The sequence below is a fragment of the Quercus robur genome, chromosome 4 (genome assembly GCF_932294415.1).
Source record: "Quercus robur chromosome 4, dhQueRobu3.1, whole genome shotgun sequence".
NCBI lineage: Eukaryota > Viridiplantae > Streptophyta > Magnoliopsida > Fagales > Fagaceae > Quercus > Quercus robur.
In genome coordinates this window covers 38,467,096-38,611,274 of record NC_065537.1, presented here as the reverse complement: position 1 = coordinate 38,611,274, position 144,179 = coordinate 38,467,096, and the positions used below count along the sequence as shown (strand labels likewise).

The 144,179-nt window shown below is 36.1% G+C and overlaps 8 protein-coding genes and 1 long non-coding RNA gene across 9 annotated transcripts; 3 read left to right on the top strand and 6 right to left on the bottom strand.

Annotated features, from left to right (window-relative positions):
- Nucleotides 1-5,655: 5,655 nt before the first annotated feature.
- Nucleotides 5,656-9,318, bottom strand: LOC126721509 (probable serine/threonine-protein kinase At1g01540). Its single transcript, XM_050424557.1, has 7 exons — nt 8,567-9,318; nt 7,078-7,182; nt 6,870-6,992; nt 6,619-6,789; nt 6,374-6,503; nt 6,059-6,268; nt 5,656-5,966 (listed from the first exon to the last, which is right to left on the bottom strand). The coding sequence occupies exons 1-7, from the start codon at nt 9,109-9,111 to the stop codon at nt 5,805-5,807; spliced, it is 1,446 nt and encodes a 481-aa protein (XP_050280514.1). The 5' UTR covers nt 9,112-9,318; the 3' UTR covers nt 5,656-5,804.
- Nucleotides 9,319-19,272: 9,954 nt separating this feature from the next.
- On the top strand, nt 19,273-19,746 carry LOC126721834 (uncharacterized). The gene has a single exon (XM_050424906.1). The coding sequence runs from the start codon at nt 19,273-19,275 to the stop codon at nt 19,744-19,746; it is 474 nt and encodes a 157-aa protein (XP_050280863.1).
- An 8,885-nt stretch (nt 19,747-28,631) lies between these two features.
- LOC126721508 (CAAX prenyl protease 1 homolog) lies at nt 28,632-40,564 on the bottom strand. The gene is made up of 14 exons (XM_050424556.1): nt 40,395-40,564; nt 39,050-39,197; nt 38,531-38,615; nt 38,352-38,447; nt 37,802-37,867; nt 37,523-37,621; nt 37,231-37,344; nt 37,017-37,127; nt 35,513-35,575; nt 32,884-32,976; nt 31,440-31,553; nt 30,213-30,284; nt 30,049-30,114; nt 28,632-28,942 (listed from the first exon to the last, which is right to left on the bottom strand). Exons 1-14 carry the CDS (start codon nt 40,423-40,425, stop codon nt 28,826-28,828), a joined length of 1,275 nt encoding a protein of 424 aa, XP_050280513.1. The 5' UTR covers nt 40,426-40,564; the 3' UTR covers nt 28,632-28,825.
- A 3,382-nt stretch (nt 40,565-43,946) lies between these two features.
- On the top strand, nt 43,947-46,569 carry LOC126724446 (uncharacterized). Its single transcript, XR_007654989.1, has 3 exons — nt 43,947-44,155; nt 44,729-44,802; nt 45,734-46,569. It is a non-coding gene; the product is annotated as an uncharacterized LOC126724446 (long non-coding RNA).
- A 31,760-nt stretch (nt 46,570-78,329) lies between these two features.
- On the bottom strand, nt 78,330-82,206 carry LOC126721505 (uncharacterized). The gene is made up of 5 exons (XM_050424553.1): nt 81,718-82,206; nt 79,583-79,737; nt 79,328-79,394; nt 78,941-78,992; nt 78,330-78,857 (listed from the first exon to the last, which is right to left on the bottom strand). Exons 1-5 carry the CDS (start codon nt 82,094-82,096, stop codon nt 78,764-78,766), a joined length of 747 nt encoding a protein of 248 aa, XP_050280510.1. The 5' UTR covers nt 82,097-82,206; the 3' UTR covers nt 78,330-78,763.
- A 1,113-nt stretch (nt 82,207-83,319) lies between these two features.
- LOC126721504 (sphingoid long-chain bases kinase 2, mitochondrial) lies at nt 83,320-87,954 on the bottom strand. The gene is made up of 12 exons (XM_050424552.1): nt 87,602-87,954; nt 87,428-87,504; nt 86,877-86,930; nt 86,732-86,791; nt 86,373-86,450; nt 86,163-86,209; nt 86,005-86,045; nt 85,778-85,862; nt 85,572-85,686; nt 85,293-85,415; nt 85,084-85,184; nt 83,320-83,922 (listed from the first exon to the last, which is right to left on the bottom strand). The coding sequence occupies exons 1-12, from the start codon at nt 87,795-87,797 to the stop codon at nt 83,793-83,795; spliced, it is 1,107 nt and encodes a 368-aa protein (XP_050280509.1). The 5' UTR covers nt 87,798-87,954; the 3' UTR covers nt 83,320-83,792.
- Nucleotides 87,955-93,519: 5,565 nt separating this feature from the next.
- On the bottom strand, nt 93,520-96,813 carry LOC126721503 (50S ribosomal protein L5, chloroplastic). The gene is made up of 3 exons (XM_050424551.1): nt 96,467-96,813; nt 95,731-95,931; nt 93,520-93,964 (listed from the first exon to the last, which is right to left on the bottom strand). Exons 1-3 carry the CDS (start codon nt 96,722-96,724, stop codon nt 93,629-93,631), a joined length of 795 nt encoding a protein of 264 aa, XP_050280508.1. The 5' UTR covers nt 96,725-96,813; the 3' UTR covers nt 93,520-93,628.
- A 9,198-nt stretch (nt 96,814-106,011) lies between these two features.
- On the top strand, nt 106,012-122,222 carry LOC126721502 (uncharacterized). Its single transcript, XM_050424550.1, has 10 exons — nt 106,012-107,022; nt 107,155-107,250; nt 107,434-107,639; nt 115,319-115,512; nt 115,739-115,847; nt 115,960-116,273; nt 117,523-117,918; nt 118,841-118,922; nt 119,043-120,671; nt 121,854-122,222. Exons 1-10 carry the CDS (start codon nt 106,955-106,957, stop codon nt 122,012-122,014), a joined length of 3,255 nt encoding a protein of 1,084 aa, XP_050280507.1. The 5' UTR covers nt 106,012-106,954; the 3' UTR covers nt 122,015-122,222.
- An 11,925-nt stretch (nt 122,223-134,147) lies between these two features.
- Nucleotides 134,148-140,305, bottom strand: LOC126721497 (protein REVEILLE 5). The gene is made up of 9 exons (XM_050424544.1): nt 139,945-140,305; nt 139,606-139,663; nt 138,806-138,929; nt 138,528-138,707; nt 138,284-138,415; nt 137,112-137,221; nt 136,866-136,925; nt 134,614-134,731; nt 134,148-134,524 (listed from the first exon to the last, which is right to left on the bottom strand). The coding sequence occupies exons 1-8, from the start codon at nt 140,208-140,210 to the stop codon at nt 134,624-134,626; spliced, it is 1,038 nt and encodes a 345-aa protein (XP_050280501.1). The 5' UTR covers nt 140,211-140,305; the 3' UTR covers nt 134,148-134,524; nt 134,614-134,623.
- Between the last annotated feature and the right edge of the window lie 3,874 nt (nt 140,306-144,179).

Sequence of the window (144,179 nt, the reverse complement as noted above, 5' to 3'; positions counted from 1 at the left end):
AGTCTTCTCTTCTGTAAAGCCAATGGTACTGAATGCAGCAAGTTGAAGGAAATTCTCAGAACTTATGAAGATGCATCGGGACAAAAGATAAATACTGAAAAGTCTTCAATCTTTTTCAGCCCAAACACCTCTCAGGAGCTCAAAGATGAAATCATAAACATGCTTGGGCCTATGACCGATTCCCATCACACAAAGTACCTTGGCCTCCCCTCAATCATTGGTCGATCAAAAAAGCTTATTTTTGCGGAGATAAAAGAGAAGGTTTGTAAAAAGCTGGCGGGTTGGAAGGGTAAATTGCTCTCCTTGGGGGGTAAGGAAATTCTCATTAAAGCGGTGGCTCAAGCCATCCCCTCTTATACGATGAGCTGTTTCCTTCTTCCTAAATGTCTTTGTGATGACCTCGAAAGAGAGATGAGAAGCTTTTGGTGGGGCCAAAAACATCAAGAGACCAAGATTGCTTGGGTTGGATGGCAGAAAATGTGCAAGCCCAAATCTCTTGGCGGGATGGGCTTCAGGAACTTGCAAGCTTTTAACCTTGCCTTGCTTGCGAAACAGGCTTGGAGGATTCTTACTAACCCCTCCTCCCTAGCTGCTCGGGTGCTAAAGGCCAAGTATTTCCCCTATGATGACATCCTTAATGCAAGCCTTGGCAGCAGCCCCTCTTTTACATGGCGAAGCATTTTTCATAGTCTCGAAGTTATTAAGAAAGGAACTCGTTGGAGAGTGGGAAATGGTCGGTTGATTCACATTTGGGAGGATAAATGGCTCCCCACCCCTTCCACTTACAAAGTCATCACCCCTCCTAGGGATTTTGAGGGCTTCCCCATGGTCTCCTCTCTCATTGATCAAGAGACTAAATGGTGGAAAACTAGTGTTATCCAGGCGCTCTTTTTGCCTTTTGAAGCGGACATTATTCTGAAAATTCCTCTAAGTCAGAATTTACCGGAGGACAATCTTATTTGGATTGGAAACAAAAGAGGTGTTTTCACTGTCAAGAGTGCTTATCACATTGCTGCCAATCTCCAAGACGGTATTGATGTGGGGGAATGTTCTTCTGGAGACTCAAATGCTCATCTTTGGAAAATTTATGGAAGCTGAAACTTCCTGCAAAAGTCAAAATTTTCTCTTGGAGAGCTTGCGTGGACGGGCTGCCAGTGAAGGTAAAGATGGTGGAGAGAGGTATTAAATCTGACTCTGATTGTCCTGTTTGTGGGGAAATGCCTGAAAGTCTTTTTCATGTTTTAATTTCCTGTGACTTTGCTCTATCGGTGTGGTCACTTTGGCAAGATTGCCCTTTAATATCCCTGCTGAATGCAAAAGACTTTACTGGTCTGCTGCACCAAATTTGTTCAAACTCTGATGGAGTTTCATTAGAATATTTTTGTGCAATATCCTGGTCCATATGGTATAACCGAAATCAGATAGTTCATAATGAGCGTGGTCTTTCCCCTCTGCAAGTCTGGGAAATGGCGAGGAGAGTTGTTGATGACTTCCAAGAAGCTAACTTGCTGCATTTGTCCTCGACACGACCATCAAACAGTGGCTGGGCAGCGCCTCCCCCAGGCTTTTTCAAAATTAATGTTGATGGTGCGTCGTCCTTGGATGGTCAGGGGGTGTCGGGAGTGGGAGTGATCATTCGGGATGCTAATGGTGATGTGCTTGCTGCTCTCTGTAAAGCCTTGCCTATGCACTATTCGGCTGAATGGACTGAACTCTTTGCTATGGAGCAGGGTGTCCTCTTGGCTCAGGAAATGGGTGTTCAGCAGGCAATCTTTGAATCTGATGCTTCCATTGTCGTTCAAGCCATTTCTCAAGACCTCTGTGGTGGTGAATCAGGCCACTTGATCCAAGGAATACAGAACGCGAAATTGCGCTTCTTGAGCTGCTCATTTCGACATGTGAAAAGGGACTCCAACAGGGCTGCCCATGAGCTTGCCCAATATGCAAAATGTAAAAATGTCAGCTGTGTATGGAAAGGTGTTTCTCCGCCTTTCTTAGATTCTCTGTTTCATTCGGGTATAGGCTGATTGCTGTATGTTGTTTGACTGTTGTTTGTTGTAGGCTAAGGCCCTGTTGTACCCCTTTTCTTATGTTAATGATATTACACATTTTCTCTTCAAAAAAAAAAAAAACCATGCATATACCCAATTTCCCCATCTTCCCTTGCAAAGATAAGTTGGTATAAGTTGCAATAGAAATCAGGAATTTTCAGTGAAATTTGCCTACTGGATGGCTCAATACCACATGAAATAATGAAGGTACGAATCCAGAAAAAAATAATGGCAATCCAAATTGCACAAAATATTAAAGATTTTTCTCTAGCATGTGCATGTTGCTTTGGATATATACTATCTCAAAAAACTTCACGAGTGGAGAATACTATATGCCCACTGTGTGGTCTAGAGGAAGAATATAATCTGCATCTTTTTTACCAAAATGTTACTTTGCCAATGTGATCTAGTTTTATTATGGGGAATTACATTTTTGCTCTTCATATTATTTACAATTTTGATCTGGTGAAAATTTATCACCCAGCCAACAGATTTTGTTAAATGGACCTATTCCAGATGAAAGATTCTATTTCTTTGCTGCATTGGCTACTTTTGATATATAGAGAGCTCGTAATATAGCTTGGTGTTCAACTGAAGAGGTGTCTCTTCTAGACTGTCTCACCTAGAGTATTTCTAGCAGTCTCTTCAAATTTTTGTATTATTTAAAGAGTAAGTAATTACTTTTGCCTGTCTACTTTTCGGATACAATTTCCAACAATCTCTTATCCTTTCTTTATCCCATTTAAGTATTATTTATTCATTTTTTCTTTAATCTTTCTTTATTCATTTTTAATCTTCCTTCATTCATTTCATATTACTATATTTTTCAAATTCCCACCAACTATATGCCTATATCTCACACTCAAAGCAAAGGAAGTCTTCCTTTATTGCATTTTAGATAGACAGTTAGAGCTAATTTTTGTGGGTTTGCTTTCTAAGATAGGGAGGGAAATGGCTTTAAAGAGCTTGTTGGAGAAGCTGAAGCCGGTGAATTTCTAGCTCTTTCCAAAAAAACCAACGATTTAGCTTGAAACTGTTACGTGCTTTCTCCTTTTTGTTTTCCTTGTCTTTTTCTCATTTTAAAATTGTATTTTTGTTATTAGTTTTGGTAAATAGATAAAATGAGATAAATTGTTAGATTAGTCTTCAAATAATTTTTATATAAAGATTAGGTTTATTTTAAATTTAACTATAATTGTATATATTGCCTTCTCACATGTTCATTTGAATGTAATTGCATTCTTACCTTTGCACTCAACTATTGTGAAAATAAAAATGTCAACATAAAAAATATTATAAATCCTAGTGACCATAACTAAAAGGCATAATTTAAAATAGAAGCCAACCAACGTAAAACTCCACAAATTTCTAAAATTCAACATTCCCAAACAATACTTATTTGAATAGAATTATTTGATTTTTTTTTTTTTTTTTTGAGAAAGAATTATTTGAAGTTTAAATTTATTTACAGATTAATTTTTTTATTTCAAATGTTTCTTATGTGTAAGTTGTACCTAAGGCATTAATGTTACAGTCCTAATTATTGATCTTAACTTCTCTAAAGTGGTAGAAGATGTAGAAGATTGATGGCAATTTATTTTATGAGGAAATTTATGGTAATGACGTTAGATTTAGTTATTCTTATGCTCATTGAAGTGCAAGTTAATGATCAAGGGCCCTGTTTGATAACGTTGTTTAAACAACAATTTTCATAATTATTATTTAAACAACACAATATGTATTTTCACAATACTTTTTCATCCACACATATTTTCACAACACTTAAATAACGTTATTAAAGCAACGTTACCAAATATGCCTTAACCACGACATCTTTACTTCCAATCATGCTTTCTAAGCTGAGACATGAAGGAAAGAAGTCAAAGATTCGAATGCCCAAATATATCTTTGGAGAATGTGTTTATAAAGCTTTTAAATTTTGCAGGAAGGCTGGGCCTCAACAAGACAAGTTTAAAAGCTATAGAGGCTGAATCATTATGTATATATGTTTGGATTCAGCGTCTGCGTTTTTTTTTTTTTTTTTTATGCACACGTTTTACTGTTTTAGGAAATATAAAGAACTGTTTATGGGACCTATAACTACTTTATTTAGAAAAAAAATATAAAAATAGGTTATACGGTACTATTTATACATTTAAAAATTATTTTACTACAATATTTTACGATGAGTATATTAAAAAGAATTAAAAAGTAATTAATTTATATACAAAATCCTCTCTCTCTCTCTCTCTCTCTCTCTCTCTCTCAATACATATTGTTGAAAAAGAATGAAGAACTCACCAAACTCCTAGATACGGCATAATTACTTCATGGAAACGGCACCGTATTAGTTTAGTTCATTAGCACCTGTTTTAGTGTCTAACTGGTTTCCTTCTTTTCCTCTTGGTGATTGTATATATTTTGGTTTACAGAGTTTGTATCTATTATCTCAGTTCATTGTAATCAATCAATAAAAGCTGGGTTTTATTTAGAGAGTGTTGTTAAGCATTCTATTTTTATTCTACACACAAATTTCATGAAAAATGCACTTGTACATTTCCGTGGATTGAGTATGAGTTTAGTTAGATTAAAAATCATGATGTTTTGAGAAAGTATCATATAGATGGTGAATATGATTAATTTGCCGAACCTTTTTTTTTTTTTTTGGTTGAGACGTCAAGTGAGTATGCATGCCTGCAGTGCTAAACTAAAGATTAGGATAGCACTGTTCAATTTGTAAAGGCCAGGTCAGATGATGCAATCCTGACGTTGCAGAAACTTTTTTCTGGGCAATTTTGAAGACAAAATAGTTGGAAGTTGGGACCGGTGGTTGAAAGGCTCAAATTTGTATGTACACTCTGAACAAGAATAACCCAGGGTTGAATTGGGAGCTCAGTTTATATTTTTTTGTCAATATGCTTGACTGTCTGTATAGATCATTTAACATGTGAGTTCATGCATAATAAGCAAAGGGTTGTGGGCTTTGCGTTACTGTTTTTTATGGTAGCGTCTTTTTGTGTCACTTTCCTGCTTTGTTTGTTTGTAGCTGTGAAAGCCTTGAGAACTGACAGTTGTACTGGTTCCATCTTTTGAATCAGCTAAAAACAAAAGCAAAACCTTGACCCCAGTCCCAGTCTAGACCTTTGCCTGCCCAGCTTGCTGGTCGAACCAGGACAAGAAAGGCCATGTGAATAAGAAGCTGTGAACCATAGTAGCTTCAACCGAATTAGCTGGTATTGGGTCCATTTCACAGAACCACCGATTCTGAAGTCGGCACTGATGTGATGTAATCTAGCTGGTAAGTGGGTCCACCATCCAAAACCATCTCAATTGATTTGGGCTGGCAGCACTGGGGACAAAGCCTGGAAACCCAAGCATGTCCTGGCGGAATTAGAACGCGACAATGAAACTGAAATTTGGAGATAAGCATAACTGATTTTTATAATGTTAACACTAAAAGAATACATATTTGATGTAGTGGCTAGCCATATCTTGTTTTACAGACAGAAATATCAATGAATTATATTTCCAATAAGAATGATAAATAGATGCTTTTTAATTTGTATGATACAATAGCATTTCAATTTGAGGCAGGGCAGAAAAATATGTAAACCACCCATTAAATATATGCAGATTATTGTTAACTTGGAATTGAAGGCACAGATAAAAAAATTTGGGGAACTAAAAAGAAAAGAAAGAAGCTTCAAAAACTAAAAGATAAACTTTTAATTGTTACTCAACCCTCAAATGGTGTTATCTCCACCTAGTTGGCTGATGATGCTTCCTACCACTATCACCTTCACTTTCATCAGAAGTCCCTTCAACAAGTTGTCTATGGCCTAATTTTGAAACAGCATTATTCTCTGGTTGAAAATCATGATGTGAACGGGAAGAATCTGTCCCAATCTTGCGTTCCTGCATAGTAACGATAGAAATGTAGAGTTATAAATTGGATCAATAATAGAAAATCCACAACACCCAAAAAAAAAAAAAAAAAAAAACCATACTTCTCTAAATAGTAAGTCATCTGCTTCAAGCATGTGGATCACATGTCCAATTTTTGGCCTCTTTTTTGCATCGGGATCAACACATCGAAGAGCAACTAGCAGAACACGTTTAAGTGCCTTTGAAGCAGGCATCTCTGGCAGCTTGGGATCAACTACTTCCTCAGATTTTCGGTTTCCAACCATGGTTTTCAACCATTCTACCAAATGTACCTGCCATTTTTAGTCATTTTCAACTTGTTACACTCAGAAATAGAAGGTAAGCTAAGACAGGAAGGCTGCAAAGAAATATCCTCCAAATAACAATACAAGACTAACCTCTCCTTGTGGTCGATTATAATCAACAGGGCTTCTCCCAGAAATTATCTCCATGACAAGTATTCCAAAGCTGTAAACGTCACTCTTCTCATTCAGCATTCCCGTGCAAGCATACTCGGGTGCAACATAACTACAGAAACCAACAAATAAGAGTTATTTTACAACTTAAAAACGAATCCAATGAACAATTACCAACTGACAAAAAGAAATACATGTATTGTATTGAAACAAAGAAATGAACTTACCCAAAAGTCCCCATCACGCGAGTTGTCACATAACTCCTCTCGGAACACAAGAGCTTAGCAAGCCCAAAATCAGATACCTTAGGGTTCCACTGGCGATCGATTAGTATGTTGCTAGCTTTTACATCTCGATGGACAACCTTTGGTTCAAGACCCTCGTGAAGATAGGCCAATCTGCAAAAGTAAAAATTACTGCATGAGTTTAATTGGCCGCCTCAAACGAAAACAAATTAATGTACAAGATTGCACTGTACCCTTTTGCTGTTCCTAATATAATGTTCAAACGGATCTCCCATGTTAGAGGGCTGACTTCCCCAACATCCCCATGAAGCCATTGGTCCAGATTGCCATTGTCAACATACTCGTACACAAGCATCCTAAGAAATAAAATGAGATTACACCTTTAAGCTCTCATTCAGAAAGCACAATATTGAGCTTGATTAGGCAGACAATTAGCAATACCTGTATGCACCCTCAGCACAGTATCCAAGTAATCTTACAAGATTTTTGTGTCGCACCCGCCCAATTGCTTCCACCTCCACTTTAAATTCCTTCTCAGCTTGACCCCTGATTATCAACCAGTTTAATAAGCTAATGCATTATACATACATGTAAAAGGCAAGGAACAACAACAAAGATAATTGAGTACGCTCGTAGCCAATCATAAAATGCTTTAAAGCAAGGATGAATCAGGAGAAAAGGTCCAATTTTACTTAATAAAGTTAGAGACTTTCATGCCAACATCAGTTATTCATGCTTGACCATGTGCACAGGGGATTAAAAAGGAAGACTACACTTTATTTATCCAAAGCATGCCACTTTAAAGCCGAATTCTCACTCACTCAAGAAAAGAATATTGCACCCCAAAATAAGTAAAAATAAAAGGAGAATTCTACAGTACACACTTTTTTTTTAATGTAGCATATATACAATAGTTAACTTGGTATAAAACTTAACATAGCAATTAGGATATTGCCTTATTTAATATATATATATATATATATATTATAATAATAGATGAACTGTTAAGATTAGGAGATACATACAAAATAAAAAAGTGTACTATAGAATGACCCAAAAATAAAAAGAAGAATAAAACCAGACAAGAAAACAATGGACTACCACATAACACCAACCAACAGAAAATAAATTTCTTTGGTTGTTGAGAGAACACAAGAAAAGGAAATAAAATTCAAACACAATTTTCAATTATAAAAGACCAAAGAGAAAGTAGAGAAAAAAAAATTCAAAAATAAAACTGGCAGTGTGGCACTCTCTTTCTAATGCAATTTTCAGATGGAGTTGAGTGAATTTATCTTTCCTTTTTTTACCCCTAGCAATTAGGGGCAAAGAAAATTATGATCTACAAACACCCTCCGAAGTTAGAAGTCTGAACTGCACCTAACACAACTATTTTTTTCACCTAAATAAAGTTTCTTCATTTCAAGAATCCAAAACACCATAAGGAAATGACTTTATAACAAAATTTCTACTATTACAGTTAAAAATAAAAAAAATTAAAAAAAAATCCACACTCGCTCAGCAAATAAACAGTAAATACAAACTACATCAGATCAAAACACACACACACACAAATTACAGTAACACGTATCTTCTATTATTGTAATCACATTAGTAATAATGTAATAATGAATATAAGAACATAAACACATCATAGAAAAAAAAAATCAATAAAAGTAGGACCTGTATTCCTTTAACGGCCACTCTGGTGTCATCATTCAAAATAAAATTATTATAACAACTAAATTTATTACTTTATATATGGAAATATGTATTACAACAACTAAGTTAATATAGATGAAACTCTATCAAATGTTTATTAAGACAGTTTTGACAAGTGGGTTCTAATTAGTTCAACTTTTAAAATAAGAGATTCAAAGAGAGAGATTAATACGTATTACAGAGTAGATATTAACGCCGACTCTGGTACCTGTTATTCAAGAGGTTTTTAACGGCAACTCTAGTACCGTCATTCAAAAGTCCAGAATACACAATCCCATAGCCACCTTCACCAATAACGTTCTCTTCACGCAACCCATTGGTTGCAGCCTCAAGCTCTCTGAGTGTGTACCATCTTCCCCAACCCAAGTGCGAAACCTCGGGCCCCACCATGCTCCCACTGTTCCCCAACGAAGACGCCGTCGTTTCAGTCTCGCCGCTCGACACCACGACGACCCGGTGGTCCACCTTCCCGATCTCGATTTGGATCTCGGATGGCGGAGCTGGGTGGGCCACGATTTCCTGGATTTCTTTGGAGATTGGTGGAGTTGTTGGGTCAACGGTGGAAGTGGGTTTGGTGTGTTGGCGGTGGCGGTGGCGGTGGCGGCGAGAGGTGATGCAGAGAGAGAGCATGAAGAGAGCTAAGACGATGAGTGAACCGACTAAGATTCCTATGACTACCCATAGTCTCAGGCCGAAGATTGAGGTTGGTTTTGATAGTTCTGTGTCCACAAATGCTGCATCGTATACTGACATTTTTTTTTCTCTCTCTTTCTTTGTTTTGTTTTGTTTTCTGTTTATGTATGTGCTTGTGTTTGTTTTTATGCATGTGTGAATGAATCTGAAGAGAATGAATGAGAAGGTTATGGGCTTGGAGACATTGGTGTGTGGGGGATGGTCTGAAAATAAGGAGAGAGAGAGAGAGAGAGAGAGGGAATGGAAGTGATATTGGAGTGTTGTGGTAGAGAGAGTATAATAAATTTCTGTCTGTATCTTGCTGGAGTAGCTGTAAAAGATGCTGCTGCTACTTCTGTTTGTTTATTACATTATCATTACTCAATTTTAATTTTGAAAAATACCTTCTGGCCCCACACAACTGATGTTTTTTTTTTTTTTTTTTGAGAAACCACCCCAAGAATAGGGGGACACAACTGATGTTAGTATGTTGAATTTATTTCTCCCTTAAAAATAAAGTTTCAATTAACAAAGTTTTTAGCATTAAATAAAGAACTTATATAGTATATTTCCTCTCAAAAAAAAAAAAAACTTATATAGTATAGTAATTAATATATTTGTAGTCTTTAAGATTATCGGGAATGTTAAATGATACCTTGAGATAAACCTGTTTGATAGAAAATTACAGCAAAATTTGCCAAACAGTGAAAATTCTGAAAAATTTTAGTCGGACAGCACGCGTCCAAATTTATTTAGTTAGTTAGACTGTTTTTGAAAGTCGAGTTTGGCAAACTCGACTTTGGGCTGGATTACAAACACAATAGTGGCGTTTTTTTTAGTGGCGTTTTATATAAACGCTGCTATAGCCACTAAAAAAAACGCCACTATAGTGTGCGTTTTCCAGCCCAAAGTCGAGTTTGCCAAACTCGACTTTCAAAAACAGTCTAACTTACTAAATAACTTTGAACACGTGCCACACGCCTAATTTTTTCCTAAAAATAGTCTGTTTGGCAATTTTTTCCGAAAATTACTGAGCTCATCCTGCTTTGGTAGGAAGATGGATTTCTTTTTAAAAAGATAGATATCCACATTCTTTTATTGGATTATATATATATATATGATATTTTCTTTAGTTATATTTTTAATTTGGGATTGAATTTTTTTATAAGAAAATCAATTATTTTATTGACAAGACATGATATTGTTACAACCCATGGATAAAACTCACCCTTGAAAAGGAGCTTGTAAGGAGAGGGTGTCCAAGAACTAATAAACACTTGGTTAAACTTATTCTTAATCAATGTGGAGCACTAGGATCATACCATACCACCACGCTTCGCAACTGACGTCCACAACGACTCATTCTAGCGACACTAACCCATTGGTTGCCCTTTCTCTTTTTAGTGGCTTCACTCAACTATCAGTAATTTTAATCTAGCCCCTAGGTCGCCCCTTCCAGAATCTGACTACAAAGTCGCAACTCATTTGATCCCATACTCAATGAGCTACGCTCGATTAATCGGGGTGGTGATTAGCTCTGATACCAAATGTTACAACCCACAAGTAGAACTCACCCTTGAAAACCGACTTGTAAGGGAAGGGTGCCCAAGAACTTATAAACACATGGTTGAGTTTATTTTTAATCCATGTGGGACACTAGGATCATAACAGATATCATGATATACCATGAAGAACAAGATTTTTAAATTATTAATTCTGTATTATTCAAAATGTTAGACCGTTGTTTTATTAGATTTGACTTGATTTATAGTTAATGTTATTTTTCTTAATATTTATTAGAAAATATTAACGGATGCCTTAAGATAATTGTTAATAAACTATTTTTGAAAAGTTTGTATAGGAAAAAAAAAACAATTATTGGGGAATGTTTTGCCAATATAGTTAACAGTTTGACTTGTTAACAAACCATTTTAATGTTTTGCCAGCTTTTTCTATTTCCTATAAAAGTGGTGTCAAAATTTTTCAAAAATAAATTGTTAACTATTGCCCTAAAAGGACACTCATTAACATGACCCATAATGACCAAGTCACAATGGCAACAATGTATCTCTCTGGGGATGCAAAGCTATGGTGGCGGACGCAATATGAGGACGTGCTGGAGGGCCGTTATTTATTTATACAAAGATAATGATAAAGTAATTTGATATTAGGTTTATAAATCTAATGGTATTTTCGGATAATAAATCATTTCTATAAGATTCCTAAGAATAAACCAAATATGGGAATTTCATATCATTGAAATCTTATTAAATCCCTAACCAAACTAAACATAAGAATTATGGGGAGTGGAAGAGTCTCCATCCAAGCCTTAAGTCCAAGAAGTAACTAGGTTGCGGGGAACGAATTGGGCCCAGCCTATATAATGGAAGGAAGGCCTAGGGGACAAGGGGCTGTGAAAGAAAGGAAGTTATACCATCCTAAGTACTACGGAAGAAGAGAGCGATGCAGGAAAGTCGTTCCCGTGGAGATAGTAAGGAACTAGCCTTACTCGAGGAATGGTGCACAAATGATCCACGTATGGATTCCAAGATATGCCTGGAACCACTGGAAACTTCCAGAAGACGCAAGAAGGTCGAAGATTTTTGCCTCCGCATTAATGATGGGGTTCTTACCTAACCTCTGCTGCATTGAATGCATATAAGACAACCTAAACAATACAAACAACTCCCAAAAGTCAAAGTTCCAGGATAAGCATGGGGAAGAAACCGATAAAGTAAAAGAAAATATCCCTGAGAATCTGGCTGGCAACAAGATAGTTGTATAGATAAGAGCAAGGAATGTCATTATAAAAGGGGGGAGAGAGGCAAATGAAAGGGAGATCGAGGTGAAAGGAAAAAAAAAAAAAGAGAAAGGGGAACAATCTAAAAGAAAGATAGAGAGAAAGTGTGTGTAACACCATAGGAACGAAAGAATTTCCTATTGTAACATTTGAGTAGAAATTGAAACACATGTGGCCAAAGAAATCGACTACTTGAGTTTCCCATTGTGGAGTGTTTATTCCCTATTGTTACTTATAATTAGTTGTGTGAGACATTATAGTGGTAATCCATGGAGACCTCGGGAACCATTTTTTGTCCGCTCACAAGAATGATTACATTTTCAAGCTTTTAGATTCTCAAGCATTACATTTCCAAGAATCTTGATGCCAAAGGGTAATGTGGATTCCCCAAACCAAATGCCACCTTAAGTTTAAATCTCACTTATACCAAAAAAATCAATTGGTGTCTTTGTCTAATAATAAAGAATAATTATTAGCAACCAAATATTTGAATTTTGTTGGATAATCTTTTTGCTTCCTGTTGTTGGCCTTCGATTCTATGGATTTTTGTATAGATAATATCAAGCTCTAGCTTGATCCCTCTCATATTTGGTGTTCTCCCTATCTCAGGCCTTCCCTTCCTTATAGTATGTGTTTACCTCTGTTTTATAAAATGGTTTTCTAGCATAGATCTATTTGTACTAATATTTAGGCAAAGTTTGTAACCATCTACACCAAAAACTAATTAATATATTGACATAATAATAATAATAAACAATCATCTATGATCATGTATTTTAAATTTAATTAAAATTTTTAAAATACAATACTTAAAGAATTGTATCTAAATTTTTATTGTCTATATTTTAACGGTACCCGCATAAGGACGACCTTATGGTATACTTGTTTTTTAATCGTGTAAATTTATGCATTGTATTTTATTTGTATCTATGCACGAGGACATTAATTCTATTGTTTCTAGATAATATATGGATCATGCTAACGAGTGCCCTTAGAGCATTGGTTAACAATTCAAATTAAAAAAGTTTTGACACCACTTTTATGGGAAATGAAAAAAGTTGTCAAAATATTAATTACTTTTTTTTCTTTTCCCATAAAAACTTTCTTTAAATGGATTATTAATCAATACCCTAAAGGCATTCGTTAGCATTTTCCATAATTTATTAGCTAACAAAAAATATCACTCCTACATTCAGTCAACAACACTATCACAACTTCTTATGAAATTGATGCAATACCTTGTTATGAGTATGACTTTCCATGAGCATTCTCATTAAAGGTGGGATAAATGCTAAAAGCTATTTTTAACAACAAAACCACTAAAAAAGCCCTTATATCAATGGTGCTAAATTTTAAATTTTTTAGCACCTTGCTACGGTAGGATGTTATTACTAACACTCTATCGTAGCAAGTTGCTACTCATTTTTTATTATTTTTTAGCACTTAGTGTCATGAGTTTTAATGAAGTGGTAAAAAAAAAATAGAAGTTTTTATATTAAGTGTATTGTAAAGTGATATGTTAAATGTTATAAAGTTGATTTTTTTAGATACTAAATACTATATTTTTTAAAACTCATGATGATGAGATTGCTATAAATCTATTAAGATATGTGCTATTTGAGTCACCTAAAAATATTCTATCTAACAGTCTTTCTTGTTACTGTAATGAATATGACACCATTACTTTCCATACTAAATTGAGAATTGTGAAATGTATAGGTGAGATTTTTCCAAAGTCACGAGGATTTTCCCCCTTTTTTTTTATGTTAAGCGTGAACTTTCTTCCACGGTATTAAATAGTACCCATGTTGTTATTTTAAAATACAAAAGTACTCCTGCACCATGTTACTTTATTTCTCATATCATAGATGTCTTATCACTAAAACATAATTAATTTATTCTCTAAGATCATCCACAGCAATGGGGTTAAAAATTTAGCAATTTAACTCCACCAAAAGTTACTTTATCTATTTTACCTACACAGATGCTGCAGTAGTGGATCTATTTTAGTTTTCAACACAATAAAATAATATAAAACATCACAATAAAATAATATATTCCCTACAATAAAATAATATATCTCACTATTCAAAAAAACATCCATAGCACCAACCACAACCACAATCACTTCTACCACCACCACCACCACCACCACCACTAGTCCACAGCAGGATAAAAAAAAAATAAAAAATAAAAATAAAAAAACCCGAAATCTCCAATATTTTTCCTCAACCCAGACCAAACAAAATCACCAATCACAAACAAAAGCGGAAGAGGAGGACAGTGTCGGCGTGGGTTTGATTGGCGGAAGAGAAGTGGGTCTGAGACGATCGGCGGCTTGGGACGGCTGGGTTAGGCCGACGGTGGTGAATGAGGGAGCTTAAGAGAGTGACGGTGAGAGAGTTTTGAGAGCGGCTTGGGATGGCTGGGTCGGGCTAGCGGCGGTGAATGAGGGAGCTTGAGAGAGTGACGATGAGAGAGGAGAGTGACTGAGAGAGGATGAGAGCTTGGGAGAGTTTGCTTGAGAGAGTTTTGAGAGAGGATGAGAGCTTCAGTGACTGAGGGAGAGAGAGGCATGGAGTGATTGAAAGAGAGAACACTTTTTATTATTTTAATCCGGTTGGGAGTAAAATTTTTTTTTTTTTTGTTTAGCTCTTAGCTACAGTGATAGATGTGCACTGTAGCAATGGAGCTAAAAAAAATAAGTTTGGCTCCACTGTTGCATGGTTCTTTTTGGTGTTTTGGTGGAGCTAAAATAGCTATATAGCTATTTAGCTCCATTGCTGCAAGTGCTCTAGGAAATCATAAATAATTTATTATGTGTTTGAAAGAAAAAAAAATTATAGGTATTTAAGTGACATTGTTCTGAATCTTCTGATTATGATTGTGAAATCAAACACCATCGTGTTTAGGGGGAAAAACATTAGTACACAAATTTATTTGATTCATGTAGAATTTGTAGAGTGGGGTCTTAGTTAAAGTGCACAATTCTTTAAAGAAAAATTATAAATATTTTTTAGAAAAAGAAAAGAGAACTTAAAAATAACAAGGTTGATTTACATTGTTGTGGGGACCGGCCCAAAATAACAGGCTGGCTGGGCCCTAGGCCCGTCCGAGGAGTTAGCCCGTCCGAGGAGTCAGCATGGCCCAAGCAATCCTTATTCAGGCCCATTGGGGGCAAAGAGAACATGTCTGAGGAGTAATTTCTCCTCGGATACTGCAAATTCCAGAGCAAAAGTACATTCTAGCCACTATAGTCAATCTACCCAATACGTAAAAAGGAAGGAAATCCAAAATATCTCAGTAAAGGCTGCCACCACCACAATAAATGCATTACAACTACTATCTTGGCTGCATTAAAGAGGAGAAAACCCCTGAACAGTACTACCTTGACTACCGCAACTCACAAAGAATTGAGAGGGATGTCTGATGGGATAGGTGCTTAAGTGGGGGTTTGGATGATCAACAAGTGTAAAGCCTAGATGATATGAAAGGGCCTATATAATATGTAAAAGTCCCCCAAGAGAGGGGGCGGTGGAAAAAGAAAAAGAGAATACTGTAGAGAAGCCTCACTACATTGATCGGTATCTATTAATCAAGTTTTTAACCTTATCATTTCGGGAGACCTTTTTACGGAGTGGCATTTTCGTTCTTGTTTGTGTATTCCCTTAACCCAGGCATCAAACTGTTTAAACCAATTGAAACCGAGTTCTTCAGCCCATCCTCTACAAAAATTCATTGTGTGGGACCTTTTGGACCAAGACTTTAGCGACAAGGATTGGGCCACCAAATTGTTCTCCTACAATTGGCATCGTCTGTGGGAAGAACTTAAGTGTCAGTAAGCACAACAGTTAAGCATAGCAGGACTAGGTCCACACCAGGAGAATCCCCACTAAGCTAACCCTCAACAGATAGAACCCATTGAGTCTCAGCGGCAAAATAATCCTTCCAACCCAGGCAACAGAAGGAATCATGAGGGAAGCGTACATACTACCCAGACGAGCCAAAGTCGTACCCAAATAGGTAGTCACGTATCTCAAAGGCGAAACAACCATCAGGCCATGCAGCGAGAGATAGATGACCTGAAAAGAAAGTTGCGACGTGCGCAACAAAAGCAATCTCCCTCCAGCTCAGATGCATCCTCTAACGAGGAGGACATGAGTTATCAACGGAGGTCGAGAACACCCCCAAGTGAGACCTTTTCTTACGAGAAGGAGTCTCACCCTGTGCGAAGGTATGAGAGCCCGTCCAGCAAAGGTTTGGGAAATGACGCTATGAACAAGGCATTAGATCAGATCTCCAAATCACCCTTCGCGCACAGAATCGAAGGGGCTAAATTACCTCGACGTTTTAATCAACCAACGTTTGCCATCTACAACGGTCGAGCAGACCCGGTGGAGCACGTAAGCCAGTTTAACCAAAGAATGGCCATCTACTCCCAAAATGAGGCTCTGATGTGCAAAGTTTTCCCGTCTAGCTTGGAGCCAATGGCGATGAGATGGTTCAACAGCCTAAAGACAAATTCTATAGGCTCCTACAAGCAGCTCACTCAGGTTTTTTGTTCTCGCTTTATTACAAATAGCAGGGTCCCTCGACCCCTAAGTTCGTTATTGTCCTTATCCATGTGCAAAGGAGAGACCCTAAAGGCGTACTCGAATAAGTATTGGGAGATGTATAACGAGTTGGATGAGAACCACGATGATGTCGCTATCAGCACATTCAAAAGCGGTCTCCCCACCGAATATGGCTTAAGGAAATCTCTCACTGGTAAACCCGTTGCCAACGTTCATCAGTTGATGGATAGGATTGACAAGTACAAAAGGGTGGAGGAAGATCAGCTACAAGGAAAGGGAAAGGAGAAGATCACTCCCCCCAAAGGGAATGATTTCAGGTCAAAACGATATAACCATAACCAGCCGATGAGAGATTTTTCGAGACAGGCTGGATAAAGCAACATGCAAACGGTTAATGCCGTGTTCAGAGAGCCAGTACAACAAGTTCTGGAGAAAGTCAAGGATGAATCCTTCTTCAGATGGCCGGGAAAAATGGCTGGGGACCCTTCGAAACGCAACCAGAACCTATATTGTCACTATCATCAGGACCATGGACATACCACTGAGGATTGCAGGAATCTATAGAATCACCTAGATCAGCTGGTCCGAGAAGGAAAGTTACGTCACCTTTTACACCCCTCAAGCGGTCATCCAGACCACGCAATGCAAGAGCCTCGAAAAGATGTACCATTAAGACCCCCCACAAGGACGATACATGTCATCCTCGCCGCTCCAGGAAGAATCGGGTCATTTCCTTCCAGGGTGCTGTCTGTGGCTCGGCTCTCCGCTGAGGACAAGGAAAGAGAATTTAAAAGGTCTACAAAGGGAAACTCTTTAATATTAGGATTCTCGGACGAAGATAAGAGGGGAACTATCCAACCTCACGACGATGTCTTAGTGGTTACGCTGAGAATCAGAGGTTTCGATGTGAGAAGGGTGCTGGTAGACCCGGGTAGCGCAGTAGAGGTAATGTATCCTGATCTATACAAGGGGCTGAACTTAAGGCAGGAGGATTTGACGGCTTATGACTCTCCCCTTATCAGCTTCGAAGGGAAAACTGTTATACCAAAAGGGCAGATTAGACTACCCATAGAGACTGGGTCAGAGGTGGTGGAGGTGAACTTTATCGTGGTCGATGCCTACTCGCCCTACACAGCAATAGTAGCCAGGCCATGGATCCATACCCTAGAGGCCGTATCTTCCACACTTCACCAAAAGGTAAAATACCCGTCCAGAGGCCAGGTGGAAGAGATTCGCGGAGATCAGGCCATGGCCAGGCAGTGTATGATGGCCACCATCTCACGTCGATCCAATGCCGAGTCCTCGGCTTCTGAAAACTTATAGCAACCAGCCACCTTGGCGGGGCAAGTCAGTGGGCCAGCCGAGGAGTTAAGGTGCGAAAGTTTGGAAAAGTTTATCGTTGACAGTGACCTGGAGAGATTTTTCCAAGTCGGCTCGGAGTTGCCTCCTCAAGAAAAAGAGGGACTGGTCGGGTTTCTGAGGAGAAATGTTGATGTGTTTGCATGGGACGCTTACGATGCCCCAGGGGTTGACCCTAGTCTCATTTGTCACCACTTGAATGTTAACCCATCTTCCATTCCAAAGAAGCAACCACCCCGACGTCCTTCAAAAGAACATGTCAGTGCCGTTAGAGACGAAGTGACGAAGCTAAAAAAGGCAAGGGCTATCAAAGAAGTCTTTTACCCTGAATGGCTGGCAAATACGATGGTGGTAAAAAAGAAAACGGGGAAGTGGCGAGTCTGCATGGACTTCACAGACTTGAACAAGGCATGCCCGAAAGACCCATTCCCGTTACCTCGAATTGACCAATTGGTAGATGCGACTGTAGGCCACCCTCGAATGAGCTTCCTGAACGCCTTCCAAGGCTATCATCAGATACCACTGGCACTAGAGGATCAGGAGAAAACGACGTTCATGACACCCGTCGGAAACTACCACTATAAGGTGATGCCTTTCGGACTAAAGAACGCAGGGTCAACCTACCAAAGGATGATGACCAGAATGTTCGAACCTCAGCTAGGCAAGGTTATTGAAGTCTACATAGACGATATGGTGGTAAAAAGCAAGGTGGTATCCGAGCACGTGAAAGACCTGGAGATCATCTTTGGCATTTTAAGGGAGCATAAGTTGCGGCTCAATGCTTCCAAGTGTTCATTTGGGGTCGGATCTGAGAAATTCCTTGGCTATATGGTAACTCACAAAGGAATAGAGGTAAGCCTAGATCAAATCAAGGCGATTAATAACCTACAGACTCCTCGGAATCCGAAAGAAGTGCAGAAATTCACTGGCATGATCGCAGCGTTGAACCAGTTCATATCACGAACTGCAAACCGATGCCGACCTTTCTACCTCTTAATAAATAAGTGGAAAGGGTTTGAGTGGTCGGAGGATTGTGTCCTGGCCTTCCAGCAACTCAAAGAATACTTGTCACGACCACCCATCATGTCTAGCCCTGAGGCGGACGAGGTACTGTTTGCATACATAGCGGTAGCCCCTCATGCTGTAAGCCTGGTACTGGTACAGGATGATAATGGAGTACAGCGACCAGTGTATTACATAAGTAAATCGTTACACGAGGCTGAAGTGCATTACTTACCATTGGAGAAGGCAATTCTAGCAGTGGTGCATGCCACGCGAAAACTCCCCCATTACTTTCAAGCACACACGGCCATTGTTCTAACCCAGCTTCCCCTTCGATCGGTGCTTCGAAGCGCCGACTACACAGGAAGGATCGCCATATGGAGTGCACTTTTGGGGGCCTTTGATATTAAATACATGCCTAGGTCCTCTGTCAAGGGTCAAGTCCTTGCGGACTTAGTCGCAGAATTCGCTGAACCCTCTATAGAAACAATAACCGAGAAGGAAGACATGGATGGAAAATCAGTTGGCACAATCTCATCATGGGAGATCTTGCATTGGAAAGTCTACGTGGACGGCGCGGCCAACCAAAGAGGATCTGGAATTGGGCTATTTCTAATATCGCCCGAAGGTATTGCCATTGAAAAATCGCTAAGACTCGGGTTCTCGGTTACGAACAACGAGGCCGAGTACGAAGCTTTACTTCAAGGAATGATGATGGTTCAAAAGTTGGGCGGAAAGGCAAAGGAAGCGTTCTCGGACTCCAAATTGGTCGTTGGCCAAGTGATGGGTGAGTTAGAAGCTAGAGATACTAGAATGCAAGAATATCTCGGTCGAGTCAAACACCTGCAGTCAGACTTTCAATCCTTTAACCTGACGCATGTTTCTAGAAGTGGGAACACACATGCTGATTCGCTGGCCACTCTTGCCACGTCCTCTGCACATGATCTGCCACGAATAATCCTTGTTGAGGATTTATGCTAGACAAGTTCAACCGGTAGAGACACAGATCGAATCCATCAGATTAGAAAGAATCCCAGCTGGATGGATCCCATAATGAACTTCCTCAAAGACGATACGTTACCAGAAGGAAAACTAGAAGCCGAGAAGATACGGAGGAATACTCCTCGGTTCTGGTTGTCAGAGGACCACAAGTTGTACCGGCGTTCCTATTCTGGCCCATACCTATTATGTATACATCCAGAGGAATCCGAGTCCTTGCTCGAAGAACTACATGAGGGGATTTGTGGAAGTCACACAGGAGGAAGATCGCTGGTGCATAGGGCACTCACCCAAGGGTACTGGTGGCCGAACATGCAGAGAGAGGCTCAAGAATATGCAAAGAAGTGTGATCAATGCCAAATATTTGCCCCAAATGTCCACCAACCGGGGGGAGTCCTTAACCCCCTCTCCAGCCCCTGGCCGTTTGCTCAGTAGGGTCTTGATATTGTCGGCCCTTTCCCTAAAACAGCAGGGAATAAACGATACATAATAGTCGGCACCAATTATTTCACCAACTGGGTAGAGGCTGAACCTTTGGCCAACATCAGGGACGTGGATGCCAAGAAATTCATTTGGAAAAACATAATTACGTGTTTCGGAACTCCTCACACCCTCATCTCGGACAACGGTTTTCAGTTTAATAGTAAAAACTTTAGGGAATACTGCTGCGACTTTGGGATCTCAAACCGATATTCCACTCCTGCATACCCTCAAGGAAACGGGCAAGCTGAGGCCGTGAACAAGGTCATAGTGAGCGGGCTGAAAAAGAGGTTGGATGAAGCAAATGGGAGATGGGTGAATGAGCTCCCCCACGTTTTATGGACCTATCGAACGACGCCGCGACGGTCAACGGGCAAAACTCCTTTTTCAATGACTTATGGGACCGAAGTCGTACTCCCAATCAAGAACAGCTTCCCCACATTAAAGTCTAGCACCTTTACCCCAAAAAACAATGACGAGTTACTGGGGAGAAGTCTAGACTTAGCTGAGGAAAAAAGGGAAAAAGCGATGATCCATATGGCCTGTTATCACCAGAAGCTAAAGCAGGGATATGATGTTAATGTAAAACTGCAACCTTTGAGTCCAGGCGACCTCGTGATGAGGAAGATTCTCGGCAACGCTAAGAACCCTTTATGGGGCAAGTTGGGACCCAACTGAGAAGGACCGTATCACATCACATCTATGGCCGAAATAGGTGCTTATTACTTAGAAGACTTAGATGAAAAAACTGTACCTCACCCGTGGAACGTAAATAATTTAAGAAGATATTATTATTAATGAAAACGGCTATACCTATGTTTTGTTTCATGATCATCGCATACCCCTTGGTCCATTTCCATCTACAAGTTTTAAACAGAATCTAAGTTCTACATGGCCCTTCGGACCACAGACTTAAGAGAAATTAATAACTTGTGGCATCTCTACAAGTTTTAAACAGAACCAAAGTCCTGCATGGCTCTTCGGACCACAGACTTAGGGGAAATTAATAACTTATGGCATCTATCCAAGTTTTAAACAGAACCTAAGTCCTGCATGACTCTTTAAACCACAGACTTAGGGGAAATTAATAACTTATGACATCTATCCAAGTTTTAAACAGAACCTAAATCCTGCATGGCTCTTCGGACCACAAACTTAGGGGAAATTAATAACTTGAGGCATCTCTACAAGTTTTAAACTGAACCTAAGTCTTGCATGGCTCCTTGGACCACAGACTTAGGAGAAATTAATAACTTATGGCATCTATCCAAGTTTTAAACAGAACCTAAGTTCTGCATGGCTCTTCGGACCACAGACTTAGGGGAAATTAATAACTTGAGGCATCTCTACAAGTTTTAAACAGAACCTAAGTCCTGCATGGCTCTTCGGACCACAAACTTAGGGGAAATTAATAATTTATGGCATCTATCCAAGTTTTAAACAGAACCTAAGTCCTACATGGCTCTTTGGAACACAGACTTAGGGGAAATTAAGAACTTATGGCATCTATCAAAGTTTTAAAAACAGAACCTAAGTCCTGCATGGCTCTTCGGACCACAAGTTTAGGGGAAATTAATAACTTGAGGCATCTCTACAAGTTTTAAACAGAACCTAAGTCCTGCATGACTCCTCGGACCACAGACTTAGGGGAAATTAATAACTTATGGCATCTATCCAAGTTTTAAACAAAACCTAAGTCCTGCATGGCTCTTCGGACCACAGACTTAGGGGAAATTAATAACTTGAGGCATCTTTACAAGTTTTAAACAGAACCTAAATCCTGCATGGCTCCTCGGACCACAGACTTAGGTGAAATTAATAACTTAGAACTCCTGTGTGATTTTAAGGTACGTTCGTAGTTTAGTATAATTGCATCTATCGTTCTAAGTTCGCCGCACGGCACTGCCTTTTCTCATTCGTTTATATTTGTTTATATTGTTGCAAACATTAAATAGAGGAACAGTATTAACTCTGAACAAAATAATGAAATTATATCAACATCAATCATAAGTACCAAAAGAGAATGGAAAAAAGAACATTCTATATTAATAAGCCGAGGTCAATACAAAGGGAAGTCTTTACAAAAGAACAAAAAATAAGACCACTCCCGTTCTAAAAAAAATACAGTAATTAAAAACCCTAGAAGCTAAGCCTCAGCATGAGGATTCTCTTTCTGCTCTGGCTGAGGAGGAGGAACCTCTTTAGCTTTGGAATCTGCCCCAAGACCCTTGGAGACGGACTCCTTGGCAGGATCATTGGCATTATCAAGTAAAGGGATGGCATCAGGAATAACCAGGGCCTGCTTTGAAGCTTCAGGGGCGCCGTTAGGGATCTCTCGGATCTCAAGAGGGAAGAAAACCTTCTCGGGCAACCTCAATGCCGAGTCTACAGGAACCCCTGCAGCATCAAGGGCATGAGCCCATGAGATGCTGCAGTAATCCCTGCATACCTCTGGAAGCTCCTCAGAGAGCCTGGCTTCAGTCTCCTCCGCCCCAAACTGATAAGAGGCCTTCTTTTCAGCCTTGGCTGCTTCCCGAACTAGCTGAGCCTCTTCTTTAGCCAGCTGGACCTTCTCCTCAGCTTTCTGTAACGCCGCCTTGAGATCCAACATTGTTTGTCTTTCAGTGGCAAGGTTGGTCTCAGTCACGAACAATTTTTGGCGCTGGTCCTCGGCTTGGGTTTCAGCGTTCTTCAAGCTAGCCTCGGCGTTCCGGCGGTTTTTCTCCGCCTCTTTGAACTTCTCCGAGAGTTCAAAATTCTCCTTTTTGAGGGACCCTACAGATTTCTCAACCTCGGCACGAGACTGAGCCTCAGCTTCAGCCAAGTTGCGGTTGTTGTGACAATACTCCTCGACCATAAACACTTGCTGAGTAATCTGCCCACAAAACAACAAAACGATATCTTAGAATGCAACAAGGTCTAATGATTTTATGAAAGGTTAGAAGAGTTACTTTACCATTGTAAGGTCCCTCTTGAGGGATAGAAAGAGCTCAGGCTGAGAGAATTGCCTATAGGCCTCCATGTCCCGGGGAAGGAGCACTGGCTGCTCTAGGGCCTCTGCTATGTATCCTGCTCGGCCTCTGTTGTATTCTCAGACCGAGGCAGTGTAGGGAATGGCAACCCCGTCTACCTCGAGCTTTGGGCTCCAAGTGCACTGATTAACACGCACTTCGGCCCGGTTCTCTTCTTCCCAGCTTTCTACGAAAGAAGCCCTTTTATTCTTCTGCCCCCGGGTGGTTTTTTGCTGCTTGTCCGGGCGAGGGACCACCTCGCCTTCCTCAGGGGTTTCAACCGGCCTTTTCTTCTTTAGGTCCGGGTTAACCTTGAGGCTGAGATCAGAAGGGAGCTGAGGGGTAACTGGAGGAAGGACAGGGGTCTGTGACTGAGCTGGCGCCTTTGATGATTGACCCTTTCCTTGGGTTGCCATCAACTTTCGAAGCTTTTTCCTTTGCCGGAGGCCATACTATCTACTTCCTCATCTGAGTCCTAGTTTATAATAACTGGCGCGCCGACCACAGAATTTCGATCCTGCTCTCCCTCAGGGTCTGAAAGCTCAATCAAAGGAGCTTTGGGAATCTCCTCTTAGAAATAGAACTCGTCTATCTCCTCCTCAAGAGAAAGACGAGATGATTCAGTCTCTCCTTCAGCTGGCACAGCAACTTCAAGATTGTCTGGTGGAGGCAATTGCGCAACTGGTGGAGGATTCTGAACGCCAGGTAACATGACTAGCTTGAGATCTTGTCGGGCCAAAAACTTGGGCTTGGATACGTCAATCCTAGCTAACCTTACACTACCAGCTCTTATGGCCTGGCCAATGGCTTGGAAAGCGCGGGTTAGGGGTTGGTAGCCCAAAACCAAATAAGCCGCGTGTAGCTGCCCGTCCTCGGTAACGTAGATTTCTGACCTCAAAAGATAGTTCAAGGCCTGAACGTTTACGTGGCTCAACCAAGGAGCAACTTGATCTCTATTTGCAAAATAGCCGAGAAGGATATTATGGTTAAGTTATAAAATTTTTCGATTCTTAAGCAAAAAAAAAAAAGGGAATGAATCTAAAGAGCTAAGCCCCCTCCCTAAAGGATTGGCCCTAGAGGCGCCGCACCTAGAATTCCTGCCCGAGTTGGACAGTGAAAACCATCTCTCCACTCTCCTGAGGCAATGAGGAAATCGTCCTTCATAGTCTTATTGGATATGGGGAGGCAGGAGATTAGTCTAACGACCTTGGACCGAGATTTAAGATAATACCCCCCCTTCTCGATGTAATGGCACTTGTACAGATGAACCACATCATGCCAGGTAAGGCCTAGACCCATCCGCTCGTTCAGGACATCTACGCAGCCTAATATCCTGAACATGTTTGGAGCGCACTGATGCAGTGTCAACCTATGGTGGTACAAGTAGTCCCGAGTGATCCTATGCATGGGAAGTGTCATTCCCCCTTCTATAAAAGCAATCATGGGAATGACAACTTGACCCACATCTCTATCTGTTAATATTCCTTCTAGGGGACAGTACTGCAGAACCACACCCGGCGGGATACGATATTTTGCCCTAAAGGCCTCCATGGCAGCCGGGGTATCTACTAGATCCTTGAATCTACCCATTTAAGCAAAACTGGAGGGACGAAAAGAAAACCGAGATGAAAATTGAGAGCCGAGGAGAAATTTGAAGCAGCAAAGCAAGCAGAACTTACGAGTGTCCTCACAAACAATCACCAAGACGCTTGGAAATCTTCTCGAGGAAGGATGTTTCGCAGAAACGGCTACAGAAATGTGAAGGTCGGAAACGTTCGTGAATCTCTGGGCGCTGGAGTTCTCTGGAGTTCTCTGGACTTTTTATGTGCTAGTAAAAAAGAAAAACGAGTCTCTTTAGTGCTTTATATAGCCAGGGGGAAAAAAGGAAATCACTCCCGCTCAAGAATTCTGGAAAAAATGTCAGCCGTTGGATCCGCGCCTCACCGTTGGATAAGGGAGACATAAAGCCGCCTGGAGTAAATAATCGCGCCTCGTAAATTGTAGGGCGTCAAAAGTAATGGCCCCCACACGTGTGAATCAGGAGCTAATTAATTCTATTCTTTGTAATATCAAAACCCCGTTTTTCTCCTCGGAAGGAGATCAAAAACCAGAGTTTTGAGGGGCTATTGTGGGGACCGGCTCAAAATAACAGGCTGGCTGGGCCCTAGGCCCGTCCGAGGAGTCAGCGTGGCCCAAGAAATCCTTATTCAGGCCCACTGGGGCAAAGAGAACATGTCCGAGGAGTAATTTCTCCTCGGATACTGCAAATTCCGGAGTAAAAGTATATCCTAGCCACTATAGTCAATCTACCCAATACGTAAAAAGGAAGGAAACCCAAAATATCTCAGCAAAGGCTGCCACCACCACATTAAATGCATTACAACTACTATCCTGGCCGCATTAATGAGGAGAAGACCCCTGAACAGTGCTACCTTGACTACCGCAACTCACAAAGAATTAAGAGGGGTGTCTGATGGGACAGGTGCTCAAGTGGGGATTTGGATGATCAACAAGTGTAAAGCCTAGATGATATGAAAGAGCCTATATAATATGTAAAAGTCCCCCAAGAGAGGGGACGGTAAAAAAGGAAAGAGAGAATACTGTAGAGAAGTCTCACTGCATTGATCGGTATCTATTAATCAAGTTTTTAACCTTATCATTTCGGGAGACCTTTCTATGGAGTGGCATTTTCGTTCTTGTTTGTGTATTCCCTTAACCCATGCATCAAACCGTTTAAACCAACTGAAACCGAGTTCTTCAGCCCATCCTCTACAAAAATTCATTGTGTGGGACCTTTTGGACCAAGACTTGAGCGACAAGGATTAGGCCACCAAATTGTTCTCCTACAATTGTGAATTTGAGCTCCTAAATTTTTTAAATTGAGTAATCAACTTCTAACTTCACTTCAAATTGCAAATAATCATTACATTTTTTTTTTTTTTTTTTAGCAAATTGAAGAGAATTTATCAAATAACCCCTCAACCCATTACAACTAATCTAAATTTCACTTTAACCCCTAAACATTGAAAATTGAAAACCATGAATATCTTCAATTTGATGAAAATTATTGTAATTTTAAATAAAATTAAAAGGTTGATTTCTTAGGTTTAAAATTTACGAATACATTGTAAATTCTTTAATATAGCTTTTTGTAACTGTTAGGGAATTTATTTATTTTTCCAAATTTGCAGTGAACTTATGTGCCTTGAGCACAATGTTAGAGCTTAATCATGAATATTGTAGTGGCTTGAAGCAGTTTTCTATGGACACACACTTGTCCAAATACTTTGATACAAGTCACACAATTTGCATATTTGCTAATGTATAATTAAATTATGAGTCATGTTAATGAGTATCTTTAGGAAAATTGTTAATAAATCATATTAAAAAAGTTTTAATAATATTTTCATGGGAAATATAAAAAGTTGTCAAAAAAAATTTATTACTCTATCATTTTTTCATAAAATGTTTCTAAAAATAATTTTAAAACAATGTCCTTAAGGCATCCGTTAATATTTCTATCAAATTGTATCACTTGCATACGAATCCATCACTTACCATGCGTTTTAAGTTATGTGAAAGTTTGTAGTCCTAGACATATTGAGCTCCGAGTTCGGATTGATTGAAATTGTTTGGACTTTGGACCCAGTTTTAACGTTTATGGTGGTAATATAGGACCAAAAGATGACCATTTGAAGATAAGAAACGTGTAGATTTATGTAGGACACCACAAGACATTCTTGATATCAGACGGTTATGGTAATTAATTCATACGTAGAATGAAATTTCTAGGGAGGTTCCAAAACAAAAGCATGGTGATTGATTGAATTGAATTCAAACCCCCGTGATTACTTGAAGTCGGACCCCATTTAACACTCTGGGGGTAATCACGGGAAGGACGATTTGCTAAAATTGACTTTCTAAAAATGCTTGCAACTCTGTCACTCGCTAGTGCATGTTGCAATGCAAGTTGCTAAATTGTATGGCTAACTTTTATAATAATAATAATAATGCATTTTAGATTCCAGACAAGTTAAAAGATAAAATAAAGTTTTTGGTGTAAGAAAAAAACACCAATAGTGGAAAGCCTTCTAGGAAATGGCAGAGAACATTATAGATTATGGAATTTTATAAAGATTTTGTTGTTTTATTATGTTAATGTGACAGTTGGTCTTTCGTAAAGATTGGGGCAACCAGGGTGAATTATGAGAGACGTGATAAACCTAAGTTTCTGCTCTCTTTCTTGTCAATTGTATATTGGTAATGATATTTGGACTTGAACTTTATAAATGGGATTGCGCTTTAAGCATTCCCATTCACTTTTAATTACGTCACTAGATAAGACTAGCTTGCTTGTGGATTAAGATTATTTGGCTAAAATCAGCAGAGGATTACCCCTTTTTACAACTTTATTTTTTTGAGATTCTTGCAATAATGCATCACTTTTTTAGCTTTCATTTGGTACATGGAAGAAAATGAGTCTGGTGGGAAAGGTCATGATAACAGGTACAAAGTAGGTTACGAATAATTTAGATCTTCTGCGTTTGCTTTGAGGGGAGAAAAATACAAAGACATACCTTGTTTAGTTGAAAGAAATAGAGGGAAGGTAAGGAAAATGAGTCACGGACCATTTCCTTTCCTTTCCTTTCCTCCCAAATTAGGAAAAAAAAAAAAGGAAAAAATAAGAGAGTGAGGGATTGGATCTCAAATTTTTTTTCCTTTCCTCCCTTAAACCCAAACACTCCAAATCACATCACTTCCTTTCTTGTTTCCTTTGTTCTTACAAACACTCAAGATTTTTTTGTGTCTTACAAACACTCAAGATTTTTTTGTCCTCTCCCCCCCACCCCCTTTGTGGATCAAATTCAAGACAAAACAAATATTTTTAAATATGTATCAGAGATCCAGTTGAAATTTGAAACGGGCCTCATTTGTCAAGTAATACCAGTAAGGCAAAAATATAAATTAGCTCCATTCTCAAGATGTACTTTTTTTTCTTTTTTGAGAAACTTCTCAAGATGAACCTAAGATATTACTAGCTTTTTTAGAGGTCTAAACTTTAGTTGAGCATAAATCAGACATCAAAAGATTATTCCATATTTCCATTTCACAACAACTTATTTAACGTACTTTTTTTTTTAACTTCTTTTTTGAAACCCTTATTTAAGGTAGTTTCATATGGTAAGAGTTGGATGTGATTACATCATTCGTTTCCTAATTTAACTTAAAGCTTCTTAAAGGAATAAAATACTTAAAATTACGAAATGGGAAAACAGAAATTAGCATTTAGCTTAAAAAAAACACACACACACACAATTTCTATATATGAAAACTCAGAAACTCTTTTTTTTTGTTGGTTGGGGGGGGGGGGGGGGGGGGGGGGGGGGGTTGAATCCTAAAAATAGTTGTTTCTCGAGATTTGGGGGGAAGGGGTAGCTAATTTCTTTAGGGTAGGGAGCATCCAGTAGAACATCAATCACAAAACACCGGGTCCCTGTAATATAAGTATGCAATCTGGAACAATTCTTAAAGCTCAAAGTACCGTGCTTATGATTCAAAGGTTTCCAACATCAGTCTTCTTTCTTATCTTGTTCATCAAGTGCAGCCAATCTTTCAACAAGGGGAGGATGTGAATAGTGATAAGCTGAGTACCAAGGATCAGTATTCATAGCTGACAAATTTTCTTCCTGAAACACAATATATCTCTATTCAGTGATCAGTAAAGCTTTTTTTTTTTTTTTTTTTAAGGGGAAAAATCATGCAAATGGTTTTTCCCAACAGGGTAATAGTGTAACACAAAACTAATTCGATTCATAGACAATTCTTGGCATGGACACAGGCAGTCAACTGAATATTTAATACCCCCACAGCCCCACTGTTTGAAGTCCAAATATATAATAATACTACGGAGATTTATATACATCTGATGGCAGAGATTCTATATATTGTCTAATAGGAAGTGCAATTCTTATTTTACAAATGACAAATCAATGCAGGCAGCCAAATCAATTACTGGGATAACAGTCTGTCTAAATTTTCTGAGTGGTCACTAAGCAGAAATTCAGAAACTCGTACGAAAAAATAGATGACATGACAAGAACTAAAATTGAAGAAATCAACAATAATCTTGTCTAAATTTTTGGAGTCAATGATGGTTTTGTCTTGACACGAATGATAAAAAAACGTAAGAGGAAAGAAAATACAGGGATATTTTCTATTGTAAGTGTGTTTAGTAGAAGGAATAGAGAGGTGAAGAGAATAAAAAGTATATCTTGAATTTAATTCCCCTATCATATCCTTGTATTGAATTATTTTTAAGAAATTTAAATAAGACTGTCAAACCACCTATACACACATTTTATCTACTCTTTTCCTCTTATTTTGAAAAAATTAAAAATGGTGGGCCCAAATAAAAAATAACCATCACTCTTTTTTTTTCCTTTCCTTCCACTAGTCTACTCTACCTAATAAGAGAATATATCAATATATCATTCTGATTTCTTTCCATCCTGCTCCCATCATATCACTATCCTCTCTACCAAACACACTTGCCCAAATGGGGGCACCTCCTCTAGTAAAAGTAAGGTGGAGGGTGAGAGGTGGTAGGTTAAAAAATCACCAGGTGTCTATAACTTACCAATTAAAAAATTAATAGTAAAAAAAAAAAAATCATTTAGAATTAAAGTTGCAAATTAACTGTCAAAAATGTCTCATGATCATAGGGGTAGAACCCCACTGTTTCAGAGCAACAGGAAAAATATAGGACAGATAAAAGGGAGGGAAGACATGGCACCTGCAGTTTCACAAGACCAGCTCGAAGTGAAGAAGAATAACCAAGCTTCTTAGCAAAGCCATCAGCCTAGACAGAACAAAATACAATAAATAGGATTAATTTCCAAATGAGAGAAGGAAGAGGCAAAAAATTACCAAGTAGCCTGCACAGTAAAGAAAGATCACCTGAAACTCAAAAGATCGGCTCACAAGATTTAGAGCAAAGCTTACTAGGTGCTGGAGAGGTATTACCGTGTGCTGCAATCGACAAAGCCAGGTGAACATAGATTAATACTGCTTATTTTTCTCCTTACAAAACCTATATATATATATATATATATATTTGAAATTACAATTTCATTATGAGCTTCAAGCAAGGGCAGAAGGTGGTGTATATTTAAGAAACTAGAAAATTTAAATAACATAAGCTCATTGGGTAATGCGGGAGATGAAAGAGAATTATTATTTAATATTATTTATGTTTGCAAGTCAATTGTATTTTTATGTTTTAGGTCCTAGTAGTTTATTGGGCTTTTAGTATTTTAATTTAGAAGTAAGGTTATTTTTGTAATAAGGCAATTAGGGTTTCCTAGCCAGCAAGAGTATTTTTGTAATAAGGCAATTAGGGTTTCCTAGCCAATTAGAACTAGGGTTTAGTAATCCTTTATAAGCAACCTATTGTACTCCTTGAGGAGACAGTTGATATTTTGATGAATAAAAACAATGGCCGTTTGGTCTTTCTTTGGTCTGGTGCTGACTCCAGGTCTACCCTAGGTGCCGACTCCTAGTGGTTTCCCCGCTTTGTGCTGACTCCAAGCAAGGCCTAGGTGCTGACTCCTAGGTCATATCTTTTATTTTTCAGTTATTTCAATTTTGTTCTGGTTGTCCTGCGTCATTGGGTCTGTTATCACTCCAAGCCAGCTAATTGGAATAACTAAATATGAATATTTATATGCTAAACCCCTTTGTTTTCACCATGTGAATCACAAGAACAAGCATGGTTTGTAATCGAGTCTATTTGAAAACATCCTGCAATTATTATTATTTTTTTTTTAAAGAAATGCAACTCTAAAGGTAAAAGAGTCCACTGCCAAAAGACATGCCAGAGTGTCAGAAAAGGATATTAATAAGAAAGTTCATTGGAATGTTAAAAAAAAAAGTCATAAATTTACTTGCTATCCTTTAAATGTCATGATGATGCATTGATCAAAGATAGAGGTGCAGAAATAACAAACATGTACTGCAAACATTTCATATATAAAGATCAAAGTAGTAGAACTGAAGTGCCATAACTTAACATGCTATCTGCATAGAAGAGAAGTTGCAACAACCAACAGCCCATACTCATTATTAAACTACAAAAATGGCACATGCCAGTCTTCAAATCAACCTATTGTTTTCATAAATCAATACCTGGAATATGATGAGACCAATGAGCACAGGCTGTGTATCAAACCCAAAACTTCGAAACAAATCACTTGAGTTTCTTACAAGGGTATATCCTCCAAATTGAAGAAATGTAAGAATCTGGATTAAAGTAGAACAAAATGTGAGATAAAGGACTTCCTCAAGGTAACAAAGTTTAATGTAATTAGTTATTTAGAAAGTGAAAAGTATTATTTCAGAATACATGCATGTTTTTGTGTGCGTGGAGGGGGAAAGGTATCTTCAATTTGCACCTGGTGTAACCTTTGGTTAATGTTACACTACCCAGAACCTCCTTATTGGCTAAGTATTGTCAAATCCATCATTTACATGTTTTCCCATATCCGTCATGCTGGTCAAATATATTTTTTACAGGTAAATAGTGGGCAAGAGCGTAGTTGGGGTTTGAACCACAGACGTTGGGCACCACAAAGGATGCCATTACCACTAGGCTATATATGTGAGTGTGTGTGTGCTATGTATGGGAACTAGCGCCTAAATTTGTAAATGGGTTAAAAGTGAATAAGAAGTGTGATAATGACTATAAATTTTGGACCACCCATATAAGAATTTAAAGTTATTTATGCAGAGAGGTAGAAGCTGAAGTGTTAGGGAGAAAACATGTGATCAAACAGTGGGACTCAATATATTAATCTAAAATAAAATTACACCATACCTAACCCAAAATGTATGCGGATATAGTATATGGCACAACTAACACCTAAACTTGGAAAGAGGTTAGAAGTAAACAAAAAAGAGTGACAATAACTCCAAATTCTTCAGTCCCACAACTAGATGATGCCTAACAATTGGAGCAATGCAAAGAGCCTATGTATCAACTAGGAAAAAAATAAAAATAAAAGGCACCAATTTCCCATGGAAACCTCATATTCTCAGTAATATTTTAAAATCATGGCTTCAAGGGCTCAATTTCAGATCTCAGAAATGGATTCCTAGAAATGAGCTCAAACAAAGGTCTACTATCATCTCAAGGGAAGGCTGTTAAGGAAAAAAAGACTTCAAAAGGAACTTGGCATGAGCAAAAAATAACAATAAAATATTGTGAGGAATAAAATAAACATATTATCAAGAAGAAATAAGTCTAACAATTATTCAAGCCTCATAAACACTCATGTAAAAACAACGGATTATGTTTTGTAAAAACTGTTACAATGATCCCCAAAAAAGGGTGCTAAACAGAAAGCCAGAAACAACAAGACCAGGCAAACAAAAAGAACTAAGGCCCCTGTGTGAAAGTTGAATGATTGACAATCAAAGTTCCTTTTTCTTTTAAGTAATGCTAACTTACAGACTCTTCAATACCTCAGCACTACCCTATGCCATGTTGTGTATTGGATTACAGAGTGCTAGGAACTAGCAATAAAAACAGGTTTTAAAATTTTAGTTCACAAAACTAAAAATAAGAGCATACCTGCACAGCAATAAATGAGTACATCGTATGGTTAAGTTTCCAATGCCCCAACTCATGAGCAATAACAGCTACAATTTCCTCGTCATTTTTGCACTGAAACAAAAAAAAAAAAAAAAAAAAAAAAAGGTGGATGTAACCTTTTCACATATAACCAGACAACATTAAAAATAGTTACTAGAACAGGGAAGACACTGCAAGCATAACGCACAGAGTGCAGACACGCCATGCAGATATCATAATTGATTGACTAATTGACAGCTGGTGTGTAGTTTCCTATTTTCCCCTTCTATAATATTTGTTTCAAGGAGGTTTTGCTGATGGTATAGCGCATAAGATCAATATAAGTCAATGCTAAATCTGTTGAATAATGTGTACCAGAACAATTCAGCACAAAAAAATGAAAATGAAAATGACAAAAAAGGATAGAACCCAAGACTCATAACCTAGACTTGCTTTGAATCAGCACCAAGTGAAGGAAAACCACTAGAAATCAACACTTGGGGTTGGCTGGAGTTGGCACCAAAACATGGAGACAATTTCAATGAAAATCCATATTCATCAAAATAATTACCCTATGATAGGAGTACCATATTTAATTATATAGGAGGTACTAAACCCTAATCTCAAAACTTATTAAAGAGTTATCACCCCCAATCTCAAAACTTATTAATAGCTTTTAACCTCAAAACTATGACTTTTTGAAAGAGACCATCCATATCAACTTATCGTCATCCTCTGGTAGATTTAGGAAAATATAAATAATAAAAGTAGCAAACCAAAGATTCTAACTCAGTCTTTTACTGGTCCTAAATAATGGGTTTCAACAAGATAATCATTAGAGTATACATAAATTCTACCATTACTGCATCTCTATTTGTTGGAATCAAAACACGTATCTTGAGCAAGTGTCACCAAAACAAAGATTGTGCTAGAATCAAGTTCTAGTTCCCTCTCCTACTTTGAACCTAATTAGAAAAATGTTATCCACCTCTAATATGTTCCCATAAGCTCACACCGTAAGTACTCAACATAAAAAAAACCACCCTCCCCTAAGCCTCAGACTTTTTATCTGTCACCCTCTCCTTCACAAAATGCCATAACTACTTCCCAAGCAGGCCTCGTTAAATGACAGCAACTTCCAAACCCCATACCTACGATATGTACCAGTAATCTGTCTGCCAATATATTACATGAAACTTAAATTCCAAATCAATACCACCCCATAAAAAGTCATTCTAGAGCTTTTTTCAATCTGTTGTCTTTAATAACAAGCATCCAAAACAATGATAAATAGTATGGAGGGAGACTCGATAACATACTCTTAATTAATATAAGACTTCCACCTTATGATAAATAAAGTTTCATCCAGCTTGCCACTCTCTTTTGCACCCTCTCGATTACTACATTCCACATAGCCCTTGACTTAAAAGGAGAACCTAAGGGTAAACTCAGATACTTCAAGGGAAAATATGACACTCCTGCATCAAAGAATTCCAGCTAATTCCACCACCTCACCACTATGCACTAACTTAGATTTGTCCAAATTGATCTTTAATGCTAAAACAGCTAAAAAGTAGAATGGTAGAATACATCTCAAAACCCAAATACGATTTGAGTTCACTCCACAAAAAGAAGACAAGAAATCATTAAAGGCTCAACAGTATTACCCAAAACAAAGCCCTCGATAACATTTTGTTTAAAGTCTCCGTAAATAATAACAAAAAGAAGTGGAGAAAGAGGATACCCCTATCACAACCCCCCCAGAAATTCCAAAGAAACCACTTGTATCATTTACCAAAGCCAAAAATTGAACTATTGAAAAACAAAACAAAATCCAGCTTTGTTTCTCCCCTTAATCCACACCATGAAGATATCATAATCAAATGGCAGCTGAGGCGTTAGTTTCCTAATTTTCCCTACAATAATACATTTTAAAGATAAAAGCTTTTGTTGATAGTTTAATGTGTTAGATCAACAAAAGTCATTGCTGAATATGTTGGTGTGTGTGTGCGCGCACACGTGAAATCAAGTAGATAATCACACTTATGCATCTCACTTAATCCATTTGTGAAGCACAATATAGCAACATCACAATTTAAATTAGATATTTTCATAATTAAAAAGAGCTGAAGAAAAACTATGTTGATAAATAACCACATTTTGCAAGAGAACAGACCACTGAATGCATCTAAGAGCCATGGTACATTTGTGTGTGCAAGTGATGGTGCTTCCTTTCACCAGGACAGAAGTATAAGGTCAGATATGGTTACTAAAGGATCATAAGATTAGAAAATAGCAGCCAAACCAAATTCGAATAGTAAATTTATCATAAAAGCATGGCAGCCAGTGATCAAATAAAATCACTGGAAAATATGTTTAATATATAGATAGTAGAAACAGAAGCAAGTTTCCATCCACTTGAAATGAAGAAACTTATGAAGAAATAATAACAAAGAAAGAAGAGAGAGAAGTAGATCATCTGATTGGTTCAAGAAGCAATGGATTCTTTTAGCAATTTGTATATATTAAAAGAGAAATTTGTAAATTGCCTAGTTCTAAAAGAAAAAGACTAGCAATTCAAGACAAAAAGGATAAACGAAGCACATAGGACATGGAGCAACTAAAATACCTGCTGAATCAATGTGTCATAAAGAACAATTCGCTTGTTTTTGAAGAATCCATACATATAGGCCTGCATCATGTTTGATAAGACGAATCAGCCAACAGCATATATCACCATTCAGCAGGGGAAACAAAAGGCAAAAATCATACACGGGCATTAGAAGTGTATTCAAAAAGTAAACAAGATAATCTTATTCACCATCCTTATAAAAGTTGTCACAACTTGAGAAAATAAAAATGTAACTTACCTTTGTACCATTACAACATCAATGTTTTTCTTTTATAAGTCCATTACAACATCAATATTACATGATTGCTGTAAATATCTCAGCCATATTCCCACTATACTATACTAAACCTATGTACTGTGGGGTTTCAGGAGATCTACCATGCAATATCTTAGGGTAAAAGCCCCAGGACTTCAATTTTCCCAATCAAAGTAGTGTCTCCAGCCCTGCAGGTGTAGATTGCATAATTATTCTTATACATGAAGGGCATTACCCAGTGTTAGTCCAGCCTAACTAATATAGTAGGGAAGTGATATCGTATGTATGATGTATCTATTGCATGCCATGGATGTCTCACATTATGTGGGGTCCACAGGTGTGTGGTCCCCCACCAGCTGTGACACATCAATTGCATGCAACAGATACATAAGAGAGTTTTTCAATCTTAGGAGGTGCAAACTAAGATACAGTCCAAACTTTAAAAATTTTTTAACAAAGTGGCAGCTCTAAATACTTGAACCATATATTTACCTATGGGGACTAAAGACGGTTTGGAATTACTTCTTTGCTTATTTAGGCAAAAGTACAGTTGTACATAGAAAAAAATGAAGCTTTTAAAGGTTTGTGTAAGCAAATAAGCTACATAAAAAAGCTAGTCCAAAAGCACAATAACATTTATAGCCCCCATATAACATTCCACATTATAAAAATATACTTTGGAAAAACCTTGAACAACTAAGCTAACATGAATAATTTCCTAGAAAAAATATAGAGAAACTCCATCGTATGCATATTCCTTTATGTCACCCGGTCTCCAGATCTTGACTGTGATCAACTCAACTCCAAAGATTCTCAATACACAGTTCCTTCAACCCTTACTACATTGGTCTTTTTTTTTTTTTTTTTTTTTTACAACTTTCATTCCAGTCACTAAGTTAAAAAGTTAATTCAAGTATTGAAAAAAAATAAATAAATATATATATATATATATATATGAACGGTAATAAGAAGCACACATACAAAATAATGATCCCATTCTGCCAAATGTACATATAACTTTTTTGCAGTAGTTGATTAAATCACATGAAGTATGAAAACATTGCATTTTATAAATGGTGACCAGTGAAAAAGCAACTCTAGTACATATTACTGAAAAGAGTATTTATAAGAAAAGTATCCATATATTATAAATTTACATTAATCAGTAAGTGATAAAACATAAAAGATATAGTGCAACAAAAGATATAGGGAAGACCCAAAAGATGTACAAGATTTGAATCTCACATTGCTATGACTTGACCTTGTGGATCCATCAACAACAAACAACTTCTTCAATGGAAACTTGAGGGAGGAAGCAAGCTCTTCAATTTTGTGCCTGAGATCCCCTTCTGGGAGCTATTTGTTGCAGCATAGCCAAGGAAACAAAGATCATCAAACAAAACATAACATAGGAATGATTGGATCTAATCAGATAATGACAAAAATCTGCATTACTCACAGGGGTGAATTTGTTGAATAATGGGGCTATTAGAATAGGGTAGACTGTCATCATCACAATGGACAGAACAAACATAAATCCCCAAAGATAGATTGCTAGGTAAGGACCTCCTTTCTGCATACACCAGATAAAATCACCTTAGTGAGGCCAGAATTGCATGTACAGACCAGAGGTTATTGTAAGATCTCTAGATTCTAGAACAAGTAATAGTCAAATCAAGTTAATCAACTGCTACTAAAATTTTCAAATAACTAGTGGTTTTTGAATACTATTTATTGGCACATGAACTTACCTGTACTATGAAAATGATAGCAGAAACAATAGGTGGGCCAAGTATAACAGCAAGGCAAATTCCTTTGAATAAGTCCCTAAAGAATAACCATATTGTTTGCTGTAAAATATATGATAATAATGTTAGGAAGCGGAAAAGAAGTGGCATCAAAGGCTAAATGAAACAAAGAAAAGTTTCATACCAGTACCAGAAATGAAAAATATTTCCAAAATACAGAATCACGAAACCAGGAAATAACAAGAGACAAAAACAATAAGGAGATATGAAAAGAATACAAACTTTGTTGAAACCATGGCGGGCCTCAATCACAAAAGTTGAGTACAGAGAAAATGGCAAATCAGTAATCTGCATAATCATTCCAAAACAAACTCTCAGTACCAAGTGACAGAAATATAGTAAAAGCACATAACTTCATGGTGGTGCAACTTATAGAAGCTCATGACTTTGTCATCCATCTGCCACCCCAATTAATTAACCATATCGAAATGATAAAGAAGCATGACATGTAGAGGTGATTTCTGGAAATGTTCACAGCCAGCAAAAACCTTACACACCACTTTTCTGATCTGTCTCTCTAGTAAAAGACAAATGATAATAGACCTTCCAAATCAAGGTCCATGAACAAAATGTTAAGATAATTTAGTAACATGATCACAAGAAAAGTAAATTAAAAATATAATATTTATCTGTTCAGCATCAGATTGTGCTTGATAGAGCTAAACATATCATGACATTTTCAAATGCACTACATACATACACTCAAGTGGAGGTTTTTAATCCACAATAATGTCACATACTCATCTATGTTCTAGAGTAGGGAGAAGCTCACCTGTGACCAAATCATAACACCAGCCAAAAATGCAAGGGTGTGTAGTATCTCATTCTCTGCATTGAGGCCAACTAGCACCACAAATTCCCCTGATTTCTGCAGTCATGATGAAATGTTATACAATAATTACACCACAGCAAGGCCAAGGCATAGAATAACACAAAAATCTAAAAACTCACCTTCCAAAACCAAGGTAAAACTCCATAGAACAAAATTGCAGAGTCCATCAGTATGGTCACAAACTCATGAACAAAATGGAAGTGGCTGAAAGTAAAAATATTGCAATAGCGGAATAGCTATATCAGCATAGTATCTAGTCTTTTTAAGTGAAGTAACATAAATATATTACCAAAATGAGACAATCAAGTACAAAAGAAGTGTACAAGAAAGTCACATAAATAATTACAATTTGAAATTGAGACAATAGGGAAAATCATAAGATGTCGAAGATAAAGCACTATGAACAGCCAGCTTTCAATCATCCAGCCTCTCGGAGAGGAATAATTAACTTAAAACTGTATGCTCTATAATCTAACCTCTCAAAAATCCAAATATTATGATCCTTCCACATGGTCCATACCCCATATAAGGGAGAGAGGAATGGTATCATTATTTAATGCTAAAAGCATGTCAAATGGAACTATGGAAGCCTGATGATAGAATACTACCATACAACAATCTAGAGAATTAATACAAACCTTTTATCAAGACTATAAGCTCGAGATTTCTCAAATTTCTCTTGGCTGATCAATCCTTCCAAAGGTTTTGGGAGGGTTGGCAGTTTGAGGGCAGCATGCTGTCGCTTATCCAAATAAGTTTCAAAGATATACATTAATATCATGAAACCTGAGAAAACATTAAGAGAAAAAGGGCAAAAGTTAACAGAAAAATTAACCACTTAATGCTGGGGAATGGGGTGAGGTCAATTCCAAAGAAACATGAAAAACAACAACCAAATTACAATGTAACGGGGAAAACAAAGTAATAATAGTGATAAAGAAATGATAGTAAAAACTGTAATTAATCTCATAAAATCACAATTCATCCCATATCTCAAGGCAATGACCTCTAACGAGCTTGCAGCCTGATAAACCTTAAACCATGAATAGCCTTTAATCAACTCTCTTTATCCAGGTTCATAACTCCAAAGTCCAATCAATGTGCTACCCTTCAATCTTCAAAAAGCCCAAGGTTACCACCACGCACTCTTGGCATGATGGTCACTCCATAAGTACAAAGTTTTTGTGGGGTGGAAGGGTAAGGGCTGGAGTTCAAGTATATACTTAGATTAGGCTAAAGTAGAATTTCTATATGGTATCTAAAAAATGCCCAAAGTTTTTAATTATCTATCTAATTGTCATTAATAGTCTAAGAAGCCACAAAAACATTAACATATTGGAACTTCTTCTAAACTTTCTTTTCTTAAACCATTCATTATCATTAATTGCCACAAAATCTTGGAGAATAAAAAGGCAAATTAACTTCAAATCCTAGTTATTCAATTTTTCAGCCAACAAATCATGTAAAACTCACTCTCAATACACCCAGTAGTTGTATCAGACCACGCCCATTGGGTAAAACACGCAAAAACTTATCCATTTACCAAATCTAAAATAATAACCACACCATTTTTAGCATAAAAAATTAATGATAATAATAATAATAATAATAACCACTCCATTACATTCAAATTTACCATCTTCACATACATTTTCTCAGCACCCCAAGGCTCAAGCTGAGGTTGCCCAATACAAGTAAACCCAGTATTTGAAACAATAAGGGTTTGCAAAATAAATGTCAACAACAACAAAAACCCTCTGAAATTATATCTGAAAAATTAAACATATTTGTGTTCATATAATTTTCACAGAGAACATTTAAAAGAAACCAAATACTAATAAACTACCGCAAATGAAAGACTTGAAAATCAACTAATAAGTTAAAAACCTAAAATCAAATCCCTAATTGAACGAATTATTATAAAACGTATAGAGAGAACGGAAAAAAGGATCATGAAAATGGAGAAGGAGAGAGATAGAGTACCAACGACAGCTTCCATATACGGAAACGCCATGACTGACTTCTAAGGTTCAGGGTTCAGAGTCTGAGAGAGGGCGAGGGCGAAAGCGAGAGCGAGGAAGGCTTTCCTTTTACGGAACCGTGTTTGGTGAAATATAGGGGATTGGGAACCGACTCATTTGTGGGCATTTTAGACTTTGTCTGGGGATGGAAAATGTTGAAAAAGTTGGTGGATAAAAACGTTTTTTTATAATAAAAAATAATAATTAAACGAGATTATAAAAAAAAAAAAAAAATGTAGTTCAAATAAATTTACTGTCATATACTCGTCATATTAAAAAAAATAGTAATAGTTTATAAGAAAAAAAATTCATTAAAAAAAATCTTTATAAAAAATAAAAACAAAAACCATTTATAAACACAAATTTTAGTAGATGGGGGTAGATGAATAATTTTCCTTTAAGCCCCTCAATTCCCATATTTTCTTCCCAAATTAGCAAGATTCCAAAATCACCCCAAATTGTGAGCTTGGAGGGAAAACTCTTACAACTCCTTTTATTTTAAAGTAAAATAACGAAAAATATTTTACATGTAAAACATTTTCAATAAAAATATTTTTAGGTATTTGGTATGATAAGTAAATTTTTTCAAACAAACCACTAAAATCAATAGCTCAACACCAAAGACGTTAGTGCGAGAGGTCTAACAACCGGATCGCCACCAGTCAACAAAATGATGTCTTCGGTTACCAAACCTTCGACACTGGTTGCAATGCGACATCTCTAGCCACCAAACCACTGACATCGATCGCCGGTGTAGCATCTTCAACCATCGAATTACCAACACTGGTCACTAGAGTGGAGTCACGACCACCAGTACAGGTTGTGAAGCGAAGTCACTAAACACCAAATCACCATCATCAGTCATGGAGTGGAGTCACCAACACTGGACTACTGTCACTACTCATGGAGCGTTGTTTGTAGCCACCAAACTGGTGACCTAGCAACCAGATAGGAGAGGGAAAGCCACTATATTTTTTTGGAAAATGTTTAAACAAATTTTCAAATGTAAATCATTTTATAACTTTTTATAAAGGATTTTACAATTAAGGGAAAATATTTTACAAGTTTGACTATATTTACCTGCAAACAAACACCTGAAATGGGAAAAAAATTTCAAAATATATTTTACTTCAAAACAAACGAAACTCCACCATTTTCTCTCATATTTTCCCCCTTAACCATACACCATCCCATAACATTTTCTCCCCACTCTTCTATCCCCCAATAATCACCCCAGCCAAACAGACCCTTAAAATTGATGATGTGCAATACAAACCCTAAAATTCAAATTAATAACTAAGGATGGTAAAAAATGCTCATCCTGTTTCACCCATTCTACTTTACATTGGGGTTTTTTTCACCCCATGGATAGATGTGTGTATATATATTAATTATTTAATATATATGATATACATGTCATTTATTATTTATTTTGGTCATTTTTAGGTTTTAGGGGTATTTCTGTAAATTTAGATTTTGGGGCTATTTCGGTAATTTTCTAGGTTTTAGAGGAATTTTGATAATTTTTTAGGTTTCGGAGTATTTTGATAATTTTTTAGGTTTCGGAGTATTTTGGTCATTTTTTTTGTTTTGGGGTATTTCAATCATTTTTTAGATTTTGAGGCTATTTCGTTAATTTTCTAGGTTTCAAAGGTATTTGGTAATTTTCAGGTTTCAAGGGTGTTTCGATAATTTTTTTAGGTTTCACGGTCTTTTGGTCATTTTTTAGGTTTTGGAGGTATTTTGGTAAAGCTAATGTTGTGGTTGATGCTCTTAGTAGAAAGCCTTCAAGTTTTTCAGTTGCTTTGCTAACCACTCAAAAGGAAATTATTCTTGATCTTGAAATGATGGAGATTGAGGTTGGTATGGACCATTCTGAAACCTACTTGGCTAGTTTAAGTGTTCAACCAACTTTGGTAGAAAAAATTAAATTGTCACAGGCCAATGACTCACATTTAAAGAAAACCATGGACGAGGTGCAAAGTGGAAAGAAATCTGAATTTTCTATCTCTGAGGATGGTGTTTTGAGATTTAGGAGTAGACTCTATGTGTCAAATGATCCATTGATTAAAAAGGAGATTCTAGAGAAAGCGCACTATTCCCCATATACAATACATTCGGGTAGCACAAAGATGTACCATGATCTTTGTGAAAACTTTTGGTAGAATAATATGAAAATAGAGATTACTCACTTTGTAAAGCAGTGACTTGCCAGCAAGTTAAGGTGTTGCACCAATGACCCTCAGGTTGTTGCAACTACTTCCTATTCCCCAATGGAAGTAGGAGAAATTACTATGGGTTTTGTTTTAGGATTGTCGAGATCTCCTAAGGGCCACAATGCTATTTGGGTGATTGTTAATAGAATGAAAAAATCAGCTCATTTTCTCCCTATTCGGATGAACTACTCCCTTGATCAATTAGCTCAACTCTATGTTGATGAGATTGTGAGACTTCATGGTGTACCCGCTTCTATTGTTTCTGACAGAGATCCAAGGTTTACTTCTCTTTTTTGGGTGGTGTGTAAAAGGCCTTGGGTACTAAATTGGATTTCAGTATAACTTTCCATCCTTAAACAGATGGACTGCCTGGAAGAACTATTCAAACTCTAGAAGATATGTTGAGAGCATGTGTTTTGTATTTTAAGGGGATTTGGGCTAGTCACTTACCTTTGGTGGAGTTTGCTTATAATAATAGTTACCATTCAAGTATTAGAGCAGCATCTTATGAGGCTTTGTACGGAAGAAAGTGTAGATCCCCAATTTGTTGGGATGAGGTTGGAAAATGAAAAATCTTAGAGCTAGAAATTATTCAAGTGAAAAGGTAAATCTAATTCATGATTGACTATGAGCAACCCAAAGTAGACAAGAGAGATATTATGTCATTAAAGGAAGGATTTAGAACTTGAAATTGGAGATAAAGTTTTCCTACAAGTTGCACCAATAAAAGGAGTAATGAGATTTGGCAAAAAGGGTAAGTGAAGCCCTAGGTTTGTAGGACCTTTTGAGATCTTGGAGAGGGTAAGCAAAGTTGCGTATAGAATTTCCCTACCACTGGCCCTATCACGAATTCATAATGTTTTTTGAGTCTATGTTAAGGAAATACATTCCTGAACCTTATTGAGCTATGAGCCTCTTCAGATTAGAGATAATTTGTCATATGAAGAAATTTTGGTAGAGATTTTGGATCAAAAAGAACAGCTGCTACGCAGTAGAACAAAATCTTGGGTAAAGGTGCTTGGGAAGAATCATTCAGTAAAAGAGGCATCTTGGGAGCATGAGGATAATATGTTGTCAAGATACCCAAACCTTTTTCAGGATCAAGATACGTAAAATTTCAATGACGAAATATTTATAAGAGGGGAAGAATGTAACGCCCCAAGTTTAAAAAAAAAAAAATATATATATATATAATTAAAAAAAAAAAAAAAAAAAAAAAAAGAAGAAGAAGAGGAAGTAAGGTTTGAATTTATTAGATCCCATGTGCTCCCATCTGCCCCCCTATCCCACACCACACATCTCACAAATATCCCTCACCCTCTTGGCCGGCTATCACTCCTTTGCTTCTCTTTTCTTTTTTATTTTCTCTCAACACAACACAAACACTCCTTTCACACTCTCCCACCAATACTACTCATTAACACCATATCCAACATCATTTTTCCACTAAGATCACCAGAAAACTCTCTAGGAATCTCTAAGGCACCTTTATCTCTTTTGATTTAAGGTAAGACTCCTAATCTTTTGGTGGGTTTATATGCTTTTGCTAGAGGCTTTCTTTATCTAAACTTTGATACTGATACCCATGTGATTTATGAGCTTTAGAAGTGATATTCAAGTGTTTGTATGTATAGTTTTTGTCTTGGTGGATTTATTTGATGAGTGGATTTATAGTTTTTACAATGGTGGCTATCTAAATGGTGATAATTTGGGGGTTTTGGCTTTTTTAATGTGAAATAAATAGTAAATAAAATTTTTATTGATTATTCGGAGCTAGTTAAAAATTCAAATTGTTTGTCTTGGAGAATATGATGATTTTGGTGTCATGGGTCTTATGATTTATGAGTATAATGGGAGAAAATACCTATTAAGTGTTGCGATTTTGATGTTAGAGAAAATACCTTGAATGATTTATGAGTATAATGGGAGTCTATGCCTTGTAATTAATTTGTTGAGAAACTTTGGAAGTGAAATACATTATTGGTGAAGTTAAATACTGGGCTTGCCTAATTAATTGCTTATTTGAAAATTTCTAAATTGTAGCTAGACGCAACTTCAAGCTTTATACTTATCGTGATAGGTTTGCTTGGTATTGTTTAAGTTCTAGCTAATCTCCTTTGGAGCTTGGAGAATTAGGTTTTTGCAGGTTGCGAGGTAAGTAGCTTTTTAATTAGATTTTTGGAAAATAATCATATTGCATAAATGTTGTTTTTGGGTTACACATTTTGGAAAATTATTTGTGGAACTATGTTTTCTTAAAAAGTGTTGTGTTGTGACCCTACTATATATGATTATACATGAAAAGTGTATCATATTTGGTAATGCATATGTGGAAATGCATGAATTGTTGACATGGAAAATATAATGTTTGGTAACTGTTTTTTCCCTTTATTTTCTGTTTTCAAAAACAATTTTCTATTTTTGAGACTAAAAAACTTGTTTGGCAACTCAAAATGGGTAGAAAATAAAAAATGTTTTCAAAACTCAATTTGTAAAGGAAACTGAAAACATGCAAAAGACTATTTTCAGTTTCTAATTTTCAAAAGTCAATGAAAACATGCATTTAATTTAATGAATCTATCTCATTTAATGAGTTAACATTAAATTTCAAATCTTAGTAACAACATATTTTAGTATTTTCTATTTTTTTCTTCAATAAATTATCTTTTTTAATTTCAATTAACCAAACATGTTTTTTATTTCAAAAATACAAGAAAATTGTTTTTCTTTATATTCCCAAAAATAAGTTTTTGAAAATAGAAAACGAAAACAGTTACCAAACATAACCTAAGCATCTTTGATTCAATCTTTGATAAGGAATTCATGGATTTTATGGTATATTGAAAAATTTAAAGGTGCTTATCTTGTCTTGTATTATTTGGGAAATTGATAGAAAATCTTGTTGACAATATATGAATTTGGAAACCTTACAAACTTTATGGAAGTTTTCATTATTTAAGATTTTCCTGAAACTACCTGAATATAAACTATGTATTTGAAAGTACATGTAACTTGTGAGCTTTACATTATTTTTACTCTATGTCATGTGTGATTTCCTGATAATCACCCAATTTGGTTTCCGTAGTCTTTATGACAACAGAATCAGATCTAGGTTTGTGTCTTTTCACTTTGGATGACGCATTCTTCCCTGCTGCCCATTGGGTGAAGAGGTTCATTGATTGTGCATGGGTGAGGCTGCTGCCCATGGGGCTAAGAGACTACATACTAGAGTGGACAATATCATGCCAATTGTGAATGGGTAGATCCAATGACCAGTCTATGTGGTAATATGATATATTTGTGATAAATTACTTTATGTTAGATATTATGGCTTTAGAATTATATTGTTAGTGATCACAAATTAAAATATATATAGTTTCATAGTATTTATTTTGAGAAGTTTTGTGTTTCAATACTTAATCATTCTTGTCATATTATTATTGAAAATGATCTTGCAGTACTCAATTAGAAATCTCCCAAACTAAAACATGTTTTGTAAATTGTTCATCATCATGAAACTTGTTTTTCCCACCTTCATTAATTATGCTACTTACTGGGGTTTAGCTCATCCCACCTCTAATAGTTTTTCAGATCAATTAGCTATACATTGGGTATGGAGCTTACTTTATTTGGTGGTAATTGGAGTGCTATGTTAAATTGGGAGATTTTTGCTATAAATGGTTGGTGACTCAATCTTGCTATATTCAACAAGGCTGTAATTAATATTATTGGAGGTTGGGCACTAGAGGTTTGTTAGCCTTAGGTGTGGTAGGCCCATATTTGATGTTGAGATTGTCTATTCTTGATAAAATTATGACCTTGTGTAATCCATTTGGAGTTTTGTAATATATTCATGTATCATATGGAGACACATGATTTTTAGTTATTGTTTATAAATGTGGTACAGAGTTCTGACTTATAAAGTGGAGATTTTAATTTATATATTCTTATCATGTGGAAAAGAAAAGAAATGAAAAATCTCCTACAGTTTCTCTCTTGATGGTTCTTTTCTCATGCTTTGGACTATTTTGGGTTTGGGACGTGACATCCCATCTTTTCAAGTGTCTTGCTTTGGTCTCTATCACCTTGTATATCCTTTCCATAAGTGCGGCATCAATTGGAGAGGCCATTTCTTCTTGAGGTATGATGTCAACCTTAGTCAAACATCTTCCATTGCTTTGTCAAATCCAAGTTGTAGTGGGAATGCGCTTACTTTGTCTTGGTGGTGCAATGGTGCCTAAAAAGAAGTTCATTTTTCATTGAGTCCATGTCCCAATCAAAAGCTCTTGTTATTTAGGTGTTCTTAGAAAGTCTTTAAGTCCATTTTAATGAAGGCCCAATTACAAAGTCGCTTTCTTCCCTCTCATGAGCCTTGCCCCCTTGTTTCATAGGGCTTGGCCCATTTGCAAAAAATGCTCTCATCTTACACTCATAGGCTTTCATTAGAATGTGCTTATAGATTTTTAACCCTTTGTCTCAAATATAAGCCAATAATGTATTCATCACCTTTGGGCTCTTTATTCTTCATTCATTAACAATTCTTCTTTTTATAAAGCAGCCTTCTAGCTAGAATATATTATGGCCTTCCTTTCAAGGCCCATGAGTCTTACATATATCAATACTGTATTTTGTCTGGTTCTAAATTTCGTTGATTGGAATTAAAGATTTGGAGGACTTAAAGACCATAAAATTCTTTTCAAATTGATTGTTTTTTGTTACAAAAATCATTCTTGAATTTGGCGAGTTATTGAAAAAATGTGAAACATATCTTCTTGAATCTTTCATGAAAAAAGTGTATTTGTGCCTTGTTAGATTTGGATATGTGCTAGAAAGACATTTTAATTCTTAAAAATATTTGATTTTTCATTGAATGCATGTCATTCTTTGAAAATTCATTTAGTTTACCATTTTACTAGGCATATCCAAATTAAATTAGGTCCCTTTTTGTGTTGTGCTAATCTTCAATCAATTGTTACATATGGGAGGTCAAGATTAGACCATATGAAAATCTATGATGGGGCCAAGAACTTAAAGTTCTAGTTGGTTCAAGAGATAGTTCTAAAAGATGCTGCTGAGATCCTACCAAGTGGTTGCCTATTATAAACACCTCATTTTGTACCCAGTTAATAAACTTTAGTCTCATTTTCCAATGATGAGCTTGACATGTATATAAAAGGTAATTGAAGTTATTTTAATAGTTTGAAAGTAATTACAACTCAAAAGTACTTAAATCACTTTGAAAATAATGCAGAAAAATGACTTTTCTCACTATTTTGACCATAAATTTTGATCCACAAAGACGTTGAATGATGTTTGTTTCATTGGAAAGTAAACATCCTAGGCTTCAATTTGAACATAAATTTTGCCTAATTTGGACTTATATTAAGTGAGTTATGACCGTTTGAAATCAGGCCAACTGACCAATTCGATTTCTAGATTTTAAAACTTCATTTTAAGGGCCCAAAACATCATGATTGGAGGTGGGCCGGCCCATAGACCCTTGGGTATGTTCAAAGACCATTAAAAAGACTCAAAAACCCTAATTTTAACTTATAAATATCAACCAAGTTGTGTTCCATAAATAAGGTAAGTCTCTTTTCATTGTTCTTACTTAATTTAGATATTTTATAATTTATGTTCTTATTGTTCTTAATTGATTTGTATGTTATACATGTTTAGAAATATGTTTTGATCTATTTGGTTTTGCTTTGTTATGTCTCACCATGTTTTGAATGAAGAGTTAGATTAATATATTAAAGGCGTAAATACACTTTTAGTCCCTATATTTTGACGTTTTTCCATTTTAGTCCCTACATTTTATTTTTTCCACTTTTAGTCCCTAAAACCAATTTACGCCCTTCATTTAAGTCCTTCAAGCTAACTTCTGTCACTAATCTAACGGGAACACTGACAGATGAATAAAATAATATTTAAAATTTACTGTAGCACCAACACATCAGCCTATAAATTTAAAAAATTAATTTATTAATTTTAACTGAATAAAAAAAATAAAAACAGAATTAAAAAATCATGCTCAAACGCATCTTCATCTTTCTGAAAGCCCAGACCCATTCTTCTGGATCTTTGCCTAGAATAAAAACACATGTTCTTCAACAACCCTCCACCACTACCCATAGTGAAACCCACCCTCACCACCACAACAACCCTCCGCCACTGCCATGAACTTGACCCACAACAAAATTCCCTGCCACAATAGCTAACCCATAGTGAAACCCACCCCTAACACCACGACAACCCCCCACTACCACCACCACATCAATCAAAAACCCAGCCACACCCACACCCACACTCATCAAAACCACCATCGTCGTAGCCACCCAACACCGCCACACAATAAAACCCACAACCCAATCAAATGACCCAAAAACTCAAATCGGCGTTCAAGAAAGGAAAAGGTGGAGTCCAAAAGACTTTGCACGAGTCGTTCAAGAAGAAAGAGACTTCGACTCTAGTCCAAGTTCAGAAAGGCATGGACGAGTTCGCCGAGTTGCAAGCTTGCATTGTGCCTAATGACTCGGCCCTTTCGCACTTCAGGTTCTCCCTCGACCAACGAAGAGCAGAGCAAGGGGCAGATCTTCAAGGTTTTAATAATGGATGCCATGGATTCTTGATCCAGAGAAAACGATGGGAGATATTTGAGTTTTTGGATTTGATGATTTTGTTTGGGTTTGAGAATTTTGGGGGTTTTGGTTTGTTTTTCCTGTGGGTATCTGACCCAATCTTTATCAACGATTCATTTTCTCTCTCTCACAATTCAACCAATCTAGATTTTTTGTATTTGTTTCCCAAGAAGATTTATGGGTTTGAAGGTTTTGTTGGGATCGGTTTGGTTGTTGGGTTTATGGGTTTGGTTGTTTTATTGGAGATTTGGGTTTGGTTCATTGTTGGAGATTGATTTTGCAGGAGATCTGTATTTTTGTGATTGTTGGGTTTTGTTCTCATTTGAAGATTGCTATGCATTTTGCATGTTTGGTTGCTTAGAAAATGCAAGAAGAGAGACAAAAATATTGATTTTTTAAATTTCTGGGCAAGGTTTGCTGGGAAGAAAATGAAGAACATGATTAACGTTGAAGAACACATGTTTTTATTCTAGGCAAGGCTTAAGCATGATTTTTTAATTCTGTTTTTTTTTTTTTATTCAGTTAAAATTAATAAATTAATTTTTTAAATTTATAGGCTGATGTGTTGGTGCTACAGTAAATTTTTAATATTATTTTATTCATCTGTCAGTGTTCCCGTTAGATTAGTGACGGAAGTTAGCTTGAAAGACTTAAATGAAGGGCGTAAATTGGTTTTAGGGACTAAAAGTGGAAAAAATAAAATGTAGGGACTAAAATGGAAAAACATCAAAATGTAGGGACTAAAAGTGCATTTACGCCTATATTAAAAACATGTTAGGTTTTATTTGATTGTCATTTTGTTGCTTGCTTTAAACCTGTGTTTTTGGGCATGTATGTGTGTGCATGCTCTTTACATGCATAAGCATACTTGAAGTATACGTATGCATACAGTTGGGATGCGCACACATACCATATGTATGCGCACACATACTTGTGCCTAGAAATGTAGATTTAGGGTTCTTGCTTTTTGTTTGTGTTATTTAGTTTTAATTACATGATTAGGTCTTGTTGAGTCTAGTTTTCACATGTTTAGCATTAGGGTTAGTAGAAAAACATGTTTCACATGCTTGGATTGACAAATTAATAATTAGGGCTTATGTATTGGTTGAACTACATGAATATTCATGAAAACTTGAACATGCATTGATGCATAAGTGCTGAGGTGTTAAGGTGCAGTGAGGTAAATGAAGGTAAGTCATGCATATGAATATGAACATGCATCTTTGAATATGATGATTGGTCTCTTTGATTGATGAATACCATGATGCTAGGTTTGGATGATTGAATATGCTTGGTGTTTAATGCCTTGTTGATGTTTTTTCCTTGTGATATACTTACTGTCTTTGGATATGTGTGTGTGTGTGTGTGTGTGTGTGAGAGATGAATGGTAGGGTTTTTATACTATGGATGAGTGTAGGACATATTCCATGTTCTGGATGTTAGATGTTTGTTAGTATGTGTGAGTTTAGAATAATATATTAGAGGACCCATTGATGGGATTAGGATTTGGAACAAAATGAGTGCAAGCCGACCTACAGGTCAGGTGAGAGTGAGTGCCTAACACTTTCTAATATTGTTTTGAACATACTCTCACTTGGTTCTTTGTCCCTTTCGCCATGGTTGGTGATGAGTGGGAAGGTAGAGGCTCCACTCGGGCCAAAATCTTCCGGAGTTCATCCCACCAACTTATAATCTGTGCCATTGCCTATAATGGGTTTTAAGTATGTTAACAATTTGCCACCAATCCACTACGGTCCATTTAGGCCCAAGGTTAGAATCATGACCCACGTAGTTGTGAGTAACCTATTGATCTTGTCCCTTTAGCATTAATGGCCTTACCCACACATAATGTAGCCCTAGATCCTATTCATAGGGAAGCCTAAGTGCATGTATTTGATCTTTGTTTGATTTGACCTAAAAGAAAAGGTTCAAAAAAATAAATTCAAGAAAAGAAGAAAAGCTTTCTAAAAAAAATCTTTTGTAAATAATTTTTTAAGAAGTAAAATTTTCAAAAAAAATCTTTTGCAAAGAGAAAAAGAATTCAAGGAAAAAAATGTTTTGCAAAGAAAAATTTTTAAAGGAAAAGAATTTTCAAAAAAAAAACTTTTGTAAATATATTTTTTTCAAGAGATGAATTAAAAAAAAAAACGAGGAAAAATTTTTCAAAAAAATTTTAAAAAATGAAAAAAAAAATTGAAAAGAAAAATTCAAAAAGAAGATGAAGGATTATCCACAAAGCCATGATATATCCTAAGTTTTGGGCCCATTCAAAAAAAATTTCAAATTAAGAGAGCCCAAGATCATGAGTATACCATAGACTTTAAAGAAAGACATTGGGCTATAAAGTCATAACATACCCTAACTTTTAGGTCAAAATTCAAAAAAAAAATTCAAAAGCAAGAGAGCTCAAGATCAAGATCAAGAGCTCTCTTTATTGAAAAGTTGTGAACCCATCCAGACTTTGGAAACTTTTGAAATCCTAAAATCCAAAGACATGGATAGGCTCACCAAGAGCTCAATGAGGATTAAAACTGGAAATTTTTTTTAACCAATCGACCAAACTCTTCAAATTAGGAGCAAGACCCATTTGAGAATGAAGGATAAAAGTGGATCAAACTTTTGAAACTAGGGGCAAGCCCTCACGAGCGAGGAGAACGAACATTCGGTTTTGAAATGGGACAAATAAAAGACTTTGATGTGTTGAGATAAAATTTGGTCACCTTTTTTCTTCAAAAAAAACAAAATAAGAAAATAAAATAAAATATGTGGACTTCTAAATGTTATGGCTTATTTTAAATACAAGTTCAAATAAGTTTTTCGTGAGGAAATAAATTTTCCAAAATACGTTAGGCTTGCATTATAACTGGGGCGTTGATTTTTGTGTTGAATTCCTTGATAAGACATTTTTTCATAAGGTCAAATAAAGCACAATATGTGGACTAACCTTGCAAAATTCATGAACAACCTATGCGTAAGCCCAAATGAGGATGAGGAGAAGGCGAGATGAGTGACTTGTAACAGAATTCAAAGCCCAAAGAAAAAAAAAACAAAAATAAAAAGAAAAAGAAAAAAAAAAGAAATGAAAGTTGGGCTTGGATTCAAATGAGGGAAGGAGAGAGAATGAGAGATGTGAATGATGTAATTAGGCTTTAACCATAAGGAAAACATGAAATTTGAAAGATTGATGTAGTTCATTCTATTTTTAAGTCCAAGATAATGAAATGATACAAGACATAGAATACGAATGGAGCATACATGTAGTCCACATTTTGATGCAAGCAAGAAAGGTTGATTAAGATGTTGGGTCCAAAATTTTAAAAGACATTAGGAGCACATATTTATTTGATTAAATTTTATTAGGCACAATAACACTCCCTACTCAAAAGAACTTCCTATGTTTACTTGGTTTCGATCACCTACCCCTAGTCACCTAAAGGAAGTTGACACTATTGTACTAGAAGACATGGTTGGAGCTACTAATGAGGCAATTGAGAGGATTACCCAAATGTTGGCTAAGCAAGGAAAAATTATTTATTTTATCAAATTTTATTAGGCACAATAACACTCCCTACTCAAAAGAACTTCCTATGTTCACTTGGTTTCGATCACCTACCCTTAGTCGCCTAAAGGAAGTTGACACTATTGTACTAGAAGACATGGCTGGAGCTACTAAAGAGGCAATTGAGAAGATTACCCAAATGTTGGCTAAGCAAGGAGAAATGCTAGCACAATTGGGAAATCGCCTAGGTTGTTTGGAAGAAGAAAGAAGGAAGAAACTCCAACAAGATAAGGAAGGTGAGAAAGATGAAGTTAATCATGACAAGAATGGGAAGATAGACAGGATAGCCGTTGAGACTACCATGATGAAGGAAAAGATGGAAAAGATGCAACAAGCCTTTTGCAAGGCCCAAGGGATGGATGACTTCTTGTACACTATGGGTGGATTGGGCTCAACCTCATTGGCACCATTGCCTCCTAAGTTCAATATTTCTAGTGCTAAAAAGTTTGATGGAAGTGGTGATCCAAGGCAACATATTCGACAATATTTGAGCTTAATAGGAACGAAGGGATTGGATGAAAAGCAAGCTTTATGTGCCTTCCTTATGTCTCTCATGGGAAATGCCTCAAGATGGTACTACAACTTGGATCCGAGCAAGACTAAGGTGTGAAATGAGCTTGTGGAATTGTTTGTGGGCCAATTCATCTTCAACACCATGATTGATGTGACTTTAAGAGACTTGGAGACCATTAAGCAAGGGTTCAACGGGACATTTTCTGAATACATGATAAGGTGGAAGAACAAAACTTCAAGGATGGTTAATAGGCCCTATGAAAAGGATCATATTAACGTAATCATCAAGAACTTGCTTCTAGCATACAATAATAGGCTTCTATCATCGCCTATCAATTCCTTTGCGGAGTTATGTGATTGTGGTATAAGAATTGAAGATGCCATTAATATCGGACAATTGGACCTAAGTAAAGCCAAGTTTCAAGCCAAGAAAGTATTCAATGAAGGAGAAAAGGGTGGTGCTCTCAACAATGTGAATGTTGTTTTTACTCAACTACAAAAGAGGGTGTTCGATGATCTTCAAATGTCTTTATCAAAAGTACTAGTAGTCTTGATTAAGGGGGGGCACCTCAAGCCACTTGATTGTACTCTTCCAAATCTGATAGGCCACAAACTGAATGACCCCTAGTGATAGAATTTAATTAATTAATTAGTCAAGTTATTAATTAATCAATTTATCATGCAAATGCGTAGTAGCATAAACAAATCACCAATAAACTAATTATGCAGCGGAAAATAAATAACACGATGATTTGTTTACGAATGGGGAAAACCTAACGGCAAAAACCCCACCGGGTGATTTTCAGGTCACCACTCTCGAAACTCCACTATTATCACAACAAGCGGTTACAAATAAAGGAATCCCAAGTACCTCACCAACCTACAATTGAACCCTTACCCCAATACCTAATTAGACTTGTTCTGTAGTGACAGTTCCCCTTTCTGATGCACGACTCCCAAGTACGTGACTAACCAATTGCGCGGATCCCAGTATGCGACTTTAATCACCAACTAAGAAGATTGTTGGTTGCAAAGTTCTTTAGTTTATCCACACGATGAAGATCAAGAAGATGCTTGGTCACAAAACCCTACAGTGCACATACACAGCAACTTTTTCAAAAGAAAGAGATAAATTAGGGCAAGAACTTCATCTCCGGTCACAATTTGCTTGAACAGAGTTTGCTCAATGCTTGTGCAACTTGTGAACTGTTTGACGGCCCTTAAAACAATCATTTTATATGTCTAGGGTTACGAGAAAAGAAAGCCCTAAGACATATTCATGGATCCCAAGAAAATCATATTTGAATTCTGAAATTCTTAAACCTCAATAGATAGGAGGTGTCGAGCAGCTATCGAGAAGGTGTCGAGCACACCAGTCTTTGAACAGCTTTCTTAAGCTCGATAGATGTAGCTGTCGAGCCAGCTGTTCAACTTTAATGAATTTGCACTATCAACTTGTTTTCTTGGATAGACTTGAAGGCTTCAACACTTGATCTTGAAACATGGTTTATTGAAGTATTTAAACACATCCTAAATCTACCAAAATACAAGTAAAGTATATTTTGTCAAAGGATAAGCCAATTACATAAAGTAGTGACATATGTTCCTAACAAGTGAAATACATATGTCCTAACAATCTTCCCCTTTGGCAATCCATGACAAAACCACAACAAACAAATGAACATATGAGAGAAGTCATAAATCACTCAACTCATATTCACTTGTTGAATGCAATAAAATTTATCCTAACACAAACTCTTAAAAAACTTTGCAAGAAGAGAGTTTATGGCAAGTAGACTTTGAAAACCTGTATTTCTCAAACACTTTAAACAAAACTCATCAAGGCATCTTTATGTGAAACAGAAATAATAGATTACATACAAGTAATAAGAAGCATGTCTATAAAGGGAGAAAAGAAACAACACATGAAGGGGTAGGTGAAAGAAAAAACATACATCAATATAAATAGGAGTAAAGTACAATGTATGTCTATAAATGGTCACAAGACCTCATGTATAAGAATAATGTATCTAAAAAGAAAGAAAATAAAAGATACATACTATCTTCACTACATCCCTCAAAACATATCAACACTCCCCCTAACAAAATGATCCTATACTAACTCTCCCCCTAAAAATGACTACTCTCATATCAAAACTACTCTCCCTTTTTATCACGAGTGACAAAGGGTAAAAGTGTCAAGTAGACATCTCATCGGTAGAGTTAGCATCTCCATCAGCATCATCCGAAGCATCATCGTCATCACCATCATCCTCATCCTCATCCTCAGAATCAGAAATCACGGGAGAAGGTGGTGAAGGAGTAGCCTCAGGAGCAAAACCACCCATGGACGCCTGTCGCCGTGCAATACGACCGACACGAACGTTCACCTGATACAACTCCGTAGAGAGTGTATCTAGGCGAGCATCTATGTGCTGCAGCTGCGCCATGATGTCTTCTAAAGTCACATCGCTCGAAGAAGAGGGAGGAGCAGATGTGGATGGAGCAGAACAGGATGGAGCTAAACTGGAGGGAGGAGCTGCTGAATCCGACTGTTGCAACCGAAACTGGGCCTCGCTACGTTTAATGGTAGCGTAATCTATGGCACACATGACGGTGAAATGGTCAAAAGAGGGAAAAGGAACAGAAAAATGTCGTAAGATCCTCGTGATAGCGGAAGGAAAGATGAGCTTATCACGGGACGCTGAATCTAGATGAACATCTATAATAGAAAGAATAAAATGAGAAAAGAAATCTATAGTAAGATGCTCAAGAATAGATAACAAAAATCGAGCACGAGACTCTATAATGGAGTTATAGTGAGAGAGTAGATGCAAAACAAAGGTCATAACCATTTTCATGAATCTAGGACCTTTAACAAAAGGTCGACATGGTGTAAACTGACGCTCACCCCAAACAGAAGGGCGCTCACAGAAAGCAGACATGAGCTCATCCCTGAACACAGTCCTCAGACGCTCATAATTAGGATAGTTAGGAAACTCTATCCTAGGGACCCAAAGCACATCAGCAACAAGTTGCGGTGTGATAGGAATGCACGTACCTCGAACGCGAGTGAAGAAAAGAGGTACTGAACGATCAATCCCGTGCATGTTGGAGTAAAACTCTTGGATAAGCACGAGAGAACAGGTGACCGGGACGTCACACAGTGACTCCCATCCCTTACTATGAATGACAGAGGGAAGGTCGGTGTCGGCAAAGTCTGACAGAGCCTTGTCTAGAAAAGTTCTCCGAAAATGCCTTGAAGGCATCATCATCACGGAACCAAATATGAGATAGAGTAGGATCAAAGGATGAAAAAGCTCCCGAACGAAGAGGGTTCCGGGCTGGAGTGGATTTACGCTTATGTGCCATAAACACAACTAACGTAAACAAAAAGAGAGGGAGAAAAAGAAAGACAATCAGAAAAGTCCCAAGCAATTTCAAATATAACAATTATATTGAAATGAGAGTACGTATGCGTGGAAAATGCATGAACACGTGACATACAAAAAAAATTTCATCATGGGCTCAGCCCAATCCAAACCTCTCAGCACACAAACAGATAGCACACATCTAAATGCATCACAATACCATTATAATGCTAATGTGATGCAATGTATGAGGTTTTAAACTCATTTAAGTAAAAACCCATCCCAAAATTTCAATAAAAACTCATCAATTTTGAAAAACCCCAAAACCTAGTTTTCAAAACATGAAATGCATGAATGTGAAAGGATTAGAAGCTTACCAAGTGAAGAAAAACTTGAAAAAGCTTGAGGAAACCCTGAGGAACAATTATTGGAGTGAGATGAGAGAGTTTGGAAGAGAGATCAAAGAAGTATCGAGAGAGAGATCGAGTGAAATGAGTTCCAGATCGCATAGGGAGCTTAAATAGTGTACCAATAAATCTTGACAGATGAAGATGTCGGGAGGTATTGAGACATCTGTCGAGGAAGGTGTCGAGAAAATGGTCATCGACAGATACAGGTATTGAGGAGGTATCGAGGAACAAATCATCAGATACTAGATCAGAATCTCGATCAATCCAACAGGTGTCGAGAAGCTATCAAGGAGGCAGAAGCATTCTCGATCGATCCACCAGGTGTCGAGAAGTTGTTGAGGAGGCAGAAGCATTCTCGATCGATCCACCAGGTGTCAAGAAGTTATCGAGGAGGCAGAAGCATTCTCGATCGATCCACCAGGTGTCAAGAAGCTGTCGAGATTACGATAAGAAAAAGCTGAAAAAGCTTGACAGATAGCAAGGTATCAAGGAGGTGTCGAGCAAGCTTTTAAAACCAATTTTTCAAGATATGAAAAACACAGACATGAATGCAATCTAACATGCAACTCAACCAATGATCCAATCAACATATTAAGCTCTCAAAATCATCTCTCAATAAAAAATTTTAAGCACATGGATCCTCAAAAACACACACACACACACACTAAATAAGTCTAACCAATTTTATATTTCAAAAACAAGTCAAGACAGTTTAGTGAGTATACATTAACACATGTAAAACTTTATGATAGTCAAATCACATTGTACCTGCACATGTATCAAGAATAGCAAAAGAATATTGCGTGTTGTGTGTGAAAAATATCGCAAGATTGCATATATGTATACAAGTTATGACAATTTGAGATATGAGAAAATCACTTTAACTCACACATAATCATAACTGTTTAATGGGGACTATCACCTTCGAGGTACATCCTTTAACTCTCACATCTCTTAGAATACACGCTTGAAATCATTTTTAAAGCATTTTTTTATCTTTTTCCTTTTAATTTTTCTTTTACATATTTTTTCTTTTAAGCATATCATGCATGGGCATATTAAAGAGAGAAAAGAAATACCCAATGATTTTGACATTCCAATTTTGCTATGCTTAAGCACACAAATATCATTGACACTGCACTTTTGCTATGCCGAAGCATACAGGTGTCATATTATTATTAGCGGGCAACAGTAATAAGATGGTTATTAATGCCTTTCTCTCAGGATTTTTTAGTCCTTCTCGTCAAAAAGAGTGATACGAGTGTTAAGTACAAGAGATAACTTAATCTTACTCATCACTAACAAAAGCCACAAAGCTCACTTGCTTAGTTGTGCATAGATATGTTCATCTAAATTACAAATGATACAAAGTTTAGAAAACTTTGTTTCAATGGCCATCCAAGATATACAAGTACCAATGTACACAAAACACACACTCTTTTTGTATTTTTCTTATTTTTCAATTTTTTATTTTTTATTTTTTATTTTTATGTGAAAAACAAAACAAAGAAAAACTAAAAAATAACCAAACAAAAACATGTTAAACAACTAAAGCATAAAAACTAGATGCAAATGCATGAGGAAGAAAGAAAAAGAGAAAAAGATCATCCCATGGAGATAACACCAATGTTTTGATGAAGGAATTCGAAGCGTTTACTGTCAAGAGATTTGGTAAACAGGTCAGTCTTCTGATCATCGGTGTGAATAAACTCAAGTGTGAGAGTACCATCTTCGACAAGCTCCCTAATGAAGTGATGTCGAATCTCTATGTGTTTGGTTCTAGAATGTTGAACCGGATTCTTAGAGATGTTAATGGCACTGGTATTGTCACAATAGATAGTGAGATGTTCTTGACAAATACCATAATCATGGAGGAGTTTTTGCATCCATAGGAGTTAGGTGCAACAGCTACCAGCAGCAATGTACTCAGCTTCTGCAGTGGATAAAGAGATGGAGTTCTACTTTTTACTCATCCAAGAGACAAGATTATTACCCACATAGAAACAACCCCCCGAAGTATTCTTTCTATCATCAGCATTCCTAGCCTAATCAGCATCAGAGTACCCAGCTAAGACATCACTTATGTCCTTGTTGTACCACACACCAAACTCAATAGTGGTTTTGACATACTTTATGATTTTCTTTAAAGCAATCATATGGGACTCTTTGGGATTACCCTGACATCTAGCACACACTCCAACACTGTAACTAATGTCAGGTCTACTAGCAGTAAGGTAAAGAAGACTACTTATCATGCTTCTATATAGAGATGGATCAACACTTTTACCTAACAAGTCAATAGTGAGTTTAACATTTGGGCTCATAGGGGTTCTGACAGAACTAGCAGATTCTAAACCAAACTTTTTCACAAGAGTCTTAGCATATTTAGATTGAGATAGGAATATACCTAAATCTTGTTGACGAATCTGCAACCCAAGGAAGTGAGTCAGCTCTCCAATCATGCTCATCTCGAACTTGGCCTGCATGAGTTTTGAGAAACCATGAGCGAGTTCATCCTTAGTCGATCCAAAGATGATGTCATCAACATAGACTTGAGCAACTATCAGCTCGCCATCTTCTCTTTTGATGAAGAGAGTTTGATTAGCCTTTCCTCTTGTGAACCCATGTGACACCAAGTATTGTGTAAGCCGATCATACCAAGCTCTGGGGACTTGCTTTAATCCATAAAGTGTCTTCTTGAGGTACAGTACATGATTTGGAAAGTGTGGATCTGTGATACCCCAATTTGATTGATTGTGTGATGTGTGTGGGTGTGTGATGAGTCCTACATCGAGTATTTACTAGGTTGAATTGGGCTTTATTAACAACTGCAAGGAGCCTCAATTGTGACTAGTCCTTTTGAGGTATAGCGCAGATGTGGCTAGCGCTTTTCCTTGGGTTGTTACATATGGTATCAGAGCTCTAGGTTGGATCCTTAGGCATTGATTTATGAAACTAAATGGTGAGAGGGGTAGAAATTAGGCATTTGGGGATACATTGTATGATATATACTAGATGAGTTTTTGATCCTTTTTTTTTTTTTTAATGTTTGATAACATGTTAGTTTGTTATGTGTATAATGAACAGAGGTTAGGATGCCACCTCGCCGTAAAAACACTGGGAACACTCCCAACAACTCTGGCAATGATAGGAATCAGCAAGATAGGAACCGAGACTGTAGGCACAACCAAGGCCAGCCACCAGAGATGATCCAGATGATGCAGACCTTGGTTGGAGTGGTCCAACAACAGGTCACTACTGGAGATAACCTGGCTAGGATGATGGAGCAACGCCGAGGTAATCATGGTGGGATGATTGAATTCAAGAGGCTGTCTCCTCCAACTTTTGAGGGGACTACTGAGCCTATGGAAGTAGAAAAATGGATCATTGAGATGGTGAAAGTATTTAGAGTTCTTGAATGCTCTAAGGGTGAGAAAGTGGCTTATGCAGCTTATATGTTGCGTGGAGATGCTTATGACTGGTGGCGGCTAGAAGAAGAAAAACGTGGCCAAAAGACTGAGCCTTGGACTTGGGAGCTATTTAAGTCTGTATTCTATGAGAAATATTTTCCTAAAAGCATCCGCTTTCAGAAGGAAAAAGAGTTCATCAAGCTGACACAAGGTAACATGACAGTTGCTCAGTATGAAGCAGAATTTTCTAGGTTAGCCAAATTTGCTCCGACAATGGTGGTGGATGAAGAAGCTAAGGCTTGAAGGTTTGAAGATGGATTAAGATTCCGAATTAAGCAAGGAGTTGTGCCCTTTGAGTTGACTACCTTTAGGGCAGTGGTGAGTAAGGCTTTACTAGTGGAGATGGGGCTTAATGAGGCTCAAGCAGATAGAGATAATAACCAGAAGAAGAGGCCTAGGCAAGGAGAGCAAAGCTCTAGCTTCCAAGCCAAGAAACAAGGAACACAACGTGTTGATACCAAGGCACTTCCAAAGTGCTCTCGATGTGGTAGGCCTCATGTAGATAAGGATTGCCACTGGAATACTGGAGCATGTTTCTCATGTGGACAAAGGGGTCACAGGATTGCTGAGTGTCCCCAACGGAAGGAGGTTCAGACCATCCCAAGACCAACCATAGGACAGAATCAGGGAGCAAGCCAAAAACCCAAGATCCAAGGAAGGGTTTATGCACTTACGTACTCAACATGATGCTAATATTTCTAATGCTGTGGTAACAGGTATTATTCTGGTTTCCACAACTTATGCTTATGCATTGTTTGATCTTGGTGCCACTCACTCCTTCATATCTTCTAATTTTGCAAAGAAACATAATTTTAAATTTGAGCCTATGGAGTCTGAATTATGTGTGGATACCCCAGTTGGGGGTGTAGTAGTTACTGATAGTGTTTACAAGTCTTGTGTTGTCAAAATAGCAGAGAGAGAGTTACTAGCAAATCTAACATTGTTGGAGATGCGGGATTTTGACATAATCTTTGGGATGGATTGGTTGGCTGCCCATTATGCCATAGTTGATTGTCATAGGAAGAAGGTAATTTTCCAAGTACCTGGTAAGATTAAGTTTTGTTTTTGTGGGAAGTGGGGCATGTACTTCTCCACAGGTGATTTCAGCTTTACAAGCTAGACGTATGATGAAGAAAGGGTGTAAAGGATATCTGGCCACTGTGAGAGACACATAACAAGGTGAATTGAAGCTGGAGGACATTCCTATAGTGAGAGAGTTTCCAGATGTGTTTCCAAAAGACTTGTCAGGGCTACCACCAGATAGGGAGATAGAGTTTTCTATTGACCTATTACCAGGTTCTAGCCCAATTTGTAAAGCCCCATACTGAATGGCACGTGCTGAGTTAAGGGAATTAAAAGCGCAGTTGCAAGAGCTACTTGACAAAGGCTTCATCAGGCCTAGTGTTTCCCCTTGGGGTACACCTGTGTTGTTTGTAAAGAAAAAGGATGGGAGCATGCGACTTTGCATTGATTATAGGGAGCTAAATAGGGTGACAGTGCAAAAATAAATAACCTTTACCAAGGATAGAGGATTTGTTTGATCAACTCAAAAGAGCACAAGTTTTCTCTAAGATTGATCTTCATTCTGGTTACCATCAATTGAAGATTAAGACTGCTGATGTGCCCAAGACAGCCTTCCGTACAAGATATGGTCATTTTGAATTTTTGGTGATGCCTTTTGGCTTAACCAATGCACCGGCTGGCTTTATGGACTTGATGAATAGGGTGTTTAAACCCTTCTTAGATAAATTTGTTGTGGTTTTTATTGATGATATCTTGATATATTCCAAGAGTGTGGAGGAGCATGAGAATCACTTGAGGCTTGTACTACAACTTTTGCAGGAGAAGAAGTTGTATGCAAAGCTTAAAAAATGTGAATTTTGGCTAGACAGTGTTGCATTCTTTGGGCATGTTGTATCTAAAGATGGGATTGCTGTTGACCCTAAGAAAGTGGAAGTAGTAATAGAATGGAATAGACCGAATAGTGTGACAGAGTTTCGTAGCTTTTTAGGACTGGCTGGTTATTACAGGAGGTTTGTTAAAGGATTTTCTCATTTAGCCATGCCTTTGACTCGCTTGACCCAAAAGGGAGCTAAGTTTGAGTGGACCGGAAAGTGTGAAGAAAGCTTCCAGGAATTGAAGAGAAGGTTGGTGTTAGCACCCATTCTCACCATACCTTCAGGTAGTGGAGGTTTCACCATTTATAGTGATGCCTCTAAGAAAGGCTTGGGGTGTGTTCTTATGCAGCATGGGAAGGTAGTGGCTTATGCCTTTAGACAGTTGAAGCCTTATGAGCAAAATTATCCCACACATGACTTGGAGTTAGCTGCGGTGGTTTTTACTCTAAAAATTTGGAGGCACTATTTGTATGGAGAATAATGTGAGATATTCACTGACCACAAGAGCCTCAAGTACCTCTTTACTCAAAAAGAGTTGAATATGAGACAAAGAAGATGGTTGGAGCTATTAAAGGACTATGACCTGACTATTAGTTACCATCCTGGAAAAGCCAATGTGGTAGCTGATGCCTTAAGTAGGAAGTCTGCAGGAAATTTGGCAGCATTGTTGACTATACAAAAACACATCCTGGAAGATTTGAGGAAAATGAGGATAGAAGTACGGTTTCATGAAGCAGAGGCACATCTAGCAAACCTTAGAGTTCAGCCTACCTCGATTGAAAGGATAAAGATTGCACAAAGTGATGATCCACAGTTGCAGAAGATAAGAGATTTGATAAATCTAGGCTCTCAATTTGAGTTTTGCATTCATGAGGATGGATCCTTGAGGTTTGGTAATCGGCTTTGTGTACCCAATGATGCAGACCTTAAGATAGAAATTCTAAAGGAGGCTCATAACACGAGTTACACGATACACCCAGGAGGCACTAAGATGTATCGGGATTTAAGAGAGATTTTTTGGTGGAACAACATGAAGAGGGAGATTGCTCAATATATTGCTCAATGTCTAGTGTGTCAACAAGTCAAGATGGAGCATCAAAGACCAGCTGGATTTTTGCAACCTCTTCCTATTCCAGAACGGAAGTGGGAGGACATCACTATGGACTTTGTGACGGGGCTGCCTAGAACCCCTACTGGTAAAGATGCAATTTGGGTGATTGTGGATCGGTTGACAAGATCTGCACACTTTTTGGCCATTAGGGTGGATTTCTCACTTGAAAGGTTAGCTAGATTGTATATTAATGAAATAGTGAGATTGCATGGTGCACCTGCATCCATTGTGTCTGATAGAGACCGAAGATTTGTGTCTCAATTTTGGGAGAGCATGCATAAGGCAATGGGTACTAACTTGAAGTTTAGCATAGCCTTTCACCCTCAAACAGATGGACTTTCAAAAAGAACTATACAAACATTGGAAGATATGCTGAGAGCTTATGTAATTGATTTCAAAGGTTCATGGGATGAACATCTACCTTTGGTGGAGTTTGCATATAATAATAGCTACCAAGCAAGTATTAAAGCAGCACCATATGAGGCTTTGTATGGTAGGAAGTGTAGGTCCCCTATATGTTGGGATGATGTTAGAGAAAGAAGATTGTTGGGTCCTGAGATTGTACAGCAAACGATAGATAAAATTCAAGTGATTAAAGAGTGGCTCCAAACAGTTCAGAGTAGGCAGAAGAGTTATGCAGATGTTAGAAGAAGGAAATTAGAGTTCCAAGTGGGTGATCATGTGTTCTTGAGGATTTCACCTACTAAAGGAGCTATGAGATTTGGTTTTCAAGGTAAGTTGAGCCCTCGTTTTGTAGGACCTTTTGAAGTCTTGGAGAGGATGGGTAAAGTTGCTTATAGGCTTGCCTTACTACCTTCTTTATCAAGGGTACATAATGTTTTCCATGTCTCAATGTTGAGGAAATATATTCCAGGCCCCAGTCATGTAGTAGATTATGAGTCTCTAAAATTAAGAGATGATTTAACTTATGAAGAGCAACCAGTTGTGAGAGTGTCTTTTTTTTCGGGGTACTCAGGCCCAGGGATCCCGAACCTGAATGAAAAAGAAAGGATTTGGTGGACTGGGCCTTGACTCACCGCAGCTAAATGGCTGTTTAAGAATCAAGTGAATGCAGAGAATACTCCTGACAATATACAAAAAATGACAAACAAGGATATCGAGGAGTGCTAGAAATTAACAACGTAAGCTCAGAAAGAAAGAAAAAGCAGGATTAGCAAGACGATAAAAAAAAAAGGTACTGTGGGGATCCTGGGAATTATGAAACAGAATTTCATTAAGGCATTATCTGTTTAATTACAGAAAGCTCACTAGGACGTGATACAAGGTCCAATCGAGCTTAAAAATTGCAGCCTTGAATGGCTATTTCAGCCTTCAAAACTTGCGAAGTTTGATTCTCGCTGAATCCGAGTATGTACCATAGTTGCTTTTACGGGATATCGGGAAGCAGTATTCGTTTTCCCTTAGTAATTTTCTTTCCACCCAGATTTTCTGATAGTTTTTTCCTAAAGAATCTCTTCTTTCTTATGTTTCTCCCCTTTTTTTCTCGCTGCCTTCTTCACAACCCATCCCCTCCTTTTATAATGGAGTTTTTCTGGGCGTCCCGGGGAACCATTGATTCCCCTGTTTTGCTTTCCTGCGAACAGAGCACGTCTTGTCCCTGTTGTCTTGGTAAGTCCCTTTTCCGCTTCTTCTTATTCTTTCCTTTTCTTGGTTCTGATTCTTTTGAAAGCTTCTTGTTGGCTATCTTCTTTGGGAGTGCTGAGGTATGCCCTTCTCGGCATCCCCACTTCTGATGCCTTCAGCTTTTCCTTTTCTTTCCTATTTGGGCGGAATCCCATCCTGCCTTTTTAAAAGATCGTTTGTTGTCATCCTTCTTCCCTGTCTTGGTTCCCCGAGGATTCTTCTGTCTGTGCCGTGAGAAGTCACTTGCGTTTTTTGCTTTTTTCTTTGTTTTTCTCTTTCTTTTTTCTTTCTCTGTCTTCTTTCTATCGAGTTGTCCCGATCTTCCTTCTTCTTTGTGCCTGAAAGGATCCGCGTCTATTGATGGTGCCTGAGGATCCTTGCTTCTTATATTTTGCCGTGATCTTTTTTTTTTGAATGCTTTTCTTTTCTAGGCTTCGGGATCCTCTGGACCTTTCGTATGCTCCCTTTGGACTTGGCTTGGTTTTTCCTTCTGGGCTTAACTCATTCTTTTTGGGCTTAGCTTACTCTTTCTTGGGCTTATTTTACTATGATTTTTTTAGACCTCAACACCAGTTAAATTGTGGACAAGAAGGAGCAAGAGTTGAAGCGTCGTACCATACATTATGTCAAGGTTCAATGGAGGAACCAGTCTGTGAGAAAGGCTACATGGGAGTTAGAAGATGAAATGAAGGAGAAATATCCATATCTTTTTTAGGACTTAGGTATGTCAAGTTTAGAGGACTAAACTTCTTTTAAGTGGGGGAGAATGTAATACCCGGAAAAATAAATAAATAAATAAAAGGAGGGGTATTTAAGTAAATTTGTTTATGGGGTCAACTTTTATAATTAATATTACTAAGGGGTTTTTTCAGAAAATAAGGTTGAAACCCTAGTTTATATAGTCTAATTTTAAGTCAGCGTATACTGACAAATGTTTTGAGAGAGAAGACTTCTCAAAGGACTGAAGTAGAGAAGACTTGACTACTCTCTTGAGGTAAGAGTTTAAGAAATCTTATTCTTTTATCAAATTTAGACTTTATGAGGTATTAGAATTTTTTTTTTTTATGTGAGTATTTTGGCCAATAGTGAGACTTTCTTTAGCCATGGCCACATGGGTGTGTTCTACAAAATTTTCTTAAAGGAGTTGAATCGGATTGATGGAAAAAAAAAATGCTTGACGCAAAGAAGGAATGTCAGTTTCTTTCTATTATATTATTATTTGTTTATAGACTTGGTAAGGGAAGAATAGAGTTCAATAAAATCTTGTGTCAGAAATTTGTCCTCATGCATAGGGAAAACTAGAGGTGGCAATGGCAGTAGGAAGGGAAAAAAAAAGAAAAAAAAAAAGAAAGGGAAGAACACGTGTAGAACTATTGAAGATGGTATAGGCTTTTGACACTAAATGATGTTAGCTATCCTAGGCTTTGTTAGTGGCAATAGAAATATATATATATATATATATATATTGGATACATGGATTTTTATTTTGAGATAATAGAGTGAAATTATTGGATATTTTTGTAGTCTCTCTATTGGCCGGGTATCATTATAAGTTATTTTTTTTAAATTATATAATTATTGAGTAAAAATGTTTGAAAATTGTTCTAGGTGATATCTAAGAATTTTAGAGGAAGTGTTAGGGAAAAGTTTCTTTTGGAGGTAAGTAACTTTATCCTAATTGGTTTTATCACTGCGTAATTTAACTACTGAAAATTGTTTATAGTTGTTACTATTTATTTCTATTGTATTACTATTTCAAGTAAAGAATAGAGAAATTCCACAAATAAATATAAGTATTGAATATAAGATTTATTTTATTTAATTGTTTCTTAGCCATATTGATTTAAAGTAAAGAATATAGAAATATCACAAATATATTTGAATATTGAATATATGATTATATATGTATATATATGTACTTGAATAAGACATATTTTTTGTTAGAAACTATGATTTCATATATATGATTATGGACAAATTGACTGTGAATTGATTTTGATGCTTAAACCAATGGGGGTTATTCATTGGTACTCTGATACCCAGCCAATGGGGGTCATTCATTGGTATTCTTATACCCAAACCAATGGGGGTTATTCATTGGTATTTTGATACCCAAACCAATGAGGTTATTCATTGGTACTCTGATACCCAGCCAATAGGGGTCATTCATTGGTATTCTGATACTCAAACCAATGGGGGTTATTCATTGGTATTCTGATACTCAAACCAATGGGGGTTGTTCATTGGTACTTTGATGCCCAGTCACGGGGATATAGCGTGATCATAGTCATAAGATTGTTAATAATATGAATTACGTTTGAATATTTAACTATTTTGAGTCATTAAAACTGCTAATGTATTTTGGAACCTATTGTAAGTTATAGCTTTTAATATATGGAAAACTAACTACTTCTTAAGCTAACTATGATATAATTGTAAGATTAAAGTATGTGATCTATTTGCAAAGTATTATTTTAAGATCATGAAACTTCTTTAGCTATTTTTGAAAACTCATAGCATAGTATAACTTTTGAAGATTCATATTACATCTTATTACTTTACAGATCTATTGTTGGATAAAACTTATTCGGATTTTGGTTACTTATTGAGTTGTCAACTCACCCCCCTCTTTCTCCTTTCAGATTTTGATCAGGAAGAGTAGCATATGTTTGGGCTTTCACTGGGATGTGCACATGAGTAAAGTTTAGGAAATCAATGGAATAAGATTTGAACTTTTATGTTTTAAGATTACCATTTGTGTAATCCTTCAAACTTAAAGGATTTAGTTTATTTTTATTTGATGTTGGAAGATTATTATTTGGAGATCTTTTGAGAATATCTTTATTGAGGATATTTTTAAATTTATTGATGAAACTTTCTTGAGGATAATTCTTTAATTGTTTGAGAGGGCCTTACACACTTGTAAGGTGTAAACTTTATAAGTGTGTGACTGTTGTCACGTGCCTAGCTCTGATACCATATGTAACGACCCAAGGAAAAACGCTAGCCACATCTGCGCTATACCTCAAAAGAACTAGTCATAATTGAGGCTCCTTGCAGTTGTTAATAAAGCCCAGTTCAACCCAGTAAATACCTGATGTGGGACTCATCACACACCTACACACATCACACAATCAATCAAATTGGGGCATCACAATCTCCCCCACTTAAATCCCTAACGTCCTCGTTAGGGCCCATTTTATGGGGTAGTGTCTCCGAGCCCACACGGGATTACTAGGCCGGCTCTGATACCATATGTAACGACCTAAGGAAAAGCGCTAGCCACATCTGCGCTATACCTCAAAAGGACTAGTCACAATTGAGGCTCCTTGCAGTTGTTAATAAAATCCAGCTCAACCCAGTAAATACCCGATGTGGGACTCATCACACACCCACACACATCACACAATCAATCAAATTGGAGCATCACAGGATCAATAAATCCTTTTGGTTGAGCCACATAAATGTCTTCTTTGAGCAATCCATTTAAGAAGGCAGTCTTTACATCCATTTGATAAAACTTGAACTTTAATTGACAAGCCAGTGCAAGGAGAATTCTGATGGACTCCATACGGGCAACCGGAGCAAATGTTTCATCATAGTCTACTCCTTTCATTTGCGAGTATCCTTGAGTTACAAGCTGAGCCTTGTTGCGGATCACATTGCCCTCCTCATCAGTCTTATTGCGGAATATCCACTTCGTACCAATGATGTGTTCACCCTCCGGTCTAGGTACCAAGGTTCAAACATCATTCCTCTGAAACTGAAGAAGTTCATCATGCATTGCTTCAACCCAACTTTCATCCTGAAGAGCATCCTCAACTTTTGTGGGTTCAACCTGTGATAGATAACAAGAATAAGACACAAAGTTAACAACGCATTTATCAACAGTTCGTTTCTTTAATGTGAGTTCATTCATATTTCCCACAATAACTTATGGAGGATGATTTAATTTAACCCTGGATGAAGGTCTTTTATCTTCATGAGACTCAGAATCTGGTGAAGTGGGTATGTCTACAGAATCTTCCAAAACACTGGGAGTACTAGGAGCACTTAGAGATGCAGGTTCTTGTTCAATAAGTTCTTGAACTTCATTAGGCTCAAGAGGAAGAATTTCTTTGGGTAACTCCTCAATACCTTTCTGAGAACTAGAATCTGAAGACTCATCAATAACAACATTCACTGTCTCTATTACCTTCATAGTTCTCTTGTTGTATACCCGATAGCCTTGCTTGTGGAGGAGTAGTCCAAAAATATACCTTCATCACTCCTAGAGTCAAACTTTCCAACATTCTCTCTATCCTTGAGGATGAAACAGGTGCTTCCAAAGATCCTGAAGTACTTCACATTCGGCTTCCTTCCTTTCCATAACTCATAGGGAGTCTTCTTGGTACCAGGTTTGAAGTACACCCTATTAACTGTATGACAAGCAATGTTAACAACTTCCCCCCACAAGTTTTTTGCCAAATCCTTGTTGTATAACATGGCTCTGGCCATCTCCTAAATAACTATATTCTTTCTTTTTACCACACCATTCTACTGAGGAGTAATAGGAGCAGAGAATTCTTGAGATATGCCTAATCTTTGGCAAAAGGACTCCATATATAAGTTCTCAAATTCTTTACCATGGTCATTTCGAATTCGATCAATCTTCAGGTTCTTCTCATTCTGCAATCTTGTGCATAAAGCTTCAATGTGCTCAGGAGCATCAGACTTGGATCGTAAGAGAATGACCCAAGTGTACCTAGTGAAGTCGTCTACCACAACCATAATGTATCTCTTACCGCCAAGAGACTCGGTTCTAGTTGGACCCATAAGATCCAAATGTAGAAGCTCCAATGGCCTAGATGTAGCTGATGTCTGAGTGCTTGGATGCTTAGCTTTTGTTTGTTTCTCAAGCTGACATGGTCCACACACCACATTACTCAATCTACTCAGCTTTGGTATTCCCAAGACTGATTCATGCCTAGATACAATAGAAAGATGTTTGTAACTAGCATGTCCCATCCGTTGATGCCATAAATCTTCATTTGGCAAACGAATGCTATTGCACACAATATCAGCATCAGGATCCAATCCATAACAGTTGTCTAAAGTGCGAACACCGCTTATGAGGTTCTTTCCAGACTCATCCATAACAAGACATTTTCCCTTTGAGAATAGTACCATGAAATCTTGATCACATATCTGACTTATGTTTAACAGGTTCACCCTTAGACCTTCTACATAGAGGATATTTGCAATGTCTGGCAGTCCAGGTAGAGAAATAATTCATTTTCCTTTAATTTGAGATTTGCTCCCATCACTAAAAGTGATATTGCCACCCTTTTTAGACTCGAAAGTCTTGAAGAGAGATCGGTCTCCAGTCATTTGTCTTGAGCAACCGCTGTCGAGGTACCACAAACATGTGTCCATGACTTTAAATGCGGATTTCATCATAAAATACACTTCATGTTTAGATGACAAATCAGTGGGAATTGTGCTTTCTCTCATCTACCTTTTTCGAGCTAAGCTTTTAACTTTCACTCTTCTCAGACGAACTCCTTTGCACATTTTTATTCTGAGACAGTCTAGTTTCTTCTTAGCCAAACTGAGATCTTTTTCAATAGTCATCATAAGAGAATTCAAATAACTTTTAGACTTGTATTTTCTGAAACACTTAACCAAAAAGAGATTAGAAAAACAAGATGTATTTGAAAACAAAGATCTCTTCAAATTGGTTACAGCCATGACAACATGGGTCAATGGATCAACACAGCAAAGATTAAACCCTAATCAGAGTGTGTCTGCTCTGATACCACTTGATAGGCCACAAACTTAATAACCCCTAGTGATAGAATTTAATTAATTAATTAGTCAAGTTATTAATTAATCAATTTATCATGCAAATACGTGATAGTACAAACAAATCACTAATAAACTAATTATGCAGCAGAAAATAAATAACACGGTGATTTGTTTACGAATAGGGAAAACCTAACGGCAAAAACCCCACCGGGTGATTTTTAGGTCACCACTCCCGAATCTCCATTATTATCACAACAAGCGGTTACAAGTAAAGGAATCCCAAGTACCTTACCAACCTACAGTTGAACCCTTACCCCAATACCCAATTGGACTTGTTCTGTAGTGACAATTCCCCTTTCTGATGCATGACTCCCAAGTACGTGACTAACCAATTGCAAGGATCTCAATACACGACTTCAATCACCAACTAAGAAGATTGTTGGTTGCAAAGTTCTTCAGTTCATCCACACGATGAAGATTAAGAAGATGCTTGGTCACAAAACCCTACGGTGCACATACACAACAACTTCTTCAAGAGAAAGACTAGGGCAAGAACTTCGTCTCCGGTCACAATTTGCTTGAACAGAGTTTGCTCAATGCTTGTGCAACTTGTGAACTGTTTGACGGCCCTTAAAACAATCCTTTTATATGTCTAGGGTTAGGAGAAAAGAAAGCCCAAAAACATATTCACGAATCCCAAGAAAATCATATTTGAATTCTGAAATTCTTAAACCTCGACAGATAAGAGGTGTCGAGCAGCTGTAGAGAAGGTGTCGAGCACACCAGTCTTTGAACAGCTTTCTTAAGCTCGATAGATACAACAGTCGAGCTTTAATTAATTTGCACTATCAACTTGTTTTCTTGGACAGACTTGAAGGCTTCAACACTTGATCTTGAAACATGGTTTCTTGAAGTATTTAAACACATCCTAAATCTACCCAAATACAAGTAAAGTGCGTTTTGTCAAATGATAAGTCAATTACATAAAGTAGTGACATATATTTCTAACAAGTGAAACACATATGTCCTAACAAAATCCAATCCCGCCAAATTGGAATAGAAAGGATCATTGTGCCTTCCACCAAAGGATAGGACATAAGACAAATAGTTACCTACAGTTGAAGTATGAAGTTCAAGATTTGATAGATCAAGGGGTGATCACCAAGCCACAATCTCAAGAAAAGTAAAGTGCGTTTTGTTAAAGGATAAATCAATTACATAAAGTAGTGACATATGTTCCTAACAAGTGAAATACATATGTCCTAACAAAATCCAATCCCACCAAATTGGAATAGAAAGGATCATTGTGCCTTCCACCAAAGGATAGGACATAAGACAAATAGTTACCTAAGGTTGAAGTATGAAGTTCAAGATTTGATAGATCAAGGGGTGATCACCAAGCCACAATCTCAAGAAATGGGCAAGTGGAAACAAGAAAGAATGAATGAGGGGATGTGCCTAAGAGATTTGATCCATAAGAACACCTTTTGCTAGAGGATGAGCCATTTTAATTTTGTTGAGTTTGTTTTTAGATGTCGTGTCCCTAATTTGTCGAGTCTATTTGAGTCTTTCTCTTGTTGTGTTGTTGAGTCTTTTCCTTGTTGTGTTGTTAAGTCTTTCCATATGCTGTTTTTTTGAGTCATATTCTTTTGAATTTTCAAATCAATGTTTCACTTTCAATAAAGATGGTCATTCAAATACGACGAGTATCATGTGATCTTTTTTTGTTAGTTTGAAATGAATGAATCCTTAAACCTAAAACTTTGGTTAATCCAAATAAGGAATCAAAAGATAAGATTGCCTTAGTTCATTCAATCATAAAGAGCAAGCATGAAAATGAGAAGAGGGTGAGAGATAGAGAGAAATTTAAATAAAAAAATAAAAAAAAAGACTTCGATCAAGTGAGAGAGTACACAAGAAAGAGAGGGATGAGTGACGAGGAACTCCATGAAGCACAAGACAAAAGTGAGACAAAGATAAGAAGAGCAATTAAAGGAATGACTTATTCTTTTACATGGATGATATTACAATAAAGAGAACTTGATGAGCAATATGGCTAACCTAGGTTTGAAAAGGAAAAGTAATCAAGGTTCAAAGGATGAAAGGCCATCTTTCTACTACCCTTTTTTACAATGAGAGTTTATTTTCACTTGCTAACCCCGTTAAGCCTAGATGAAGTCCTTCTATGTACCTATGCCAATGGATTACCCCTTATACTAGGGGCATGTTATTAAGAGATAATGATTTGAAAGGGTTACCCTTAACACTAGGAGCATACTCTAAAATTGGAAATGATCAACCCTATGCTAGAAGTAAATTTCGGGCATGAATGATAGAGGGATGTGAGGATGATTTATAAGTGGAAAGATATCATTTCCCAACAAGGTGCATGGAAAAAAAAAACAAAAAACAAAACAAAAACAAAAACAAAGAAAAGAAAAAAGAAAAAGAAAAGAAAAGGGCGAGATACAAGAAAAGATGAAAGGAAAAGGAAATGAAAGTGAGAATCAAAATGGATAAGGAAAAATGGATGAAAAAGAAGAAAACAATGCAAGCACGAGATGAATAGTATTAGGATACCCTAAAAATAAAATTGAATTTGAGCCTCAAATACCCTTTCTTTCTTAAGCCTTAGAATCCCAGCCTCATTACGGTCCATAAACAAGTCCTCTTTGATCAGTTGAGATAGTTTAGCCTTACAAATTTTGGAAAGTCTAGCCTTAGTTGTGAAAAGAAGAAGAAAAGAAAAAGAAAAAGAAAAAAGGCTTGCTAGGTTGAAAACTTGAAAGGGTAGCCTAGGCAAAAGTTAGGGTACCTTGAAAAGAAGTGAAGAAGAGAAACAACAAAAATGGTGAACTTATTCCAAGCTAGAGGCAATCCATGAATGAGAATGATAAAGGAACAATCATACAAGGGAAGATGAGACTAGCTCTAATCTAGGGCAACCATGATGAGGAGAAAAGTGACCATACATGAAAGATGAGTTAATTGAGGAGAATATAGGAAGAGAAAGGTGAGAGAAATGAGGTCTGCATGTTCAAACAAGGACAATGATTAAGTTGACTAGAGATGATTGAATTCTAAATTCATATTTGGACTAATTAATGAAGATGGTAAGTGATTCATGCAAAACTAATTCAAAGAGAATATGCATTGATATACAAAATCATATGGATCCACAACCCCTTGTTTTTACCTCATTTCTTCAAACTTCAAATTTTCTTCAAGGTCCTCTATGTATTCAAATAATGTTGAGCTCTACTATCTCTATACTCTTGTTGCACATGCTCTATGCATGCGTACATAGAGCATACAGTTGGGATACACACGCATACCTTTTGTATGCGCATGCATAGTCATGCCCAGAAACATAGATTTAGAGTTCTTGCTTTTTGTTTGTTTTATTTAGTTTTAATCACATATTTAGGTCTTGTTAACTCTAGTTTTCACATGTTTAGCATTAGGGTTAGTAGTAACATGTTTCACATACTTGCAATGATAAATTAATAATTAGGGTTTATGTCTTGGTTGAGCCACATGAACATTCATGAGAACTTGAACATGCATTGATGCATAGGTACTAAGGTGTTATGGTGTAGTGAGGTAACTGAAGGTAATTCATGCATATGAATATGAACATTCATCTTTGAATATGATAATTAGTCTCCTTAATTAATGAATACCATGATGCTAGGTTTGAATGATTGAATATGCTTGATTAAATGCCTTGTTAATGCTACTGTTTTGTGATGTGGTTGTGCCTTTGGATATGTATTTTGCTAGATGAATGGTAGGGTTTTTATGCTATGGATAAGTGTGGGACATTGGCCATATTTTGCATGTTAGTGTGTGTGAGTTTAGAATAACATGTTAGAGGATCCTTTGATGGGATTAGGATTTGGAACACAATGAGTAGAGGCCGACCTATGGGTCGGGTGGGGTTGGGTGCTAATACCTTTCCATCCCCATACCTAAACTCTAGACACATGCTCTGGTAAAGATCAATCCTTCCACAAGGGCACTATATTTTTGGTTCCTAGACCTAATTTAGGTAGTGACTCCATCTTTTCTCTGCCACAGTCCACTCGGCCAAGGTGTACTCCCCCCCTTGCACCAACAATACCCTTTAACATCAACTCCTCCAGCCTTTAAAAACAGAGGTATGAGATTTGAAGACCACGTCAATGCTAGGAGCAAAATCCCCTCTACAAGTACCAAGCCAAGGAACATGCTTCAAATCCAAGTCTATGGTCTAAAGGTCATCAGCTTCTCCACATGCTGTGTAAAGAGGATCTACAGAGTAAAGGAGGGACTCCCAATCAAAACTTTCATAAAAAAGGTTATCCCCAAGATAGGAAGGGATAACCCATTGCTCTTTTACCAAAGGATTTTCATCCCTTCCTAATAATGGCTTACTAATCTTGGGGTTTAAAGTTTCAGCAATTTTTTAAGAACTAGATCTCAAAGCATGTTTGGCATCCAAGGAAGATTTACTTTGGTAGATTTTTTAGGTTTAGGGTTGACAATTAAATGAAAGAAGGAAACAGTTTTTCTCCTAAATATTAGTTTGAAATTTTCCCTCTCAAAAGGAAAATTTTGAAAAAGAACCACCTATTCGAAAAGTAACATGTGTCAATGAAGGGGAATGCCAGATGGTAACCCAACCCCAAGTGGTTCACTCTTAGAGAAACTGCCTTAGAAAGAATTGCAAAAAGGCATAATGCTTCAAAACTAGGTTCATTCTTTTACTTTACCTTTCCTTTTGTTTTTATTAACCGATATGTTTATGTGTTTGTTTCCCTGTGAGAGAGAGTTTATTTTAAATAACAAAATAAACACACTAAGTAAAATAAACATAAAACATACTAGAAAATACTCATCTTATATATATTTCAAAAAAAAAAAAAAAAAAAAAGGAGCATTACATTAAATGGCCCCTGTGACCCCCTTTACATTCCCAAAAAAAGAAAAAAGAAAAAAGAAGCTACAACTTTAGAGGTGAAAAGCTCAACGAGATGGAGGCTTGTAGGCATCAGAGTCATCATCAAAACCCTCCCATGGAAAGTCATAGTCAAGGTCTGACTCTTCAGTGTCAGAGTTAGAGCAATTGTTGGAGTCTGACTCCTTAGTGCTAGAGTTAGAACCACTATTGAAGCCCCTTCTCCCCCTCCTTCGCCTTAGGGGGCCATCGATAAAGGCATCTTCTTGGACCAAATTGAACTCATCCATGAAGGCATCATAAGCCTCATTCTTAGCCTTCTCCCTAAGGTCCTCATAATCATATTCCTCCTCATCCTTAACCTCCTCTTCCCATGGTAAGGCTTAAATTACCATATGAGGGAAAACATGTGGTGAAAAAGGAGCAGTAGGGATAGGAAGAGGACGGACAGGGTTAGGACCCTCGAAAGGTGCACCTCTAAGATTAGGTGCATTAGGTTCATGGTTTGGAGAATTGGATCCAGCAGAGGAATAACTGGTTGGCATTTTTCTTCATTTCCTCTTTTCTTTTGCAAGGAAGAACTCTAAGCAGGGAAAAAAAGGGAGAAAATGGATGCAAAAATAATGAAGGCTTTGAAAGAGATTGTTTTCCTTTTAAAGACCACCAATCGAAGTCAATGAAAAGACACAGGAGTTATGAAGCATTATGTCTGTCTGCCAAGCGTGGGAAACGAAGAGATGCCAAGACGGCTAACATCACCCCTGAACACTGCATATCCAAATCCTGATGGTAAAAAGATATGGTTTCAAAAGCATTCAAGTTGAAAGGATGTGACTGTCAATGACTTTGGTCATAAATGTCATTGATAGTCAGGGGGCTAATGTATAGTGCATAAGCCGATGTAAATAAGCATGCCGATTTGGTTACATCTTGTCCCTTTACGTGGACAACCTTGAGTTACAAAAGCAGGGACTTCAGTGAGGTTAGCCACGCCTTTAGCTCATGCCAATAGCGTGAATGCCATTGGAGGAAAAGAAATGTGCAATCTGGCATAGACACCGAGCACTACCATGAGAGAGAATTCAGCCCCTGTTGGTCAGATGCAGTAGGACACCTCTCATTGGTTAGTACTAGTTTAGACCACTGCCAAGGACACATGCAACGCCCTCAGGCCTCACGCTTTCCCTCTCCTCCTCTTTACTTGTCCTTCATGATGGTATAGAGCCGCCCTTAAGCCTACCATCTTGACAGAAACGGTTTTTCTCTCTCTATCTTCCAGCTACAGAATAGTACTAGTGATAGCTGTATTAGGGTTTATAAAAGGGAATGAGAGTAAGACACATGTCCTTGTACAGCCAGCAACATTTCTCGTACTATAAGAGGAGAATGTTGCTGAGCAAAAAGGAAGGACGGAAGGAGAAATCTCGGTAAGGAAGAAAAATAGAAAAGTGTAAGGTTTTGGGAAGAGAAACACTATGTAAACCTTATGCTTTCTTAATATTGCATAGCTTTTAAGGGAGAAGGATACTTCATCCTTCGTCCCACGGTGGTTTTTGATCCGTTTCATAGGGTTTTTCACGTACATGCTTTGTCACTCTTTACTCTTCCATTCTGCCATTCTTTTTCTTTTGTGTTTCGGTGTTAAAAATGACATTTTTTATACTCAACAAGCATCACACCCAAATGTACCGTTAGGATTTAGGTCATATAACATCTGAGTTGTCTTAAAGTCTAACTTGCATGTACATTATGTTTTGGAAGTAGATGTTGTAGGCTAAGTTTGGTGTTTCGTACAGCAAAGTTGTGAATACTTTGATTACAATTAGATATGCACACTGGCCACGTGAAATGTCAATTGGCTTAAATTATGTATTTTAGATTTTTGCAGGTTAATGCAAATTACAAGTTGACAAGCAAAATAGCTCCCAGTTGATAAAAACGGCATATAAGATTAATTCCTTCACTATGTACTTTGCCGCAGTAAAATGTATACCAGTTACCACTTATGAGGCATTGTACCATTAAATCTGGTAATTTAATCATGATAAGCAAAAACTGAGCTGTGCTCCAATTGATGTAACAGTTTAGCAGGCATTGTACCAGGATTTTTTGCTCTTTAGCAGCCTTTTCCTAACAATTTCTTTAAGTGGCAGAAAACCAAACAATTTCGTTGAATGGGATATCGAGCTTTACAGACTCAAGTTCACTAAAGGAACTCGAGCCTCTAAGACTCCAGTTTTAAGAGATGCAAGTGATCTGGCACATCTGATGTGTCAAAAAATTATAAAAACTGTATGCTCCAGAAAATCAAGTCCACTAGTGATAACCCAGCAGCAAATAGAGAAATGAAGTGTTTGGACCTTCACTGAAGCTCATATTTTACAATTAGTTAAAATGCTAAAAGCAGAGATTTGTGACTAATAGGATATTAATCCACAAATAAACATAATCTCTTCCCTACAAATTCTAGTTGAACTATTGCTTCCAGAACAAACTCTCCAATGCTGATCATGTATGGAAGGAAAAAACATACAGCAATAGAATCATCATGCTTGGAAGAGCATAGCTAGTCAAACAAATTTTACTTTCACTGTGGGCCTGTGGCTGTAAGCCTGTAACTTATTGCAAGATTTTTTTCACAATAGAAGATTCCACTAACAGTTGAGAATTGACATTGACTTAACCTTTTTCTTTCAACATATAATTATCTATTATTAGGGAGTGTGTCACTTGTTGAAACCCAGTCAGCTATAAGGTTCATCATCATCTACCTCAAGCATCTTTTCTCTTACGCCATAAACCCCGGCTAGGCTTCAGAATTTGCTTCAGTAAAGTCATTTTGGGAACATTCCAGTGCTCTACATGCCTGAAAATTTCCATAAATATAGCTCAACAAACTACAGTGATTAGCAAATATAGAAAGGAATGACTCAGATTGCAGAACTTTACCTGCATACTTTTCCAGATTGTACATCAAAATAATACTCGGTATATCCTGTTGCTGCAAAATAGATTAATATAGTTAGAGAATGCAAGGTAGATACATGGGTTCAAATCAATATAACAGGTTTGTATTTGACATGATTTCTTCTTTCTGTTTGATTTGAAGCAAGCAGGGTTTGTGGATAATTAATCACCCCTTAACTTGACTGGAAAAGAAAAGAACTCATGTTTCTAAAGATCTGTAATTGTTGAAGGGGAAAAGAGGAAAGGGAAAAGAATTCATATTTTTGTGAATATGTTATGATGCCTTTGACAAAAGAAACAATCCTCAAAAGAGGGCCAAATAAGTTCACTGGCTTGAATCAGTTTGATGCAAAAGAGCATATTACATACCAGAAAGAATGGGCTTCCAAGGAAATGACAATATACAGCTAAATCGCCAATGCCCAATTCCCTTATCCTGTAATCACAAAAGCATTTGATGTCAAAAAACTTTTATGGAACAACTAGAAATATGTCAATTGGCAAGTTTTGTTAATCAGATAATGAAGGTGGAGTTCGGAGGCCAAGCAATTTTAAATGTCTGAGATGGCTAACCGTGAACCTTAAAATGATAAAGGAAACTTGAAATCTACTTAGAAAACTCACCTCAAAGTCTTCCCACTTCATAAGCTTCATATTTGACTTCTCTAGAAGGGATCCAAAATTTGTACAATTTCTTTTGAAACGGCGAAGACCTTTAAAGGAACCTGCTGGATCCGCAAATTCACAATCCTCTTCATAAGCATCAAGTGTAAGGTTTCCTATTCATTGGAAAAGTGAGAATGTTCAGTTAGTTCCAGAATTTGATCGCTTCACATCCCCTACAATGTTTTTATCTAAATAATCCATGCAGGTCCCTACAAATGGATGCATTAAAACTCATATAATGTAGTCTAAAATCCATACATTTTATGAAGTGTACAGGTTTGTAGGGATAATGAGAAACATATCTCAGAAGTGAAGTCCAGAAATGATGCTATTGACATTACTCAGAAGGACTCTTCTGATTGTGCCTTTGATGCCATGTTAAATATCTCCATGTCATACATCATTCTACCAATTGGGGCCCTCCCTTCACCACCCCCATGGGGATGGTCTACAGGGTTCATAACTACTCCACTTACTACAGGATGCTTACCTAGCCAACATTTAGATCCGGCTCTACCCAAACTTTTCTGGTTCACCCCAACATTACCCACTTGTCCGACTGTTGCTGAGCAGTTTTTGGATATCAAACGGACCTCCCCAGAAGGTAATTTTAATGTGGCCGATTTCCCCTCTTTTGCAATCAGTTTCGCTACAGCACCTGCTGCTCTAGCTAATTGTCCACCATTTCCAAGTGTGATTTCTATGTTATGTATGGTCATGCCTAAGGGCATATCGGTTGAAGTAGATTCTTCTTTTTGATCAATCAAAACCTCTTCCCATGTTAGAATAACACATTGCTTGGTGCCTATAATTCTACATTGTGCAATCATTTGGAGGTTGCTATGTCATTTTCGTTCATACCTAGATAATATGGTGAAAACTAGCTTTTGGTGACCAACTGATTACATATTTAAGAAAGGGTTTCACAATTTATTCTATTAAAGATTTCAAAGAATCTTCACTTTGTTTAAAATTTGGCAAGCAACAGTTTCCAAAACATTTTCCCCTAGATTTTTTCACTTCAGAAATGATTGTTAGAGAAATGTGCAAGCTTCTTCCATTAGGTTTTTACTTAAACAAGAGTTGCAACACCTTGATTTCTCAGAATTGCTATAGCTTGCAGTTCTAGGCAAAGATTGGTTGTTTAAGACTTTCAAGTACATCAGGACAAGGAATTGACAAAAACCTCTTCAGTTATGTAGTGAAAGCTCAATTGTAGGCTTCCTCACAACACATTAAGAAAACTTTATCACAAAGGATATGTCACTCTAGTTTATCTGCTCGTTCAAGTAGATCCTAAAGCTGCTCAACAACCAGAGAAGAAATCCCAAGTCTTTCTTCTAAGTTCAAACATCTTTTAACTTTCCCTTTATGTAAACAGTAGTATTTTGTTATTTACCAAAAACTGGAGTTTGGTTGACTACTAAGCATGGACACCCCAAATTTTCCAGCCTGTGTCGGAGACGATCATAGGGGAAACACTTTGCTTGCATGTTCTCAATGTGTAATGAAAAAAAGGAAAAAAAAAAGTTTTTTATTTAGAAAATTCCTTTTATTTCGAATATGTTTTCAAAGATTTTGAGATTTTTTTTTTTTGAAAACTTAAAAATAAAAAAGCCTAAAATAAATAATATATATTTAATTAATCTTCGTGCCCCACCGTGTCATGTCCTAATTTTTCAAAAATTACCGTCGTCATGTCCCTTGTAGTGTCGTGTTGGTGTCCATGTCCATGCGTGTAAGGTTGGCTACCAATTGGTTACATAGTTTCCTCACTAACAAAATTTCACTTAACAATGTTATAGCATTGGACTATTTAGAACAGCATCTTATATTAGATAAGAGGCAAAAGTAAATAAAAGTTCCGAAGTACAGTCAAATTTGACTAAACAAATCTGCATTCAATCCGAAAGCAAGAACATGAGCCAACAAAGATAGAACTAGATTACCCTTCTGAAACAGCAGAAGGTTGTATCCGAGCATTATGTTTGTGTCAACACCAAATCAAAATCAAATCTCAAAAAAAAAAAAAAAAAAGAGGCTAAACTGTTGAAGTTTCAGTGAATTTTCTAATGGAGGTTTGTTTCTCTAACCTGTGACGAAATATGATCTTTGAAAATCATCTTTGATGGTTTCCACTACTAGAGAACGATCAGCCACTCCAGACCCATCTCCAGAAAGCTCAACAACTGTTTCAGGAGCTTCAACATTTGAAGGGGAACGAAAAAATGAAGCAGCAATTCCCAAAAGCTCGGAGCTATACCAAGCTACCTTGAGCAGCGCATTCTCAGCCTCAGGCTCGGATGATTCTGGACTAGAAGAAGAAGAAGAAGAAGAAGAATTGCTTCTTGGGTTCTCTCTATTGCATCGAAATCTGTATATTTTGGGGTGACAATTTTGTCGGAAAATTAGACTATGGTTGTGGGAATTAAGGTTGGGAGTGATGGAAGCAAAGGAGAGAACAGTTGTCATGTTTTCAGACAGAGAGATGGCAGTTGATAAATGGAGTTAGAAGTAGGAATCTTCTCCCGCGGTTTCTTTTAAAATATCTTTAACGCCTCAAAAAATGGCAGCCATACAAAACCAAATATCGAATTTCTCCAGGCAAAGTGGCAAACTCAGGTAGGGTCCAGTTGATGGGCTTCAGTGCTTAACATTTGTAAGCAAAAATCCGAACTAGGCCCACATATTAAAATGGAACCCTTAATCATGTTTAGTAGATTGATTCAAGTAAAATCCGTTAAAAAAAAGGGGTTGATTTCAACTCAACCCAATGTTTTTTCTTTTCTTTTCTTTTTGATGGGATCTCAACCCAGTGTTGATAGAAGGAATTCTGGTTTTTGTGCAACCGATACTAATGTCTAGAAAATGGAATAAACGGTTCATCATTTATCATACTTTCTTTCAAGCAACATTCAGCAAGGAAATTGCGAGAGATAGGCAACGGCCTTTCACTCACCATTCAATGGACACCCTTCACCCCACGTATATTTTGAAACCAAAAAAAAAAAGTCAATTAAGCATTTGGCTAGTTTATTTACCATTTGCTTAACTATCAGTTTGGAAAGAAAGGGAGTAGAGTAGAGTTAGTTAAAAATTACACTCTTTCCATAGTCTACTTCTCAATCCAAACAGAGGTGAAAAAAAAAAGTGATTTTTAACAAATAGAAAGTGGTCCGTTTGGATTGAGCTTATTGTTGCTGAAACTGAAAACTGAAAACACTGTAGCAAAATAATTTTTAAATGTGTAAATAACACCGTGGAACCCATTTTTAATATTTTTTAATACGTGAACAGTGTTAGCACAGTACATAAACAGTATATTTACTGTTCATAACAGTAAAATTTGTCCCCCAAAAAGTCAACAAATGCAGGCCAAAAAAAATAAATAAATAAATAAAAAGGAGAAAACGTGAATGGAGAAAACGCAAACGCGGAGGCCAAACGCCCTCTAAATATTTACTTAAGTCACTTCTTGCCTTCTTCTCAAAAAAAAAAAAAAAAGTCACTTCTTGCCTCAACTCTAAGCGAATAAACTTGGCCAAATCCTACAAATGATGAGTTTTCACTAGTCGCCAATTCACTAAGCACACATGACACATCTCGACAATATTCAAGAGCCACAGAGTTTCATAGCAATCATTTTAGGCAAATAAGGATAATCGGCTATGCTATTTGATTAAAAAAAAGAAAAGGAGAGAAAATTGAAATGCAATTTATTTCTAGTGACAAGAACAGCTCGTTTCTGCTAGAAGCCATGTCATAGCCTCATAGGCATTGTTACATTTCACAACATTTGTCAAAGCAAGCACCAAACCTAAACTACTGGGCCACCCACTTGGAATTGCCAAATCCAAACGAAAAGAAAAATTGCTTTGTTTGTATCTTCTGTAACAGACAAAATTTTAGAACTGCTTCTTTATTCTTCTCTTTTTGGGCTAGGGATTTCTTATAATCAATTCCATTCATGTGATTTCCTTTCCCTCTCCTCAAAAGGACTCCCACAGATTACTTTCCTTTGGTTTAGTTGTTTGTTTCTCTCAATCTGCTTTTCCCCTGATACATCTAAGGACAAAGGAATCTAAAGACTCGCAGGAGAAATGAATCACTTCAAGCAAATGAGATGAGTAACCTTGTGCATTAATTAGACAGTACTCCAGACCTCGTATCAGCATATCATCTCTATAGCAGAAGGTAAAATACAAATCTTCCTAGGAAGGAAACCTAAATGTTCCCCATCAGATTGAATGTATATGCTGCCACGGCCTGAGAGGTCCTCCACTTCAATGGAATGCACACTGCACCAGAGACAATAATGTTTAAATGGCGCACATTTTGAGTCAAAGACCCTAACAGTTGTAAATGAGTGTCAATTATAAGCCTAGGTGAAGGTGAGCCATATAAAAAAATAAAAATTGTTGCGTAGTGCCTAGTGCCTACCACAATAAGCTGTTCCTAAATCTATGTGATGATCATATAGGTTCGATGGAATAACTTACAGAAAGCTCTATAAAATATTGCTGTTGAGGATTACAAAAGGTTTAGTCATTGTCTTAAAAGAGTATGATTCATATAGGCATCGGAGTCACGGCTACAGATAGTCAAATACCATATTGGATGCGTTTCAGTTTGGCTTGGAAAACAAAATAATTCAGTACCTTAATAATTTTTCAGAATTACCGCTATTTGACATATATATATTTATTTATTTATTTATTTATAACTCAAAATAGCTTCATCTAACTCTTCAATAGACTCGTACCATCTCAATTCAGAATACTTAACAAAAACCATCTCAATTCAAAATAATTATTCAAGCTTCTTAACATTAACAATAATGAAAAGATAAAACACGGCAACATGAAGGTTTATATATTCATTATATACTAAGAAAACAAAAAGATCTAGATGCAAAAAGATGACCGAAACAGCCCAGTATTTAAGGCAATTCGTTTCAGAGGGATAAATGTACCAAATTGGTGGCCGGTATAAAAGTAAGTTGGGGGCCCAAAAATAACAAGCAGAGTTGTTAAAACCAGTTCATATTGAAGTAATACATGAATCCTCCTTCCCCCAACCCCAAAAAAAAAAACACACAAACAAATAGAAAGTAAAAGAAAAACACCTTAGACAACATTTGCTGATGTTGGCATAGTAACATACTGCATAAAATTTTATATTTACATGGAAGTTCGGTCAATAGCACACAAGATGCAACAACATTATGCCATTTTGAGATTTCATGAGAGATGAAGTTGAGTTGATAAATTACCCTCAAGTCAAGATTGTCAAGTATATTTGTCATTTTATTAGTCATATACTCAATACAATTCACTAAATAATCAGGGGGAAAAAGGGCAACGGAGTGCAAATATTGAGAGAGAGAGAGAGAGACAGCAAAGAGCAAAAAAAAAACCCATATAACTAATCCCAAAAAAAAAAAAAAAGATAGAATATACCTTCTCGAAGATACATTTTTCACCGATAAATGGGTTCCCATGTATAGCCTATGTAGTTTAAGTATAAAGTCATACCACTTGAAGTCCTGAAGAATCACAACCTGCACAGAGAGTTTTGAAAAATTCAAAGTAAATGGCAAAGCACTTAATTTTGATTATTCAAAAACAGGTAGTAAGTTAAAGAATAGATTCCCAGAAAACTATTCTACCTCAAAATTTCCACTACAAGGATCAGCATTTGGTGTAATCATCATGCCACCACCAAAATATTTAGCATTTCCTATGCAAAGGGCTGTCACTTGGGAATATACTTTCCACTCACCCTCATTGATCTATGATCACAATTGACAACATAAATATCAAAAATTGATCTATTATCACAACATTATATAAATAGCACTTGTAGTACTAATTAAAATACTACGGAGTTGTGTAATGATAATGAAAAGGAAAAAATGCTACACTTGAGAGCTTTGAATTGAGCTAACCCTGATTCTGAGGTCTTCATTACGGTGCCCCATAAAGGCCTGCAAAGAACCAAGAACATAGCACAAATTTCCAAATCTCTTGTAATTAGAGGCATAATAGCCTGCCTTTGCACTCCTGCAAAATTTTACAGATCAAAATAATGAGATATTTAAGATCAACATGCCTTCTTTAACACTCAATCTGAAAATCATCAAGTTAACCTTACAAATGAATGTCAGCAACATTTATGAAGTAATGTGATTCTCCACTTTCTCCACTAATAACCCCAACATCTACCCTTGATCTCAACCCTGAAAAACACCTTCCTTAGCAAAATATAAATGACATAGTTAAAGCATGTATAGGAACAATTAGTTAGTGGAAGCTCCTCAACTCCTGAATCAACACAAGCATGACAGAAGGAAAGAAGAATCACAATAAACTGAAGATTACCTTTAGCTAAGCGTTCAACAGCTTCATGAGGATCATTTTTCCTAAAGAATGAATGAAATACATACTATGATGAGATAGAACAAGTAATGTGTATGTGTGTGTCTAATTACTGGAAAAATGGAATCAAGAGCAATAAGATCAGAGTACCATGAACTAACCATCCAAACGTTCTGGCAAAATCAGACCCAGTCCCTAAGGGTATGAGCTGTACAAAGATACAATAAAATTATATCTTCTCTTGAAAAATCCATGCAAACCAGTTCACAGGTCAGACCAACACATTACTGTCAACTGAATTTTGCAGCTAAGATAGAGAGAGAACAAGACAATCTAAATCAAAACTACCATGGTCTGATGGCATCACTTACACCAAGTGCAGTTGAATGCATAAGCTCCCCTTCAGGATTAGCAACAGGTTTCCCATCCCAAAAGAAGCCATTAACAACCTGCTTATTGCAATCCAAAATAGATTAGTAGATTCGACAGGCATTTTTAGTATGAAAGAATGTGACTATCCTTAAGTCCCCATCCTAAAATTGCTTAAAATCAAGTCTGCATATTGTCCACATAATTCCAAAATTCTTAATGGCATGCATCTTTGTAAGTTGTTTATAATCAAATACCAAGCTAGATCTCCCTCCAGTCATGGTCACATGTACTACATGGAGGAGTTACGAGAAACAAGTTAATGAATAAATAAGTTTTCAGTAGACGTAATGTTGCGAACCTCATGAAGGGTTCCATCACCTCCAACTGCAACCACAGCATCGGCACCCTCCCGTATAGCCTGCATACGAGCAAATTACCAATAGAAGAATTAGTATCGACCAATCCTTAAGTAGGGAACATAAGAAAGGCCCCCAAATGCCTACCTCCCTAGTTATGTCAATTGCATGAGAAGGACCTGAAGTCAAGGATTCGCATATCTGGCCACAAAATAGAAATATCAACACAACCTAAAGCAAATCTCAAGCCAAACAATTGAGATTGGACAAATATGTTGTCAACATCGTCATCCTGATTAACTTTTTCAAGACATCTATAGATTTTCAGCTCACTACAAACAAACCATACAAATTCAAAACTCACATCAGAAAACTCTAAAATTTCCGCATTTAACATTCTTTATAGTGTCCCAAATATTACCACAACATATCTTTTCAATATGAGATTAAAAAAAAAAAAAAAAAAAAACATAAATAAATAAATAACTTGAATCAATATCGGTATAGATATAGATATATGTGACTAATTATTTTACGGGTTTACTCTATAAAAATTTTATTAAAAAATAATCATAACCTTGAAATTACTGGAATTTTCGAAATGATAGTTGATGAAGACAACGAAAAAGAACAAATACACGTGGTGTGTAAGTACAAAAATCAAGCATGTGGTAAAAGTGAAAACGACTGGAACTCACATTGCAGTGTGTACCGAGGCGGGACCTGAGATAGGGAAGTAACTTCTTCCATTCCTTAACCGTCCTACCGTTCGCACCTAATCCATTTCCCCAAAACCAACAAAATTACTACTACGTATTAATTCAAGCACGAGAGAGAGAGAGGGAGAGAGAGAGAGAGAGAGAGAGAGAGACCTCGAGGATTGACGACGAAAACGAGGTCGCGGCGGCGAGAGGCGGAGGAGGGACCACCAGCGCCACCGCGGGGGTAAATGGAACGGTCGGTGGAGAGATCGGGAGGGAAGGGATGGTCAGCTCTGAAAACTGAGGGTTTAGCGGCCATTGCTACTCTTCCAAATGCTATCTGATGATAGTAGTAAATACTCGACATCCTTCTTTTCTTGCTACTTTGCCTTTTAGAGTAGATTTTTCTTCTTCTTTTAATAGTGATGTTATGTTATACTATTCTATTCTTACTGCTTGATTGATTGATTGTTTTAGCGCCACTTTATCAGAGAGATTTCGTATACAATTCTTACCAAATGGATTAGAGATTAGATTAGATTAGATTAGAGGCGTAATTAGGCACTCTTAATTACTTAATGGCCCTCCGGCGATGATTTTGAGGACTTGCTGTGAAGACTTTTTATTAGTTTTTTTTTTTTTTTTAATTCTTTTCTCTTTGGGAAAAGTATACGCTGTTTCTATATTACCTACTCCAATAAAAAGTCGAAATTACCCCTGAAAATTTTAAAAGTGCTGCCTCTTTCTCTTCTTAAGACTCTTCAATGCTCCCATAGTCCAATCTAGCATTTTTCTCACATTTCGATTGGGTCGTCGGCACTGCCACTGTCTGGCATTGCCGATTGGCCTTTTCCTCCATTTAGCAAAGCTAGCTTCTTGGAGGCCTATCATGGGTCAAGATTTGGGTTTTTTTTTTTTTTTTGTTTAGGGAAGAGATGGTATGCTGGGGCTTGGGGTTTGTCTTTTGTAGATGGGATGGGATGGGATGAAATTATGGAATGATTGGTTTCAATTTTTGTATTTTGGGATTTTGGATATGATATTACCGGTGATGCTATGGGTTTTTGGATGAAATTTAAGTTTGGATTTGATTTCACTGAAAAGTAAATAGAAAAACAAATCTTGGGAGTAAAGTAGAAGGATGGATTAAAACAAAATTATCTTTTCTATCTTTCTGATTTTGCTCTTTACAAAATTGGCTAAATTTTTCTTTTTCAGATTTTTTTTCCATATTTAGAAGTATTGACTTCAAGTTGGATAGTTTGGTTTGCTAAAACTTAAGGCTTATTGCTAGAATTGATTAGACGGTTGAAGAAGCATTTGAAGATGCTCGCAGTGCATCAACTTATTTTTTATGGTAATGGTAGATTATTTTGATTGAATTTGAAGGATTGATTCCCACTTTTAGTGTATGAAAAATTTAATGGTTATTCATAATCTATACTATTATTTAAGGACCTTCCAATGTTTAAATTCCTCATTTTTTAGTTCAAAAATACCTCTACACACCCCTATGTTTTTTTAGAGACAAAACTAAAGGACAATTCGGTAAAAATGCAACTTTACCTCCCACCAAAACATTGCCTAAAAAATAGGACCGCTCTCCTGTTAATTTTTAAATTGTTTTATCCACTTATAAATTAGATTTTCAAAATAAAAATTATATATAAAACTCTACAAAATAAGATCACTAACAAAAAAAAAAGCCTCATCGCACGCGCTTCACCTTTTATGGTTATTCCTGAGCCTCTTTTTTTTTTCTTTTTTCTTTTTTTGCTGTAAAGTCTTGAACTTTAACTTGGTTACACTGTTTGAAAGAACTTTTATTGTTGTTCAAAGTAAAAATTTTCTAACTAGTAACTAAATTACATTTTTTTTTTATTGTGTCTTTTAGTTGAATCTTAATTTGATGTGTTTTGGTGTTACATCAACATTTGACCAAGCCTAAATGTTTTTGCAATTTGTTGATGCTCAGTCTTATGACATTGTTTCCTTTTTGCTACGCATAATTGTCTAATGGATGATTTGTTCACTTGTCCAAGACCTTTTGTGACTAAGAAGAAGTTAATGCTTAAACATTATGGATAAAGAACTGAATGTTTTTAGAGAGTGAGAATGAATGATTGTAATATTATTTTAGAGAAATCAAATTGAACGATTGTAATATTATTGTAAACAATCAGCTTTTATAAGAAATACTTCTTTTTTTTCTCTCATAGCTCCCTTTGCCTCTATTTTACTATTTTCCATAACTAAAATATTATTTTAAAGAAATCTAATTGAAAATTACAATTGAATTTATGAATATGGCATCTGTCGAAGTGCACGATTCTAGACAAGTAATCATTCAAACTATTCAATGTCCTAAAAGCTATCAATCATAATACAATGTCTAGTTAGGATCCTGTAGTTGATTATTTTATTAAGAACATATTTAGTTCTTAATGAAAACAATGGTTCTTCAAGGGAACCAATCTCCTTAGAAATATGGAATAGAGTAAGAAGAGGGAAAGGTATTGTAGAACAACAAAAAAATTGGACTTATTTCATTAATATCTTCGATTTATAGTACAAGACCTTTTATATATTTCATTACTAACAAGTAACTAAGTGCTTGAAACTACTAACATTATTCTAACTAACTCTAATCTCTCACATGTTGAGTTAGAATTTGCACTTGTTATAGAATACACGACATTAGTTGCAGCACTTGTGTGATCTTAACTTATCTTATAGGTCGTATAACTTCCATCACTTGCTCTTATTAAAACAGTTATTCAGTTTATCATAATAGCAACACTCAGCTTAGGCTCTTCAACACATCACAACAGCTACTCAAGCTGGAAATCCTACGCCCTCCATTGCCATAGGATACTATAATTACACATTAGGAAAATTGATATGACACCTGTGGACACAAGGGAGAGTCGCCACCTAGTTTTTGCAATGGCCTAGGAATTATATATATAACATCCTCTCGTGGAAGGACCTTTTGATCTTACTCCTAGGGATATGAGTTCGGAGTTAAGGTACGATCTTGGAAATGTGTTAGGCACCCAAAACCACCCAACCCTAAGGTTGGCTTCCCATCATTGTATCTTATGTCTTAACCCTATTAAAGGCATACTCAATACTTGTATCTAACTCACACACACACTAGCTTACATCTAACAATCAACATGGCATCAAGCATCCCTAACCATACATCTATCATGGCAATCAACCAAAGCCTAACATACATCTAATCATGCATATCAAATAACCTAACATTCATCTAATCATGGCACATCATCACATCACAACTCTAGCATTCATCTAGCATGGCATCTCACATCATCCTAGCATTCATCTAATCATGAAAATAACATATCATCATCAAACAAGGCAGCCATAAAGACAAGGCAACAAAAGGGCATGACAATCCAACATAGGTCATAACATATATTTCAATCTTTTAAGCATGAAATCAAGCATCAAACAACACAAAAATGGCATATTCATACTAATGCATGACTTATCTCACTTACCTTGCAGCAACTCAGCACCTATGGCATTATGCTTAAGCATGTGAATGCATGTTTATGGCATCAAAATAAAACAACATAAGATAAACCCTAATTTTAACATATGAGAGACAAACCAATAATTAAACATGTGAAACAGAAGCTTTGAAAGCATAAAAATACAGAAAAGAGACCATACATAAGCAAAAATAAAAAAATAAAATAAAATTAGGGTTTTTGGGCTAGTTCATGCGTACACATGAACAACCCTGCATGCGCATAATCAAGCCTGCGTGCACAGGCAAGATTATGCACAAGTGGGTTTTGTCCAGAAACCCTAGAAACACAATAGATATAATAAAACTTCAAAACGAGAATTCTAACAACCTAACATGCTTTTAAAACATACAACTATATAAACCTAAACTAGATAAACATATTAAAGCAAACAGAAATATTAAAGCATAGAAAAGAAAAGAAAAGGAAAAGAAAAATTTAGACTAGATACCTCAAACAAAAACTCTTCAAGCTTGATTTTTTACCGTTCCTCTTAGTCAAATCTATTCACAATTCAATAAAAAGTTATTAGTAACCTTAAACTCAAAGATCAAGGCCATAAAATGTCCTAATAAAAAAAAAATTGACTTGAGAATGTTTTGTAAAAAATTATCTCTTTAATTCACTATTTCTAGTGAATCTTAGTGTTTTCTCATGGGATTTTTGTGTGTTTTAAAAATATACCATGTAAGGCTACTTGTAGTATGAAAATAAGGGTTTGGAATGACTTCCAAATAATGTGAGATTCATTCCAAATCTCAACATAAATGCATAAAACTTGCCTAAAATTGTTAAAGAGGGAGAAAGAGGTGGGTGGGGGCTTTTAAAATTTTTAGGGGCAATTTCGACTTTTTATTTGGAGTTAATCTAAAAGCTTTTTTTTTTTTTTTTTAAAGAATCTGTTAATCTAAAAGCTGATGTGCTACTTTGTAAGACACTTTTTTTTTTTTTTTTTTTTGGTTTGGAAACACCAATTCAAATTTTGAGTTGGTAATACTTAAACAACATGAATAATAATAGAGATACAAACTATTTTATAAATTTTTTTACAAATTGCTTATGTAGTAGTAAATAATTATTGGTAAAAGAAAAAGTGATATTAACGGTACACCTAAATAAAAACCAATAATAGGTTGGCTGCATTAATATTTGTAAAAATTTTGTAAGATCATTTATGGCCTTAACATATACTTTCTCCACGCGCACACAACCCAATTGAAAATCCTAAAAAACATTGAACGTGAAAACTCCAACGCCCCCCATGGCCCCAACCCATCCCAGTCACACTTTAACCCGCGAGCCCCCATCAATGACCAAAAATCAGCAAGTCCAAAACGGTGACCCTAATCATTTTTTTTTTTTTTTTTGACGAGGTGACCCTAATCATTTCGTTCGCCTGCGTTGAGGAGATGAAATGTTTGTCCCAAAGATTGTTGAAGCACCAAAAAAGCGTGAATTCTAGAATTGTAGAAATTCCAATTAAAAACCAGATAAGAGAAACAATGGAAAGGATTTTTGACAAAGAAGTGAGAAGCTCATCTTCTGGAAGATTGACAATTCCAAAGCTTAGAGAGAGAACTTATAGCTTCATTTTAATTTTAATTCATTTCATTTTAATCTCCGGGGCCACCACTTCAACTACAAAATACAAACCCATTAAGTTTTACAAGTATTGCCGCACATATAGCTCCAAATCAAGCCAAAGTTTTGAGTCCCAAACTACAATTTTATCTTGCTTTTGTTGCCAGCGTCGAGATCTCACCTGAGAGAAGCAAAGGTGTAGTTGGCTGTGAGAACAAAGGAGGGACGAATCATTGTGAGGGGTAAAATATTTAATCAACGAATCACCCATGTGTCCATAAATTTTTAAATAAAATGGTTTAGTCCAAGTCAGATAACATATCATCACTTTGTTAGGCTATGTAGACATAAACGGAAAGATGAAAATTGAACATTTTGCAAAGTTTATAGATGAAAAACAAACTTTTGTGAAAGTTTAAGGACTTAAAATGATAATATTTTACCCAAATAAATTTATCCATTTCACTAGGTATGAGGCCTACATAACAAGCAAAGGTAAGGACCACCCATTTTCCATGTTGAGATCAATGGAATGTAGCGAGAGGTATGATGCTGAACTTTCTTAAACAACAGACAAATCAATTTTCCTTGAAAACCATTCAAAAGTTCTAAATAATGTGATAAAAAATAAATAAATAAACAGAAAACGACTCTGTTTTTTTTTTTTTTTTTTTTTTTTTACATAATAGAAAACGATTCTTTTTTTTTTCTTTTTTGAGAAGGAACAGAAAACGATTCTTATATAGAAGTATTTCTTTTTCTACTTTTTAAAAAAGTTTTAATATAGAAAAGAGGAAAAATGAGATATTCGAACTATTGACATTTACTTCATCAGATATTGATTGTACTAACCCTTGGGGTTAAGAAGTATATTCATTATAAAAAGAAAGACAATGGATAAGCCAGAATAATGCACAGTGAAGGGGTAACAAGTCAAGAACAATACGATTTACACGTCCAAATTGTCTCCATTTAACATAATCGTTATGGACATAATTTGCAAACATGCTACAGAATAGCAAAATGGTACAAGATTTAAATCAAAAAATAACATTTATCACCGTGATCTGCCCCTTGATTTTGAACCAAAATGGTGAGCCTTGAGCTTCTTTTTGCGCACCATTTCTGAACCACCACCCTCTCGAAATGGCATGCCCATGAGAGCTAAAAGTCTTTGGGCTTCTTGATCGGTTTTAGCTGTGGTTGCAATACAAACATCCATTCCCCTCGGCTTACCAAGAGCATCATACCTGATCTCCGGGAATACGCTCTGTTCACGAATCCCAATGCTATAATTCCCATGCCCATCAAAGCTGTTTGGGTTTACACCTTGAAAATCCCTTGTCCTAGGAAAAGCCAAGTTAATTAGCCGATCCAGGAATGAGTACATCATCTGTCAAAATCAAATAACATCCACATCACAAGATTCAATTAGTTTGGACCATGGGGAACTTATAAATTACATTTTGGAATCCTGCGGCACAAAGATGCACCACTTAGTAGTTGATGGTAAGTAAATTATGGCAGGCATAATAATTGATATTTTACAAAAATAGAATGATTTGTGACAAGCAATCCCATTACATGTAACACAAACATGTGAACCAGAAAACAAGCACATACAGACTATCTTAAAGACAATCAAACTATAACGAACATCAATTTCTAGCAATTAAGTCAAATTGATGAGCATAACCATTGTCTCAGTAAATTTTTCTTCGTTGTATACTTGAGTCAAATTTAAGTAGATAATTGATGATTACAGGAGCTTTGATTTCAGCATTCGTAACATGATCTTACACATTCAAAAGAAACAATGAGAAGAAATGAATACCCAGAATTTGAACAAAAATTCCAATAAAACAAGTCAACAGTACGCTTTTAGCAAGAAACAACCCCCAAAGAAGGCTAAATTATAAATTGCACTGTCCAAGTTTGGCTTGTTTTCATTTTTGACTTTATAATTTCAATTGAGCCCCTCAACTTCCATCCTGTTTCCAGTGTAGCGCTTTTGTCCACCTCCATCTAATTTGTGGAGTTCACCAAAACAACGCAATTTTGCTAACTCTTAGTTTCCAAAAAAAAAAAAAAAAAAAACATTTCCTCTCATCCTGTCTCTTTAAAATAACTTCCTCTCATTCTCTATTTCCATTGCTTCAAGGTAGTGCGGCAATGAAGAGTTGAATTGACAGCTTGGGATTGGATTTGTGGGTGGCTTCGAACAACAGTGAATATGAACGGCAGCACTTGGTTTGGGTTTGTTGGGCAACATAGGTGGGTAGTGATATACAATCTAGCTTGGGCGATGGTGAATTGGTTAGGTAGTAAGTTTGATCTGGGTTTGGTTAATTCACATTGGAATGCGTCCTTCGCAACACCACAACAGTGGTGGTGATTAAGGGTTTATTGTGTGGCCGATTGGCTTAGAGAGGCGACGTTGGCCATAAGTGCTGGTTGAGTTGTTGAGAACAGCTTGGTGGTTTGATTTATGGGTATGGGGGTTGAGATTGAGAAGCCCTCAAGCTCCAAATGACTTGTTCCCACACCAAATGACATTGCAAACACCACCACCACCATTCAAACAAATTACTAACATTGAAAAAAAAAAAAAAAAAAACACTATGAGGCTACTATGAAATATGTACTCATGGGCAGAGCAAGATCTTCTATTTTTATTCACGGTAGAGATGAAAATGAAAACAGACCAAACTTAGAGGGTGTAGTTTGTAATTTAACAAAGAGAGAGAGCCAAAAATTCTATTGTTCCAAGAATCTGTAAATACTTTTCCAAATGCCAAAGGGGAAAAACTTGCTTCTTTTAGCCAAACCTATTTAGACTATTTACTTCAAAAGTGATAATTTACTATTTACTCATATCAATGGCATCTCATCCCCAAGTTACTACTGCTACTACCAATTACAACTGCCAACACCAGGAAGCACAAATATTTCAAAATAACAGCCTTACATCTTTAATTCTAGCTATTAAGCATTGCAAGCAATAAAATCCCGAAATTATTTTTTTGATTAGTGATAACTAATAAATCCATAAATTCTAAATTGAAGGAATCATTAAAACTAACTCTAAAGGCAGCTCAAATAATAAATAAATAATAATAAAAAAAAAAACCCGCAATTGAGAGAACAAAACATGCTTACACTTCCCCTGAGTGTGACAGCAATCCCAAGTGTTTGTCCTTCCCTGATCTTGAACGTGGCTATAGCATTTTTCGCCCGTGTCTTTATTGGCCTCTGCCCTGTTATGAGTGCCAGTTCATTCATTGCCGCTTCCAAACCCTTTGAGTTCTGTTGAGCATCCCCAATACCGCAATTCACCACAATCTTCTCAATCTTCGGAACCTACATTGCAAATTTGAACAAGAAAAAATACTTTATTCTGAACCCAAAAAGATGAATCATAACCCAAACTTAAAACAAAAAGGCAACCAAAGTACTAATCCCCCCTTTATTTTTCAATGGAAAGTGTACCTTGGCCACCAAGAAAACAAGCAACTCTGACCCCCCAAAAAACTGAATATATATATATATATATATATGAGCTCATCTACTCCAAGCAGTGGTGCTAAACTCCAATGTAGTTGAATTATACACAACATTTTTCACAACAGTTCAATTTTTAATTTTTAATTTTTTATGGTTCTTATAAGATCACTTTTTTTAACTACCATTAACCACTACAACTAGGCACTAGCCACCTCAGCAGTTGATAAATATTTTGTGACATTTTCTCATATAACCAAAGGACCATTCTCCATCTAAAAAAAAAAAAAAACCATATATTATAGCATAACACTCTTCAGCCCCAAACTCAAACCCCAATAGAAATTCAAACAAAGAATTTGATAGAGAAAGTTAATAAAAGAAATGGGGTTACCTGGAGGATATTCTGGTAGGAGAACTCTTCTTTGAGCTTGGGAATGATTTTTTCGATGTAAGTGGCCTTGAGACGACTGGGCTTCTCCGCCTCCGACTTCTCCACCAGCACAGCAGCCCCCGCCGCCGCCTTCACCGTCGTCAACACCGCCCCATTTCTAGGGACCGCCCGTACTGACATTGGGGATTTGAAAAGTGGGGATTGGCCGTGAAACGACGACGTCGCGGAGCCTAGGAGGGAAGGACTCGCCATGGTCATACTGATGATGATGATGATGTGAGGTTGGGTTTGTTTCACTGTCTGTGAGAGAGTTTGTGTTTTTTTCTTTTTTGTGCGTTTAGGGGTGGTGAAATGGGGCTTCAATTGGAGTTTATTTACGAGAATGCTGAATGCTTGGTTCCCTGATGTGGGTTTTGTGTAAATATTTTGAAAAGGAAGGTGGTGGTTGTGTTTTTGCCTCAACAGAAGAAGATAAGGGGGGCTTGATGGATTTATCCACAAGCACTTGCACGTTTTGGTATTCTGCTACAAGTCGTATGTATATATACGACATTGTCGTTGAGAATGAGAACATTTAGATGCAAAGAGCATTCACCTCAAAAGTAACAAAAAAAAATTTGCTTTTAATAACTCAAAAACTTACTTAATCTATTTTAACATCTTACTTTATAATACAACCTATATCAAAAAAAAAAAAAATTTAATTACTTCATTTAAAATAATATAAACAACTCATTAAAACAATAAAATAAAAAAACAACCTCCACAAAAATCAATAGCAATTAGCCACAACCACCTCCATTGCTGCTCTACCATAGTGGCAACCACAACCGACCCCAAAAAAATAAAACAAAACTACAACCCAACCACCACCTTCCTCTTCCAAATCACAAAACAACCTTCATCACAATCACAAAACCCTGCCACCTTCCTCTTCCACCACCATCACAAAATCTCAGCCACCACCAAATCTTAGCCATCGCTGTGACCCACAACCTAAACACATCATTCACCACCACATTACCACCGTGACCCACAACCCAAATCGAAACCCATGAGAAACTAGTGAGAGAGAGAGATAGGAACGAGCAACAAACCCCAAAGAGAGAGAGAGAGAGAGAGAGGGAGGTTATTTTAATTGAACAAAAGACCAAAGGAATATTAAATTATTATTTTTTATAAGTTTTGAGCTACAGTAGACTGCCATAGATGGTAGTTTACTGTAGCTCATTTGCCAAATTTGTTAAGAATAACACCATAGTTGTAGTATGTTTTTTGTGGAATGAGTTGCTAAAAATAGTTTTTTTTAGTTTTTAAGAGCTTTAACCACTCTTTGACCAAGTATGAGCACTCACAATGGTGAAGCTAAAATTTTCTAACTTTTAGCTTCTCAAAAACTCACTTTATCTATTTTAACACATCACTTTATAATACACCCAATATCAATGGTTCTAATTTTTTTAGCACTTCGAATTCATAGGGACTCCTGCAAGGTTAAGGGCTTCCTCCCATGTTACCTTGTAGTAATCCCTACATACCTCGACCAATTCTTCGGCTAGCCTAATCTTAGTTTCCTTTATACCGAGGAGGTAGGACGCTTGCTTTGATGCCTCTGCCGCTTCCTTCTCTGCCTGGGCTGCTTCCTTGGCCTTTTGTAAGTCTGACTTCAACTCCAGGACCAGCTGCCTTTGGGTGGCCAACTTTATCTCATTCTGATAAAGTAGCTTGCATTGGTCTTCAGCTTAGACCTGGGCGTTCTTTAGTCCGGCCTCAGCACTCCTCCTTTTCCTTTCCTTGGCAATCAATTTGGAGGCCAGCTCCTTGCACTCTTGCTTCGTGGCCCTTAAGGACTTTTCAGCCTTGACGTGGAGGTGGGCCTCGTTCTTAACATCATTACGGGCCTCCTTGACCCATTCTTCAGACACAAAGACCTTCTGGGTAATCTACACAAAGATAATAAGGCAACCCCATGTAAAAAGGAGGGAAGACATATTAATACTTAATTAAAAGATGTGGTTGTAAACTTACCATGGCAAGGTCCCTTTTTAGGGATAAGAAGAGGTTTGGCTGCCTCACACACCTCAAAGCATTTATGTGCTTGGGCAGGAGAAGGGGCCGCTCCAAGGCCTCAGCAATGTGGGCAGAATGCCCTCTCTGGAACCCCCTGATGGAGGAGTTCCAAGGAATGGCAGCGCCATCTACCTCTAGCCGAGGAGACCGTATGTGCTGCGGAATGTGCACCTCAGCCCCATTGGGCTCCTCCTTACTATTCGCGGAGGTTGCCCTTCTATCCTTGGGGTCCTTAGCAGTTTTTTACTGTATAGCCCCCTTCTGAGGCACCACCTCCCCTTCCTCTAGCTCCTGATCTTTTCTCTTCTTCTTGAGATTAGGAATAGGGAGTAGGCCGAGGTCAGTTGTGGGAGGAGGGGGAGGAGGGGGGAGACTGGGAGGAATTTGGGACTTGGGAACTTCCTTCGATGTAGACCCCTTGTTCTTCTCAACCATAATGTCCCTCAGACCCTTCCTCTGATTCAAAGCCATTTCGTCCTCCTCGCCCTCGAATGAGCTATCCGAATGGACTACGACGAGAATTGGGGCGTAAACACCTGAAAACTTGTCAGGTTCGTCTTCGGCGTCTGATATGGGAATTATTTGGGCCCCCTAATCCTCTTCTTCCTTGAGGTAAAACTTATCTATCTCCTCCTCAAGGAATAAGTGCGAGGAGGCAGTTTCTTCTCTCGGAGCCACTACTGTAGGAAGAATGGGGACAAGAGGAATCCCAGCCAGCATGATATCTTCACGAGCAAGAAATCCGAGAACAGAAACGTCTATTCTGCGGAGTCTAGGGTCTCCGGCTCTTAATGACTGACCCGCATCTTGGAATATGTTTGATAGAGGCTCGTAATCGAGTATTAAGTGCACGGCTTGCAGTTGCCTGTCTTCGCTTATAAATATTTCTGACCTTAGTACTGTGTTGAGACCCTGAACGTTAACCAAGTTGAGTCTTGGAGCAACGTGCCTTTTATCTGCAAAAACATTCGAGAAAAAAATCATGGTTAGACCAACAAAACTCGTTATCAAAAGAAGATAGATTGTTAAAGGGGAAAGGTGGTAAAATTAAAAGGGCTAAATCCCTTGCCAAGGGACCTAATCCTAGGGTACCCCACCTAGTTTTCCCTCCTGAGTTGGGCAATGAAGACTGTCGTGTCATTCCCTGAAGGTGATCAGATAGTCATCCTTTATGCTTTTGTTGGATTTAGGAAGATACAATACCAATCTAACGGTGGTGGATCGGGACTTAAGGTAATATCCCGTGTTGGAAAGTTTGTGGCACTCGTACATGTGAATGACATCATACCACGAGAGTCCCAAAACCATCTGCTCGTTGAGAGCATCTACGCTACCCAAAACCCTAAATAGGTTAGGGGCGCTTTGGTGAGGACTTAACCTGTGGTTGATTAGGTAGTCCCGGGTCACCCTACCAATGGGAAGTGTTATTCCTCATTCTATGAAAGCGATCATAGGAATAACAACTTCCCCTTCCTTCTTATCTGTGACTATTTGGTCTAAAGCACAATACCGCAGGGAGAGCATAATATCGTAGGGTTACTCCCTGCGAAATGTGATACTTAGCCTTGAAACCCTCCATACCAGCCGGAGAATCTACAAGGTGCTTGAACCTACCCATTTAGGCAAACTAAATGGATGCGAAAGAAATTTTCAAAGGAAAGAAACAAAGAATAGAAGGCCAAGGAGATCAATCGAGAAGAAAATAACCTAGAAGAGAGGAAACTTATGAGGATGAGTACGTTAGTTGCTTCTAGTACTTCTTAAAGGATTGAATTTTTCAAAAAAAAGACTTGGATACTTTAGAAATTTGGGAAGCTTTGAAGGTTTGGGAGTTATGAATTTCTTGAGAGCTCGAAGATTTGTAAAGTAAAGAGAAAATAAACCCTCCAGGCACTTTATATAGAGGGTGGAATTGAGTGGGAGTTATCCCACTCAAAATTCAAGGAAAAAACGCCTACCGTTAGATCTACATCTCATCGTAGGATGTGGAGAATAAAGTGTCGCCTAGAGCAACTAATGACGCAACGCGGGCTCTGAAGCGTCAGGAATAGTTATGAAGCGCATGAAACAGTGTTCTCATGTGTGCAAATCAAATTAATAAATGGTCTTAAACTCTTAAAAATCAAAACCCCACTTTTTCTCCTCAGATAAAAGGGAAAAAACCAGAGTTTTGAAGGACTATTGTAGGGATAAGAGCCCAAAGTTATGTGTTGGGCCTTGGCCAAGGATGTTGGTTGGTCCGAGAATGAATAAACAGTAGTAGAGGTGTTAAGCTTAGAGTCCCATAAGTAGGTTGCAAGTGGAAAAGTAGAGGAAGGTGGTTCGAGGAGAAGCATCTCCTCGGATAAATAAAGCACAGATCAAATGTATATCCCATCATTCAAGGTGACCCTCCAGGAAATTCCACCGATGGGGACGAGCGTTATGAACGTATAGGAGGGATGGAAGCTCATAAATATCTAAGGAAAAACCGCTACCATCGCATTGAATGCTCTGCAGCTAACTTTTTGGCCACATTTATGTGGAGAAGATCCCTGAACAGTGCCACCTTGGCTACCTCAACTCACAGAGGGTCAAAGGGGGTGTTCGATGGGACAAGCACTCAAGTAGTGCCCTAGATGGTCAACAATTGGAGGGTCAAGATCATTGAAAGGGAGATATATAATGTAAGAGACCCCTAAGAACAAGGGAGATGGAGAAATTAAGAGAAAAACATTGTAGCCATCAAGAATTGACTTTGTAATCACACTTAAAAGAAATATATAAGAACAAATCTCCTCGGACTGTACCGAAGACGATTTTCTTTAGTTTGAATCAATTTATCTTCATTTTCTTGTCTCCTAAACCTGTTGCATTTGTTGTCCAGCTCGTTAAAACCCAGTTTTCCAACCCACTCTCTAAAAATTCATTGTATTGGGCTTTTTGGGCCTAAGTCTATCCACCTTCTTGGGCTAATGATTCAAATTTGGTTCTTACAAGAACCAATAACAATTTACCATCTATGATTTGTTATGAAAGTGTTGTGAAAAATGTTGTAGATGTATCATATCTTTTTTCATAATACCTTTATTTTTAGTTACGATTGGTTCTAGCATGATATTTTATTTTGACCTACATGGAAATAACACTTCAATAATTGTGAAAATATTGTGACAATTTATTGTGTTACTAACTTATTGTGTATAAATCGGATAACTAATAGTTCACATATCTATAAAAAAAAAAAAAAAAAAAGGTTCAATTGATGATGTTACCCCAAAAAAAAAAAAAAAAAGGAAGAAAGAAAAAGGGCCAGTACAGGATGAGTTGAATAAACCAAACACTATAACTATAAGGATTGGCTCTTTTTATATATACTAGTGTGGGTTGCACGTGCAAGACACGTGCTACTCCTTCAGGGAGAAAATTAATATAGATTTTTTTTTGTGGTTAAAAAAGTATGAAACCATGTACTTAAATTTAAAATAACTATTTGAATATCTATTTACTATGACAATTTCTTAGAACCTATTTACTAAATGTAATATCTACTCATCAAAAATGTTACAAAAAATGATAACGAATGTCATCATCTTTCTACAATATTTAAATTTTTCGCAATGAATGAAGATATATGCTACAATTTTTTTGAAGATTTTCATCAAATTAAATACTTGTAACCATATACAATGAAGATTTTGTTATTCATATTTCATTCTTTATCATCTTATTTTATAAGTCTAACTACAATGTTTAGTTTACTTATTTTTAATGAACACCCTTTTAAGTAGGAAAAGAAATTAAAAAAAGAACAAAATAACAAAAGACATTTGTTATCAAAGTTTCTATTAGATAAAATTATAAATCTAGAAGATTTAAACCTAATAAATTAGTGTAGTGTTCTCTAGGTAACAAATAGAATACCATATATCATCATTCTAACTTTTCAAGCATGACTACCAGTCTACCACATAATATTCAAAATACACGAAGAAATTTTTTGGGACATTAAAATTTAGTAGGAGTATTTTAGACATTGCACAATGGAATATTTTAGGAATTATAAAATTTCTTTAGGGTTTAATTAAGAAAGTAACAATAGGAGTATATGCTCATTTACAAAATACAAACGAGGAAATTATTCAACTTTAGTTTTGGGTGGAATGAAACTATCTCAAACATAGAGGAGAAAAGTGCTGCTTCGTCAATTTTTGTGTGTGTATGTGTGTAAAACAATGTGTTTATTTTTTATTTTTTTATAACTTGAAACAATGTGTTAAAAAAAATCAACCTAAAAAATTACGTATAAAACAATGAATTTTGGTTCAACAAATTGACTAAACCAAAAAAGAAGTCTAGGAACACAACAAAATATTACGATATTTTTACAATACCTTTATTTCTAGCTATGGTGAGTTCTGGTCTGATATTTTATTATTTTATTTTAGAGTAATGTTACATCAACAACATTTTCATAATAAATCCTAAGTAGTAAATTAATATTGATTTTAAATTTGGCTAACCACTTTTAACCATGTATTAAAAAAAACAAATAAAAAGCCAATTGAAGAAAATTGTGCCTAAAAATATGAATTTTGGCTCACCAAATTTGACTAAACAAAAAAATAAGCCTAGGAACACAACAAAATGTCACTCAAAAAATAATCCTAGGAACACAACAAAATGTAACAACATTTTCGCAATATTTTTTATTTATTTACAACTGTGGTAGGTCTCAGTTTGATATTATTATTTTATTTTTTTACATCCACAACATTTTTATAGCAAATCTTCAGTGAAAAATTATTACTGGTTTTAAAATTATGCATTAAAAAAATAAACAAAAAGACAAAAGAAGAAAATTGTGTGTGAAACTGTGATATTTGGCTCACCCAATTTGACTATACTAAAAAAGAAGTCTAAGAATACAAAAAAATATCACAACATTTTCACAATACCTTCATTTTTAGGATCTGAATAGATATTTTTTTTAAAATTTTTTTTGAAAGAAATGCTACATCCATAACATTTTTAGAACAAATTCTAAATGACAAGTTGTTATTGGTTTTAAACTGAGCCTACTACTGATATCACTTTTTTATCCATAAAAAATACCTTACCACATAAAATTTGTTGTGAAATTATTGTGAAAATGTTGTGGACATAGCATTACTTCTTAAACTTTAAAATCAAGCAATTTTTCCCTTAATATTTTGGAAAATAACAAATATGTCATATTGTTATTCTCTCAGATAAACCTTAATGAAATCTTATGATTCTTAAAATATTTATTTTATAATGTCTAAAATACTTTCACTAAATTTTAACATCCAAAAATTTTTCTTCACGTATTTTTGTGTTTTAGATGGTAGTAATTCTTAGTTTCTTATTTTATTATTTTATTTTGGCCTTTAAAAAATTGACACCTTAATAATTATGAAAATATTGTAAGAATGTGTCGTGTTAGTGTAACTGTGTATGCATATATAAATATTTAAAAGAAAAGACAAAAAGAGCACAAGCAAAACCGGTGTACTATGAGAAAAAAAAGGCCAATAAATAGTGCAGATTGTTAAATAATTATAAAAATATTGTAAGAATTTGTTAAATCGGTGTAACTGTATATATATGCACATATAAAAAACAAATATTTAAAGGAAAAGACAAAAAAGCACAAACAAAACCGACGAAAGAAACAAAAAAAAAAAAAAAAGGCCTGATGAACAGTGCGGGTTGAACAAACTAAATGCATGGTACAAAATTACTGTTTGCACATTCGCATATAGATTTAATAAACGCTATTTATGTATGAGTTTGATGTTACAAATATTAGTTGATTTTTTTATTTAACTTGATTTGACTCATGCTTTGATGTTACAAAAATCAATGTATGCATTTGTCGGTGTTAATTTCGTCATGTTTAATAAACTATATGGATTTATTTGGGATTCGCTTATTATGCTGAAATTGAAATTTTTTTGTTAAAAGTACTATAGATAAAGATAAAAGTTAGCTGAAACAGTATAGTGAGACTCATGAATAGTACCAAAAGTGTAGTGGGACCCATGAATAGTACTAAAAAGTGTAGTGGAACCCATGAATAGTAACAAAAATAAGCTAAATAGTAAAATAAGTTGGCAAAATTAATCATGCCAAACGGACACTATATTTATGAATTAATGCATACGTGCTTAAAGAGAAAAGTTGATCGACTCATCAATCCAAAATTATAAATCACACCAAGTAGAGTTCAACACCGTCTTGAATTGGTGCGATGTAGCATCGTCATGCTTAAAGAAAAAGTGACCTGGTCGGTGTAATGAAAAATCTCCCTCCAAATTAGCCACATCAAACTGTGTATACCCAAATATAAAACTAAAAGTATATTTTATGGATGTAATAAACATATAATATTACATACTTCAATACATCTGTAGGTGACTGTTGAGGTTTCACCACATCTTAGGTTTGAGTTTTTACAAGGATTGTAATTGCAGTTTCTAGTAAGTCCTAGAAACTAATAGAGCTTGGGGTGTGCGTGGATTCAGGGTCTTCAAGTTTTGATTCGAGCTGATGGTACCCATGAGCTTACCCAAATGTACTGTGGGGTGTGGGACAATAACTGCCACACATGAATCCTTTTTTTTTTTTTAAAAAAAAAAAAAAGCCGAGCCTTATGATTAAAAAAAATTCAAGCCTTATACTTGCAAGTTTGTTTATGAACACATTATTATATTTGATTTTAATTCGTTTAATTTTTGAGTTTAAATTAAAATTGAATTTTATTTATCTGTTAAATAAATGAATATAAATATTATATTTCTCGAATTCGAGCTTGACTTGTTCATAAACAACTGCACCTTTTTCTTTTTTTTTTGAGAAGAAACAACTGTATTGTTATGTTAGTTGAACAAGAGCATGCTGTCAAGAGTCTTGTTCAAATTTTCTCTCTTCTAACTATCATAAATTATTGACTAAACGGTAAAACTTTTCATCTAAATTTTACTATAATTCATTTCAGAGCTTTAACTTTATTTTCATTCATTTTAATAATTTAAGTTTCAAATTTATTCAATTAAGACATTTTTATTAAATTCTATCAAAATATATATATATATAAATATTTTTCAATTATTAATTAGATTTTTTAATTTAAAATTTTGTTTAAAAAAAATTTAGACAATTAATAGGAGCATTTAACAAAAGTTGATAGAGAAAATTTAATTGTATAAACTTAAAATTTAAAGAATTAAAATGAACAAAAATAAAATTAAGGAAATAAAATGAATTTTTGTGAAATATAAAAGGTACTTCTTGCATTTCAACCTAAAATAGTTTACTAAAAAAAATATAAAAACAATCGAATTATTACCAAAAAAAAAAAAAAATGTAAAAAGAAAAAGGAGCGTGCTCTTCACGAACAAAACAAGCGACTGCGTTTTCTTTTTCTTCATTGCGTAATTAGTATTATTTTTTTCTCTGAGCAATTTGAAGTTTTTTTCCTGCAACAGGGTGAGGAATTGAAACTCTCTGCCACTCTCTCTCTCATTTCTCTCCCCATCTTTGCCCTTACTCTGAAACTCTCTCTCATCGATCGCTTCCAACAGAAAGAGATTCAAAAAAAAAAAACTCACAGATGAAAGCCCTAATTTTCACTTTTCACAACACGTTACTGTAATTCTCTCTCTCTCATTCTGCTTTGTGATCCAGGTACACCAAAACCCTAATCTCGATGCTTATAGCTTAAACCGAAACCCTAGAATTCGACCCGCGCTACGATAATCCGGAGCTAATCTGATCGAATTTCGATAATATTTTTCGATAATATTTTCTTGGTTCGTTTCCTTTATTATGCAAAGATTCAGCTCCTGATTTGTGAAAACTAATAGTGATTTTCTGTGTACATGTCTGTGTTTTGAGCTTGAATTTCTTGGATTAGGGCTGTGGAAGATCGATGGGAATAGCGTAAATTTAGAAAGAGGGAGTTCAGGTGGGTTTTTTAAATCTTTGGGTTCGTTTAGGTTTTCTGAGTAGATTGAGCTAGATCGTAGAAAAGAGAGAAAAGGAAAAGAAAATCAATCTCTTCGAGCTAGCAGTTTGGATTTCACTCTGATTTTTAATTAGTTAAGGCTTGGAAATGCCATAACAAGGTGATAGATGAGCAGGGATTAGCAATTTGCTTGCATTAATTTAAAGGGTTTTACCTGTGAGCGTGCCATATTGAATTAGGAATTGGATTAGCGTTGGATGGAGATGGTTATTGAAATTTTGTGGAGGTGGGAGTGCTTTTAGTGATTCATATGGTGATTTTGATATCCGGGTATTGCTTATTGGGCAAGGGGTTGTACTAGAGTTGGCGAATTTTTCTGTGGTTGACAACGCGTGCTGCTTAGCCTTTGTTAGAATATTCGAAGATTGTTTGTACCAAACTTTGCAGAAATGAGCTTGGAGATTGAAGAACAAAGTTCTATGGATCAGCCAGTCGAAATGAATCACGAATCACAAAAGTAATGAATTTATTTTGCGATATCTAGTTTTAAATGGTGGAATTTTCCTTTATTGAATATTTCATTTGTTTTTATTTTTATTTTTAATTTTTAGTGAGCTTTGACAAATTATATTTGTTTTAATACATGTAGGAAGATGAAAACATATACGAGGGAGTTTTTAATTTCATTAAGTGAATTGGATGTTTGCAAAAAGTTGCCTAATGCGTTTGACCAATCAATTCTAAGGTAAGATGCCTATTTTATATGGGCAAATAAAAATCCATGTCTTCATAGTCCAAATTTGTAAATTATGAAGATAAAACGTTGTGTTTAGTTTGCTTAGCAGTGCCTGGTATTGCTGCTGCTTTAACTATGCACCATGTTATGCGTTGTTGTTAATATGTATATACTTTTGTAAAAAAAATTTAGTGAATTTGAGGATTCTTCCCAAGATCGGCAAAGAATTTCTGGCAACCTGTCAGCCAATAGTTTCAGGCGTAATGAATATGGTTCATCGCCACCTACCAGAGGGGATTTGAATAGTTATTCTCGTGGTGTCCATGGAAGATGGGAAAGTCGTTCGTCTACACGGAGTGATAAAGATAGTGACTCGCAATCTGATTGGGACCCGTCAGGTGAGATTTTAGATTAATTTATGCTTATGTTGATATTTTGATTTTTAATTGTTAAGTACCAACATGGACCTGCTTGTATATTTTTGCTCTTACGTATATGTGTGTGTATTAAGATATTTTTTGCACAAGTGTCCTTGATAACCTTCCGTATATGGTTCTTACCAATAGTTAGTAGGCTTTAACCTGCAAAACTACATGTGGGAGAAGTGGCTGATGAGTCCATCATGCTTGTATGTTTACTAGCCAATAAGATATTGGTGCTTTTAAAAGTATTTTAGCCAGTGAGCTCTAGCTCAAATGGTATTTCATCTTCTCATTAGAATGCGATGGACAATTAGGTCGTGGGTTCAAGACCACTTGTGTACATTTGTAAGTCTCCAATAAAAAAAGGGTGCTTTATCACCATGGTTTAAGTTGTACATTTTGTCTGGGTGAGTCGGTGAAAATCTCCTCCAACATTTTAGTGAAAAGGATAGGTTTAGAACTATATTTAGCTTCCTTCCTTGTGTACTAAACTACCAATTAACATGTTAAATACAGTGTGGCAAAAGGCTTGCTACGTTTGTAAAGGTAACAATACAATGACAATAAGCAAGCCTTAGTCCCAAATTTTTTGGGGCCCGCCCTTAGGACCTCAACAGATTAATCAAGGCAGCCACATGTACTTCTGCCATGCTATTATATCCTAAGTCACTCTCAATTACTTCTTTAATTGACATGTCCTTTTTTTACTAGTACTAATGTTATTATTATTATCATCTTACCTTTTCTCTCTCCCTCAAGTTGAATCAACTCAAGAATAATTGACATGTATTCTTTGCTCTCATTTGAACATGACCAAACGATCTCAAGCGATGCTCCCTTATCTTCCATCAATGGGGATATCATTATTTTTAAGCAAATTTCCTCATTTTGAATCATATCTTTTTGTACATTATCACTTATCCATCTTAAGATTTTCATTTCATCTACATTCATTTTATGAATATGTTTCTTATTAACACCACATTAAGTACCATAGAGCATAGTTAGTCTTATAGGAGTCTTATAAAATTTTTCCTTTAACTTAATGAGATGGGTTCAAGTTACACCTGGTGTAACTCTATAAGAGTTACACATTTTTTAAACCATTGATTTCCATGAGATCTAATTGTAAAAAAAACACTAGTGTCATGTCATTAAGTCATTAAATTCTCTTTCTAAAATAAACAGAAAGTCATTAAACTCTCCACTCTCACCTCTCTTTCTCTCTCTCTCTCTCTCATCTGCCTAGACTTGCATTAACTCCACCAATGGTCGCACATAACTCACAGTCCCAAATAGAAGCTCTTCCTCCCATAACCCAAAATAAAAAAAGGTGTTCCAAGGTTCCATATATACATTGTAATGGTGTTCCTGTGAGAACTAGATAACACCTTAACCTTTTCAGCCTAAAAACCTAAACACCTGTACCTAATTCCTTGTTTCTTAAATTTACTCTAATTTTCCTATAAAGTGGCATTTATTGAAGACCCAAAAGAGCATGTAAAGGAACAGTCAATTTCTTAAAGGCAGGTCTGGAATTATGAAGGAAGGAATTTAGACAAACAAGATGGTCCACAATGGTTAAAACCAACATGATGAAGAGGCTAATTACATTCTAATTGATTACATGTACAATGATTATTTAGAATCATTTGGCAAATATTTGTAGGCCATTTGTTTATTTGGCGAACTACCTGATGGATTACAAGATTGAAAAAGGTTAGGAAAAGTAGAGTAAATTTAAGAAATTAAAAAAGGCAATTCAATGGCTTTTTTTTTATTTTTTTATTTGGGTTGTGCGAGGAGCTTCTACTTGGGACTGAGTCATGTGTTTCCATTGGAGGAGTTCATGGGGTCCAAGCAGATGAGAGAGAAAGAAAAGACAACGGTCGTGAAAGAATTTAATGACTTTTTGTTTATTTTTAGAAAAGAATTTAATGACTTAATGACATGACGCTAGTCTTTCTTTAACCATTAGATCTAATGAAAATCAATGGTTTAAAAAAGGTGTAACTCTTATAGAGTTGCACCAGGTGTAACTTGAACCCATCTCTAACTTAATAGGTATATTACAATTACACAATACACTTGATGCACTTCTCCACTTCATCCACCATGTTCTTATCCTACGATTCACATCCTCTTCAATCTCTCGATCTTTATGAATTATTGATTCAAGATATTGAAAGCTCTTGCTCTTTAGTACCTCTTAACCATTGAGTCTTACTACCCCTTCATCTATGCTTTTACTTTTACCAAAATTACATTCCATGTGCTTTGTTTTAGTCCAACTTCATCGGAAGCCTTTTGATTCTAGAGCGTTTCGCCAAATTTCTAACTCGGCATTAATTCAATTTCTAGTTTCATCCACGATAACTATATTAGTAAACAGCATGCGCCAAGAGACTTCTTCTTGAATTGATTTAGTGAGCTCATCCATTACTAGTGCAAAGAGATATAGACATAATGCTAATCCTTAATGCAAACCTACAGTGATAGGAAACTCATTTGTGATGCTTTCATTTTTTCTCACACTAGTTACAACTTCGTTAACATATCCATAATCAACTTAATATATTTTAGAGAATCTCTTTTCCAAAACCCACCACATAAGCTTTGTAGTGACCTTATCATATGCTTTCTCTAGGTCAATACACCCTTGTCGAGTTTTGTAAACATGAATTTATCCCCAATCCTCCTAACCTCGACAAATTCTTTTTTAAGATTTTCATCTATGATTATCCTACCCAATTTCTAATTTTATCTTTTCCAGTGTACCATATTTTATATATTGTATGTGAAATTTCTCTAGATATCTCACCTACCCACTTAGTCCACTTAGTCTCCTCTTCACATATTATGTTTATGCTCTTCCGAATCATTGTATCTACTATTTCCGTTAGTTTTCTAATTAAAGAACCTATATTCCAAGTGCCTGTATGAATCCTATTCTCTTGGACTAGCTTCGTTACCACACCCGTCCATCAAAGTGTGGGAACTCTTGCCCATTTTTCACTACTCCGGAGGGCTGATGTAGTGTGCCACTTAAAGGGAACACCCTAGCTAAACATTGCCCACTTTTCACTATATTTGGGGTTCAATGCAGCATGTCACTAATAGGGGACTCCCTGATGAGTATTGTAGTGGATCCTGACTGATTTAGACTGACTGTCAACTTACCACAACCCTCTTTTTCCCGGGCTTATTACTGGCTGTGAACAAAATAAATGACACTAAGCATAGACATAGACGAAGTTGTAAAGATAAAAATCAGTTATTAAAATTTAATCATGTCTTGCAGTGTTCAGTTGATTGAAGATTTATCATCTTTTCAAAACTCAGCCTCTAAGATGTCTTAAGAATTTACTTGGCCTCTTTTTGTATCTAGACTTACTGAAGTTGTAATGTAAAATGAAAATGTTGGGTGACTTGTCAAAAAAGAAAGCAAGTTTTAGGTGATCATATTGAGCGATTGGGAGGGACAGTGGCAAATCATTCTCTATACAAGTTCTCTCACAAAGGTTTTTGAACAGAATTTTGACAGGTGCGAGGTGTGAGTGCCTATGTGTTGTAGGACACAACCAAAACGATGTAGCAAGAAAATAAAGGATAGGTAACCTAGGAGTCGAGGCTTGATTGGAGTCAACACTAAGCAAAAAGAAAAAAAACCTCTAAGAGTCAACACCAGACCAGCACCAGACCAATGGGAGTATTCCAAGAGAAATTTTGTTCATCATCAAAATAAACCATTTAAATAGGAGTATATTATTGTGCTAATATAGATTATAGACTACTAAACCCTAGTTTTAATTGATGTAAGGAACCCTAATTCTAATTGACTTAGGAAACCTAATTTTAAATTACTTGGGAATTCTCACTTATTTGAATTATAAAATTTCCCTTGACTCTAGGATACTAATTATTCTACTCAATACTCCATGATAAAGACAAGGGAAATTCTCACTTATTTGTCTTTGTCATGGAGTATTGAGTAGAATGATTACAAAAGCAATGTCAGTAGATTGTATACACGGGGTCTCTGTTGATATCTTGAGTGGCGTATCTTTGGTAATTTCTCGTGTCCTCTATGCAGATGATACTCTTGTTTTCTGTGAGGCCAATTCTACAGAATTGCTTTGAGGCAGTGTCATAGGTTGAGGATAAATCTGGGTAAATTTGAAATTGTGTTAGTCGGGAGGTTTTGAATATTGATGATTTCGTGGGTAATCTTGGATGTCAAGTATAAACTCTCCCTTTGAAGCACTTGGGGCTTCCATTAGGAGTAGCTTTTAAAACGAAATCCATTTGGGATCCTATATTAGATTGTATGCAATGGAGATTGGCCGGATGGAAGAAATTGTATTTGTCAAAAGGGGGCTGCACCACTCTCATTAAAAGTACTTTATCAAGCCTCCCCACTTGTTTTATGTCTTTGTTTTCTCTTCCAGTGGGTGTGGCAAATCAAATGGAGATACTCTAGAGAGATTTCCTTTGGGGTTGCATGGGTGAGGAGTTTAAGAGCTTGTTTGGTTTATGGGTTTTCATCACCAATTTTCAGTTTTCATCACTCATTTTCCAAATTGTGGGCCCCACACCAACTTTGTTTGTTTGGATCAATTTCTTAACTCAATTTCCATAATACTAAAAAAAAAATGAGTTTGAGTTGTGGAAACTGAAAACAAATTTTTGATGTTTTCAGTTTTTGAGAATTGAGTTTCAGTGGCATTTTTGTAAAATTAAGCAAATAATGGGACCCTCCCATATGACTTGTCCCATCACATAAAGTCTCTCTCCAAAAATTAGTTTGACCTCATTTCTTTTTCTCCAGCCTGTTGTCTCTCCTCCCCTTCCATTTTTTCTTCTGCCTAGAGCTCTCTCCTCACCAAACCTCCATTGCTCCTCCATAAACCACCACGAGCCACCGTGAGATGGCTCTCAATCAAGTCTCTCGATTCAAGCAGCCTAGATTGGTTCAAGCTCAGCCTCATTCACTCCGGCTTGAGCTCTCTCTCTTCCCCTTTGCTAGATCATTTTCTCTCTCTTGAGTTTTGGTGAGCATTTTCTCTCTCCCTCTCTCCTCCCCTTTGCTAGATCGGTTCATCTCTCTCCTTAATTTCGTATTTTCGTGATTTGGGTCTCCAATCTAAGGATTTGGGTCTTCGATCTAAGGATTTGAGTTTGGGTTTTTTGTTGTGGTTGTGGTTTGAGGCTTGGGCTGTGGTGGAGCTTGTGGTTGTGGGTTTTCTGTGCATTCGTTTGGATTTTTTGGTGGAGGTTGTGGTTTTGGTTGAGGGCTATTGGTGGGTTTGGATTTTTGATTCATTCAGAATTTTTGGTGGAGGTTGTGGTTGTGGGTTTCTGGGTTTTTGCCGTTGGTGGTGGTGGAGCTGGGTTTGGGAGTATCGGCTACTCTGCATTTTATGGGTTTTTTGATGGGAGAATATGAGAGAGGATGAAGAGTAGAAAAGAAAAGGGACGCGGGTAGCAACCATAACCTTCTGTGTAGTGTCAGTGGGTGGGTCCACCATTTTGTCAAAAATTGGAGTTAAAAACTGAGATATATGACTGAGTTTGTGACCAAACAAAAGTGTTGGATTTTTTGAGTGATAGTGGAGTTTGGGTTATGAGTTATGGGTTTTGAGTTTGAGTTATGAAAACTGAGTACTGAGTTATGAAAATTGAGACAACCCTAAACCAAATGAGCCCTAAATTTCATTCAGTGGGTTGGAGACTTGGAGATCTTGTTGCACCCTTGTTAGTCAAGGGGGTTTGCGAATTAAGAGTTTTGTCTTTTCAATCTAGCTTTTTTGAGCAAGTGGTTGTGGCATTATGGATCAAAGAGGTGGCTTTATGGTGTCAGGCGGTGGATGTGAAATATGGATCCAGCCCCTGGTGCTTGGGAGAGGTGAGGGGTCTCATGGAGTGAGTTTATTGAAACACATCTGGAGAGGGTAGGTTTGATTTTCTCGTTTTATTTGTTGTGATGTAGGTGATGGCATTAGAGTCCTTTTGGCATGAAGTATGGCATGGGGAGGATGCTAAGAAGGATCAGTATCCAGCTTTGTATCTTATTGCCAGGGATTGAAATGCAACAATTGCAAATTACATGGAGGTAAGGTAGGGCCAGGTTTATTGGAACCCTTTGTTCATTTGTGCAGTGCTAGATTGGGAAGCAGAGGAGGTGACTCAGATATTAGGGGATCTTTACAGCAGTAAGATTCAGGTGGTGTGGGGGGGGGGGGGGGGGGGGGGAACATTGATATAGGTCCCTTAATCGCAAAATGAATTCCCAGTGAAAAGTTATCACAAGTTTTTGCAGGAGGGGTGGGCCACAGTTTTAATGGAAGAGTATATGGAAAACTCCTGTCCTGCCCAGGGTGGCTTTCTTTGTTTGGTGTGTGGTTCTCGAGATAATTTTGACAGCCAATCAATTAAGAAATAGGGGTATTATCATCCTAGAATGGTGCTTCATGTGTAAACGCAGTGTGGAGGATGGGGACAAATTGATATGGGTCCCTTCATTGCAAAATGAATTCCTAGCGAAAAGTTATTACAAGTTTATGCAGGGGGGTGGGCCACAGTTTTAGTGGAAGAGTATATGGAAAACTCCTGTCCCGCCTAGGGTGGCTTTCTTTGTTTGGTGTGTGGTTCTCGAGATAATTTTGACAGCCGATCGATTAAGAAATAGGGGTATTATCATCCTAGAATGTTGCTTCATGTGTAAACGCAGTGTGGAGGATGTGAATAACTTATTACTGCACTATTCGGTGGCTCAGGATTTGTGGATATTTTGTTTGTTCGGTGTCTCTTGGGTGATGCTGTGTTCAGTAAAAGAAATTTTGTTGAGTTGGGCAGGGTAAAGTGGGAGGAGAGGCAGCAGGGGAGCTTCATTAGTGGTTCCATTGAGTACATTGGTGTGAACGAAATGCAAGATGCTTTGAGAACCAGGAGCTCTGTCTGATGAAAGTTGAAGTTTTGGCTGTTGAAGAGTGATGCTCAATGACTTCTTTGATCGAAGAACCCTTCAATTTCATGGACTCCCTGGGTTCTAGTTAACTGTTCTGTTTTTTCTTGTTTTGTCTTTGTTTTTGTGAGCTCTTTCCTCTTGTATACTCCCATGTACTTGATGAGCGTTTTTATTTTTTATTATTATTTTTTTAATTTTTTAATTTTTATCTATCAAAACAAATCTTTCCTTGGCTTCCCGCATCACTATGGCCTATGTGTTGCTATGGAGAGACTTATCAGAAACCTTGATAAGCTCAATGCACTTTCTGAATCCTTGATGATGTCTTTTCCTGCTAGAGGATTAGTAGGGAATGATGCTCCTTGGTGTTCAATTGATGTCTGTCACCTAATCAACCTGGTTTACACCCTTCTTCATGCCTGTGTGTTTCATATGTATGTCTTGAAAACAAATGAATTAGGTATCTATGACAAATGTTTTAATGTCATTCTATAATTTAGTAGTGTATTTTATCTATGCCTACCTTGTTACCGCATATAACATTCGCATTTAATGCTCATTAGATTTCACGGAATATTTTTTAAGTGCTGAGATCTGGATAGATTGTGGGTTTGTCTGAAATAAGCAACTGTCATATATTTTTGTTGTTGTATCTTTTTACTATTCATAATTTCATATCAACATTCAGAGTCTGGGAGGCGTTATGGCAACCAATCCCGGCGATCTTGGCAAGTTCCTGAGCATGATGGACTTCTTGGTAGTGGTTCTTTTCCTAGACCATCTGGATATGCAGCAGGAGTTTCTGCTCCAAAGTTACGAGCTAATGATCAATACCAGCTCAGTAAGACTAATGAGCCCTATCATCCACCCCGTCCTTATAAGGTTAGGATCATATTTGTTTATGTTCTTGACTATTATTTGTAGGCAAATGTCAGACCATAATGCCTATAGTTGTGGATTTGGAGTTATGCGGCACTTTTACAGTGCTTCTGTATGATTTTATATACCTTTAAGAGTAAATGTAATGCAAAAAGAATGAAGACCAGTTGTAATTCATGTTAGATGAACCTCCCCCTGATGTGATTTTTTTCTACTGTAAATTCTCCAGGCAGCACCTCATTCACGAAGGGAGGGCAATGACTCATTCAATGATGAAACATTTGGTTCTTCAGAGGATACAAGTGAGGACAGAGCAGAAGAGGAAAGAAAGAGAAGAGGTAATTCGGATTGACTGGCAGAGGCAACTCGTGTGTGTGTGAGAGAGAGAGAGAGTAACTACATTACTTCTTCTAAGTTTGCGAGTTTAAAATTTGATGACTTTCCTTTCAGCTTCCTTTGAGTTAATGAGGAAGGAACAGCAGAAAGCATTTCAAGAAAAGCAGAAGTTAAATCCAGAAAAGCGTAAAGATGGGTTCGACATTTCCACACTGATGGAGGATTCCAAAGACGAGAAGATACTTTTGAATAGAAGCAATGAGTCTGGTGACTCTGTGATATTAAAAAACTCAAATAATGATTCTGAAAAATCTTCTTTACCCCCACAAACTCCAGCATCCAGACCACTTGTACCTCCAGGTTTTACAAGCACAAATGTGGAAAGGAATGTTGGACCAAAGTCTGTAATTCATCCCCATATGGTGGAGGTAACAATATTTCATTTTAATCTGATTGGTATGCATGGAAAAGTGATTTATTTGAAAAAGGAAATAAGAAAAGTGCATACTGAAGTTGGCTGGTAATGCATGTTTCTTTTTGTCACAAGAATTTGATCCAAACATTTAGTTGCCATATTTTTATGATAAAGGGGTTTTAGTAAGCATTTTACTTTTTCTATTGATTTGGAAGTGTTGTTCCATCTTTATTGAAGGTTTAAACCTAAATTTTTGTTGTGCTTGGACTTTTGTAGTTTATTGGAAATATTGTAGTGTTTGAGAATTCACCAGGAAGAAGCTGAAAAGTCAGTACTCAGTAGCAATATCGAGTAATTCTACCTAAATTCAGTAATTACTCAAAAGAGGAAACCCTTGTCGTAATGATAAAATGCAAATTCAAGATCACTTGACACTTTCCAATTACGAGTGTTATAGAAAATTCTAGGAAGGAAAGGGGACATTGCTGATTTGCTTATCACTCTTTTCTTCCTCTTCCGCCCACTCTCTTCTCTTGCCTATCTGTGATGCCATGGGCTTCAAAACCTGTAAGCCTTTGAACTGCTACCTAATACATTCTAATATGCTAGAAAAAGTCTAGGGACACAACAACATCTAACATGTAAAAATATATATATATATATATATATTTTATTTTATTTTATTCCGACCTATGGTGGGTTGACACCTTAGCTTGTTGTGAAAATGCTTTGAGATTTTGTTGTGTCCATAGAAGAACTCTGGGCTATGACTTGAACACCCATGCTTGTTTATATGTTTTCTAACATATTCATGAAAGATATTTTCTAGAAAATTCATTAATTAGATCTGTGTAATAATATAAAGGTCATAGTATTGTTAAGAATGCAGGAACAATGTATTTTTGGGAGGCTGATATTCTTGTTAAGGAATGGGCCTGTATAGTATTGTTTAGAATGCAAGAGAAAATTTATTTTGAAAGGGTGATATTCTTGTTAAGGAATGAGCCTGTCACTTGTGTACAGTGTCATTTAATAGTCGTAAGTCTGGCTATATCATGTGGTTTAGTTTCCACTTGCTGACCAGTCTGCTAGGTTTAGTGTGTGCTGGCTTAGCGCATATATATATTTTGTGTGTGTGTGTATTGTTTCTTTCTTTTTAATAGCAAATATATGTTGACCCATGATTGAATCATGTAATCATATGTGATGTCATCTTTTGCTTTTCCTCTCATTAATAGTACATGCATCTGTTGCTTCTGTAGGTTGTGAATCCTGAACTTGGGAATAGCCTTGCACATGCCAAAGGTAACCATGTGTTAAATGGGACTTCTGATAATCAAATGGAGAAACAGTCATCTGAACAAAAGGGTTTGACTGAGCACCAACTCGGAAGTACTAATATGTCAATAAATAATATGAGTGAAAAGAACCTAAATGCACTATCTAGTAAAACAACTGACATGGATGGTCAATTGTACAAGAATTCTTATCATTCAGAAGCTGTTGAAGCTTCAGAAAGTGAAGTTATTGATCTTAATGCTGAAAAGGTTACTGGGAATAAAATAGTAGGAGAATCCAATCAAAATCACTCAACTTCAATCCTAGATAAAATTTTTGGCGCTGCAATAACCGGTGGTGGGCCCTCTAGTTTCATTGAGGTAATCATGATTTCTAATGGAACTTTCTTAATGCCCCTTCTGTGCCCTTTTTATGTTGATAAATATGAAAAAATATCTGTAATTTTAATACACTATCAGTATCAATACAATCCTTATATTTGTTTAAAACTAAATTTTCAGGCTTTTTAAATGAATAAAATTATTTTTTTTGATTGGTAAGTTATGCACCTGGTGGGTCTTGAATCCATGACCTCACCCTATACATTTCTCTTGCAAGGGGAGTGGGTTTCATTTATTCAGAATTTTCTTTCTTCCATGCCTTGGCATTCTTTCAGCTGTTGCCATGACATTTGATGTATGGGTGTACTTAATTTGATTGACTGATATTTGATCGATATCTGTTTCCCTCATGAATGTGAATAAAACATTAGGTTGTAGTTTTATAAAACGATGATTTCTAATCCATTTGTGGTTCATTGAATATTACTATGCCATGTTAACATGAAAATAATACTTATAGAATACAGGTATGCGTTGCTATCACCAAAATTTGTTGAGTAGCTGATAAATACTTGCATAAATTACAATTAGAGGATCATGTGAATATTGATTCAAAATTATACTCCGTTGGAATGGGTGGAACATCTTTTGGTTCTAATTTAAGTCCCAAGTGAATTTGAAATCAATTTTATTAAGTGAATTTTAGCTTTGACTATATTATCTGCCTTGAACAAGTTTGCCAGTTTTTCTTAACTGTACTTTGCATGGGTTCTTCACTTCTTATCCCAGAGAATGTATTTGTTGCTATTTTTTGGTTGACATATATATATATATATATATATATCCTTCTAAAAGTAGATTTGTTGCTATTTTTTGGAAGGATGCTCATATTCTTGTTTTTGACTACAAAGTCCTCACCTTGATGTATCTCTCTCATAAATTTATTTGTTTTTTTTTATAGCATCATGATAGTAAAGTAGATGAGACATTGATCCCTCCTGCTACCCAATCTTCCAAGTTTGCTCGTTGGTTTCTTGAAGAAGGTATGCTAGTGTCAATGTTCAGGTTTTAAGTGTTTTGATACGTTACAACTTAAAACTGGTTTTTGATTTATGTTAAATAATATGCGTTAAGCTCTGATTTTTCTTTCCATGTTGCTGCAGAAAAGAAACCAGTTGATGATCTCTCCAGCAGGCAGAATGACTTGCTCTCATTGATTGTTGGTGGTGAGAAAGGTGGATTGCAGGTTTCTGATGTGAAGAATACCGACCATGTTTTACCTAATATTCCTTTTCAAAGCTCTGAACCTGCAGACAGGCATGCAACACCAAATGTAACATCGGCCATAGTTGAAAACTCTGAGCTGTACAAGAATAAACCACAGGCAGTTCCAGTTGTCATTACTTGTGAAGATCTTGAGCAGTCGATGTTGTCAGAAATTAGTGAAAATGTCGCAACTTTGCAGCCACCTATTCAAGTTGTGAGCATTCCTGATAAAAAGATTGAGCCGCCAAAAGCTACAATCGATGATAGTGCATCTCAGCACCTCCTTTCATTGTTACAAAAGGGAACAAGCCTGAAAGATATTGAACCATCCCAAAATCTAGAAATCCAATCTTCAGAGAAACTACATAACAATGAAGGAGCAAGTTTAGCAAGTTTTGACTCTGCAGTTCATGATTCAAAAGAGTTAAATACCGAGAATGCCTCCAATTCAGGGCAGGCTCTGACTCTTGAAACACTCTTTGGGACTGCTTTTATGAAGGAGCTGCAATCAGTTGGAGCACCTGTTTCTGTCCAGAGGGGCTCAGTTGGGAATGCAAGAGTTGATAATTTGGAGCCTCATGAGTTCCCTTTTCCTGGCATGGATGATGGCCATATGCCTACAAATGAAATTGGGTCCAATACAATTAGTTATGAAAGCAGTGTTTTAACCTCCAAGCAAAGAGTGCAAACCAAACCGGTAATGACTGAAGAGCGATGGTTAGGTTTTGATGATCCTCAAACTGAACTGGATTCATCACAGCTTCGAACTGGCTTAAAGTCTAAGCTTGGTGGCTTTGATGGGCCTGTTGATCTTCGGCTTCCTGAAGAGGATAGCTTGATTATGGTAAATGATCCTTTGAGCCTTCAAAAGTATGCGACTGCCGGGAATATAGCTAAAACTGAAGTGTCACCCTCCCCAAACACTCAAGTTGGCATTGCTGAAAAACTAGCTTTCAATTCTATCTTCAAAGACGAGAGATCTTTTATGGGAGGTCAAGAAGGTCAACCCTTTCTTCGTGGCCCTTATGATCTGAGGGAGCCTGATATTCCTTATCAGGGTCTGAGTGTTCAACCATCTTCTCCACGGCTTCACCCTCCTCATTCTAATCATTTGGGACCGCTGTTCCATCAGTTAGATTCTCATCCTTCCAATATTAATGCCCAAATGAAATTTATGGCCCCTGAGGGAATCATCCATCATGATCCTCCACCAAATCGTCAATTTCCTGCAAATATGCTTCGTCCTCCTTTCCATCACCCCAGCACTGGATTGAGTGGGCTTGATCCCCCCAGTCATCACCCTATGCTGCAACAGATGCACATGTCTGGAAACTTTCCTCCACCTCACCTGCTTCAAGGATTTCCCAGGAGTTCACCCATGCCAGCTCCACCAAACAGGGGTGCACCTCTGCCTCCTCATGTCAACAATCAGATGAACAATTTTATGCCTGAAATGAACCCACTGCAAGGCTTTCCTTTTAGTCACCGGCAGCCAAACTTTGCTGGTCTTGGAATGCCACCACCAGGTAAATCTCTCACTCCTCTATCGGTCTTTGTATGCGATTTTTCACGTTGTTTCTTGCTTTTTAATTTTTACCATGGCTAACTGCTTTCCTTATATAATTTGATTGGGTTGTGGTAGATTTCACTGCAATGGTTTCATTTGAGCCCAAATTGTGTTAACGTGGGTTCTCTTGGAATCCCAAAGTTTTCTTGGTGTAGGATTCTAAAATTCTACTTCTCAATCAGCCTAAACCATATTTTAACACATTATGTATGACCCTTGGACTGGTAAAGTCTCTTGTCGTCAAACAAGAGATTTGGGGTTTGAACTCTGTCTACACCAAATCCAATTGATGTCTTGGCCTCTGATGATAAAGAGAAATTATCATGGAGTTGATGTCATAGGTTGAAATTCTATTGTACCTATCAAAAAAAAAGTGACCCCTCTTAGAATTTAGCTTTATCAAACTTTCCCTGAACGATTCTCAAAAAAAAAAAAAAAAAAAAAAAAAAACTTTCTCTGAACATGCACATTTAATTTAATTTTTTCAAATAAAATGTGAAGTTATTCATGGTGGTAAATGTGGACATGAAATCATTGATGTCCTCTCAACTTCATTGGCCTTACTGTGACAATTTAGACGGCCAACTAGACCAGCTTTTTATGATTTCTTTTCCAAGAGATGCCATCAGCAAAATACCATTTTCGCCTTTCATTGAAATGGAGGTGAAATGTTGATTTACTGTGTTAAAATGCAAATAAAAGGCGAAGAGCATAATGCTTAACTCGTACGTTTCTTTTCTTTCTATTCCTTCTTTTATGTCCCAACACGCTAGAGAAAATACACCATATTTGTTCCAGTCCATTCCATTTAAGATAAATATTCATACCATTCCATTTTGTTCTTTGATATGCTCCTAGAGGAAGGAGAAAAAAGGCAATGATAAAAATTTTGAGACTGCAGCTGCATTTGAATTATTGTTATATATGTTTGCATTATGCGAGAAATTGCATGTCTTTTACTAAGAGCCTTATAGTTTAGTGGCATAGCTTGCCCTTATTTATTAGGAGAGCTAGGGTTTAGATCCCTCACCCCCATTGTTGCAAATTGCAATTATCTAATTGTCAAAAAAAAAAAAAAAAAAAAAAAAAAAAACTGCATGTCTATCTTATTTTTTCTAATTTATTCATTGTTGAATTTCAGCTCCTGATGCTGGCAGTGGAAGCAATCATCCAGAGGCAATCCAGAGGCTTATCGAGATGGGGCTCAGGTCAAATTCCAAACAGATTCAGCCTTTTGCCACTGGTGGCCCGGGTCAGGGGATGTATGGTAATGAACTGGACATGGGATTTGGGTATAGATAGTTGACCATTAACTGTGCTTGTGTATATGGCAATGTATTCAACATCTTTTGCTTGGATGTGCAACTCCTTGCATCATGGGATTATATGCTTCTTTTATGAGGGAATTAGGTAGCTTAGTGTAATTAATGGATGCTTCTCGCACTTGCACTTATTGTTTTGCTTTGATTTTGTTGTCAAATTTAAAAGAAAAATCAGAGTATCTACTGAACTGAGGAAGTCCAATGGACGAGTTCGTCATAGAATAAGAAGAATGAAATGGGGTATCATGCTACTAGAAAACTGATGATTGCTCTTTTTCTAGATAGGAACAAGAATTGGCCACCCGTCTTGCCGAGTCAAGAAGCCATTCTAGTTTTTAGTTTCTACCCTCCTTTCAAAATCAAGTTAGCACCCGTTGACTACTCCGTGCTTTTTAGCGTGGATATTGTTGGGTTGATGGTGAACACATTGATACTATCTTAAAATGTTAATATTCAAATAAGAATATCTTAAATGTTAATATTCATATAAGAATTTGAAGCATCTCTTCATAGGTTTCCATTCATTTGATCTGTTCATGAACTGTTAGAATTCGGCTCGTGAAAAGTTCTTGTCAAATTCAAACTAAAGTTTAGGCTTGACTATTAAATAAGCCAATCTCAAAAATAATAATTAACAAGAGGCTTGATTTAACTATATAATATTATATTTTTAGGGAGGGGCTTATCTCCAGTTTTTATATCTCCTGTTTCCTCCCATTTTTAAATGGATGAAAAAAAAAAAAAAAAAAATCTCCTCCCTTTTTTAAATAGAAGAAACAGATGGAAAATAACTGATCCGACTATTAAAACGCCAACATGAAAAAATACTATAGTGACCTAAAAAAAAGCAATTTCCTCCTCTCTGCCTCTCCTCTTCACTGGGCAATTGTGCAGCATCACCAAGCCAATCACTCTGCAATTATGCAGCATCACCACGACAAACTGAAAAAACAGCATAAACTGAAAAGACGAGCCAATCACTCTGCAATTATGCAGCATCACCGCGACAAACCGAAAATACAGCATAAACTGAAAAGCCAAAACCCACAATATTAGCCAAACCGAAATCCCAAACCATCGGTAAAAAGTTAAATCTCACCATTGACGGCTCTATCATATGCTTGCAAGAAAATCACTTGTTTTCTGTTTCCGATTTTCCAATCAGGTTGGAAAATCTCAGAAGAGGGGTTTTGTATTTGGACTTTGAAAAAATTATTGTTTTGTATTTGGTTTCAAACCTCATCATGGGGCAAATATAGTTTTTTTTTTCATAGAAGATATGGTAATGTTGGCTTTGGCTTTGTTGTAAACTTGTATCATTTTAATTATTCTGGGGTTTTCTAGACTGGTTGAAAATTTTTAAAATTTAAAATTTTCATTTTGGAGGTCAGATTTTAATTTTTTTTTGGGGGGGGGAATAAGGAGATTTATGCTTAATTTTGTAATTTTTTTCCAAACCTCGGTCAGAGTCTTTACTATTGAGCTCCTTTACTATTGAGCTCTGAAGAGCAAAGCAAAGAGAATGAGAGCTGTGGAAAGTAGCTGGAGTCAGGTGAGAGTATTAAAAAGCCAAGGCAATTTTGTCTTTCCACAGCAATAATAGGTGTTCACTCTTGTTTTCTCTCTAATTCGAAGAGATGGATCTTTTGTGGGTTTGGGTGGAAAATGCTTGGGTCCCACCAAAAAATTTCCTCACCTTCTTTCCTTACCAAACAACATCCACTCTTATTTTCTCTCATTTATTTTCCATTCATCCTATTTTACCTCCAACCAAACATACCTTAAAAGCTTACCTACGAAATTTGTCAGATTTCGATTGTCATATTTCACATCTCTGTCTCTGCTGAAATTAGTCATCGTTAAATTTTTGCAGATCTGCATGCCTCTTTATTTATTTATTTATTTTTTCTTTTTCAGATAGTGAAAATTAAATTATTTTTAGTCTTCTTGTTGTCTTTAGTTCTCTAGTTTTAAAATGATATTCAACTTGACAAATTGAGAGATTGGTAAATTTTGAAAACTACCTTCAATCTTTAAATCTTCAACCTTCCAGGAAAATAAATAAAAATCTGAATGAATATTTTTAAGAGAGAGAGGGGGGTGGGGGGCAAAACAAGAGAAAGAGAGAGAAAATGAGAGAAGGGAGATTGAGGTGGGCTATAGCCCAGAAAGCTACAGAGAAGGATGGGTAACTGTAGAAAGAGAAAAAAAACGCACAAATTGAGAGAGAAACTATTTTTGACATGGCCTTTTTTACACCTTTGGATGGTAGGTGCGCTAGGTGTCATTCATCTATTTAAAAATGGGAGGAAACAGGAGAAACAAAAATTGTAAGTGAGCTGCTCCCATATTTTTATGTATACTAGTATCAAAGATTCAAAATATACTTATATAGATTTGAGATTTTTTTTAATAGAGTTTAAATATATGGTGTCCTTTTCTGATAATCATATTTACTGGTGAGCTCAATCTCGGCTCGTGTTCAAAATAAAATAAAATAAATAAGTCTGAATTTTTAATACATGGCTTAGTTTGGCTTGTTTATGGTCCTAATTTCAAGTATCCATAAAAAATGTATATATTTTCACTCTAAGTCAAATAGTTGATTATATATTAGCCGTAATGTATCAGGAGAAATTTAACACAATTGGGTAGGATATCAATATCCACAACACACGCACACACTGTTTGTGAGGATCTACATCACAATGCAAGCATGACAATCAAAATTAAGTGCTTTATGCAAACACAGTAAAACCAAACTAAAAATCATCTAGAAATACTAATATAAGAATGGTGTAGCTACAAAATAAATCTTAACATAAGAAACTACAATTCATTTTGACATAATAAAATAATTCCATACTAAGAAATAAAACACCATAGAAAAGCTTTGTTACAAATCTTTTCTTTTGTTAAGTTAAAATCTGTTACTACAACTCATCACCAACCATGATCGCATAAGATCCTGCAAGAAATTAAAACCTCTAAGTGCATTATTGTTTGTGATTTAACCAGAAGTAGAGAAAGTAACACCAATTAGTGTAGTAAATATATAGAAAGAAAGAAAGAAAAAAAAAAAAAAAATCTAAACTGACCTATACAAATATTTGTGGGTTTTTGGAATGTACAATATTAAGAAGTATTCCAAGCCTTTACCACATGAACATGTGCACCAAGAGAGATGGGGGACTAGGGTAAATGATCTAAACATATTCAACATGTTTTCAATTACAGAAAAATAAAAGGCTAAAAAGATGCTTACTATCTATGAAATTCAATAATTTTCCCTTACAAGTAATGTAATATATTCATTAGTGAACTACAATGGAGGCATAACCTCTTGAATGCTTGCATACAAGAAGAATTGTCAAACTAAATTAATGCTTATAAATATTTACAGAAAACATTAGTAACCAAATGGCAAATGTTGTAACTTGATGACAAATACACACACAGGGTACTGTAAGTACTACCTCATTAACAACTAGAAAACTAAAATAATCCATGTAACAAAGAAGGAAAAAGGGAAAACCAATGAAAGCATATAATCTTTAGAAGTGTGATATATGGCACCTTAAGGTACCAATAGTGCAAACCTATGGTCCTTGAGGGTTATGTGAACCTGCAACACATTGACATGCAAAGTTTTCCACATCATTTAAGTAATCATTTAAGTAGAAGATTGGTCTTGGCCAACCATAAGATCAGGTATCTCTGTGATTTGGAGGTCAAAAGATGATTGTGGCTTTAACGTCAGCACCCTCCCTCCCTCCCTCCCTCCCTCTCTCTCTCTCTCTCTCTCTCAACCAAAAAAAAAAAAAACCAAAATCTAAAAACAAAAACAAAACGATTAAGGAGGTATTGGACCTTGTGTAGCTAGCTAACCAAAGATTATTCATTCCGCATTAAATAAGATTCTTATGTGAGTATTTTTTTTCCAGTAAGAAGTTTACCGGTAAAATCTTTGGCATAAATAGATTATTGAGAGAATGTGAAACTTTTTAGATAAATAATACAAAGAGAGCAAGAAGAACATTTAGTATGTGTGAAAGCATGATATTAAAAGAGATCACCATAAAATTGCCAACAAAGACAAAGTTGAGCACTTCTATATATGTAAATTATAAGTGGCTGGAAACATGAATTTTGCATGATAAATAAGCTTGCTCAAAGTTGATAACCAACATTGACCACTTTTTTTTTTTTAATAAGTAATAAATGATTATACTAAAGAAAATTTGAAGCGAAGACAAAAAATTTTTAGTGTACATGTTATGATCTAAACTATCACCTCAATAACCAATAGTGGGCAAAAATAGCCAAACACCACGTTTTGGCAAAATTTGTGACAAGCTAGTACTATTTTAGAAATATTTAGCAATCTACCACTTTTTTAGTACTCGAGATCTACAAAATCAAGTTCTAAATAGTATTCGAGTTCAGTGAACTCGAGTTTCTAGTGAGTCACTAGCGTGACACTACTAACCTGGAATTAGTGTAATTAAAAAAATAATATGGTACTCGATATTACTGAAATCGAGTACTTTATAGTACTCGAGCTTCATACAGTCGAGTACCTCTTTTTTTTTTTTTTTTTCCTCTCTCTCTCTCCCGTAGGAACTCACTCTTGCAAGTCAATTAAACTTGTCAAGTCAAAGAAACTTGTCAAGTCAAAGAAAATGGCAAGCATTTATGGCCAAAGAAAAGAAGCATAAATTTGGTTTGCATATCAGGTGTTGTTCGTGGCCATCTTCTTTGACAATTCATGAAGAACATTTAATGCAAGCTCTTTCATTTCTTCACGCATGAAACTTCTTGAATATCATGCATCTTCCTGACATGGGCATGCAAGCCATTTAATGGTTTGTTGGATAATGTCAAGCCACTAAATTTGACTATTCAAGCCATTCCAACATAAACAAAAAGTAGAAAAAAAAAAAAAAAAGTACTTGACTGAACTAAGCTCGAGTACTATAAAGAGATGCTAAAAAAAACTCAAACTATGATAAGAAAAGCTAACAAAATAGTTCCGGAAGAGGAGTATAAAAAGGTCAGTTTCAATTCTTAACCACCCAAAGCAAGCAAATACTCGCGGGTGAGTTGCTTTCGCAATGAACATGACCCTATGGCAATGTTTTTTAGTAAAATTTAGTCATTTAAGGCAATAGAAGATTTAAAATGTACAAGCAAATCTTTTGGCATATCACATCATAGTTGACAGAATGAGAAACTTTTAGATAAATAATATAAGAAGAATATGAAGAACATTTAGTATGAGTGTGAAAACATGAAATTAAAAGAGGTCACTATAAAATTTCCAACAAAGAAAAACTCCAGCATATCTATTTATTCATTGTAAATTGAAAGTTACAGGAAACAAGAACTTTACTCGATAAATAAGACTGCTCAAAGTTGATGGCCAACATTGACCACTTATGTTAATATAAGTAATAAATGATTATATTATAGAAAATTTGAAATGAGGATAAACAATTTTATGCATACATGCTATGTATTCGAATATCATTTCAATATAACCAACAATTACCACAACTTTAATAAGCTATTTACACTAAAGATACAGCAACTTTTTTTTTTTTTTGAGAATGGAAGATAAAGCACCTTAATTAAGGCAATCAATCAGCAATAATAAGAATTTATAGCAGTGCCATATCAAACATTATATATTCATATCTAATGTATGATCAACACCAAGTATATATAAAGAACGAAAATTGGGAAAAACGAAAAAATAATTAAAAAAAGAATGAAATGAATCTTACTTATTTTTCTTAGTATGTAACTACACCGTTGGTAGATTTGTCGAGCAAAATGAGACTCTTAACATAAGCATCAACAAAACTATACTTATATCCAATAATCTTAAGATCCTTAGTCTCTTGGGTCTCAAGATCCTCTGACACCAAGTCCTCCATCCATTTCCAACACAATCTTGCCACTCCTTGTAAACCTACTACCTTCGGTATGCCATATCTTGAAGCTAAGTCATAAGTCATAATTAAACTTAAAGCTTTGGTCCACGAGGAAACAACATCATATTCTTTCATTACCCATATATTGAGAAGGCAACTCATATACTTGATATGAAATAAGGCGATGGAATTCCCATAGACGAAAATAAAAGCAGACAGCCTATTTGATTCACGGGTATAAGTTGGAAGTTCTGGCAGTAATATTTTGTGGAAGACCTCGTCGCCCAAATCTAACACCAAAACAAAATGATTATAATTGTTATCATTAGCCTGTAAGATTTTAAGAAAACTTTATATGGCTCACATTTAAATGATAAATGAAAACTCATGTTTTAAGGATTTTATTTGTGAAAGACGTTATGGTGAATAAGAATTTCTAAATAACTCTCAATTGGTATAAACCCTTAGGTTAATAAACATATTGAAGTTACAAGTTTTAAACTCCTTGATGGAAGAAGGTTATGGAACAAATCTTAATTCAAAAGGGTTTCTACTCTAGCCTCTATATATATGGCTTGTCTCTATCAAAAGGATATATGTGAAGTAAAGACCATAAACTAGAAGACACATTTTATAGATACACTATCATATAGTGAGTCTTCTTTTTCTTTAAACACTTAAACAACTATAGTTGGAGGTATATTTATATTTGTTTTGTTTCCACTGCACTCTAAAGTTTATCTTACATTTAGTATCAGAGCCTCCTTCATGCTATGTTATTTAGTTATTTTTCATTCATAGGTTTTTCTATGATTTGGCTAAATTTTTGATGCACATATGAATTTAAGGATATAAAGTATTTGCGTTGCATATTCTTTTGTGTTGGGACCTTTTGGCTAAATTAACTATGCCATCAAAATCTAGTCTTTTAACCAATGTTAGCAAACTCAGTTTTAAGAGGCATGAAATAATGTTAAGTTTTATGCCATGTATCTCATGCATGGGTCATAGAATATAGTGTTGAAGCTTATCATTGAAATAGCATATACCATCATTTGGGCTAGATGGCTTTAATATGTGATAGTTTTCAGATATAGGCGACTATCTATGGAAAATTATTCCTTTTGCATTTGGTATTGGCCTAATGTTTCTATGAAGATCATAATTGGTTTTTCAAATTTAAGCTTCTCATGAAAGTGGACATCTGTCATGATAACTTCTTGCCTATAGATTATTATGTTTTTTTTTGATAGAAATGAAACATGGTTTGGGCTAGCAGAACTTATCCTTTTTGACTTGCATATAGTGTGCAATGATTTTATAAAGTGTGTGACTATATATGAAAATCTGATCATTACATCATTAAAATATATGATATTTTTAGTGTATTTATAGTTTCTTACACTTATCTTGTCTTTAAATATCATATTATGGTCTATTTTAATTAACATGATCAATATTAAGATTGGTTGATCTTTATGATGCCATATGAAGTAGTGAATATCAAAATGACATGGGAGTAGCCATAGCATCCTAAACCATGATGATAATCATATCAATAAATTTTTAAGAGACTTCATTAGGAATAACGACATCTAAGTGGCAATTAATTTATGAAGATAATGACTTGGCCCCATAGGGAGGTTATTATTTTTATGATTTAATTGGAATAAAATGGTGAATGTAGCATTGAGATGAGATTTTTCCTAGGTCCATAGGTTTGGAAAGTTTGATTCTTAGTGTTTATATTTACTAGTTTTATGAATAAAGTTTTATAGTAAATTCATGCATGATGCACCTTTGCCCATAGGAAGGTCAAATTTACTACTAAATTGACATTGGTTAATTTAGAATTAAAGTTTAAGTTTCATAGCATTAAAGATTATTTTCTTTGGGTTTGTAGATCTATGTTTTGGTACTCGTGGATGAATCACCCATCTCATTGAATAAAATATGTTAAAATGAGAAATTAAGTACGAGGGTGGGAGTGATCTAATGGCTCAAGAGTAAAAACTTGAGAGTTTATTCCTTTAAGGTAAAGGTTTTGTGAAAGCTATTTATATTAGTTTACAAGATCCATTAAGGTTTGACTTCCAATAAAAGTTTTATATTGCAAAAGTTAGGCATATAAAGGTTAACCAGCTTTGTTGTGCCATTTGGTTTTACTGGGCACATTATTAATTGGTGTATACACCTTAAGATCAATGGGAGTAAATGTATTGTTTTTACGCCTAAATATGAATGACACACTACTTGGAAGTAGTGATTTGATTTTGTCATGTAAGATATCCTATATGCTATGAAGCTATAAGATAGGCATTACGGATAAGTCTTAAGGTTGTCGATTTTATGATGAGTTTAAAGATTTTTTCAAAGATAACTGGCTATAATTTTCTTCTCTAAGGACAATGAATGTAAAAGCCAAAATAAACATTTCGACATAAAGTAACTCAGTCTAATAGAGAATTTTAAGAAATTGAAAGTGTCCATTGAGGTAAAATTATTGAGCTAATGTATATTAATTTCATAACTAAAGGCTTGCCGGCAAAGTAATATAAAAGTCTTTTGGACATATGCAACTCGTTAGCTCATTTGGTGTTTAATTTCTCTCTAATTATTATATGTTTTAAACACATATTTTGTTAGTTGTGGAGAAGAAAATATATGAATTTTATTTTGTGCACATAAGGATGATGTATCTGTGGAGATATATAAGGATGATATATCTGTGGGGATGTATAAAAGAGGACCCAAATGGCTAATAGGTAGTCCATTCATAAAGAATTAATGGCTCATAAAGTACTCGCATAAGGATTACCATACATTATAATACATGGAAGGAAGTACTCATTATAATTGAGGGTATTACCACCATCATTCATGTATTGGATTCTTTATTTAAGTGGGAACATTTCATAACTAGTTGACATCAGTAATATCATGACCATGTTAAAGTTAATAGCATTTATCAAGTAATTTAAATGTCAAGTGGGCCAAGCGGGAGAATGTAAGATTTTAAGAAAACTTTATGTGGCCCACATTTAAATGATAAATGAAAATTCATGTCTTAAGGATTTTATTTGTGAAAGACGTTATGGTGAATAACAATTTCTAAGTAACTCTCAATTGGTATAACTCCTTTGGTTAATAAATACGTTGAAGTTACAAGTTTTAAACTCTTTGATGGAAGGAGGTTATGGAACAAATCTTAATTTAAAAGAGTCCCTAGTCTAGCTTATATATAGCATGTCTCCATTAAAAGAATATATGTGAAGTAAAAGCCATAGACTAGAAGACACATTTTATAGATACACTATCATATATTGAGTCTTATTTTTCTCTAAAAACTTAAACAACTATAGCTAGAGGTATGTTTATGTTTGGTTTGTTTCCGCTGCACTCTAAATTTTCTCTTACACAGCCTTCCTAACAGCAATCCAATGTATAGCCCCATTGGGCCCATTGACAAATGCTCTAGATGTGGAACCATAGGCAACACATCTGGGAACCGAACGAGGCCTAACCAGTCTCCATTCAAAAGAGGAGAATGAATAAATATCGACCTTGGGTCGATAACTTTGAAAGCCATACATTTCCACTAAGGTGGCAACCCTGATAACTTTATAGTCATTATTTTTGGGCCAAGGATTGCTTCGAATCCACAGTATTTATTGAAGGTGACATTGGGATGAGGAAGTTGGAAAAACTTTCTAACACAAGGATTGCCTCAAAAGAAGAAGATATTCACATGGTATCAATTGAGGAAAAGGTGGAAGAGCTACTTCAAAAACGCTGATGGCAATGGCTGAATGGCATTAACATCGTGAAAGGTTGTGGATTGTGGAGTGTGTAAGAGGAGAGAATATGGATAGTTTATCTTATATTAAACTTAATAAATTATGAGTTTGGTCTCTAACTTTTAGGTTGTGTGTCAATTTAGTCATTGCATTTCAAACCTATCAATTTAGTCCCCTAACCATATTATGTCAAAATAGTAATGATGCATATTGGACAGGGACTAAAAGAAGAAAGAAAGGTGTTCCTAAATTTTTATTTTTTATTTTTTATTATTATTATTATTTTTTTAAGTTAGGGACTAAACCTTGTAGTGCCACATGTCCTTACTTCATTTTCTGATTTGAAAATTTCTTTTCTTTCCCTTTTCCTTCTCCTTCTCGGATTCAGATCTTCTAGAGTTTTTAAGATACTCTACCAAGAAGATTTCTTTAAATCCTTACCTCTCAATTAAAATTAATGGTTTAAGATGCTGCCACATCATCAATCCATTAACTTACTCTTTTATAAACACAAAAAAGGGGATAAGCCTAGGAATGCCGTGATCCTTAACGTCAGAAACAAAGGGATCTAACTTTTTTTTTTTGGATGGAACAAATCTCAAACATGAAAAATTCATCAACCCGCAAATTACTCCCGCCATTTTTCCCATTTGAATCCAAAAAAAAAAAAAAAAAACACTCCAGGTATCAGCTATCTTACTCTCTCTCTAGTCTTTGTTCTCTGTCTATTGTCTACTAGTTTCTTCCTTTTTTTTTTTTTTTTTTTTTTTAATTTATTTCCAGCCTTTGCTTGATATTAGATTTTTGTTATTTTGCAATTTCACTACTGCGTCAGTGTTCAATAATTGTTCAAGAAAGGTTTTTTTAGGGCTACCCTTTGCTTGCAAGGTGTTTGATAATTGTTCAAGATAAGAAACAGATGAGACAAAAAAGATAATTGCACTAGTTTGTTACATTTATTATAATCTTAGACAAAGAGCAAGGCCACTATAACCAGAGAGAAGAAAAGAATGATTCTTATATCATGACCAATTACATGGATGACCTGTAGTTTTTTAGTTTATGGTATGTGTTCTACTTATGCAGTAATAATGGTTTTTCTTGTAAAATTGATAAGGCGCTTGTAGTGGGTTATATGATATTCATAGTTGGACCATTGCACAGCCAGGGCGGTCAATGGCATTCTTTACAAGTTTTGGCAATTAGGACCCCTTTATTATTGTTATTTTTTAAAATTCTTAGTCTTTACTTTTGTGTTTGCCCCACTATGTTTATAATTAAAACCAATGTCTAATTACTAATTCTTATTACCCTTTATTTTCACTCAAATGATATTGATGCAACACAAAAATGTTGACTATAACACATATGAAATGTTAGGGGCCAAACCCCTAATTTATTTACCTTGTAGGGTATTACTAATATAGTCTATTAACTAAGTTTTAGGAAGTGGGTTACAGTTAGCTTAATTGGTAAAATTTCTGATGGTTGAATAAGAGATCTGGAGTTCAATTATTGTCTATACCAAAAACTGATTGGTGTTTTAATCTGATGATAAATAGCCATTATCAAAAGTGGATGTTATATGTTAAAACTATCTAAAAAAAAAAAAAAAAAAAAACCTAAGTTTTAGGAAACTTTATCAATTAAAATTCTATTATTGAGAGGATAAGGGTAAGTTGTTTCAATAACCACTAAGAAAGTCTCAAAGTTTAATTTTATAGTCCCTTTGCCTCATTACACGGTTTCCAACAAGGTTGTCAGCCTCTTCTTTTCCTTAATAGCACATACCATTAAAGTCATAGCACATATCATAACTCAACTGGTTCATATTTCTCAGAATTTTCAAGAAAGACATCCAATTATTATCTTAAAAAAAAAATTATTAAATTATAATTACTACCTTTTTAAATTAGGGAATCAACATTTATGGTTACGGATAAGGCTTAGCTCCAATGCTATGGAGCACTGGAGCCAAAACAATACAAACACGTGGCTAAAATTGGAAACATGTCCATGTTGTATCAACTTTAGTGCACTGGAGCTAAGCCGTGTCCTACAGTTACTACTATTCACGGTTAGTACCTAATGCTTTCATTGTCCAATGCCCCCACTCCCATGTTTCAAACCAATAATCCCTTTCCAAAGATGATTTATCTGCGTTGGCATTGCTCAAGTCCAAAAAGACATCGATGATACATCCGAACTGTTTTAAGTAATATCGCACTTCAAGGGCAATCTGTTCTGAATGGAATTACCTATAATCAGAAGAAATTGCCAGTTGAGGAGTTAATAACATCTAACAAACCAAGCTGTTTTTTTTGCCAAATATTCTGTGTTACCTGCTCTAAAATAAGTCTTTTGAAGTGCAAGAGAAGAGTTCACACAAAAGCACCAGATATATTCATATCATCCAGTTCGATACAGAACATAACCCCTAGGAGGCTAGGACTAATTCAGTATGCAAAACCTTCAAAAGATATAACTTACAACTATACACAGTCATAACAGAATGACATAAAACACTCAGCACTCTATACAAGATAGCCCCTGAAATAAGCTTAAAGTGACTGAAATCTGGTTTATCCTACAACTCTGGATGTATGGTACATGCTCGACACTTGGACAGCAAGACAACATTGATCCACTGACAAGCTGTGCTATTAACTGATGGTCCTCTGAAGACTTTACATACATATATACATGCAAGTATCACTCCGCTGCAAGCAACAGGATATTAAACATGTCTTGTGCACCCTGCATTTACTGTTTATAGTCAGCAAGTGGCTGGGATAAATTGGGAGGGGAGAAATAATTAAGCCTGAATGTTTGAGAAGTCATTTTACCTTTCACTTCCTAAGCAGATAGAATGGCATTTTGTGTGTGATCAGTGTGGAAATTGGTGTGAGATCTTCCAGATTTAGCCTTCTCAGTGTCAGCATCATATGATGAAAGTACCCTTCTCTGTTTCAAGTTCAAAAAAAGTTCACAAATGAGTATATTGCCTGAAGTCATTAATAATTACAAAATGCAAATAGTTCGATGCTTCTTGTTGCAAGAGAATGGGAAACTGCATACAGAGGTTGGCTTCGAGGTTTGACAAGATCAGTAGTTTTGTCTAGATAATGACATCCAAATGTCAGATAAATATAGCATACACAGAAAGATTATTCCCCCAAAATGCAGCCTCAAACCCTCCCTCCAAATGAAATCCCAACCCAAAGCCAAATCCCAGGAGATACAATTGAAGACATCATTTTAGAGGCGCTATCTTTCTTATGAAAAAGGAAAGTCTGATTTTATGAATAATTAATCTAGTAATAATCTTCAAGTACTACAAGGGTTATAATTTCACAAGATCAATTACAATCCCAATCAATGCAATCTAAGTAAGAACACCTTCTTTAGTCAGACGCAAAGCATGATCTTAATAGTTGGTGCAAAAACAAAAAGTATAAACTTATTCTCAAAAGGCAAGGTGAAGAAATCGAGTGATGCCACATTATCATCTAATTGACACACTAATTATGCATTCTCCTCCACCCCCCCCTCCCCCCCCCTTCTCTTCTTTTTTCTCAATTGATGCAGTGTCCTTGTGGAATGGATTAAACTAATAATTCTTATGAAAAGTGTTTTGAGGAAAAAAAGAATGAACAAAAATTGTGTGCAACCAGTGTATTAGATAGATGATGATGTTGCATCACTTGTTTGTTTGACCAAAATATATCGATTTAATCTAAAACATAAGGAACTTTCATGTAATTTTTTATAAGTCGAGGATGTAAAGTGTAACTAAGCCTAACAACAGAGAGGAAATTCTAATTTACCCAAAAAATGAAAAAAAAAGAAAACACCTTAGATCTTTTAAACTATAATGGTTCCACTGTTAATCTTAAGCGTATATAGGTAGTAATGTTTCTTTTAGAAACATTCCATTGATTAACAAATACAATTCAGGTTTATGTAAAAGCACCATGTAGACCACATGAGATTAACTCATTGATCTGAAAACAAAGTCAAGAAAAAAAAAGGTGTTTGTATGGCAAGAAAAAAGTATCAGATGTCTTGATACCAAACTCAAAGTTTTTTTTTTTTGATAAGTAAATAGTTATGTAAAAAGAGATGGGGATGCGGGGTATCGAACCCCAATACCAAACTCAAAGTTCAGTTTACCAGCTAGCCAACACTACAAAAATCCATGACATTTGAAGTTGGAAGCCTTAAACTCAATAGCAGAACTTTCAAATTATAAAAGAAAAGGGTGATACAATCAATAGTGTCAATGATGATGCCACAAACAAGTAAAAAAGTTTGGGAACAAAAATCCTGTACTATTCATATTAATATATTTATGAGGTATGAAAATTTTAAATAGATATGAAAGTTATAAACATTAAAAGCCTAGAAGCCAATATGACTTCACCTCCTTTGATTTCATATTCCCTACAGACAAACCTTGTGTATGTTATTCAATTGACGATGTATTTAGAAGTTGAATTGTCTTATGTTCATTTGTTAATGAAATTGTATGTTCAACTGTTTTGATAGTGTTAACAAATAAAAATCTAAAGGTTGAACCACTTTGGTAAATTTTGTTATTAGGGATTTTTTGCATATTCCAATTATGAAGATATTTTATTTATTTATTTCACTAGATTCATAATATTTGTTCCTTCATTGTTAGTCACATTAATGCCTCCAATATTGAGTTTTGTTATTGTGTTTTACAGGGAATTGCCAAACTTTTGGAAGGTTTCTCCTTAAAATTCATCCTCAATCATGAGGATTATCTGTAAATGTTTTTTTGAAAAACATTTTTGGCCTTCTAGAATTTTGAACAAAAAATTTATCTTGTCTAAAAGAAATCTCAACTTTTCAAAATTACTATCTTGGTATATCATGGATTTTTTACAGGACATTCTTTATAAAGAGAATGTGAACACCCTGTTGTCTAATTCCAGTATTCAAAGCTAAATCTTTATAGTTAAAATAAGCAAAAATTGTTTAGGGTTGAGAGATGCGTCATGGAAAGACATGGTACAAATGAAGAGAACACCACAAAGAGAAAGAAATTCTGGGCATAGAAGTGACAACTTACATGATCCTCAAACTCGGGACTAGTCAAATTGACAGAGAGATTTCTCATCAACAGCAATACCTGGGATAATGCCCATATATTCCTTAAGCAAATCAGTAGCTTCAACAGAGATTATAGCAAGGTAGACAAATCTAAAGCATAAAATCTCTACAGAATAAGAAGGCGAACCATAATTCTTTTGCAGCTAAACATGATAACATGCCAATATGGTTCTATAAAGGTATTAAACTTTTAAATAGGACATACAGTTTCCAAATTTATTTGGTCCATCTGCTTCAGTCTTTGTAAGTGACCAGTGGAATTAGGATCGAAGACACTGCCAATGAAGCCGTAAACTTGAGCAAAATCTGGCATTACTGCAGCAAAAAACAGAGAAAATTTATCAGCAAAAGCAGGTCAAGAAAATAATAAACAGATGATAAACAAAGCTACTAGAAAAAAGTATTGCATAGACAAAATTTTGGATGCATGAACACCAGAAAACAGAGGTATTTCTCGCATAGTATCATTTAGACCTGTGGTTGACCCAAGCTTTATGGTACAAAAGGATAGAAAGTCAAGAAATAACATGTTCTACGACTTCTGAAGCTAATATGCAATTTGGGAAGATTGACTAGACAAGACAGGCTAAATTTTGTAGCCCATGCATTTATGAGTGCTAAATGGTAGAGGCACTTCTTGCATGTGTTCTAAAGTGATCCAATATGGTTCAAAGGGCAGTCAAGAAATGGCATGTGCTTCAAAGTGTGTAGCTAATATGGATTTTGGGAAGAGTGACCAGAAAATAATGTCTGAACTTCATAGCCCATGCATACATGAGTTAAGAAATGGTTACATGCAATGACATTTTAGGTAACAAACATTTAAGCCAAGTAAAAAATGATATGGTCCATTCAACCCTATTAAAGCTGCTAAAACGATTTCTTCACACTTCTTCATTGAAAATCCTTAATGGGCTGACAGCCATGAGCGATGAAACAATGAGACGACATTGCTTCAAGAAGATTACAAGAAAATGATAAAAGCAGCGTACAACCTTGGATTGGGCAGTGAGAAAAGACTACAATCCAAGGTAAAGCAAACTGGTGAAAAAAGATTATAATTGAGACAAGGTGATGTCATGTATCACTTAGAAATTTCTCAAGAAAAAGAAGAAGTGCATTAACTAATCAAGTTTACATCATCAATTTTTGTTTTGGGGATAATCTTGTTCCTATTCAACTGTATTGCACTCATAGAGATGCCACTATAACAGTGCTATTGCACCATTAGCAATTTTCAAATGTTAAGTAAAGTAGAAAACTGAGAGAATGCCAATCAATATATTCTCATACTAATGTAGTAGGAGACCTGGCACTCATTTTCTGATTATACCTGTGCAACAATTGTAAATTAGAATAAGGCACAGGAATACTAACCTCGCGCTGCTGTGTTGCCATGATCCCCTCGATTGATCTTTTCCCCTGTTGGCCACGTCTTTGGCATGCTTTCATTACTACTGCTATAGCAACAATTCTGTGCAATGGTTGGTCCAGCCAATCCTGCATCATCTAAAAACCCAGGCATATATGAAGTTAGCAGAATGGAGATAATAATTATTTTAGAAGAAAGAAAACAAATCCGAGTTCCAACTGGCAAGACAGAGTAGGAACAGCTCAAAACCTTTAGTTGCTTGTGAGACAGTAACCGGTGGCATTGAATTAAAACTCCAGGAAGACACAGCTGAGCTGTTCATTGGATTCCCAAGAACTGATGATGAATCTGGCCTGTAAACATATGATGCAGGCTCAAGCATAACAGATGAAGATTGGTATTGCCCAGTAGCTTGGGATACAACTGGAGCTGCAAGAATAAACAGATGAGCAAAGGAGTATTTCAAACTCTACTACTAGAAATTCCAACGAAAGGAAAAAAAAAAAAAGGGTCTTGAACATGCTAACCATTTTTAGGGGCTTTCTGAGGATACGGATGAGCTGCTTTTCTCTTTGGTCGAGGGGGTGGTACATGTTCACTCGCCCCACTTTTCTGAACCTTCAGAAAGTACTTCTGTGCATGGCTACGTATCTGACAAATGAATATGTATAATAAGCAAAAGAATACAAGCAAGCCTCAGATTTTGCACTCAAATATCTTCAGAAATGTGTAGTTCACAAGCTGTTAGAATGAGTATATATATATATATATATAGCACATGACAACATATGCAAGACCAACCATGCCATGCCATGCCAACAATTACTAGGAGGAAAAAACTTAGATATAGTTCCTTAGATACAGAACCTTAGATTCCCCAATTGAATTCAACCACATGGTTGAATTTATTGTCCTAATATTGTTTGCATTGTAAGTCAATGCTGAATTTAATTAGAGAATGTAAAAAAGAGCACCTAAAGAACCGTAACTAACTTTACCATAACTTCGTAATTCATTTAACGACGATGGAGAAGAAATTACAAGTATCTCATAAATGCCGATAATCACAACTATTTAATTTCTCCAACAAATTGGCTTAGTTAATGACTTTCATCCTCATATTATAATTCCAGATGTATTAACTTCACTGATGATAATAATAATAATAATAAAAGTTAACTACACACAAACAGTGTTACTCCCAAAAGTTTTGTTCATGAGCGATTTTAGTTGTTGAAGTTTAAAAACTAAAAACTAACACGGTCTATCACTCCATCATAAAAAGAAATAAAAGATTAAAATGCAAATGGGCTAAAAGTGAAATTACCTGGATAACAGTTTTAGAGCCTACAAATGCTTCAATTTTCTTCCAGTCACGATCAAATCTGAAATGAGTCAACCACCAATAAGAACCAAAAAAAGGGTACGGAAACGACTCGAATATTGTCAAACTATAATAATTAATTATATAAATAATAGTTTTCAATTCTGAATTTATGTGTTCAATTAATTATGATCTAGAATCTTCCATTAAAGACCCAAAAAAACAAAAAACAAACTTATTTTATTAATTAAGAGGCATAGCTAATTGAATAAAAATAGAAGTAAAAAGTGAAAAAAAAAAAAGTAGTAACACTGACACACACACACACACACACACACTTACAATTGGAGAGCTTCGAGAAACTTATCGTGCTCTTGCTCCGTCCAGCTTTCTCTAGACTTGGTAATCGTATACGGTTTTCGGATCTTCTTACTCGGATCATCCAACAACGACGCCGTATTATTATTATTATTATTATAATTATTAGTACTAGTTGTAGTTGTAGAAGTAGAAGTAGAAGTTGGCGGTGGCAGAGAATTAAAACCCATATTCATTGGATCGAAGAAGTGAAACCCCTGAGCTGCTGGGTTTGGGTTTACAGACAACATATAAGCTCTTTTTTTTAAAAAAAAAAAAAAAAAACAAAACAAAACGATGTGTGTTTTTGCTGTGTGTTTCAGTTTTTTCTGGTTTGAAATGATGAAATTGAAAACAAACCGACCTGATGGTGGAGCCTTTTATAGAGAAAGAGGAGAGAGAATGGGTGGTATGGTTTTGGACGGAACTGTCTGTCCCTAGCAGCTTCGTAATGGCCGTACACGTGGCTGATTTAGGTTGACGATTAAGATATATGGTAACTGTGAGTAAGGCAAGTGGCATCCTTTTTTTTTTTTTTTTTGCTGAATAAGGCAAGTGGCATCCTTGTATACCTATCTATGGCTTCAGTTCATTTTTAAATTATGAAAAATAAATATTGGCTTATTCAAGGATGCCACTTGCCTGAAGCCATAAATATTGGCTTCAGTATGTGTATGTTACGAGTATGTTATATTTGTTTTTTTTTTTTTAAATCGTAACAAAAATATGTAAATACTTACCATATAATTTTTTTAGATAAATACAATTATTTTTGTATCATAACTTTTTAACTCCTATCAAGTATGACTTAATCTTTAGAACATACAAATAAAATTTAAATTTTTTGAGAACAATGTCATAGAAATTACAAATTTTATTATATAGGTCATATAAGTTGATGTCATGATGTGTCACTAATTATAAAAATAACTCAAACACTCATTATTATTTTGATAAAACGACACCAATCATATTTATGTCCACAACAGACTTAGCACAAGAACAATGACAAAGAATTGGGGTATGTGTTTTGTCATGTTTATTTTTTAAATATATTAAACATGACCTTTAGACTTATTTAGTGTGGGTTTGGATTCACGTTTGAGTTTTACGTTTGCGTTTTTCTCCTCTTTTTTTTTTTTTTTTTTTGTTGCTGCACATGTTTTAGAGGGGACAAAATTCACTGTTCACGTACTGTTTAACACTGTTCACGCACTGTTCGTGGGACCCACAGTCACTTTATTCGAAATAAAAATAAAAATGGATTCCACGGTACTATTTACACATTTAAAAATTATTTTGTTACAGTATTTTCAGTTTTCAGTTTCAGCAAAAATAAGTTGTATCCAAACGAATCCTTAGTGTATGTTTGGATAGCACGTTTAAGTGCTGCGTTTGTGTTTTTTTTTTTTTTTTTTTTTTCAGCCGCAACTGTTGACCGGTCTTTTGTGAATAGTGCATAAATGCACTGTTCACGGGTTCCACAAACTCCACTTTTTATCAACTTTTTCATTAAAAATGAGTCCCATGGTACTATTTACATATTTAAAAATTATTTTGCTACAGTGTTTTCAGTTTTCAGTTTTAGCAAAATAAGTTCTATCCAAACAGACCCTTAGTGTTTGACATGTATTTGTTTTATTGAGATTTTTAAATATTTTATATTCCTAATCTGACGCAACAACCAACAAGTTTCAATAAAAAAGTTTTTTTTTTTTTTAACAATCCGAATGTAATGAGCCAATTTTTACATTATTCGTATTTAACACTTGTTATATGTTTAAACTTAAAGTAATGCGTTTAGTTATGTAACTTTGCAAACTGTTACATAACTATCAATGGCATGGATTATGTAAATATCAAGCGCACTTTCCTCAATTCCCCTTCCAGAACCATTGGGAGACGAAACCCTCAGAATGATGAAAATCCAAAGAATAACTTTGCAACAAGCCTTCTTAGGAGAGATCTATCAACATATGCTCATTGCCCTTGAGAAGCTCTGCAATCAAAGAAAATTTCTTTCAGAAATGGAAAAGGTCCATAACAAACTTAAGGACAGTTGCCAAAGAAAAGATTTACAGGTAAAATGTAGTGAGAAAGGCTATGACTGTTCGGTGAAATAAAGAAGTCACTTCAAGAAGTATCCTTTGAGAAAGAAATACCATGTAGAACCAAAAAAGAAAATTTTCAAGAAAATAAAATGGAAATTCCTCAGAAGAAGGCAATTCAAAGGAAAAACTTTAAAAGTCTGTTTCATGTGCTGAAAGCCAGGCCACTTTGCCAAAAATTGCCCAAAAAAAGAAAAGGCAGCAAAGCTTCTTGAACAAGCCCATATTCCTGCAGAAGACGCTCCCTTCTCTTATGTAGAATCACTATTTTCACTTGATGATGAATACTCTCTTCAAGCTCTAGTAGTTATGGGATATTCTACAACAGAAGAAGACTTAGATTCACTTAGTTTAGACGTCTCAGACCCAGAAATTCAAACCATCTATACTTCCCAGCCTATTGTAACCCCCTTAATCAGTCCTACTCCCATAGCCCAAGTATGTCCTTCCTGACACTTATTCTAGACTCATTCCAATTATAGCCCCTTTTGACACTGGAGCTACAACAACAATTCTTCATCCCAAAATCTTAAGCAAGTGATCCAGAAGTAGATCTCCTTGGAGAATCCTCTGGGAAAATTGTGGGCAGTTCCCAAGGGTTTTCATGTGGTCATTGTTGCCTATAGGCTTTTGCAATACTTGGGCCTGTTTTAGATAAAGTTCTTGTATTAAGAGCTTCTGTCCTTTTGAGAGCTTTCTGACAACATAACTAGGAGGGGTCCATATGTACATGGAGGGAGTCATCTGGGTTAGTGAGCCAATGAACTTCTGGCAGGTGAAAGATTTCTTCTGTCTGGATGTCATTTTTCTAGTTGAGCTTGACAATCATTGATCTTGCAGTGATTTTGTGTCCAAATCTTAAATGATCTGTAGTAGGCTATTGCTTCCAATTCCATTATGAGCATCATTTTTCAAAATTTCAAACCAGAATTTTCGAAAATATTTGTTTTCATTGGGGAAGAGAAGCCTGTAAAATCTTGGTTCAAAATGAACACATAAGTAATACTCATTAAGTAAGCATCACATGTAAAGATAATGTAATACTGTCCAGTTGGCTATCCAAAAAGCAAAATGGGTTTTTCATGGCTGGTCTAGGTCAGGATAAAGGGCAAGAAAATGGTTGTGGTATTGTTTATGGTAATCATGGAGGACTTTGATGATTTTTTTGGATCTAGCTTCAAGGGTCAGGGTTTTTATCTGGTCTTTTATTTCGGGGGAAGGCTTTCTATCATATTGAACAGAACGGAGAATTAAATATAACAAACTGACTGATATTATTAAATTGAAAAATGTTTTTACATATGACATAAGGACTTTACATATCATAGAGGAAATGTTTCGGAGGCTGATTTATGCCTCTTCTTAACAATGCATGCTCCTTTTTATAGCCTATGAAATTCAAACAAGATTCCAATACAGTTTTGGCTGTCTACACAGTGGGTGGTAGGGGCTTGGTTGCTGGTGGGCAAATGTCTACGAAGTACAGCATGTCCTTCTAAGCAAGATAAAATCTTCTAACGGTTGTGGATAAGGCTGATTGGTAAGGGCTGCTTCAAGACGTTTTTAGGACCTTTTTTTTTTTTTTTTGGGAAAACTCTTAGTTCCACCCGTCTCTTCCTTGGAACCATTCTTCGTCGACGTCAGCATTTGGGTCATGGTTATCATAATAGGAGTCATGGTGGTCAACTAGAGGATTAGGCAGTTCCCAAGGGTCTTCAAGTGGCCATTGTTGCCTATAGGCTTCTAGAGTACTTGGGCATGTTTCACGTAGAGTTCCTGTGTGTGTGGGGGCATGTTTCACGTAGAGTTCCTATGTGTGTGTGTGTAAAAGATTATGGATAAAATCAATTTCACATATAAGAGTAATTATCAGGTACTTATGGATAAGGGTGAAGTGAAAGCGGGTGTATATGTTGGATTATTAAAATACTGCAAGTGGAACTCGTAGTTAAACTGAGGTCATATAGAGGCACTTCTTAGTTAAATTGATAAGAATGTATTTAAAAATTTAAACGAAATTCTTATAAAAAAATAAATTTATAAAAATTATACAAAAATGAGTAACAAATCTACTCATATGCAAAATACTCACGCATTATCGAAAATTTAATC

What these genes read in the sequence shown, in the direction of transcription:
- LOC126721508 (XM_050424556.1), bottom strand. Translation starts at nt 40,425, where the DNA reads ATGGCGTTTCCGTATATGGAAGCTGTCGTTG. An exon ending in GCTTATAGTCTTGATAAAAG is followed by an intron (nt 38,616 to 39,049) that starts GTTTGTATTAAT and finishes TTTTACTTTCAG; the next exon opens with CCACTTCCATTTTGTTCATG. An exon ending in CCCGCCATGGTTTCAACAAA is followed by an intron (nt 37,622 to 37,801) that starts GTTTGTATTCTT and finishes TATATTTTACAG; the next exon opens with CAAACAATATGGTTATTCTT.
- LOC126721834 (XM_050424906.1), top strand. Translation starts at nt 19,273, where the DNA reads ATGGATGGAAAATCAGTTGGCACAATCTCATCATGGGAGATCTTGCAT.
- LOC126721509 (XM_050424557.1), bottom strand. Translation starts at nt 9,111, where the DNA reads ATGTCAGTATACGATGCAGCATTTGTGGACACAGAACTATCAAAACCA. An exon ending in AAAAACCTCTTGAATAACAG is followed by an intron (nt 7,183 to 8,566) that starts GTACCAGAGTCG and finishes GTTGATAATCAG; the next exon opens with GGGTCAAGCTGAGAAGGAAT. An exon ending in ATAATCGACCACAAGGAGAG is followed by an intron (nt 6,269 to 6,373) that starts GTTAGTCTTGTA and finishes TAAAAATGGCAG; the next exon opens with GTACATTTGGTAGAATGGTT.
- LOC126721497 (XM_050424544.1), bottom strand. Translation starts at nt 140,210, where the DNA reads ATGTTGTCTGTAAACCCAAACCCAGCAGCTCAGGGGTTTCACTTCTTC. An exon ending in TCAGAAAGCCCCTAAAAATG is followed by an intron (nt 138,708 to 138,805) that starts GTTAGCATGTTC and finishes TTATTCTTGCAG; the next exon opens with CTCCAGTTGTATCCCAAGCT. An exon ending in GTCCCGAGTTTGAGGATCAT is followed by an intron (nt 134,732 to 136,865) that starts GTAAGTTGTCAC and finishes AACTTGAAACAG; the next exon opens with AGAAGGGTACTTTCATCATA.
- LOC126721504 (XM_050424552.1), bottom strand. Translation starts at nt 87,797, where the DNA reads ATGTCGAGTATTTACTACTATCATCAGATAGCATTTGGAAGAGTAGCA. An exon ending in GTGATGGAACCCTTCATGAG is followed by an intron (nt 86,451 to 86,731) that starts GTTCGCAACATT and finishes TGCAATAAGCAG; the next exon opens with GTTGTTAATGGCTTCTTTTG. An exon ending in TTTGCCAGAACGTTTGGATG is followed by an intron (nt 86,046 to 86,162) that starts GTTAGTTCATGG and finishes TTCATTCTTTAG; the next exon opens with GAAAAATGATCCTCATGAAG.
- LOC126721503 (XM_050424551.1), bottom strand. Translation starts at nt 96,724, where the DNA reads ATGACCATGGCGAGTCCTTCCCTCCTAGGCTCCGCGACGTCGTCGTTT. An exon ending in CCTACCAGAATATCCTCCAG is followed by an intron (nt 95,932 to 96,466) that starts GTAACCCCATTT and finishes TTTGCAATGTAG; the next exon opens with GTTCCGAAGATTGAGAAGAT. An exon ending in CTGTCACACTCAGGGGAAGT is followed by an intron (nt 93,965 to 95,730) that starts GTAAGCATGTTT and finishes TGATTTTGACAG; the next exon opens with ATGATGTACTCATTCCTGGA.
- LOC126721502 (XM_050424550.1), top strand. Translation starts at nt 106,955, where the DNA reads ATGAGCTTGGAGATTGAAGAACAAAGTTCTATGGATCAGCCAGTCGAA. An exon ending in AGAGGAAAGAAAGAGAAGAG is followed by an intron (nt 115,848 to 115,959) that starts GTAATTCGGATT and finishes CTTTCCTTTCAG; the next exon opens with CTTCCTTTGAGTTAATGAGG. An exon ending in TCTTGGAATGCCACCACCAG is followed by an intron (nt 120,672 to 121,853) that starts GTAAATCTCTCA and finishes GTTGAATTTCAG; the next exon opens with CTCCTGATGCTGGCAGTGGA.
- LOC126721505 (XM_050424553.1), bottom strand. Translation starts at nt 82,096, where the DNA reads ATGACAACTGTTCTCTCCTTTGCTTCCATCACTCCCAACCTTAATTCC. An exon ending in AAGATCATATTTCGTCACAG is followed by an intron (nt 79,738 to 81,717) that starts GTTAGAGAAACA and finishes TCCAATGAATAG; the next exon opens with GAAACCTTACACTTGATGCT. An exon ending in TGAAGTGGGAAGACTTTGAG is followed by an intron (nt 79,395 to 79,582) that starts GTGAGTTTTCTA and finishes TTGTGATTACAG; the next exon opens with GATAAGGGAATTGGGCATTG.